This window comes from Sebastes umbrosus, chromosome 23 (genome assembly GCF_015220745.1).
Source record: "Sebastes umbrosus isolate fSebUmb1 chromosome 23, fSebUmb1.pri, whole genome shotgun sequence".
In the NCBI taxonomy this organism is placed as follows: domain Eukaryota; kingdom Metazoa; phylum Chordata; class Actinopteri; order Perciformes; family Sebastidae; genus Sebastes; species Sebastes umbrosus.
The window spans coordinates 2,805,897-2,923,937 of NC_051291.1; the positions used below are offsets into that span (position 1 = coordinate 2,805,897).

The 118,041-nt window shown below is 42.4% G+C and overlaps 1 protein-coding gene and 3 long non-coding RNA genes across 14 annotated transcripts; 1 reads left to right on the forward strand and 3 right to left on the reverse strand.

The window, feature by feature from the left end:
- Positions 1–4,571: 4,571 nt before the first annotated feature.
- On the reverse strand, positions 4,572–15,382 carry LOC119483150. Its single transcript, XR_005205632.1, has 4 exons — positions 15,261–15,382; positions 5,570–5,647; positions 5,108–5,480; positions 4,572–4,751 (listed from the first exon to the last, which is right to left on the reverse strand). It is a non-coding gene; the product is annotated as an uncharacterized LOC119483150 (long non-coding RNA).
- On the forward strand, positions 12,368–24,033 carry LOC119483149. The gene is made up of 2 exons (XR_005205631.1): positions 12,368–12,399; positions 23,875–24,033. It is a non-coding gene; the product is annotated as an uncharacterized LOC119483149 (long non-coding RNA).
- LOC119483151 lies at positions 20,459–22,904 on the reverse strand. The gene is made up of 3 exons (XR_005205633.1): positions 22,400–22,904; positions 21,955–22,089; positions 20,459–21,682 (listed from the first exon to the last, which is right to left on the reverse strand). It is a non-coding gene; the product is annotated as an uncharacterized LOC119483151 (long non-coding RNA).
- Positions 24,034–25,623: 1,590 nt separating the features above from the next.
- Positions 25,624–111,086, reverse strand: osbpl8 (oxysterol binding protein-like 8). Of its 11 annotated transcripts, none has more exons than XM_037760272.1 (25): positions 110,776–111,086; positions 90,684–90,781; positions 67,808–67,844; positions 66,093–66,281; positions 46,034–46,107; positions 43,805–43,885; positions 42,386–42,487; positions 42,078–42,281; positions 39,410–39,494; positions 38,633–38,798; positions 38,055–38,280; positions 37,444–37,628; positions 37,203–37,284; positions 36,641–36,739; positions 36,345–36,441; positions 36,103–36,201; positions 35,837–35,934; positions 34,525–34,614; positions 34,278–34,414; positions 33,888–34,073; positions 32,295–32,448; positions 29,645–29,747; positions 28,274–28,379; positions 28,022–28,183; positions 25,624–27,991 (listed from the first exon to the last, which is right to left on the reverse strand). In XM_037760272.1, exons 2-24 carry the CDS (start codon positions 90,726–90,728, stop codon positions 28,054–28,056), a joined length of 2,775 nt encoding a protein of 924 aa, XP_037616200.1. In that variant the 5' UTR covers positions 90,729–90,781; positions 110,776–111,086; the 3' UTR covers positions 25,624–27,991; positions 28,022–28,053. The 11 variants fall into 11 exon arrangements, 10 of the variants coding, with proteins under 10 accessions (XP_037616200.1, XP_037616199.1, XP_037616202.1 ...); XM_037760271.1 differs by having other exon boundaries at positions 25,624–27,985; positions 28,016–28,183; XM_037760274.1 differs by having other exon boundaries at positions 25,624–28,183; positions 32,361–32,448.
- Positions 111,087–118,041: the final 6,955 nt, after the last annotated feature.

Consider the following 118,041-nt stretch of genomic DNA (forward strand, 5'->3'; position numbering starts at 1 on the left):
TAATATGAGCGAGGGTGTGTCTTCAAGCCCAGTTCACTTTGCAGATTCAAATTTATTTCCCAATTACTTCAAAATAACGGCTCTCCTAATACGCCTGACTCGCCCTTATGTCAGCGAACTCACTGTGTAGCTTCCCATCATGGCTGGGAAGGGGTTAATACGGTAACATCAGTCTGTAGATCCATTAAGAGCTGCTCAGTTCTGTCTCGTAGATATTCTACTGGTATTGCATCGAGCATGCATGATGCCCAACATATTGTATAGTTGTTATATATTTTGTTGCTAGCAGCGACTTTAGCAATTGCAATGTCAGTTGGTCGGTCTGTTGATCCACAACTTCCATCCATCCATCCATTTTCTTCCGCTTATCCAGGGCCGGGTTGCGGGGGCAGCAGGCTAAGCAGGGGCCTCTTACCAGTTGGCCGTGCCCAGAAAACCTCCAAAAGGAGGCGTCCAGGAGGCATCCTGATCAGATGCTGAACCATGTCAGCTGGCCCGTTTCGACGCAAAGGAGCAGCGGCTCTACTCCGAACTCCCTCTGTATGTCTGAGCTCCTCACCCTATCATCTCTAAGGCTGAGCCCAGACACCCTACGGAGGAAGCTCATATCGGCCGCTTTATATCCGCGATCTCATTCTTTCGGTCACTAACCCAAAGCTCATGACCGTAGGCAGAGCACCATGGCCTCAGACTTGAGGTACTGACTCTCATCCCGACCGTTTCACACTCGGCTGCAAACTGCCTCAGTGCGTGCTGAAGGTCATGGTTCGATGAAGCCAACAGAACCACATCATGCTAATGTCATCAGCAAACTAACGTTAGCTGAAATGAATACATTAAGCCTTATACATTTTTTTTCCTGTGGTTGTTGTGCTGCTAACGTTAACATTAGTTTTCTAACGACATAAGCATAGTTACTGAAATATTAAGGTTGTATTGTTTACCTATGTGTTATTGGTGGAGGTCGTGTGGAATAGACGTGATATAATGTATTAAATATACATTCAGTAGGCTACTTTATATATTAACGACAAGTGTGATAAAACAATACACTGCACAATATAATACAGTGGCATCTAAATGTTATTTACAGATGAGGAAGCATGATTAACACATGTGATTTTCTACCACGGGTCCTGACGATGGAGATGAGTCCCAGCGCCAGAAGAGGGCCCGAGCCTGGAGCTCTGCAGAGAGATGCAAGCATCAAAACTGCATAAGAACAATAATCCAGAGGCTGGATGAAGTCAGTAGGATTTGCTATAGAAATAACCCCGTAGTAAAATATCTCTGTATGCAAGTTCAATGGCATCATCATCAGAGTCAGAATCTGTTATTGTGTCAAAACTGCGGCCTTATAATAACACCTCAAACTAAACAATGTTCCCAAAAACTAACTGCGGAGCGTCCATTAGGAGGAGAAAATGCCACGTACTTCTCAAGGGCACCTGGCAGAACGGTGCTGGAACGCATCCCGTGCCACACAGAGCCTCCCATCCGCACAGCGAGGCTCCCTAATGGGCTGTTTAATGAGACCATCAAATGCAAATGGGACCTTAGTTGTGACTCTTGAGCGCCCAGGCAGGGCATTCGGGCTTCGGAAGTGTGTGGGGGTGAATATTCCATCTCGGCAAGTTTTTCCGTCCAGGAGTAGACACAACACTCGTCTCCGGAGGGATCACTGTGGGAAGCAACAGGCTGATGTTACTGCACACCTGATAAGCACCGTGTCACACTTACCATAATTGATGACTCGCAGCCAGCTGATCAATAGCTAGGATATATCAAGAGCTAAATAAAGTGTATTTTGTGTGGGTTGTTTCTCGTTGGTAATATTTAGCAGCGCCAGTTCTTGTCACATTAATCCACCATCTGCTCACAATCTGCTCACACATTCAGCCTTCTGATTTCTCTTTACCTGGGACCGTGTTCCTCTCTCATCCTCTCTGTGAAGCACACTTCATAAAGAGCTCATGATCACTTGATTTCAAATTCAAACCAAAGCTTTTCTCAGTGATATTATATATTAACTAGAAGGGCACTCGGAGAGCACAGACCTCCGCCAAAGGCTGTTTTCATATGTGAAAAATAATGCGTGTATCCGCCCCGCTCCAAAATGTGATGGGTTCTTTCTTGGCCCGTGCTTCAACGTTCCACCAAGTTTCACGATGATCGGGCCGATAGTTTTTCTGTAATCCTGCTGACAAACGGACAAACAAACCGAACTGAAAGCGTAATTTTCTTGGCCTAAGTTACCTGCCTAGGCGCTAACTCTGCCCGTGCATTCATTGTGCGTCACCAGAGGCTTCCACAAGCTATTACCTTGACAGCTGTGAGTACTAACAATAGCCATGTTCGTTGTTTACGTCCTTCATGATAATCTTTTAAGAAGTGGCTTTGGAAGGAGTCCTGAAGCGACGGACTGTCAGTGTTGCCGACTTGGCAACTTACTCTCTAGATTTAGGGACTTTTGGAGCTGTTAGCTACTTTCATGGGAAAAGAGTTGGCAACACTGGGCTCGGTTTTTTGGTTACCAATTCTCATAAAAAATATGAGTACATGGCCTTTAAGTTCAAAGGTCATGGCTAAGGATCACTTCTGCACCAACGGAGGCTAAAGTCTGAGGTCATAATTCTCACTTTCAGTGCTTTCTGCTCTTCGGCTCTGCAGGATGGGAACTGATGACGAGGCGGTCATCAACTGCAAAGATGTGACTCGACATCTTCTCAGAAGCTGTAAGGAGAGATGGCCGACTGAGGTGCCAGATTTAAATATTAATGGCAGCTACCCGACTTCCTTTAACCCTTTCCTGGATGACGGATGCTCCCGAGTTTTCTCCCCTCTCTCCTCTCCACCCAGAAAAGAAAGTGATTATTAAAGTACAAGGGTGACAGCGAACCACTGACGGCTGAGTGAGCACAGCAGGAGGTGTCGAGTGGTGGGGAGGGAGAGCAATATTAGCCGTAGGGGCTGATGTTAGCTTAGCAGCAGCCCAATAACAGCTCATTGTGGTCACTCCTCCTTGTTCTGTGACTTAAATTTAAACTGATTCGCTGGTGAAAAAACATAGTTGTTTTGTAGATGCATTTTTGGGAAATGATTGCGGTCATCCTGAACAAGTTAAAGATGTTATTGATAACATTTTTATGTAGACAAATTTAAAAAATAATAATAATAATAATACATCTACAGAACCTTTAGAAAGGTGCTGAATAAAAGTATGGCTTTTCCTGAAAAAAATAATTATGTTTATTATTATTATTTAAAGAATTTGGTGGGTCCAAAATGAATGTTTTGTTTATTTCTGTGGAAGATATGTGACATTTGGTTCCCACTTCTAACAAGGCTTGTGAGCCAACAGTCGGAACGACGTTGGCATCTCTAAGTCGTCAGTTAGTGTGGAAAAAAAACGGATAAATGGCTGAGATTGACGGTAAGTGCCTGGCAACGACTTGTTGTGAAGTAAATGCAATGGAACAGGCGGTGGGAGAATGTGACGTCTTGTGGCTGGATATTATCAATAGCACCTTTAATGCTGGATTACATACATGCATCATTTAACGGCGGACTACGTCATTAACAATGAAAATGTATATATGGAGGTAATTACTGAATGCAAATGCATTGAATGGTTATTGCTGAAAAATGACATGCATCAAAAAGTGGGTTTGATTTTATAAAAATCATAAGGCTTATAACTTTTAAGGAACTTTTATGGCTCAGGATAAGATGAAATAGTATTCATTATGTTCTGCAAGTACGAAACTGAACCCAATCCTTACACCACTTGAACCATCACTGGCCGGCAGCAGCAGCTCATCTGATTCAAATGTTCAAATGAAGTAAGTCATGCACTTCAAATGCTTAAAGTGGTTCTGATTAGACATGATTTCGTAGTACCAGAGCCAATCAAGGTCAAATCCAGCTATGATGAATGAGATGAGGTACAGATACAGATAAGGTCTGACAAAAAGTAGAGTGAAAATGTTAGCTATTTAAGTTCCAGCACACCCACACAGGTGTTATTCTGGTTATTCTGCTATTCTAGCCGACTAGACCTCTCCTCGGGTTGAAGTTGGGTGGATGATGTCACCAAACACACTAACAAGTGCAACAAAACTAACTGGAGAGTGAGGGAGATGTCACTCAAGCACAGGCTGTATACGCCCCACAAAAGCCTGAGAAGAGATCTGACCAGGTAAAGTAAATGAAAACACCTGTGAAGAGGCTTTAACGTAAGCCCTTAAAGGGATAGTTTGGGTGTTTTGAAGTGGGGTTTGTATGAGGTACTTCTCCGTAGTCGGTGTATTACCTACAGTAGATGACGGTCAGTGCGCCCCCAGTTTGGAGAAACAGACAGGAGCACCGACACCGGAGCAAAGCAATACAGAGCTGTGGATGGCAGGAAAACACATTTTAACCACCTATTTTCACCGCTTTATCTCGCCGTCAGACAGCCCTTTCTTTCTCCTTTCCGACGGGGAACTGAACTGAAAGTGAAACGTATCTATGCTCTCTCCAATGCCAGACAAAAACGTGTACACTTAAACGGATATCAGTTTCTTTTAGGTGGCTAAAATACGTTTTTCTGCCGTTCCCATCCACAGCACTGTATTGCTTTGCTCTGGTCTCTGTACTCATGTCTTTTTCTCGAAGCTAGGGGCACAACGACCGTCATCTGCTGTAAGTGATACACTACTATGAATAAGTACCTCACTTCAATACACCTGAACTATCTCTTTAAAGCTTTACTGCCAACCAGGGGATGCCAGGACACGCCACCGTAACGGCACAGTTAGACCAAAATTCGCTTCCCAGGGCGAGACGCATTAGCTTGCAGCGGTAAACTGACCTGCCTCCTACGCTTTTCAATCAGATTGACGTAAAATCGCGAGGCTCTCTAACGTCCAGTGTTCTTATTTTAGAAGTGAACAGAGAATTAATACAAACATCAGAGAAGAAGGGATGCTAGCCACGCTAGCTGCCGCAGTTTCTGTCTACAGCCCCGCCCACGCTGTCTCCTGAGCCCCTTGCTTTTCGCCGCACCGTGCAAGGAAATTTGGCCAGCCTGAGTGCTCCGTAACCCACGTCTCTCAAATACAATTACTTATTTCCAGAATTTGTCCTTCAAGACAATTTGTCCTCTCACATGTTGACAACTCCGCCTGTGCTGGTGCTGCAGCAACAACAAGAAGAAGAAGCAAAAGAGATGCAGGCAACGAGGAGTTTGACCTTTCCCCCCCACTGCTCAGCCGTCCTGCAAATGGTGACAGGACTGTGATGGGTGTAATCCACCGGGCTCCTGACAGACCGGATCCCGGCGCTCTCTGTCTGCCACCACAGAGCATTATGGGAATTTGATCTGCCAGATGGGATTTTTGTCAGACCGTGACTTGCGGCGGTGGAGGAGCTCAATCACTGCACGTTTTGATTTTCTGTCTCGGCCTCTTCTTGTCCCGCTGCGATGGACGGCTCTTTTTCTAAGAAAAGGAGGAGCGCTGCACACATCACTCAGGGGGACAACAAGAGGTGAAGTTATGATGCTGCATCAGAATGGAGCATTATCCACCAAATGTCACGTCTGGTCTGAAGCCTCACACATGCACAGCGGATGAATTGCAAGGATTGGTCGTGACATCTGGGTATCCTGTGAGCGCACACACACACACACACCGTTAATGGGAGGCAGAATAGATCAAGCTTGGCAGGGGGAGAGACAGAAAGAGGGAGAGGCAACTGGCAGCCGCCCGCCATCCCCATCCTCTCCTGCTTACACAAGAGGCTTGATAAATACTTAACTAGCCTGTAGCACATGGCATCAACTCCCTGTTGCGTAACAAGCAGTGAATCAGGATCTGGAGGATGACGATGGGGTGCAGGTCAGAGAGGAGGAAGAAGAGGGGGGGTAATAGTATCTAGGGGTTACAGCGACTGTGACACCCTCATCCCTCTCCTCCGTCTGTGTGAAGCTTCCAGCCGTGATCTTCTGGATGTTATTGGGATGTTGCGTCACAGCCTCGTGTTTGCTCCTGGATGATGATGTGGCACCCGCGTCCAATTCTCTCTGGCAGCAGACACATCACGGCTGCTGGATGAAAACATCACGGCTCCGAAAATAGAATTAGGAAACCAATGTTGAATTTCTGATGACATTTTTTTTTTTAGTTAACTTAAAAACAGATTACCATTTCTTTGCTAAATGAAAACTGCACCTATTATTAGGGATGCACCGATACCGATACTAGTATCGGGTATCGGGTCCGATACTGTGCCCATGTACTCGTACTCAGTACCACTCTACGGCAGGGACATATCAGAAGCGCTCACGCTCCACCTCCCCGACGGTTCGGGCGAGACGGGCAGGTGCGCCGTGAACCGTTCGCACCGCCTCGTTTGCGGGACTCCCCAGTCTGCCGTGTGTCGCTCACACCCTCCAGCTGGCTGTTAACGAGGGTCTTTTGGCACAGAGAAGTACTCGTATCGGTACTCGGTATCAGCGAGTACCCAAATGTAAGTACTTGTACTTGTACATGGTCTGAAAAAAGTGGCATCGGTGCATCCCTACCTATTATTGATTAGTTTGGATCCAAAATGATACTGTATTTTTGTTGATATTGGAGTATGAGAGATATTTCTGTAAATTGTTGGGTGACACTTTCACTGACTAAGTCCTCTATTTCGTGTTTTAAGATAATTTTATCAGATGTAATTTTAGGCCCTAAAAATGGATATATAGCGGCAGTGCTTCAGGCGCAGATACTCCATAGGACGCCATAGGAACCCCGACAGACAGACAGTTTTATCTACATTAGCAAAGCCCTAGAGGATGAAGACGCAGACTCCAACTGACTTGATGAGAAGGAAAAACAGACTGACATTGCACATAGAGAGACCACATACTGGGGGACAGAGAAAGATGAAAAACAGAGAGGATTTAATCCCTCACTGTCATCACTACAAAATTATGGCGTTTCCATTATCATTAAAAGACTCCTCTCTCTCTCTCTCTCTCTTTCTCTGTCTCTCTCTCTCTCTGTCTCTCTCTCTCTGCAGGCAGGTTTGACAGTGCTTATAAATAGCTCTACAGTGAAATGAAAAAGCCTCTCTTCCAGAGCTCTGGTTTGTGCCATCAAGCTGCTCTGTAATCCTATTCACCACCGTCACTACGATGTGTCGCCACACTCGCTGGCCAGTGCAATAACAGGCCCGCTTGCCAGTTAGCCGTGCATCACTCCTGTAAGCTCCGCTTACTGTCATCTGGGACGCAAGCTGATGAGGAGGACTCTGAAAATATTACAACATTTACTATTTGGAACTTCCGGTCACAAGCGTACCTTCTGTACGTGAGTTACAGCACTTCCGGAGTTATTTTAACCCAAAGCGCAATCTTTTCCTAAGTCTAACTAAGCAGTTTGCTGCCTAAACCTAACCAAGTCCATCTTTTCCTAAACCTAACTAAGTAGTTTGTTGTCTAAGCCTAACCAAGTCGATCTTTTCCTAAACTTAACTAACTGGTTTGTTGCCTAAACCTAACTAAGTCGATCTTTTCCTAAACCTAACTAAGCAGTTTGTTGCCTAAACCTAACCAAGTCCATCTTTTCCTAAACCTAACTAAGTAGTTTGTTGTCTAAGCCTAACCAAGTCGATCTTTTCCTAAACTTAACTAAGTGGTTTGTTGCCTAAACCTAACCAAGTCGATATTTTCCTAAGCCTAACTAAGCAGTTTGTTGCCTAAACCTAACTAAGTCGATCTTTTCCTAAACCTAACTAAGTAGTTTGTTGCCTAAACCTAACCAAGTCCATCTTTTCCTAAACCTAACTAAGCAGTGTGTTGCCTAAACCTAACCAAATCAATCTTTTCCTAAACGTAATTAAGTAGTTTTATTTTGAAAAGACTGGAGCGGAAATTGACATGTGACGTGTTGCTCGATGTTCGTAGTAAAACACACATAAAATATGTATTTGGAAGTCGTGCTGAGCGTCACGACAAAAAAAAGGAAAATCTGTGTCTACGTACATCAAATAGATTAAATATCGTGACTTTCACAAACTGCCGAGACACGTACCGAGGCAGTACGTGTTGTACGTATTTACTGCCAGAGTTAGGAACTGAAAAACTGCCGTTCACTCTTATTAAAGACACATCTGATCTGTGTTACATATGAGGGGGAAAAAAAATCAGAGTTGGGATATTTCCAGCTGCAGTGTGAACACAGCCTGCAGGACACGAAGAACAGAACACGATGAAAACATTATACTTTAGATCACTAACAATGACAAGGGAAATGAAGATAAATTGAATTAAATATATCAGCACTGTGGAGATATAACAGAAATATTCAGAGAGGATGCAGCAGAAAGCTCTGGAGGGTTGAGCTGCCAGACGAAGTCACTCCCTAAAGCCCTCACCTATCAGTGTAAATAAAGAGCACTGATGCGTGAGTAAAACAAAGCCCAGAATAATGTGTTGACGACACAAAGCAGCGAGGCATGTTGCACAAACTGCTTTTTAAGACAGAACTGGCTGAACAAAAATATTTCCGCTCTGTGTATCTTTCTCCAAAAGTGGAGTTCCAGTGAAGACTCCTTGAAGCCGGAAGTCATTTTTTTGAATTTACCTCCATGCATTATTCATGACCTGGCTGCTGCCGTTGGCCTGCTCCTGTGCCATGGCCTATTTACAGAGCCACTCGTGAATCCATTAGCTGTGAACGGAGCAGTGCCAAGGCTCATCTATAAGCACAGTGCACATGAATCCATTCATAACCTCTTAGACAATAACAACAGCAGCTGGGCTTTTTTAACCTGGCTGTGGCTAATTCATGGATCATGTCATAATCCCGTCCTTAAAAAAAAAAAAATACGAGCAAACACAAAGGCAAAACAAACCGCAAATTAAAGACTATCCTATATTGACTTTTTAGCCATGTTGGTCGGTCGGTTCAGAGACATTCATGGTCAATAGACGATGAGTCCATATGTCTTTGGTGAATGAGAATGGCGGAATCGGGGACTTACAACGGCTTCTTGCTAATATCATTATTTCTTTTGCCCAGTTTTGGGACCAGCGCCATCCATCGCACACATGTCATTAACTCAGTTTTGTCTCATATGGTGCATTTTCGCAACCTAGAGATTAATAAAGTGTGCAAGGTTTGTGTGCGTAACGTTTTTTAACGGATGATGGATTAAAAAAACTCATAAAATACAGACTTGATGTGCCTTTACTTGGAAACTGACATGAACGCTAATAACAGTTTGAATGATATGACATGAACGCGGCGTAATGACAGCCTCACAGAGCAGCGAGCGCGCTGTAGCGGACCTGTGGATTCTTATTCTTGTTAAAACTATACATCGAGCTTTCGACCGTTTCACAGGACGAGTACTTTAAAGTGAATTGAAGTGCAACACTGCAACATTGAATGTCAGTGTGTGTGTGTGAGTCCACAGACACAGGGACAGCGGGGCCGGGCCTCCGAGGAGACGAGGGACGACCGGCTTTCTAATCCTCAGGTTCAATGAAAAGCGCCTCATCGGCTGGTTTTGGGCAGAGCGAGGTCATTGTCCGCGGCATGTGGTCGGCTGGCTCCGGCCTTCAGAGCGCTCTCACGCTACATCCAGAGTCTCTGCTGAACACGGCAAACCTGCTGGATGGTTTATCAGTAAAACTACACGACACACTACAAAACAATAAGGTGACATAACACAGACAGCCAGCGGCACATGTGCAGGGAGAGATCAGACAAATGGGAAGATGGATAAAAGTCGAGGTCCAAAGTTTGTTTTTGGTCCTTAGCAGTTGAAGTAAATGTAAATGGTAGTGTTGCATGCTAACATGCTCACGTTACAGCAGGTAATTGCCATGTTCATTATCTTAATTTAGCATGTGAAGGGCAAATTACAGCTGATGGGAATAAAAAAAAAAAAACCTGACCCCTCATCTGGGGTCGGTTACGACAGAGTATTAGTGCCACATTGAAGGAAATAAAGTCATGATATTACGAGAAAAAAAGTAATATTACGAGAATTAATTCATAACTTTACGAAAAAAAGTCATAATATTACAAAAATAAAGTCATAACTCTAAAGGGAAAAAAGGGTAATAATATTACGAGAATAAAGTCATAACTTTAAAGGGAAAAAAGAGTAATAATATTACATGAATAAAGTCAGAACTTTAAAGGAAAAAAAGTAATTTCCTCCTCCACAAAAGAGTCAGTTTCTCCATCAGGTCTGTGTGTTTCTTTCTTCAGAATAAACTCAGTTTCTTGCACAATCTTTTCCAGGTCCTGGTACTGATGATAATGTGGTGCTGATGTGCCAAAATATTAAGTATTTGGTTATTTGTGAAACCTAAACTAAAGTATAACTTCACAAGCATTATATTTTTTTTATTATTTTGCCTAAAATGTCTCTTTTGATAATAATAGGTTGCTGACCCCTGCCTTAGCCCTTATACATTTATTTATTTTAATTAATTAATGAATTAATTCACATTTATTTCTGATTTATGACTAAGACAACTTGACACACAGTGCTGAGCTGCATCTCAAATTAATCTCCAGGTTCCCAGCTTTCAGATGATGTTCACCACTTCTATGTGACATCTACTGCTGACCTGCTATCTCCTCCTAAAGACCCCCTGGACCTCCTAAAAAAGGGGTCTATTGTGGGTCTCAGAAGGTTAAAAATAGTCCAAAACAATGCTATTTCTTAGAGCTTCTGCTACCCTTTTCCCTCCACTTTCCAGATAAATGTGTGAGCTGTGTTGAGTGAATCAGCAGAGCCAACATCCACTGTGGACACATGGGGGAAGCTGACCTTTTCCTTTAATCTGTTCTTTGTTCGGGCTCCAATTTCCTGCGTTTCACTCCAACCTGTAACCTCCGTCTATCTACACCTGACTGTCTCCACTATCTAAGGCAATTCAATCAAAACCGTCTTGTGTTTCTTTAATTCTGTAGCCTACTGCGGTATCTTTCTCGCCACGATGCTCCACAGGACCGCACAAGAATCTGCAGCTTTGGTCATGAAAAGCTTCCTGAGTCCAAAAGCTCTCAGCGGCGTCCTCTCTTGACCTTTCCTCCTACATGGACTTCCTCCACTCTCACTGAGTCATCCTCCCATTGATTGTCCGCGTACAGTGTTCCACTGACAATGACTTGATTTCTTCATCTTACATCACATCTGTTTATCTGTCGGTAACGTAAAACACATTTCGGTCCTCATCCATCCTTTTTTATCTCTTTAATAACAGACACTCCCTCGCTGTCTCCGACGTACTATTCTACTGCTGCATTTGAGTTTATCCAGTAATGCATTATCATTTATATGTGGAAATAAACTACACGTAGACCTGCTGTGTGACCTGCAGACTTCAACACTATAATCTAGTGTGTTGATCAGCAGTTGGCTTATTAGCATCATAGATCGATAACTGAAGGGGCCTACGGGTTACAGGCTGAGGGCCTCTTTATGAGGTGACTGTTGACATTTCATATTGGAAAGTAATCAAATAACTATTAAGAGACACAAAGAGATGCAAAACAACCACAAAAAGGCACAAAATGACGAGGCACAAACCAATCACAAAGAAGAGATGGAAAACGATCACAAAGAGATGAAAAACGATCAAAAAGAGGCACAAAATGACCACAAAGAGACACAAAATGGGGCGGCTGTAGCTCACAAAACGACCACAAAGAGATGCAAAATGACCACAAAGAGGCACAAAACGATCACAAAGAGATGCAAAACAACTACAAAGAGGTGCAAAATTACCACAAAGAGATGCAAAACGACCACAAAGAGATGCAAAACGACCACAAAGAGGCACAAAACTACCACAAAGAGATGCAAAACGACAACAAAGAGATGCAAAACGATCACAAAGAGGCACAAAATGATGATGCTCAGAACTACCTCTGAGAGATACAAAACGACCACAAAGAGATGCAAAACGACCACAAAGAGACAAAAAATGACAACAAAGAAATGCCAAACGACCACAAAGAGATGCAAAACGACCACAAAGAGACAAAAAATGACAACAAAGAAATGCCAAATGACCACAAAGAGATGCAAAATGACCACAAATAGGCAAAAAACGACCACAAAGAGATGCAAAATGACCACAAAGAGATGCAAAATGACCACAAAGAGATGCAAAATGACCACAAAGAGGCACAAAACGACTAAAAAAAAATGGAAAACGACCACAAAGAGATGCAAAATGACCACAAAGGCAGAAAAGGACCCCAAAGAGACGCAAAATGACCACAAACAGGTGCAAAATGACGAGGCACAAAACAAAATGTTTCAGTGTGGGTGTCTTCTCCTATAAGACGTGTAGGGGGCCTTTAACGAGTGTGTGAGTGTGTGAGTGTGTGTGTGTGTGTTAGCCAGCCCCTGATAAAGAGGCGACATCAGTGTTGTGTCTGCTGCTATAAATAGACAAAGTGACACATCAGTGAATGTGAAAAGGATTTCATCAGAGTCATTACGGTGTCAGCCTACCTTTCATATATGGTCTGTTTTTAGAAGGTCTTTATTTCTCACCTGGAACAGCTCACATGTCTCGTCTTCTCTTACTTTTCAAAAGATATCACCTGATGGTGAGTCGTGAGCAAAAAAAATGGATTCTTTCAACACACTTCTAACAAATTCTAATCAAAGGAAAGTTAACTGGACACTTTCCTCGTTTGCAGCAGCCTCAGATTTCCACCTGGAAGCTTTGACTCCAGACGTACTGTACTGTACACCGTCTGGCTCAGAGCTGCCTCGTGCCTCGCTAATGGACACCTGGACAGTAGTTGCAGAGGTTTGTTGTTATATATATATATATATATATATATAGCACAGACAGCCGAGTGGAATGAAATCCTCAGTAATGGAGCTGAGAGTCACACCATTTCCTTCTTTCACAGGTTGTCAGTGTGGTGAGAAAAACAAAGGTGGATGTGATAAGATAACTCCGTCAGTGACAGTGGAACCTGGGGAATAACACTGTGTGCAGATACACAGAACATATGTGTGTGTGTGTGTGTAAATACACTATATATAATACAAACACAGGCCTCGAGTCTGTGACATCACCATTTCCCAGAGGTGGAAGAAGTACTCTGATCTTTTACTGAAGTAAAAGTCCTGCAAAGTACAAAAGTATTTGCATCAAAAGTCAGTGCACTAAAAGGCATGCAGCCGGCCCGGCTATGTCAACAAAGCACAGAGAAGCTCTGATTACAACACACACAGAGGGAGAGCGACTTCATTCTCTGCTCAGGTAGACGTTACAATAGTTTGTTGCTATATTAACGCTCTGGATATCGTATAGAGTACAATATTTGAGTAACTTTACTGAGGTTTCAAAGAGGATACTCTTCGCGTTTCCTTTTTCTGAGGCCAAGCGAAACAGTGAGTTTCCAGTGCACGATAAGAACAACATATTTACTGTATTTCAGAGCAGTAGAGTTAGCAACTAAAACTGTCCCAAAATGCCAACCCTGCAGACAGCTTTGTGTCCGGGTCAGGACAGAGTGCGACCAGACCGAGCAGAGGTGTCTGATAAGGCGCTGAGGAGTCAGCAGATTGTCGGCCACACAGACAGGCAGGCAGGCAACCAGAGGAGGCGGCGCTTCCAAAATCTCTGAGTCATCGCCTGGCTTCCTTTGATTCCTTCCTCCAGCACCAACACCGCTGCTTCTCCTCCTCCTCCTCCTCCTCCTCCTCTGTTGTTTCAGCCATCCGTCTCACTGACGGCACATGCAAATAGAGCTGTTAGCAGACGGTGGGAGAAACCTTCGGCGGCCGCCACGAGCACGGGAGGGTAACAGTGTCGACTCAGAAGATTCAGGGAGTTCGTTAGCGAGGCAGGAGCAGTAGCGGTCTCTAGATCTGAGGTCGTGTAACAGAGAAAGAGCTGAATATGAATCAGGACAGTGGTGAGAATAAAAAGAGCATTCTGACCTTTCTGTTGTCAAGTCGATTATTTGCTGAACAATAAAGGGATGATACAGGAAGTGAGATCTGCCGGTGACATAAAAACAATCCTGATCACAAACTGACAAAAGAAAAGATGTCAACAACTCAAAGACAAAAGGAATCAGTTTTCACCGGCGATGTGAAAGTGATTCCTCTATTTATAGCAGCAAGAAGAAAGACGATGAGGTGAGAGAGACACAAACAGAGGTTGTTTTAAATCTAGTGTAAAGGCAGACACTTTAAACACAACACATGGTGACACAGGAATTACTATTAAAAGGTCTCTATGTAAGAATCATTAAATTGTTTAACAGCGACACCTGTGGCCGTTAAGTCAACGGCAGTCGGCGTCCTGTTGCTCGCACTACGTAGACTGGAGCGAGCATCGGTCAAAACAGTGAGGCGACACACACGAGCCTGAACATGATTGACAAAATGACCACAAAGAGGCACAAAACTACCACAAAGAGGCACAAAATAACCACAAAGAGGCACAAAATGACCACAAAGATACACAAAACTCCCACAAAGAGACACAAAACTCCCACAAAGAGGCACAAAATGACAAAAAAGAGACACAAAACAACCAAAAAGAGACACAAAACGACCACAAAGAGGCACAAAATGACCACAAAGATTTTCCCGGAAAAACCAGCGAGTCGATGCAAAAGTTCTGAAAATGTGACATACTCGTTTTTCTACAGTAGGCAGGTAACGTAGGTACCGTCAGGGTTCGAGTATTAACGATGTCCTATCGTCACGGGGACGATATAGAAAAATTCTCGATGCATCTCCAGCATCCTTCAGAGGTCAAAGGCCATCAGACCAGACAAACAGTGTCCCAGCTGTGGATGTGCAGACCCGGAGCAGCACTCGCTGTCCAAGGCCTCCGTTAAAAGCGTTGCAGTGGTGAAATGTGATGCAAAGCTAAATGAGGGAAACCTGAGACAGGGCCGGAGAGTCTATTAACGAAGCAGGGAGGGACAACGCATACAAATAATTTGTCTTTGGTGATGTTTCTGGATGAGGAGGAGGAGAATGACAGATGTAGTTCACAACCTACAGACCTACTGGAGGTCACACAGTACAAACCACCGACTGCAGAGTCTCAGTCCGAGTGAGAGGAACAACATTCACAATGTTCTTCTCACAGCTCTTAAAGGTTATATTGATAACATGAGCCTCAGTTGTACTTTGTGCTTAGTGCTGCTGTCACAGTTAGTAATGCAGGAGAACAGGGATGCAGACAGCTGAGGAGGAAGTCAGTGGAAACTTACAGGCATCAAGAGTCCAAATAGCAGCAGTCAATCCAACAGGCAGGTAGACAGGTAACAGAAAGACGCATTGGAACTAAGATGATCTGACAAAGGAACAAACAAAGTGGGTATATGTGGAGAGCAGTTGATGAGGGAACGAGATGCAGGTGAGGAGACGAGATGCAGGTGAGGAGACGAGATGCAGATGAGGAGACGAGATGCAGGTGAGGAGGAGGGCATGGCGGCCAGGCGGGGCGGATTAGAGAAGTGGGATTTGTGCCGGAAGTATCTCAGTAGCAGCCGTGATAGGAGCTGTTTGAATCCTCTAAATCCTGAGGAAAGGAGCTTCAATGCTTCCTTTCTTATCTCCTTTAGCAGAGGATACACTGGACCATCCTTTACCAAAGGAAAAGAGAGAATAACATCCCACAATTCCTTGCGTCCGCAGCATTTCAAGCGACGCACCGTTCGGCCGTTCATGATAACAAACGATATGCTTCTCTTGTATATTATTTTCATACACCAATTGGGATTCATGTTTAATATGAGTGGGGAGTGACAACCATTACGTTTCACTTTATTTTTAATTAATTATTTATTCCGAACACATAAAAACACCTTCTTGTCCACGTTTAAGGTCAGATGATGTTTATTATATGTTGATGTTAAGTGTTCCAGCAGCAGGAAGACCTGCTGTATCTCTCTTTAACAGTCTGTCACTGAAAGACTCATTTAAGAACGCACGGAGGGAAGCAGCGCCTTTTGTAGTCCGTCTTCAGAACATTGTAGTTTCACCACGGCAGACTCACGTCACTAACATCCGCTGCCGTCGCATCATAATGACGGAGCTTATAGTGAAAGTGCAGTCGGATTCTCTGAACACCGCGGTTGTCTTTTGTCCTTCTGAATTCTCCTTCTCATCTTTCCTTGACCTCATGATGTTTTCCATCGGGCAACTTGACCTTGATGGAAAACATCACAAGGTCATGAAGGAGAATTCAGAAGGAAACTTAGGAACAGCGGTGCTCAGACACTCTGACTGCACTCACACGAGGCTGCGTAATTATGCGACGTTGGATGTGATTGACGAGGGTCAACCCGTCGCTTTAAATGTTGCCGCCGCAAGGAATTATGGGACGACATTATATCCTTTCCTTTGGTAAAGGATGGTGCCTAGTGAATCCTGTGGTAAAGGAAGCATTGAAGCACCTTTAGAGAATTCAACCGGCTCTTATCACGGCTGCCGCTTCGATACTTCCGGGTCATTTCACTCAGTTAGGAAACTTCCTAAGCAAGAAAGACTATTTGACCACATAGTCTTGTTTAGTTATGAGGCATCGTGGTGGATCAGTTGGTTATTATGACGTGTCAGAAAGCAAACATCCTTCTTAGTGATGCTGTAAATATCATTTAAATATTGTTTATTATGTCAGTTAGTGTCACAATCACATATATAAATTTGCCAAAACTGGATGAAACAGCAAAAATCCACCATCATCTTTTCGTCAAACAACTCATCATCTGTGTAAACAAACAGATATTTCCCATCAGTCGGCTATTTCACAGTCCAATACTACTCGAGTAGAGCAGCTGATGCGAATGTCGGCGCACAACAGCTCCTGTATGTCCACCGGCAGCCGCGTGCCAAGTGCAAGCGACACACTCGCTCGTCATCCGTCTCCGCTATTCAGAAAATGTCACATTTAAAAGGATAAACATCGTCTGTGCTTGTGAACAGACGCTCTTCATGCAATGCATATGTTTCCCCCAAACAAATATGCCTGCTTGTATTCGCTGTACTATCTGCTGTCAGCACTCGGAAGGAAATAGAACAGGGTTTTTGGCTGCAAAATCGAAAAGGGGATACCAACATCTGTATTTAAGGTGTGTTCGGAGAGAAGGGGAGAAACAGAGAGGCAGGCAGCTGTACTTATAGGGGTTCCCCAAAGCTATCCCTCTTTCTAAAAATAGCTGCAGCTCTGCCAACCTGGACGAGAGGATAAACAACATCCCCATCCAAGGCGTGCATTCAAATGAAGAGAGACAGAGAGAAGGAGAGAGGAGAACACCTCTCTCATTCAGGTCTTATGTTGTTAAATCCATCTAATGTTTGACGGTCATAAAACATTCAAGGAGGAGAATTCAAATAGACCAAATGTCTCCACAGAACACGATGCTGAACAGGCTTTTACGCTCTCGTATTGTACTAAATTAACACGTCACACTTCTCTTATCTCTGACCCAGATGTTAGGACGGAGAAAGAGAAGAGAAGAGAAGGCTGGTTATATGGACAAGCTCTGCCCTGAGAGTCAGCTAGGTCGCTCAATAGTGTGTTCATGTCTGTGTTGTCGAGGCGCAAAGAGAGGAAAATGATAATAAAAAGACGACTAAATGCTCCACTAATCCGGCTGTGAATGAGAGCGGCTCGCTGCAGCAGTTCTTTTATGCTCTGTCGATTCCACGGGGGGATAAACACAACGCTGAGCCAGCACCCGGCACCCAACACACAGCACCCAGCGCAACCTCACCCACCCTGCTGCACTGCAAGCACTAAGGATTACCTCATTTTATGTCTGTTAACCCATTTTAAGCCTCCCGGCAACAACTATGGCTGCAAAAGAGAGGGCTTTCAGGTGATGTAGAGTAACGCACCCTCTGTCGGCCGTAATGGAGGTCATCCACTCTTCAGATACAGATTAGAAAAAAGCATTTTTAATTATACCTTTGGCTGGGAACTGATTGAAATAATCAGTTATGAGCTGAAATGTTCCTTGCATAATACTGGTATGTAAAAAAATCAATATCACTCTATATTTCAGCTGCTTGGCAGTAATGTTAGCTGACCAGATGAAGGTCTCTCCATGAATCACTGCTGATCCTAGTGTTGGCTTTTCCTGCCTCAGCCTCCCGACCGCGGCCGGAGGGAACAGGGGAGACACCGGAGTTTTGGTCGGAGACGATAACGTTTCTCTCTGCGGAGCCCCGTCACTTCACAAGACACGGGAAACCTCTGTTGGTCTGGAGGAGCTGCAGCAGTTATTTCTGCACAAACGTCCACTGAACATTCACTAGATATTCTCAGAGCTAAACTAACTCTTCTGCAGTGTGGAGTGAGCAGCATGCACGGGAGAGTGGAGCGAAAGAGCGAGAACGAACGCGGTGTGTGAGTGAAGGCAGGCAGAGGAGCAGAGGAGCAGAGTACAGCAGAGACTCCGGTCCTGGAGACCAAAGCTACGGTCTCCCCCGCGTCCTCCGACCGCGGCCAACACTGTTTAACAGACGGGCTTCACTAGATACAACCAAGAGGTTTAGGTGCTTCCGTGTAGTTCGTGTTGGAGTCTGAATCTGAACAGCGTAGCCACACGCAAGCGCGCATGGGACACCGACCCGCAATGATTTATACGTGTAAGAAGTTACAAACAGTCTCTTTAACTTATTAAACGCTGAAAAATGTACTTCCATGGCCAGTAAACACAACGAAATGTAGTTTAAATCCATCAGACTGAAGCTGAGTAGAACCACCCACACAAGTTTATTAGACAGGTCTATTATAGTAGTGTAGCTGCTCCATCACTGAATAACCTTCAATGACTGAATATAAAATGTCATTGAAGCAGATCGTTTTTATGACATGACCTTTCTTTTTTAAACATTAGATTTCCACTGTCGGGTTACTCACAGCTCTTACAGTTAACGCACCTCTACAAGCAACCACAGTACAGCTGCTGTAAATATGAATACGCCTCCTCTAATACATAAATAAAGACCTTCACAGCTTCCTCACATGAAACCAGAAGAGTCTGTGTGCTTATGGAAATGTGCCACGCCAGCGTTTTTGAACTGACCTCTTTTCTATACAACTCAGTGCTCCATCGTGCACCGATGCAAAGCATTACTGTGGAGTCACGCCCGGCGACATCAGTCTGACGGCCCGTTGCCAGGGCGATGCCAAGGAAGGAGGGGCGGAGTCTGAGGAGGAGGGATGATGGAAACAGAGAGGAGGAGAGGAGAGGAGAGGAGAGGAGAGGAGCTTACATAATGACCAACAGAACATGAGGTGTTTCCCTCATCTGTCCTTTTATTCTGTCTCAATGTCATTTCTCTCCTTCATTGCTCCTTCCTTCCCTCCCTCTTTCCATCTCTCCATCACCTCTTTCTCTTTTCGTTTCCACCCTCCCTCTCTCTTTCCTCCTCCAATTCTTTTTTCTTCCTCGCCGTCCCTCCATCTCCTTCCCTTCCTTCCTTGTTCCCCTAACCCTTCTTTACATCCTCCGTCCGCCCCTCCCCGTGTCCTTCCTCCCTCCTTTCCTCCCTCGTTCCTCTCTAGCCTTGAAGGAAAGCCAGCCAGTCATCAGGTTGACGTATCCTAGCAACAGCGACACCCCGCCCCATCCAGCATCAGGGTGAACCAAATTACATTTTTTGGGATGAAGAGAGAGATTGTGATTGGAGGAAGAAGTGGAAGGGTGAGGAGGGGTGAGGAAGGATAATACCCATCAGTTCATACCAGACATTTTAATGTCAATCACAGAATATTCATTTTAACATCAAACACTAAGTGCACTGCGTGGATTAGATGGCAGTTTGACTCTTTCTGGAGACAGTATCCACCAATTAAACACTTCCATAGTAGTACGCTGTGTACAATGTGGACATACAGGCATAGTGGGTGAATTTCAACAGGCTAGTGTTATCTCAAATCCAACACGGCTGTTGTGCACTCACCGGAAATGACGACATTTGACCGCTTCTTCTTCTTCTTCTCCTTCTCCTTCACCTCTATACATCACTCCTGTAACAATGCACACATTTTGGTTCCATATTGTAATTTGAGTGTGAAATATTGAACACCAAAAATAATTATATATCACTATCATCATCATCTCCTCAACCGTGGGAGACCACAAAACATTACCAGCAAGACTTTCGTAAGAGATGAAGCAGTGTTTTCATCAATTTGCTCAAGTGTAGTTGCAAGTCATTCAGAGCGAACACAACAACAAAGAATTTCATCAGAACTTTCTGAACAACATAGTCTGCGACAAACACGTGAGTACAGTTATATTGTCTCTGTTTAAATTACGAGCATTAACGTGAAATTGAGCTGTATCTAAAGAGGAAGTTCCTCGTTTTATTACAATGCAAAAATATATTATGTTTAAACAAATATCAAATAGATTATTTCAGTGTGTAGACATGCTGACTGCCAGCAGTCTCCTCTCTGAAGACCGGTTTCGGTGCTGCACCTGTCTGCATGTGTTCACTGATCCAGTCTCAATACTGTGTGGATGCAACATCTGCACCACAGAACACTTCTGGGACATTAATGTCCAATGCCAATGTCCCACGTGTAATAAACGGTTTGACAGAAGACCAGAGCTGCATGTCAACACTTTCATATCTGAGTTGAGCTGCTCAGTTAAACAGAAAAGCAGCTCAGAGCAGCAACGAGCCAAACCAGGAGAAGTTCTCAGCGAACGTCTGCACTGAAACCAGAGTGAAGGAGCCTGAAGTCCGGCCTGCTGCTGGTGTGTCTGGCCTCCTGCTGTGAGACTCACCTGGAGCCTCATCAGAGAACCGCAGGCCTGAAAAGACACAAGCTGATCGATCCTGTGGAGAACCTGGAAGGATGGCAGGATGTGCAAGAAGCATGATAGACCTTTAGTGTTGTTCTGCAAGACTGACCTGGTGTAACACTATTCCTCCTTTCCTCCCTTGCCACCTTGCTTGATTCCTTCTGTCACTTTGCTTCCTCTACCACTTCCTTTCCCTCCTGCCTTCCCTGTCTCTCTCTCTCTTCCTCCCTCCATAGTGGCACTTCGTTGATGCAAAGCAGTGAAGGGACAGAGCGGGAATTGATATCAGATGTTTTGTTGTTATCTGAGATGGACAGGAAGGACTGTTCTGCTCTATCAACGTCCTTGGCTGGCCGAGGAAATGACACCAGGGACGCCTCGCCAGCGGATCCAGACAGCTGCCTGGATAGACGAGCGGCTGCTCCAGCTCACAAAGAGACTGGTCCAGGTGCAGTTTGGTGTTATTCAAGCGTAGTAGTTGGGTGTTATTCTTGAATTCAAGATGTGAGGATTTGAGAAGTAGATTTGTTCTCAGGAAAAATTCAAGTGAAGATTTTCCTTGTGGCAATTTTTAGGGTTTAATTTAAGCTTTAAATCTAATTTCTTTTGTAGGAGTGTAGGAATTTGATAGATGCTTATAACTGTGTTCCACATTTACATTTTTAATATCACAAATCGCAAGAGGTCAAGCGTCCTGTCTCTCTGTATTTTAATATTCTTTCTTGTCCTTTGTTCTGACCTATAATGGATGAATACATTTCTTCTGCGTCTTGTTCCTGGGGGTTCGGTGCCTTGCTCAAGGGCTGATCCGTGAATATGAAACTGCAAACAGGCCGGCCTCGACCTCTCTGTGACCTCCAGGCGACCTGGGAAGTGTCAGATTATCAGAAACAGCTGGATGTGGATGTGACAAGTCTAATATGAGCTCAAACCAACAGCTGGAAGAAGACGCTATGTCCCCCTCTAATGGTGGCTCAGCTGTTTTACAGTCTTGCAAATGATCACTTGAAGTGGTTTTATCACTTGAAATGCCAATAATTTTAGATGATAAACACTCATTTAAGAAGAGATTCTTAAATATTTTAACAACAATAGCTTATTTGCATTTCACAACATACATTGTTGTGACAAATAGAACCTTTTGGCTCCTGTGATGACCACCGTCTGCATCAGAAGAGGTAAGACACCTGCAAGACTTATTTCTCATCGATCTAGTGCATCTAGCACATGAGTTCATCAGATACAGTAGAGGTGAAATGTGGTTTTGTCACGGCTGAAAAAAAAAAAAGAAAGATACAAAATGTTTTATTTTAACTGGAAAAAGAATAAATTGTTTATATGATGATAAGACGGCAACCAAGTAAATAGTTCCAGACAAATCTGATTTAAATCTATAAAATCCTTTGAACCAATTCTCTTCGAACCATTTCTTTCTCACACACACACACAGACACACCCCTATACTTCTGACTTTGTGTTTTATGTTTTGATGTCGGAATATGTATATATATTTCATTTTTTACAGCGGAACAGTAAACATATCGGCTCTTTATACAATGGTAAATGGACTTGCATTTATATACCATCTTTCTAGTCTTCCGCCTCGCTCCCAAAGTGAGGATCGGCCAAGATGTCCTCACTCTGAAGGTCTAACACATTGGTCCTCACAAAGATAGCTGTACAGACACACACACACACACACACTGATTTTATTCCATGAATCAGGGCAGTTGGAATCATTTATTTTTCACCATTTGGTTTTTCTGATGTTATTTAGATTCTTTTCTCCACTCCAGCTGAGTCTTGGCCATATTTCCATCCGCATTTGCTTTGACCTCACCGACACGTTTTTGATAATTTGCATAATTGTTCATGTTTTGGTCTAGATCAGGGGTCTCGTTGAGCGCCGCTTCACCAAAGTCCACGCCAACTTTTCATTGAGCTTTCCGGCTTGTAGCAGTTTACGAACGGAAGGTGAAGGAGATGAAAACAACGCTTAAAAGACGTCAGTCTCTGTTTATTAAACTGACAAAGAAGGTCAACGCAGCAGCAGAGGCTTCGTTTAGTGGCGCACATCCACTGATCTATTGACTGTATATTGACATCATATCAGCTACATTACTACAGTTTCAATGTCTAGACATCTGTAGAATATGTTACGGAGATGAAAAAAAGTAAAGATTAATTTTTAAATCAACACTTCCTGCTTTCATTTCAAAATAAAAGCCCCCAAGCGTTTTTTTTCTGTTGACAGAATTCCTTCATTTGTTAACATGAGGCTTTTATTTCTGAAATATGTGCCGGACAGTGTTGTAGAACATGCAGTGACTTGCACAGCTCCATGAATGAATATAGTACGGAGTTTTAATTGTGGATTATTACTATTATTTACAAATTACCACACAGTTCTCAACCTTTCTCGGTCTAAAATAAATATAAATGATATTTATAATGAAATGAAGTGGTCGTTAAAAGGCAAACTCTATGTAGAAAGAAAGGGCTGACAGCAGCAGATGCAGCAGCTGAAACACAGCTGGTGTGAACACCCGACGCGTGAATCACGTAGCCGCCACGCGCTCCTGACGTTCCTGGTGTGTCCCAGGCTTAACAAAACCCTTCATCGATGGTGGGATTGCAATAGAGGCGATGACTGCGGTGGCTGAAACGTTATTAAAGTACCATAAAAGTAAGACTGAAATGATGTCTGCTATTGGCGATGTACAACTTGGTGGTGCTATGTGTCGCTATCGGCCACTTTCATTTTGTCAAATTAGCTCTCAGAGGAAAAAAGGTTGGAGACCCCTGATCTAGATTGTCTTTGCAGTCACAAAACGACACATCCAATAGTAATGGACCGGTAATCTAAACAGTAATGACCACCTCTCGTACAATATCAATAAATACAGAATGAGTAATAATAAATGTGAGACAGACGACCCCAGGATGTCATTTGTTTTTATTCTGTGTTATGTTACATGTGACCATAAACTTACAGGAAGTTATAGTTACCTAGAAGATATAGTAAATATATTCATGTACTCAGATAGGAAAAGGGTAGGTGTGTGTGTGTGTGTGTGTGTGTGTTGGGGGGGGGCAGTAGACGTTGACAGTGTGCACAAGTTGAGGACAGTCGCTCGTGTGTGACATCGAGTAGCGAGGAGTGGGATAAAACCGTGTGATTCTGAAAAACGTTGAACAAGTGACCCTAACGCTACGAGCAGAAAAAAAACATGAACCCACATACAAAAGAGGAATAAATAAAACGTTATTATTTTACAGATACAGCAACAACAACAACAACAACAACAACAACAACAACAACAGAGATGTTTTATTTCCCTCTGAATTTTGGTGTTTTGAGAGAGCGAGAGAAGGACGAGGACGACAACGGAGAGGAAGTGGTCTCTCTCTCCATCTCTCGCTCTCTCTCTGTGGCAGGAATCAGCATCTGGAAAACCTACGGGCGAGTTACTATGGCGACGCTTCGGGGAGGGGGGGGGGGGGGGTCGGTGAGCTCTGGAGCCGGAGTCAGACTCATCTCTAAGGCTTCGTATGGCACGTCCGCTCTAAAACACGACTACAGCCGCCGCCAGGATACCAGTCCAAGTCCCCCCCCCACTTTTATTCCAGATCATTCCCGTCATCATTCGCTCACCGAGACACTTGGGACACCACAACCCCCCCAACATCCCTGCCGACCCCCCATCACCTCCCCTATCCACCCCCCTCCCCAGTCCGACTCTAGAAGGCACTGGTATATACTTTATATCTCCACATTCTAACATCTGGAATCTCTATTTAAGATGAGCGATCGAGGCAATGAGGATACACAAAAATACACGTACAGATACACACGGGCCAGCCGGGTAACTTACGGGGGGGCGTGGGGGGTGGGGGGGGTAACAGCTGGCTCCCGACGATGCCACCAGTCTTTGTTTATATACCTGTGGTTGGTTAGCGTTACAAAGTTTTCATCGCTCAACAGTCTGCTGACGGCGGAGGCAATCGGATATGTAAACGTCGACAAGGCTAACATCATGACAGGCTGAAGAGAAAATCAATGTTCGGATCCATCAGTGGATTGGATCTTTTTTGAATTGCCTTAATTAGGGATGTCCATAATTAACCGTTTAACCGTTAACCAACATTAAGCATTTTAACTGATTAACGCTACCGGTTAAAAGAAATGTTAATAATTAACTCAAAAGCTGAGCGGCTCAGAGGAGCGGCTCGTCTCTTTAAGGAGAAAAGCTGGTCCACCTTAACAGCCCACCTAAAGAGGCCGAGCCGGAGTTGCAGGATACAGGAAGTCGGCTCCGGTCTCTGGCTCGCCACCAACAACCTCACACTCACCGCCAACACACACACGGTCTGTTGGAAACTCACTAAAGTTACGCAGACTACGTGTGGCGGTGGCGAGCGCGAAGCCTCCGGCAATGCTAGAGCTGCTAACGTGACACAAACACACACACTGTTTGTTGGACACTCACTACTGTTAATCCGGGCAGACACACAGCTGACAACCTGCTAAACTAAACTAAATGTGCGGTGGAGAATTTTACTGGGAAAGTGGCTGCATGTCCGCGACACTACACGCAGCATCGTAGCTGCTAAGTTAACGCTCCCGGACGGTGAACTGGGGACTCCATTCAACGAATATCTGTTGTGCTCCTGCAGCTGGTACGAGGCACAAATCTTGTTGGTTAACGGTTAATAATCGGTTAATGAGGGTTGATTATCGGTTAAGAAAATTCTTCAAAATGAGCATCCCTAGCCTTGATAAGTAGTTGCTTGAAATTTTCGGAGATAACCTGACAGACTGTGGTTAAAAAGATCAGGTATGGGTTCTAATATGCTGCCTCCTTCATCCTCGATTGATACCGAAAAGAATAGTTTTCAAACTCACGTGTAAATATACAATCTAGATTGCTGGTACCAGAGTTAGTTTTTTCTGTGTGATAGCGCTAAACACAGCCCTTAACGTCCTCATAATTCTGCACATTTACGGGGTCTTATGTCTGCTATTTAGACTTTTAAAATGTTTCCAAAGAAGAAGGCAACAGATTAGAACTCAACCTGAAACTCGGACTGAATAACAGCAATGTCTGGAGGCCGTTTGGATAAAGTTGCGACAATAATTATAATGGTGTACCCCACATATGTTTTCTTTTGTTGCCCATGTCCATGTGTATCTACAGAGCAGTGGACAGAAAGACACACAAGGTTGAAAAAAGACTGGCTTGTGCACAGAGCGCGGGAGTGTCTGTATTGTGAACCTCGGTGTTTGAAAAAAAACGCCAACGCGCTACTCGCGAGGAACGCTGCCGTCCCGTCTGGATAGTATTTACACAGTGAACGGGGTCGACTCTCTACTCTCTACACACTGAGTTTGGCTGGTACTTGCGTACGTTTGGAATGGTTTACTGTGGTGATTAGTAGTCATTAATTAGAAAAACAAAGTCTATCTCCTCCCACTAGTAGCTTACTAAAGTGTCTATACTAGTTTTCCTGGTTAACATCTGAGAGGCGCAAAAGCACTGAAAGCGATGATGCTCTGAATTTGACTTTGACGTGACGCTGCAGTCGGCAGTTTAAGGGGAGTGTTAAGGGTTTTCTCTTCCGTGGTAAAGCCATCTGGAGTTTTATATTTGGAGATTATTCTTTAGATTAGCTAGTCTTTACACCTTTTACATTTCATCTATGTGGTTGCACAACTTAAATCTGAAATTCAATAGAACAAATTGTAAAAGGAATAGTTCATATTTTGAGAAATACACTTAATTTAGACGAGAGGATTGATACCACTGTGTCTGAACCTGGCTCCGTCCAAAGCGAACAAAATCCACCTACCAGCCTGTCTCAAGCTCTCTAATTAACACGTAGTATCTCATTTATTTAACTTAACTTAACTCCCCGTAAAACCAACATGTGTCGTCTTTATACTCTGGTTTTTGTGCAGATTATACCAACGAGAGATATACCGTGTTAGTTAGCATTAGAGGTGCCGGTAAGCAGATTTTGTTACCTTTGGATCTGCTGGTTGTATTGAACGTACAAACACAAGAGTGGTATCGATGTTCTCGTCTAATTCTCAGCAAGAAAGCACAATCCTTAATCGATTTAATTTTCCATTAGCTTTGCTGACTTTGATTAAAACAACTCCCTTTCCATGAAACTAGGGCAGTGGTCACTGAAGCTCGTGAAAAACATTTTCTTTGGACCCTATGTTGATGCTCCGGACGTCCTCAGAGCAGAAATGTAAAGGTATTCTGATGATAAAAAACTATATTAACACAAATATCTGACGTTTCCAGTGCATTTGTGCCTTAAGACAAAATACTGTACATAGGGCTAATATCCTAACCACCTGTCTGTACATGCTACCTACAGTATACAAGGACGCAGACGGCTTCTTCTTTCAACATTGACTTTGTATGCAAAAAGGTGAAGATTTAATATACAGCAGAAATTATAGCTTCTGTTCCTTTTAACAATATCACTCGTCTTCCTCGTCCATTTCCCCCGAGCCCACGTTAAAGGATCTGATAATAAAAAAATAAAAAGTCATTGGACCACTTTGTTTTTCTCTCCCTTATCACCTTATTCCGAGCAGACGTCTATTCAACGAAGGACACACCAAGCAAAAAGAACAATAAAAACAATATTAAAATTAAAGGTGTATTTTACCATCTGAGCCGCGGTACTCGTCTCCGTGTTAAAAGGTTCCCTGTTTGAGGTGAAATGTAAATCACAGAGTAGTTTCACTCCAGAAAAAAACAAAAACAAACAACAGCTAAAAAAAAAAGAAAAAAGTCTGCTGTCTTTGCCTCTTTTATACGTCAAGGCAAATCATCAATAAGCTCCAGAGTGGCAGTTGAGACTTAATCGCACCAAGAATCTCACCTCCGACTGCGTCTCCTCATCGCCGCTCCTCTTCGCTTTTGAAATCTGTGGATCTCCCCAGAGTTTTGGAATGGATTGGTTAAAAATAAAGTTAAAAAAAGTCTCTTTTCATGTGGAAGTCTCCACTCTTTCTGGACGTTGGATTTAATAAAGACAGAGAAGAAGAGAGTCTCTTATTGTGAGAGGTCAAAGTTCACGTCTCTGAGTTCCCCACTGTAATGTTCATTATGTGTATATTGAGTGTGTGTGAGGGCGTTACTCTCTCTCTCTCTCTCTCTCTCTGTGTCTCTCTGTCTCTCTCTGTCTCTCTGTCTCTCTCTGTGGAGTATGGCTGCTACTTGAAGACATAGTTGATCAGGACCTGAAGGAGGATGAGGAAAACAATGATGATGTAGTCGCGCTGTTGGAGGAAAGAGCTGCCCTCCACCCGGCCTGCCGCGCGACTCCGCAGCACGCTGATGTTCCTGCAAACACACACACACACAGGAGTAATGTGTAAGTGCTCATCCTCATATCACGCTCATGGTCGCAGGCGTGGTCGGTGCGCTTCTCACCTGTTAATGTCCTCCTGCGTCTGCTTTATAGATTCAATGGCACTTTGAAGTTCGCTGAGGTCCGCTCCTTTTTTCCTCAGCCGGCTGTTATGCTTGCTTTTGTGTCCTGAAACAGAGTGTGTAACACATGGTTTCTGCATTTAAAGAGGACGTATTAGGCTCGTTTTCAGGTGCATACTTGTGTTTTGGGTTTCTACTAGAACATGTTTACACGCTTTACTTTTCTCATACTGGCTGTGCTGCAGCACCTCTTTGCACCCTCCGTCTGAAACGCTCCAGCTCCGCTCTAACTAGCTTTGCTTGAGAGCGTTGGAGCAAACTAGCCGCTAAGCAGGTATTTTGCAAATGTGTTACTTGGTGACATCACCACGTTACGGAAGAAAAGGCGGGACAGTTCAGGAGCAGTGTTTCTGTGTGGGAGAGTAACTCCCTTTGGCCTGGACTTTGGGCTTTATACATTTGCAGACCTTTTAAATGCACAAAAAACGATATAACACACTAAAGGAAAGGGGAAAAGCATAATAGGTGATCTTTAATCTGTTCACTAAATTCAATTTAAGACTTTTCAAAGACCTTTTTGACACCACATACAATTCAATACATTTTTCATCATTAAAGAATCACTCAAACTCAAAAAAAAAATAAGGCCTAAAATGATTGATTAAGTAGATGAATTAATTGACCATTATATCACAGTTTTGTCAATGCTTCCCAGCTGTATATATCACTAATTCCTAAAATTATAATCAATCAATTTATGTGACCTGGACCTTTTTTCAAAAGAAAAAAAAAATGTATCACAAATTTTACTTTTTTTATTCAGGACCTTTGTAAATTAAATTTAAGACTTTTTAATACCTGTTAAGGTCTTTTGGGGGGCTTTTTAAGACTTTTCAAGACCTGCAGATACCCTGTTAAAGCTGACATGTCAAAGCAACTTTTTTAGTACAAAAATACCTTATTGGCTTAGATTTTTTTATTATTGTATAATTCTAATGTTGTGTCTGGACACTTGGACTAAATGAAATGTGAAATATAAGCACCATCACCTCCACAAGAAACACAGAGGAAATAACTAACACCACTAGAGTGTGCTGTTTACTAACTCAGTCTCAGCTTAGTCCAAGCAGTCATTTGGTGTTCTGCAGATGGGTTGGAAGTAAAAGCTTTATAGCCATCTAGGTAACATATAACCAGTGTTTCAACAGCATTTAGAAGTGTATAAAAAACTTAACATATCTGTAATAATAATATAATACTAACAATGATATTATATGTAGATTTTTTATCATAGAAAGTACAACCAGTTCTATTCACATGAACCTCTGTGTGTGTGTGTACTGTAAGCCATCATAAACGAGCGTGACTCACGTTCGCTGCCAGACGAGTCTTGGCGGTCGGGTTCGGGTGAAGAGCAGCCACTCTCTGGGCTCTTGGGCTTGTCGCTCTTGTGTTTCCTCTTTGGCACCGTCACCTATACACACACACACACACACGCACACATGCACAGATACACACATAAGCACACACAAAGAGAAACAGGTCAAGCAAACACACACAACAACTACAAATAAGAGCACATACTGTACAACCGTATCTTATTATCATCCGCACAAGTACAGAGACTCAAGAACACAAAATAGAAAATAATTGTTTACAATGTGATCAACATCAATACAACAAACATGCTAGTCGGCGTCGTGCAAGGCATGCTGGTACGTCAGTCGGTCACACATTCATTCAAAACACTCAACACAAGCAAGAGTATAGAATGAACCGAACCTGCCACGATTAAGTTCAACGGGATTAAACTCTGGTTGGATTACAGCTCTTAATCTCACTGCTTTATTTAATGCGATGCCATTTTTCAGGCCTGGAGCCTTTGTCAGGCAAAACAGGTTTAAAGGCTGATTTAAGGTTGGCAACATCAGTTCAGATTGTGCCTAACAATGACTAACCAGAAGGTCAAAAGTGCGCAAACAATTTGTTAAAAAAAGGAGCGGGGGCACCTGGGTTAGCTCAGTTGGTAGAGCGGGCGTCCATGTATCAAGGCTTGGTCCTGACCGCGGCGGCCCGGGTTCGAATCCGGCCTGTGGCCCTTTCTGCATCCACTCTCTCTCTCCCCCCTTTCCAAGACTCTATCCACTGTCCTCTCAATAAAAATGGAAAATGCCCCCAAAAAAATAACTTTAAAAAAAAAAAAAAGGAGCGGGAAATAAAGCTTTATTATCTTTGTCTGGATGATTTTGAACCTAGCAAGACCTATTTTTCCGATCACACCACTAGTAGTTATAGAAGCCCTGAGAAGCAAGTGAGAAAGGTTTGTTGTTGTAATACTCATTTTGGCCACAAGAGGCTGAAGCACTCTAAAGAACCCCATGTTGTACCCCATGTTCTAAATAGGACTAGAAGCATTCATGTTTTCTTTCAGTTGAGTTTTAATTTACATAACTTGCAAATATACAGTATGTACTGTAGTATCAGAGGCCTGAACTACGAAGCCAGTTCAACATACCCAGGGTATCTTCTCCTTATCTGGCTTCACTCATGGTACGTGTCCACAGGGGCGTTTTTTATCGCGAGGGGACGCGACGCTTCCCAGCATTGGACGCTTGGTGGGCTGTCCCTAGAAACAAGGCACTTGGCTCCTGATTGGACGAACGCTTTCCCGCCGTTGGCTGCTGCTCCCAACTTTCAAACCGGAACCAGTATGGAGGCTCGTTTGGAAACTTTCTTCTCTTATTTCACGTAAATAGTTCACTGAAATGTGTTTTTGAAAACATTTGAGGCGAGAAATAATCCATGCAGTTGATGAATCTGTCTTTATTTTGGATTGACAACGTTTATTTTAAAAGATCCTCGGGAGTTTCGAGAGGCGGCGAGAAAAAACTCCAGATGTGTGAATGCGTAAATTAACAGATTTATTAATTTAAGGGAATACTCAAAAGTCGGATATAGTCCGGATATAGTAGTCTTTTTTTTCCATTTGCCTCTCAGGGCTTCCGTACCGTAGGTAGGACTTCATAAAGAGAGAATTCACTATCTTAGGCACGTGGTTACTTTGAACAAAAACAGTTTCAGACTCCACACATACGAGCAGCAAGTACACACACACACTGCACCTGTAGGTTCTCAACATGACATGAACGAAGGAGCAGCTCAGTAGAAGTCGAGACTCGGTGAGCAAACACAACATGGAAACAAAACAGAATGAAGACGAGGTGGAGGGTGAGGAGGGCGTGACGGACGCCCCTGAAGCAACCAGACGTTGATGGCGGTGGATGGTCTGTTGATGTGATAGATGTTCTCTCTTTTACACTTTGTATGGGAGAAAACTCAATAAAGTGCAAAACACTAATGCTGCTCAGATATCATATACAATATCTGTCATTGTTTTGTGTTGTTAATTGATTTACAATAATAAATATATACATACATTTGCATAGAGCAGCATATTTGTCCACTCCCATGTTGATAAGAGGATTAAATACTTAACAAATCTTCCTTTAAGGTACATTTTGAACAGATTTAGTGTGATAACTATGGACAATCATGCGATTAATCACGGTTAAATATTTTAATCGAGTGCTTGAAAAGTGCCTGAAAAGATTGTGTTGAAGTTATTAAACTTTCTGCAGCTTTAATTACTCAGAAACTGACTTCTTTTACTAATAAGTCTGGGAGCTGCAGGAATACAATACTTGTAAATATGACCTGTGTGACACATTGAGTCCTTCTTTTTCGTCGTGACAAATCAAAAGAACAGTAACCTGCTGACGTCAGCGTGCACTTTGACCTCCCATACAGAGAGAACAACAGCCGGTGCCAGGGTAGGAAAATAAAAAATAAAAAACAAGAGACAAAGAGAAAGAAGCAGAGGCGACAACGGCGATGTGCGACACAAAGAGAAGAAGCGACAATGAAGACGGTGCATCGGGTGTTGCGTGGAAGGTGGCTGAGGCGGCGAGCTGCTTTTTTTTGTTTTTGTTTTAAATGGCGGTTTTCGATCGGGACGACCTACCTGGCACTTGCAATTGTCCCTCCGCGGCCCCTGGTTACTCAGACTAATAAGACTGCCAGAACGTACCATAGGGGTGCGGTGTCGGACCTTGGTCTGGATACAGCCGTCTTTCTCAAACTGGATCAAGTCGTTGAGCGGATCCCATGGCCTCGTGCTGATGGAGGGAGGGGGTGAGGCCGAGACACACAGGGGGCGAGGTGGGGAGACGTAGAGGGGGAAGAATACGGGACAAAGACGACAGAGACAAACAAATACAAGAAGACAAGAGAAGAGAAGATGGAAGTAAGACATAGACAGACAACAGACAGACTCAATAGAAAGATCCTAAGTGCCCTCCACATCATTTCACCTGATATGACGACACTTTCACCAGTGAAAAACATTATGATTCATTACATTCTGCCACCTACAGTAGAGAACTGTCCCGTCTATCTATTGATCTACGTCAGACAGAAGGTCAGACCCTGCAGTTAGAAGGAATCAGCACTAGATGGCACCCTGTCACACCGGTTAATTCAATATGGAAGATGGGGGAGCAAAAGCTTTAAAGTAAAATGCCTGATAATAGTACTGATTGTAAGATGAGAATACAGGATATGTCCTTAGACTATTTAAGATTAAGACTTAGTTTTTAGGCTCTGAGGTGTAATTTGTATTCTAATTGAGGCAAATACACTTCTTACATGTTTTTTGGCCAGCCCTACAAACGCAAAAGTCTGTCACAGAGTGATGAAGTTACACGATTGGTCGGTCTAGTGTTGGAGTTTTCTCATTGGCCGTTGCTCTCTCAAAATGAAAAGGCGGGGTTGCAATCCTTTGTTTACATTTTCGGGGGGGGGCTTGTCAGCGGTTCCACTCACTGGTGCGAGCAGGTTATGGCTAGAAAGGATCCGTCTTGTGTAAATATGACGTCACGTTCTTGTTGTAATCGGAGTGACTGAGGGACAGAAGGGATCAGGATTCCGAGGGAGAGAAGACTGTTACTGTCGGAACGTTTGGCGGGAGGAGGAGAGCTATGCACCCGGCAAAAAGCGTCTCCTCCTTCGGCCAGGAGCAGAGCTTTGGAAAGCAGGAGAAGCAGTTGCCCAGTGCATGATGGGAGTGTTGAGACGACTTGGAGAGGGTTGCATAAAGTTGAAAAAACTTTGCGCAAATGAGCCTGTACAAAGCGACCGGCTCACTAAACTTGGACCGAGCTGTCAAACTAGGCGATCTAGTTCTAAAATGAAACTAGATTCAGCGGTGGCATCGCCTGTTTCTCGCTTAAAATGTTTGCAGAAGTAGATTTTTGGTGGATTGTTTAGACGGAATAACGGAAAGTATACGAGCAGGCCTGGATTTAACATTATAGACGTGATCACTGACTATTAGTGGAACAACTTAGCTACAAATTCACAGACTGACCAACACGGTCCAGACATATACTCGGTTTTGACCGAGTCTATTATCATCTAACATTAATGTTTTGTCGTTTGTTCCCTAAAACAAGCACAATGTTGTTTTGTTTTAAAATATTTGGCAAAACCCTCAACATCGGTTTCTCTAAAAGTGACTGCAGGATTTTTATTATGTTTGGTGAGATGAGCCACTCACTCGGCATATCGGTAATGCCACTCTCCGGTGACGGGGTCCTGCTCGAACAGGGCGGGGATCCACTCCTCGCATTTGGCTTTGCGTTCGCGGGCGGACTTCCGCTGGACTTCCTCCAGCATGAACTTCTCATTGGTGGCTTCGGTCTGGTCCTTGTTGTTGATGGCCCGGGTCACGTGCTGCCACAGTCTGATGATTGAGAGAGAGGGAACAAAGTCATCAAGGGAAAGAAGAGAAGACGCTGCACAAGAAAGCTTTTAAAAGAGAACACTAAAAATGTCAAAGACACAGAGGTGAATTTGGCCTTGGAAACTAAATCAAAAGCCAATAAATAAGAAACTGATACAAAACAATACAAAAGGATCTGCAGATGATAGTTAAGTAGAAGTCCACCTTTCTGATTCAGAGTCTCCCTGCTCCTCTGGTGGGACGGTGCAGCGCGTCAGTCGACTCTGCCTCAGCTCCGTCGTCGGGTTCCAGAAAGTGTCCACCGTCCCCGTCTTCTTGTCGTTGATGAAGATCTCGCTGTCCTGTGAGGACAAAGTCAGAAAAGCTCTCCTTACTTGCCCACAGACGGCACAAGATGCAGCACAGTGAAGCTGTTATCTGTATGAAGTACATGTGAAAAGTTGTGTCTCACCCAGTGTCCTTCTAGCGTCGCCAACACCTCCTTCCCCAGCTTGATCTTTCCAGAGACCTGATTGACGCTGTCGCTGCTGCCCAGGAACGGCTGGAGGAAGGAGAGGAGAAGCAGGAGAAGGGAGGCAGAGAGGGAGGAGGAAAGGAAATAAATAGGATGAGGTAGTACGAATGGAGAGTAAAGGTGTAGGAGGCGAGGAATGGGAGAGGACAAGAGGACAAGGGGAAAGGAAGGAGAGATACACGGATACATACAGTTTACTTTCTGAAGTTACTGTGGAGGAAACAAATACTGTGGTTTATGATGCGTTATTTAATCTGCATTTATGCATAGTATGGTTTGGTTTGTTTTGTTCAGTATAACATTTCCCCATTCAATTACAAAAGAAATGTGACTGATGGAGCTTTTAAAAAGCGTTTCAATTCAATCAATTAAAATATTTAATTGCGATTAATAGCCCATTTTTTATCTGTTCAAAATGTACCTTAAAGGAAGTTTTGTCAAGTATTTAATCAACTTCATCTTATCAACATGGGAGTGGACAAATATTCATTTTGACAGCCCTAATTATTTGTATTTGCAATGTAAATGTATTGATTCCCTGTTTGCTTTCTCTGTCATGTACCTGTCGCTAGTTCGTGACGGGGTAATGCAGTTGATGGTGTGTGAACGATGGTATGGAGGATGGGATGTTTTTCAGGGGAGGAGAAGGAGTGGCGGTGGTGTGGTGGGGTCACACATTCAGAAAAGTCATGTGAGAAACTGCTTTTTAAAAAATACTCCAAGATGTAGTGTATCTATAAAGGCTTTGAGGAGTTAACTCTTAAAGGGATAGTTCGGGTGTTTTGAATGAGGTTTCTGTGAGGTACTTCTCCATAGTCGGTGTATTACCTACAGTAGATGACGCGATAACACGAACAAACTTAACCGACCGAGGCGGCTGTAGACCGGTCACCCCCGTGTTCTGCGAGGTAAAAATTACTGGTGGCTTTGAAGAGAGCACAGATGGATATAACGGCTTCAGTTCCCCGTTGGAAAGGGCTGTCTGACGGCAAGATAAAGCTGAGAAAATACTCTAAATATAGTGTGCACTTAGACTGATTTATTTTAGGTGAGCCTTTCTTTTAGGTGTCTAAAACATGTTTGTATTCACCGAACTGGTGGCGTGCCGACCTCCATCTACTGTAGGTAACACACCGACTATGGAGAAGTACCTCATACAACCCCACTTCAAAACATCTAAACTATTGTTTATTACTCAGCAGCTCTACAGGTCCTACTCTACGTAGCTTTATTTAAAACACAGCCATACCTTCAGTTTGAACTCAAGCTGAGCGCTGTAGCCCGTTTTCTCACACGCGATGGTGACCTGACCGCCCAGCTCCAGGGTCATGGTGCCGTACAGGATGCCTACGAGATGAAAAAAAAACACGAGGAATTTTTCGTCAGCACAGATAACCGGGAAACTCTTAGAAACTAGACCCAAACAGCTTGTTCTAAGTAGATCTACAGCTTTCCAAATGAGCAAAGCAACATTAAAGTAACACAAAAGAAAGCACTACTGAAGTGCACTCTGACCTTTACAGTGAGCGTAGGGCATGTTCATCACGTAGTCCTCTCCTCGGTTGAGGAAAGTGAGCCGAGCCTCCCCGTCTAATATGGCCGACAGGGAGTTTCCTGAAATGTAAACGACAGCAGTCAGTGGACAGATGTGCTGGCACGGCAAATAAACAATAAAGCAGCTGAGTAAATATTAGCACACTTCATTATTTAAGCTGCCTGTAGGTAACTAGAAATGGATTGTAGTCGGTTGAGTGTACCGTAGAACTTGGACTTGGCGAGGATGCTGCCGCTGAGGCAGAATCCGTCCTTCCTGTTGCTGACGTAGAAGGCTGACACAGGAGGATGATGGGATACCTGAAGAAAAACACACCGAGCTTGAATGCGACTACGGAGCAGACATACGAGGGAACTTATTTGATTTGAAACCAGGCCATAGATTTATCTTATCACAGATAATAGCAACTTGCATTATGGGACAGGTGGAATGAGCTCTAGACCAATCAGATTGCTAGTTAGTTAGTACTCTCTACAGCACTAGTAGAGCTGCCGTTACCTGCTCTCCGATGTAGAAGGTCTTGCTGTTGGTTTTCTGGTGGAGCCACATGCAGCGGTACGTCTCTCCAATAATGGGATTATAAGGCTTCTTCAACCCCTGTGGATTAAAAACAAACAGTATGATTTCAGTATAACAGATTGTATATAACAGTAGAAAGCATGTATGCACTATGGAAGCCCATTTACGACCCTTAAGTCATTATAATGAGAAACTTTCTCGAAATAATAAAACAAATATATAAAATAAAAAAATTATATATATATATATATATATATATTGAGATACTGTCATTACTTCGAGACAAGAAAGTCATTATTTTGAGATACTAAGTCATTATTTTGACAAAGTTTCTCATTATTTTAAGATACTAAGTCATTATTTTGAAATAAAAAAATAATTATTTTGCAATACTAAGTCTTTATTCTGAGATACTAATACTTTTCATCACAAAGCTGAGATTTCATCTTATTTTTTTTCTTTTACTGGCATAAATGGTCTTCCATGATCCTCTATGTTGCTCATGAACATGAAGTGGGTTGTACATGTTTATTCTCCTGACCTTTGGCTTCTTGTAAAATCCAGAGATGTACCACTTCACCACCTTCTTCATCCGGTTGTAAGCGTTCTCTTCGATTGCGGCCCTGAGAATCAAACAAACAGTCCAAACTAAGACAGACGCTCCTAATAATTAAAGGAATGGTTAAAGGAGATTTCAGTGTGCTGATATTTATTAATTAGTAAAATTTAGAGGAGCTAGAATTTTCTATTACTTCTATTCCTTTAAATAACTTTGGGCTTACTCTGACAGGAAGTCTGCGTGGTAGTAGTAGTCAGAGAGTTTGTCCAGAAAGGACCTCGGCTCCAGGATGAAGGTGGGCAGCACCACCTTGGACAGATCCATGCCGGGTCGCACCTGCTTCAGCAGAGTCCAGATCAGAGATTTATTCTCCTCTGATACCGTCTCTGTCTGGGCGGCCTCGCCAGCCTGCAGAAAGGAGACACACAGAATTGAGAATATGTATTTTTCTACTGCAGATGTCTTAAAATGTTCACATGAATGCGCGAGTCTCCACGTGCTTCATAGTTTTATGCGCCTGTTTGTGCAACTGGTTTGCGAAATTAGGTTTTTAATTAGCTCCTCGCTATAAACATTTTGCCTCGGCTGTAGTAGGTGTTTAATTAGTGAGCTGTCAAACTCACCGCACACACCCACACACATCAAAGCCTGTCCGTGTTACAGCTTTCCTAACAGCCCCAGCAAAAGAACATGCTAATTCCTCCTCATTATGCAACAAAACAGCTTTTAGCTGAAGTTTTAATTCTAATGGCTGATGGTGTAATGCTCCAATCTCACTCGATCTACATTTCTTATATATGAAAACAGTGAATCAGACTCTGTGTCTCCCCTTACCTCTCCGAGTTCCTCGTGGGACTGTTCCAGGTACGGGGTTTCCCTCAGGTGTTCATTAGGGTCCAGGTCGATGTACGAGTCGTCCTGCCGCTCCGACGTGTCGCTGTCGCTCTCCTCGCTCTTCTCCAGGCCTTCTGGGTCAGACTCCTCGTGATCCTGTTCTCCCTCCCTGTCCGACTTGTCTGAATACAGGTCTGGGTCTTTCAAATGGTCACTGTCGTTGAACCTGGAGGACGGGGCCGATTGGACGGTGAGATGTATACAATGAATAATGTTACATTTGAAAAAGGAGCTTCAAAATTGGAAGGGGGATGCATCATCAGACCGGCAATCCGTCATCCAGAGTAGGCTCGCATGACCACGCCGCCACGGGGGAAGACTGAAGGGACATGACGGCAATCAACCTTCATTTACAAACGTTTGTATAACAGGAGATGAATGGATACGAACTTAAAAATTACAATCCAAACATACATCAAATCTCTGAAGTCCATGGGGACTTGTTGCAAAGTACCCGTATGAGCCGGTCTGATGTGTAATCTAAATTAGTTTTAGCTTTGGTTTTGCTTCCTACTCACTGGAAACCGTGGATGTTGTGGGCTCTGAGGAGGCTGTAGAAATTAATGGAGTGTTCCCCGCCGGTGGCTACCGTGCTCATGTCCTCCTTCCCCTCGCGGATCATGGTCCTCTTCAGCAGGCTGGAGCACTTCAGGGCCAGCTCTAAGGCGTCCATCCAGCATCGACCTGGGAAAGACATTCACACTGATCAGACTGATATGCAGCATATATATTTTTTCAGCCTTTCGCTGTTCATTATCCTTCTTTTAACAATGAGCAAAAAGCTTTTGGTCAAAATGTTTTTGACACTAGGGTAGAAAATAGCGAGTGATCTTGGACATTGTCTGACATTCCAGCACCATGGAGAGAGACTAAGACAGGGAGAGATTGGATTGGATGTTTCAGCACCATGGACAGAGACACAGAGCAGGACGGGCTGTGGCTAAAACCGTTCACTCATTCACTATGTGGAGATTCTGTGGAACGGATTGTTCAGTTTTGACCCCCTTAAAATACTAGTAAAAACAAGCCAAGTTGAAATAATTATAAAAAGGTACAGATTTGCAAGACAGCCATGCTACCATGCCATCAGAGCACTCTGCTCACATGAATCAGATCCATTCTAGGATTAGAGTTAGTGTCACTTCCACACCAAATACTGCAAGTAAAAGTAGTTTTGAACCAGTACTGATATTGCTTTATGTAACTGACGCCATCTATCTTTATCTCTCAATGTAAGTTGCTACTGACAAGACTCAGACAAAGAGCTGCAGTGTGATTGGCAGCCCGTCTCTTACCATCAGACTCAGAGGCAGCACGGAAGATGAGGTGGCTGCTGGGTAACGGCTGAGTGATGGAGCCAACTGCTTCTCCTTTAGGACCCTGATGACAACAAGAAATAAAAGGGAGGAAGTACACGTTACACATCAGCTTCAGTGTTTAAGGGTCAGGTAGCTGTTGTTTTGAGTCAGTGTCTTGATTGTCTCTTTTCAGATGGAGGACGGAACCTGGCAAAATCAAAAACAAATGAATAAATAAATAAATGACTCAATAAATAAATAAATATGTCATTAAATGTATCAAAAATAATATTAAAAATAAATGTGACCATTAATTAATTGATAAAATGTGACATAGATTTTTTTTTTTAATTTGCTTCATTATTTATTTATCTTTGTATTAATTACTTTACTTATTTACTCTTCTGTTTAATTTACCCTTTTATTTAGTTAGATATTTATTTTTTAAATGTATTTATTTCTTTTTGCATTTCTTTTTTATTTATTTATGCATTTATTTTTATTTATGCATTTATTTTTTGCATTCATTATTAAATTATTTATTTTGCATTTATTTTAATTTATTTATTTATGTATTCTTTTCTTTATACATTTCTTTATGCACTTCTGCCTCATTATGCAAATGAGGGGGGTGTCACTCAACGTGTGTCATCATGGGATTAGGGTGTTTAAATAAAAGGGAAAATTAAACAAAAGTGTAAATAAATAAGGGAATTAATACAAAGATAAATAAAGAAGCAAATTAAAACATCAACAACACAACAAACATCACATTTTATCATTTAATTAATTAATGGCTACATTTAGTTTTAATATTATTTTTTTCTACGTTTAATGACAAATTTATTTATTTATCGAGTCATTTATTTATTTATTTTTTATTTTAGCAGGTTCCGTCCTCCATATTTTCAATTGAAGCGGTTTTAGTTCCTTTATGGTTTCCCTGCTTCACCTGCAGAGTTTGTTTCTTTTATTCAGCTCGCCATCACTTATGTGTGCAAACAGAGGAAATCTAGACTCCCCAGTGGGTCGTTATGTAAATGAGCTATCAGAGGAGACAGAAGACTGAATGAGTGAAGTGTTTATTTCAGAAGTGAAGAGGATGACGGGGGGAGCAGGAACGCTGTAATCTACAACACAGATCGACAATTGTGATTCAAGTCTTTTCACAGCACAAACAACAGGGACGACACTTGAGAGGCGAGGTCAGCGATGAATACCAAACCGCAGTTGGAGTGGACGACTGATCGCAGCTGAGAACACGGGAACAAATGGAGAGTCGCTGCCAAATATGAAAATCGCTGGCTGGATGTATAATTTAATATCTGTCCTAAATGAAACAAAAGATGAGCTCTTAATTATACAGCTAACATCCACATCTGTTTTCTTTTAACTGCAGGGGGACAAAGGATCTGTTGTTATTAATGAAAGATCATTTACCCTTGATTATCCATTTGTGTTCATTTTGTTTTGTTCATCACTAGAGTGCATTCAAATTCATCCTGCATAACAAACCTTTGGCAGTATTCTCCTCCTCCAGCTTTCCACTGGTTAATCTATTATTAATTATATAAATAATGGGATTATAAGGCTTTTTTCCATTGCAGTGTAAAGATACTTTAGGTAATATATTTTGTAGATTTAAAGGAATAGTTCAACAAATTGGGCAATTGCTTAATTATTTTCTTGCTGAGAGTTAGGTAAGAAGATTGATACCATCGCTCCAACTGCAAAACAATTCATCAGTCTGTCTGTACTTCCTCATTTTTTGTAGACGAGGATGCACAAAGGAGCATTTCCAAACCCGGGTAGTAAAACATCGTCCACCATATTGTTTTCCTTCTGGCAGTATGGATAAGCTGATATTAAAATACCTGTATATCTGGAGGAAAACTACTGTAGTTTCATGATATAAAGGTAGAACCCTAGAAAGCCTGCGGAATTAGGCCAGACAGCGAGCCAAATATCACTCAGCGCTTGCTTCCTTTTTTGCATTTACTATTCTATTTGATCCTTCACATCACAAGCTTTTCATTTATTCACGCTAGTACCTTTGACTGTTCAACGGCTGACACTTCTATTCTTTGCTCCACCGACTGCCTTTAAACTCGTCAAAGCTGTTTGATGTTTCCGTGACTTTTCTGTCTCTTATGAGTCACACCACTCGCACTGCCTGTATGTATTTGTCCTCGTCTTTGTTTGTGTTTTCTAAACAGATGAACGGATGTCTCTACTACAGCACTGAAAATCACAAATTTAATAAACAAGTTGTGGAATCTGCGTGGCATCGGCGTTGCGTCTGCTTGGCTTCTGTGTCGCGTGGCGGCTGCATCGCGTTCTGCGTTTCAGCTGCGTCTCTGCTGCTTTTTTTCATCTCTGTAACAAATTCTACAGATATAGAGATCGAAACTGTAGTAATGTAGCTGGTATGATGTCAATATGCAGTCAATAGATCACTTTCACTGTCTGTTGTTGCTGTGAACTGTGCGGCTCACGTAAAAAATAGGCGAGACCTCGAATTTCTAGGAGAGACGCAGCCGAGCCGGGCAGTGTGGCTGCTCTAACCTGTTAACACGGACGCCGAATTAAAAAACAACCGGTAACGCAGCCGCCACGCGCTCTTGACGTTCCTAGTGTGGACGAGGCTTTAAAGGTGTGTACTGACCTTCACGGCCCAGATGGACTGCTCCAGCGGGTGGAAGAGCTTGAAGCAGAAGCCGTCCTTCTTGGAGGGCCTCTCGATGAGCTCGCAGGCGTTGAGCAGCACCGTTCCCACCCACTGGCCGTTTTTGTGGGTTTTATAGATGAGCAGGACGCCCGGCTTCAGCACGCACCACAGCTTGGTCCAGCTCTTCAGAGTGCCACGGATCTGGGTCAAATACAGATACATGTCAGATGGGCCTTACCTTACCAAAAATCACCGTCTATATTATGCTGTACGAGGAAATATTGCGAGGTGGAAGACGTTCCCACCTTTAGCCAGTCGGCCATGACGATGACGGAGGGATCCGTGATGGTGCTGAGCAGCTCCTTGGTTGCCCTCTTCTTCTCCTCCCTGTAGTTCTTCTTCTGCACCTACACAGAGCACAGCGAGACGGACAACATCACTTTTACACAACTGTGAATATCAATATTCCACACTTGCTTTCTCACTGAATCACATTTGGCAGCAAATGATGAGACTGGAATGACACCTCTCGGTGTTCCTGTTAGATAACAGCAGGTAGCTTCTGACTGTAGAGTGAGGTATCTGCTGCATTTCATTCCTCTAAATGTAAAGTATCCTGCCTATCCTGTATTGCGGTGTCAGTGGTTTGCAATATGAAAATTCAACCTAATTTAATATACAGCGTTTCATAAATACAGACTCGCCAAGTGACACAAGTTAACTCAGTGTGAAACAACAAGCATCAGTGATCATACATGACTCCATAAAAGGGTATTTTTAAAGGCTAACTTTGGTATTTTTCAACCTGGATCCTGGTTTGCAGAGGATGATTGTCGCTGATTGGTAAAACATACACAGCACCGCTGCATCAACTTGTGTACTGCTTCATTCATAAACAAGGAGGCACTCTAGTATCGATTTAGGACCATTTTAGGACGAGGGAGAGCATTTCAACATTGAAAGTTAAGCTTTGCTGCTGTCAACCTCCCGACTCAAAAAAAAATTAAATAAAGAGAGAAAAGAGAGAGAGAGAGAGAGAGAGAGAGAGAGAGAGAGAGAGAGCGGTAGAAGAGGGAGACAGTGTTGTGGTGCCGGGAATGAGAGAAAGAAAGGTTATTTTCTGATTATATAAATGGTATATAAATGGTAAATGGACTTGCATTTATAAAGCGTTTTTCTAGTCTTCCGACCATTCAAAGCTCTTTACACTACATGTCAGCCTTCACCCATTCATACACTGATGGACAACCTGCTCTACCCTCTGAGCCTCAGCCGCCCTCCAAATAACCATAAACTACTCAACAGATGATTTACTGTGCAGACAGACGCTCTTAGTTTAATATTCCTCCTCTGCATTTCATTCATTACATCCAGTGTGCAGCAGTAAATATTGTCGCAGTGAGACAAAACATAATATTAATTTTACTAAGATTTATTTTTTTCCATCGTGTTGTTTTAGATGAAATGTGCGGACACACTGAGCTTGTTTACTCCTGTCACCAGCAGCCCTTGTCCGCGGACTAATTAGCCTAATCTTCACAGGTCTTGAAGGAACCTTTTAGTTCCTTGAAAAGTAGTTTTAGTACTTTTGCTGGAGACCCGGCTCATGTAACTAATGGGAAACACCATTTCTGGAACTGGTCTGGCATCTACAGCACTCTCCCTCAATACTGTTAGTATCAGGATACACAACACTTAAGATAAGTTTGATTTGACGCACTTACCTTGAGCGACTCCTTCTTGGTGAGCTTTCCTCCAGATGTCGACACATCCTTGTCGGAGCCATTGTACAGCTTTGTTTCAGACTGAACACACAGAGAAGGAAAGAAGGGTTTAATAGCAAAACAATGATAAATGATTAATCTCTGTATGCACCAATATCTCTAAACTTAATATTAAATATAAATCTATCTTTGGTTCATCTGCCATGTTGAGCTGAGAAAACGCCACCCTGCCTGATGATAACAAGCAAAGCTTTCCTGTGAGGATGTGTTTCACTGCTGCTGGATGTGTAAGCTGCTCTGAAGAAAGTCATCCACTAAATGACTAAATATAATCTCGGCGTCAAAGTGTTTTCTCTTAATGAAAAATCTATTAATACAATCAACGGCGTCTACTGAAATTAGAACGTTATGATTACGGTTTTAAGAGCTGCAACGTCATCGTGAAACTAGAAGTGATTGTTTTTCCTCTTTCCTCTCAAGCTTGTTTGTTTCCCTGGTAGCCCAAACTTAGCTCAGTTAGCAGAATAAAGACTATATCTGCCAGCTCAGGTGTGTCTCTGCCAGCTCACTTCACAAGCCAATAGAAGCTATTTAAAGAGGAGACAGATGGGGGTGTGTGGGAATCCTAAAGCAGGGCTACTTAAGGCCTTAAACAGCCACAGGCAGGGTTAGGCAACGACTGAAGGTGAATGACAACAAGCACCAGAGCTAAAATCTTCTCTTTCAAATCATTCCTCAACTCAGAAATCCATCATGCGTTTCCTCGACCCGGTCTCCAAACTCGTCAAATACCGCCAACTGGGCAGCGTCCCTCGGCATCGGAAACCGACGTACAAGGGCCCCACGGAGGCACCCTTTAGCGACAGTAGGTGACGTACCGGGCTTTCATGTAAAAGTAACGTTGACATATTTTGTCACGTCAGTCGCTAGTTACGTGAGTCGTTACTACCGTCAGTCCCGTGAGTCGTTACTACCGTCAGTCCCGTGGGTCGTTAGTATCGTCAGTTCCGTGGGTCGTGAGTCACGTGAGTCGTTGCTACCGCCAGTCCCGTGGGTTGTTAGTATCGTCAGTTCCGTGGGTCGTTAGCATTGTCAGTCCCGTGGGTCGTGAGTCACGTGAGTCATTGCTACCGCCAGTCCCGTGGGTCGTTAGTATCGTCAGTTCCGTGGGTCGTTAGCATCGTCAGTCCCGTGGGTCGTGAGTCACGTGAGTCATTGCTACCGCCAGTCCCGTGGGTCGTTAGCATCGTCAGTCCCGTGGGTCGTGAGTCACGTGAGTCATTGCTACCGCCAGTCCCGTGGGTCGTTAGTATCGTCAGTCCCATGGATCGTTAGTATCGTCAGTCCCATGGATCGTTAGTATCGTCAGTCCCGTGGGTCGTGAGTCACCTGAGTCGTTGCTACCGTCAGTCCCATGGATCGTTAGTATCGTCAGTCCCGTGGGTCGTGAGTCACGTGAGTCGTTACTATCGTCAGTCCATGTAAGTTTATTAAAAAAGACACAATGCATGTAACAAGCGTATATTGACAAGCCGCCCCTGGTCCGTCCAAAAGTAACGTAAGAGCGGTACCCCGTGCGTCGGTCTCTGATGCCGAGGGGCACTGATCAAGCGGCGGTATTTGATGAGTTGGGAGAATGTGTTGGGTTTCCTTTTGGCTGAGACTGTATTTACTGCTGTGAAGATTGACGGGAACAGTTTTTCTAAGATGGTGGATGTTCTTGATAGCAGAATCTAAAGATGAATTGAAGTGAAATGTGTTCTTGGTTTTGGGAAGCCCTGCTGATAGAAGGCTTTTGAATCTCTGCAAAGATTATCCTGTCACGTCTTCATAATTCACAAAAATCACAACACATCTTTAATAGGATTCCTGTTGGATGAAAGCGTCTCTGCTGTGACTCAGAGGGAGACTCAGACACCCACATTTGCGTTGACAAACATATGCGACGTGGACCTCGACAGATAAACGAAACGGGCCTCCTCCACACCGAGCTCCACTTGAAAGAAGGGCTCAGTTTGGATTTTAGCTGATAAATCTTTGATGTGTTACAGTGTATGTATATGATGTGTGAGTCATCTCAATGTGGGATATGTTGCGCCTTAGGCAAGACTGAGAAAGGAAAGGAGATGCAATAATTCCCAAATTCTCTGGTCTCATTACAACAAAAGCACCCAGTCGTTCCTACCCACCCGTCATAGAGCATCAGCTCAGTGGAGTGACGTTCCTTACCTTGCTCTTGGATATGGAATGTGAGTCCTCTTTCAAAGGCAGAGGCAAGAGGTCCTCCTTCCCTCTCTCAAAACCTGTGACAAAAACACAACAGCATAAAGACATCAGTCCACCGTTATTCTCCAGGTAACCTACAGCGGTGGTTCCCAACCTACCTACTTGTATGTAAGAAAAGCTGAGCTCCTAGACTGCCCCGTGCCTCACTTTGTATGCGTCAAGTAGAAGAGCAAATAGGCTTTTGACTGCAGTGAAAATATTGGTTTTGAAAGGCTAAATGCCAACAAATATGGACTGAAGCTGAATATTTAGTTAGATTTTGCTACTAAGTAGGAAAGAAATATATCTTTTAAAGATTTTTGCCAATAGATCCCCCTAAATGTTACACACTGTTCCTTTAAAGAAAACAAAAATGATCCGTCTAGCTTTCATTAGTGAGATCAACCGGCCATTAGCTATGAAATGTGTTTGAAAGCACTTGCGGGGCTCGCGAGTCCAAATGTCTGAGGGGCCAAATTGAATCTCATGACATAATGTCAGTAACGGTCACGAGAGCACGCTGTCCTTCAAAGCAACTGGAAGTAAGCCATGGAATCAACAAGCTGCCGCCTGCTGCAAGTCGCTAATCTGAACTGAGCTCATAGGTTAGATAAGTTGGCCGGTGAAAGGAGGTTCCCTGTTTTAATCCGTAGTTTGGCTTTGGGAGCAAAGAGGAAACAAAGAAACGTCATTTGGACACCAACTGCTCCGGTGAAGCTGCTGAAGGGTATCTCTAAAAATAACAAACTGGGTAATAATGAAAGTGTGTCTGAATGTAGTTGACAAACCTAAACAAACAGACACTAGCTGTTCTTCATTTGAGCTCCACCTTTTTTCTAACCAATTAGTCTAACCTTAGCAACAGATTCCCCACTGAGACCCTGGCAGCTGGTGACACTGGTGGTCTCAAGGTGACAGAGAGCCTGTAAATATTTTAGAGCCTCCGTCTCCTATCCACAGGCCGTCAGTATTCATCCGTGAGATTGAAGTGAAGCACTGCGGAGATTCATTACTAATGTTCATCATTTGGAAAACAGTCACATCTTATTTGACTAACTATTTGTTTTAAAAAAAACAACACAGCTGGGTGTTTGTAGTTGCGACAAAATAGGCATCCTACTTATGTATTCTCCCTGCATGCTTTAGTTTTGTCCTGCAAACATCACGGATCTTGAATTCTTAAATGACTCAGAGAAAACCTAAAAGTTTCAAACTCCATGCTTGGATACTTTTAATGAAAACAATGTGGTGTTCGGTGCATTACTGGAGTGATTTTGTGCAGAGCTGTTTTTGTCATATCCACTTTATATTAACCTGCATCTTCTACCCTGCTTCAATTTAATGTCTTTCAACAACTCCCTACAAACAAGCTTGTTTGCTGTCTGTGTGTTATGTGTACATAGAGAAAGTAATAATGATTGTGATGGCAGACAAACTCCAAACCAATATGCACCTAGAAGTGGAAGGTACTAGGGGTGGGAAAAAAATCATCGATTCACCGGCTGTATGTATAGCGATTTTTTTCCTCGGATTTTGAAATAGATTTTTTTAATGCCAGAATCGATATATTTGGGAGGTAGAAGGAAGTTACCACTTTTATTGTTGTAGTCTGAGTAACGTGACATCATATCTATTTCGTATCCGTTAACCAAAACAAACGGCACATGGTCTACATGGATACGACCTGCACCCTCTCATTTTATATCCAAAGTGGTAAACACTACACATCCAACTATGTGTTGCACAAAGTAAGGCGGATAAAACACGACAATTAACTTTTTGTTATTTGATAATCGCGAATAAAAGTAAAAACTGACTTCAGACAAGTAGAATATCTGATCCACTTGTAACCACATTAATACCTCTTGGTAATGAAAAGCGATCCATTGGGTCAATAACTCTGATGTAAAAGTGCCACTTGAAGAAACCAAGCACTTCAGATCCTTCTGGGTTTCTATGCCTACCTGTATGCATGAAATTAAATGGAAAGAAGAAACAGGAGTCGAGTAGCTGATTTCACCCGACGTCAGAGCTATAAGGAACACATTACGTACATCAGAAGTCCCACCAGACCATCTGTGCCCACTTGACAGGCACATCTCCATGCCAACTTCAGCTGGAAAACAACTCAAGGGCAATTCAGCCACTATAGCGAGCCCCTGGAGAGGTTACAGCACAGAACTCAATGTACCCTTAATCCCAACCTACATTATATAAAGGAAACCGGATGATAGAATAATTCAGTTAATTAATATGTAATATAGTCAGTGTAAATAAATACATCTTCCTCTGCTCTGGTGTTGTTAAAGTAACATGCTCCATCCAATGTCAAGAGCCATACTTACACCACAGTAACTAATAATGTTGGGTTACGTGAAAGATAGGCCTGTCAATCAATTAAATATTTAATCGCGATTAATCGCATTTTTTTATCTGTTCAAAATGAACCTTAAAGGGAGATTTGTGAACTATTTAATACACTTATCAACATGGTAGTGGACAAATATGCTGCTTTATGCAAATGTATTTATATATTTATTATTGGAAATCAATTAACAACACAAAACAATGACAGATATTGTCCAGTACTGCATTCACATATCTTGAAGTCAGAGGTCAAGAGACCCCTTTGAAAATGACCATGCCAGTTGTTTTTCTCGCCCAAATTTAGCATAAATTTGGAGCATTATTTAGCCTGCTTCTCGACAACCTAGTATGACATGGTTGGTACCAATAGATTCCTTAGGTAGGAGCCCGATACAACCTAAAAATCAGTTGCATTAAAGAAATTAGCGGCGTTAAAATGAATTTGCGTTAACGCGTTATTATTGCGTTAACTTTGACAGCCCTGATGAAAATATATATAGCCAATACATAATTCGAGTAAGACCTGAAAGAGAATTGAATCTTCTGAAGTAAAAGAACAACAACTGAGTTAATGAACGCACTAATTGGCATGCTTGTTAGTCCTCCAATTTGCAATCAAGCAGTCTGACTAAATGATGATGATGAAGATTTAAGTGGATCGAAGCAGAATAAGTAACCTACAGTATGTTTTCATTTGAATTCTTTTTTTAGATTAAATGTCTTTACACTACCCATATTTTTGTCTCACTGCATTGTTAAATTTTCAGGCCATTCCGTGTGTGAAAATTAGCTAAATCTAACCCTTTTCTTCATGTGAATGAATGGCAGGGAGTGAGTTTGTGTGTGTGTTTGTGTGTATCACTGGAGGATCACGCCCCACTGCAGACTGACTAGTCTGGCTTTTAGAGCTGGAGCTGCAGTGTTTTCACTCTGCATCACAGATCATAGACGGGAGAGAGAAAGTGAAACAGAAAAGAGAGAAGAGACTGAGAGAGGAAGAGCTGCATGCGGCTACAATGGATTTATATCCACATTAATGCTCTGCCTCACAAAGTGAATGCGGTCGTCAAAAGCATTAATGCGCTTCTGGACTACAGACACAAACACTCCATTCAATTCACTTCTGTACAAACCACATATTTTAATAAAGTACATAGACCCTTTATTAACATGTTTTTATTTTGTATTTTAATTCAGGTACTAAAGGATATTAATTCTCCTATCACTGACTGTCTCTGCTATACATCAGACCGACAATACATCATCCAGAGTAGGCTCGCATGACCACGCCCCCTTTTGGGGGAAACCAATCCCGTGTCCCTCGTAGACAGTAACAGAGTAAACAGAAGAAGTTGAAACATGTCTCCAAACTTCTACTTTGAACAAACCGACAATGGTAATAATGCTATACTGAAGAGTTGTTGGTTGCAGCAACAATAAATCCAGAAATGCTGCGATTTGTTCCACTGCCGTGTCCTAAAAAATATATAATAGAGGGTCTTTATGGCTCCAAGCTATAGACCAGACCAGCATGGCGTCATCTCCGAGGCTGCGCTCCCTTTTGGGGTGAAAGAAACTCGTCTATGAGACCTTCAGTTTTCTTTCAAACAAAAGGGGGCGCCACCTTAACTTTTGCGAAGTACACGTATGTGCTGGTCTGATGTATCAAGTCTCAAAAGTGAAAATAACTTTGTGATACAGAAGCTGTAAGCAGCAAGTAAGGTTGGTCATTGTCTATTTATGCCCTTGGAGGTACAGTATAGGTTTGGTTGAGCCAGCACCTCTGCTGAGAAAAACACAGTAGCACGAGGCAAGTAAACACTGAAATAATCATGGCTCGATGTCAATTTCACCTGAAAACATCCCTTTACAAACCACCAGCTGCGGTCGTGACATTTTACACATTCAGAACCTCAACCCTGAAAACATGTCATCTCATCCCAGTCATGATTAATGCAACACTGGCGCTGCCTCTCCCACCAAAAGGAGCTTTCGTTCAAGCCACTAACTCTCCAAAACCAGTTCATTATCTCTTTTTTTTGGAAAGCTCAAAGGCAATACCATCCCACAGATTAAACTATGTTCAAGTTAAAGCTCATAATAGAGAAAAAACTAGACTGATTCAAAGAAATAAATATTGAAGCAATGTAGATACTTTCCTTTAAACCATGATTCATAATTAATGCATAACTCTCAATGGGGCTGTTTTATTTTGTAGGAAATGTGAAGGCTACCATGGCAACAGGTCACCTGAGAACAACAAATGGATGGAGAAGCTGTCAGTCTGGTTACTCTCCAGAATATATCAATTTTAAGAGTGTTTGCCACTGAGGGAAACTTGCCATGGCAACAGCAGCTCTACTACTTTGGCTCAAAAATCAGGAAAACTGAAAGATGGCTGGTCCATCGAAGGAAAAGAGATACAAACGGGACAATTTCTATCAAATTAGTAGCGTATATCAAACTATGAATCCCTTTGAGTATAATCAAAGTACAGATTTGTGTTGTGGAGACATTGGTACAGGATTTTTCACTAAACTTGCAAACTGGAGTTAACGCCTAAAGCAGTCTTCCTTCATTCTTGTGCAGGATGACCCGTTTGGCTGACACAGTTCAGCTATTTTGCTGCTCAGACTGAATGTAGGATAACAGGATACTGCACCAAAACAGACAATTCGTGTCTGTTAAACATATATGTCTTTTAAACTCCACACCCCCCAGATTGTAACGCATGCTTTCTGTTATAAATTTGTACCCTGATGACATCAGCAGGGTTATTTTCTCTAACTTCATAAAGCTCCTCCAGAGCCATATAAGACAGTACACAACTGTTGGGTTACACTCTGTGAGATCAATAAACTGATCGTCATATGTCAAATTGGTGGAATTCCATTTAAAAAGAAAGCTTTAACTATTTTTTTAAAACGTAATTTCAGATACTTAATAAAATATATTAACATCACATCAGATCTATAAAGCAAATTTCTGTTCTCTGCTACTGTAGTACACCACTTCCTCTTGGTAATCAAACATCTTATCTCACTATCTTATCACATTATCTTCATGGTCAGAGACTCCACTGAATGTTCCAACAAGTAGTATTCCAAGTCATGCTGAGCTCAAGACGAGCCATGACTCCGTCTCATTATCGACCGCAAGGGTGCAGCTTTTTCCACTCTCTTATTAGCTTTATAAAGGGCCCATTTTCAACCTCCAAATCAATTATCCTTGCAGTTAGTCCCTGGCTACCGAGGAAACAACAGTGAACAACACATCGGAGAGTGCCTCGTCTACGTGAAAGGTTGCATCTGCTCAATATTAGGCAGTAATTGCACAAGAGAGAACAATAAAAGGTGATATTATTTTGGGATTAAGTGTATTTGTGGGTGTATCACAGTACTTTGTAGGGGTATCAATAATTCAGCCCAGCACAGCTGAGCCCACGCCTGCCCCTGCCCTTGATCATTTGAATCTCCAGGCCTCGTTCCTGTCCTTAAAACCTGTTTCTTATGCAGCCTGTCACAGTGTTGTTGCACTAACAACCATAACAACAACTGAGATAAAGTGGCCCACACCACATTTAAAAGGGTTGTACTTTTATTATGTCCCGCACGCAGGAAGCTTGACGAGACAAAAGCGCATTATCTCTTGGAAGGGGTGATATTTCAAACAGGATATGTCTGGATGAGAGTGGGGGGCATTAGGCAGGCTGTATTACCATGGCTGCGGTTTTGTGTTGGTGCTCTAAATATAGTCCACCGGGGCTTCAGTTCATGCGCACTGCCAGATGCTGGCTTGTTCTTTGGCCTTGGTAACGACTGCAGGCAATGACTTGGCATCCCATCTTTTGATATATAGAAGAAGGCTTAGGAGAGTCAAACAAAAAGAAGTGCAGATACTGGCTTGGTTTCTGTCAATTGCACTCAACAGAAACTGCTCTTCTTAGAGTCTCAAATGATCTCTTGATGTTCTGTGTTGTTACTATTTGATCTCAATGCTGCTTTTAACACTGTGGACCACCGTATCGAGGTTGAGAGGCTCAGGCAGTGGGTGGGTATCTCTGGATCAGCCTTGGAGTTTTTCAGTTACTGTTCATAACTAGCTGAAAGTCTCTTGTGGTGTCCTCCAAGGTTTTGTCCTGGGTCCGATACAGTTTACATTGTACTGTACCTGCTTCTTCTCGGGCAGATAATTAAGTAATTTTAAAAATATCTCTGACTGTTTCTATGCAGATGATATTCAATTATACATCTTGTTTAAACCTAAAAATGCGTAATCTAGGTGTATGGACCAGGCTCGCTCCTGCGTCTTGACAATTACAATTCCCTTTTCGCCTGTCTCAGACAGACTACCCTGGATTGCTTTCAGTTTGACATAATCTGAGACCAAGCAAAGCAGCAAATTCTCACATTTGAGAAGTTGGAACCTTCTCAAGGCTTTGCAGTTCTGCTTGAGTAATAAATTAAATGATAAATCGATTATGGAAATAGTATTTTTTGTTGACAGACTCTGGTGGGTTTTATACAAAAACAACATGTTTCTCAGTAAGGTAGCAAAAAGGTTGGATATTGGTACAGAACCTCCTGTATCTGCACTAGTTATGAAAATGTAAAAGATACCCAGCCCCAATGGCTAGAGACAATTAGTTGACAGGCAAGCATAACCACAAAGTACAGCTTTTGACACCACACATATTGCCAGCATACAAACAAAAAGTCCTCAACCATCCGTGCAAGGCTGTTTTCTATGAGACATAGAGTACAAATCATGAATATGTTAAAGCTACGTAAGAGCAGGCACAATTGTATCAGTAGACTCCACTGTGGAATAAAAAAAAACAGGGAGATACACGTAAGAGAAGGTAAAACGAAAAAAAAAAAAAAAGAGTTAGGGCAACCCGCCTGCACCAGCTGTCTACTGCAGTCTCTCTTAGAGCTGGTGCCTGTTAGCAGAGCGTCGAGAATATAAGGATGAATGGAGCCGAGGATGGGAGCTGACTGAGAGGAAAACAACATGACTCAGACGATGTCTCGCGGCTCCAGTTTTCTGTATTGCTGGACGAGGTGCTAGTTTAGAGGAGAGAGAAGTGGGCTTGCGGCCAAAAGGTCACCAGCTTGAATCCCCAGACACGGAAAGGTCAGAGGAAAGAAAGACAATGTCGAACAATCTCCCCTCCTTCCCTCCCCTCAACAACTGCTGTTAAGGCGCCCCTTAGGCAAGGCACTTATCTGACTGAGATGTTTACTGGCAAACAGCAAACTGAGGTCGCACTAGGTCGCATGCACAAGGTCTGAATTACAGCATGAAAGTGTGGGCAGTGTTTGAGCACAGTCAGCTTTCCTGGATTAATAAAGGTTAAAAACAGAACATCCACCCTCTCAAAGCTCCAGGGGAGCTGCCAGCTGTCTGCCTCCAGGTTTGTGTGCTTTTCAGCAGGACAAACAAAAGGACAGACCGCAGAGGAAGCGATTTTTAAAAATGCACGCTAAATTGATTTAATCCTAAATGTTCCTGGGGGATTTGGTGTACTTCTAAAAATGACGAAGGATTATCACTGCACTCTCATAGAGGTATCACTGGAACCTGAGTAAAAACAAGCCAGCTGAGCTGAGGCCTGAGCGTTCCTCGTTCATCGGCTTGCTGTGGCCTGTTTGAACTGCAACAGCCCTTAAATGGTTATCTGTTGTTAGTAACATACGTAGGGCTACGGTTACAGGACGACCTGTTGCTGCGAGATTTGACAGTCTGGTCTTTTGTTGTCACCATATCTGGAACCATGATAAGAGACAGCTTATGCAGACTAGACCCCCTCCTTTCTAATGTGCGACTACAGCTGCCGATGTATCAGCAGGTGTTGAAATAACTTTAATGAAAAGTGGAAATCCGTAACATTAACAAGATGGAAGTTAGCCAACAAACTTAGCCACAGTATGTTGGATGTTGTAGTGGACCGGATGTCTAATTGTTGCAGTGAAAATGTTTGTGTTTTTAAGGCTAAACGCCAACAAATATTGATTGAAGCAGAATATTTTGTTGAATAAAAACATGCTGTGAATTTTGGAAACTATTACAAATATCTTTTTTTTAATAAATGTTGACTTGTGGACTTTACGACACTGAGGAGTTATTGGAAATGTTTGGATCACACGAGTCTGAAACAATCCTAGGCAACAACCACTGGAATCTAATTCTACAGATAGTATAATACTAATAATATTAATGTAGCCTGATCTTCATCTACAACTGTGCAGAAATACCAGCTTTAAACAGAATGTGACGGTCTTAAATCACGGTTGATGCCAACACTGTGTGGACTTGTTGAAGGGGGGTTTGTAGAATATTATGAAGTGTTCCCTTAAGTAGCGCATCCCAGAAGTTGACGGCTCATCTCCTAGCAACGACAGCCCTCAGATGTCACTCACCAGCTGGCCATGAGAAAGTCCTCTTAGACGCAGTAGCCACAAATAATTTCCTCCTCTTTTGAAATGATGCACAATAGCGACAGTATCATTATTATTTCTTACACAAAAAAGTGAGGAAACTTTACAATATTTTGTACCTACTTCCATTTGTGCTTAGCAGTAAGATCTAAATACAGGATGCATACAGTAAGGGGAAGTTGCCCCTTGGCTGTGTTCGTGGAGGTAACGCATTTAAATGTACATTTTTTCTAGGTTCCTTTCTTTCTGCTTACATGAACAATGTGCTTTTTGTTGCAGAAATTGGAGCGCAACCTCATCCAAACCCAGTCTGAATCCATTCTCTGAACACTGAGCAGACACAAATCAGTACAAACAAGCTTGCAGTATATTGATCCGGAGAACTGTTTGAAAGACTTTCTAAAGCAAGCTACTGACCGTACATCTGAAGAGAACTATATGACACACCTTCTTCACAGCTAACCACCAACACATCCACTACTACAGAGATACCAGTCAATCACAAGGTAGAACTACAGCAGGGTCTACTAATGGGCCAGCAACACTTCCCCAGTATGGGGGAGTCTCCACAAAAACATAGGCGTCTCTACACCATCATACACCCACCTGGCAGCGAGATGGGTGACAGCTCGTTATAGCCCCCGAAGGAGGCGTTGCGGATGAGTTTGCGTCCGTCCGGGTGCGGGGGTCGAAGCGACGCCGTACCGCCGCACGTGGAGAAACGGCGGCGACTCAGCAGGCCCTCCTCCTTCATCATGGGGCCGGCGGGGAGCTCCCCTTGGCGAGTGGGAGGAAGGAAGGGATGAAGGGAGGGAGGGACGGACGGGGGGAGTGCTAAGAAGACCCAAGGGTAGAAGGTCGAGGGGGGACTGTCCGATCCGTCCCACGCAGCTAGTGAGTCAAGCCAGTAAACCAACAAACACAAACAGGGTAGCTCAAACACGAGGCAGTGAACAAGTGCAGTATGCTGCTTTCCTCTACGCTTCCATCAGCAGACTGCTCCCTCTCTCCCTCCCTCCGTCACACACACTCTCTCTCTCTCTGTGAGTGTGTATGAAAGCAGCAGCCTGTAAGTACTTAATAACGAATAAGCTGAGCCCCTCCTCCTCCCTCTCCTCTGGATGGGTAGGAGAGCTCTGTATCTTGAAAATAGCCCTTATGTTCCACATCTCATCTTTCTCTTCTGCTCAATCTCTCACTACATTTTTTAATTTTTACATTTAACTTCTCAACTTATTTCAATAGATTAGTCACCGGGGTCTACGATACTGGTTAAAAGGGACATATCATGCTCATTTTCAGCTTCATACTTGTGTATTTTGGGTTTCTACTAGAACATGTTTACATGCTTTAATGTTAAAAAAAACATTATTCTTCTCATACCATCTGTCTGAATATATATATATAATTTATATATATATTAGCACCTGTCTCTTTAAATAGCCCAGTCTGCTCTGATTTGCAAAGGTAGTTCTCGAGCTGTGGGGTGACATCAAAGAGTATAGAAGCAAAGAGACAATTTATTGCACATTTTTTATCTGTTCAAAATGTACCTTAAAAGGGAGATTTGTCAAGTATTTAATACTCTTATCAACATGGGAGTGGACAAATATGCTGCTTTATGCAAATGTATGTACATATCTATTAATGGAAATTAATTACCAACACAAAACAAAGACAGATATTGTCCAGAAACCCTCACAGGTACTGCATTTAGCATAAAAAATATGCTCAAATCATAACACGACAAACTGCAGCCCAACAGGCAACAACAGCTGTCAGTGTGTCAGTGTGCTGACTTGACTATGAATTAGAAAGAAGTGGCCTTTCCAGTTTTTCCTCGACAAAATATAGCGCAAGTTTGGAGCGTTATTTAACCTCCTTCACAACAAGCTAGTATGACAAGGTTGGTACCGATGGATTCTTTAGGTTTGTAGTTTGATATGATGCCAGAATCTTCACTCTAGCTTTAAAACTGAGCCCACTACAACCGCCAAAAGATCCACAGCCCGTCTGATTTTTAAGAGGTTAATTAAAAAAATCCCAAGTTGCAACCGACTAAAAGAAAAGCGCACATTTTTGGTCAGAATGAGAAACACACCTACTTTTAAACATTAGGATATCAACAGAATTTTGGATATGCGCAAATATCGCAACGCCGACATTTTCAAGAAGGTGGTAGGAGGAATGAAAGAGGGAGGCTGTGTTCGCCACCAATTACGTTAATCAGAGTATGCAGCATGGCTGCATGTAAATGGGAATATCAGTGGAATATTCATTTTCAGTAGTCTTATTAACAGCTTAGTAGGAATATTGTCTTTTTTGGAATAAGGGCAAAAAAGTTAATATTTTGTGCATGTAAATGTAGTCACTGTATGTACATGCACACACACACACACACACACACACACCGGCATATACAATCACCAAACATAAGCTCTCTTGAGGAAAGAAGGAAGCACTTGATCACACCGGTGCTCTACGCTGACCCTACTATATTCCTCAGACGTAAACCAATTACTTTCAACCGCGGGCGACTTATCCGACCAACAAATAGCTACAGGACAGTCCATCAATCAAAATCTAAATTCAATTCTTATAGTCATATTGTCATATTTCCTATATTCAGGTGCAGAGTCAGAGACAGTTGTGAAACCAAAGGTTTTGTGTGTGTGTGACCGAGCATGTGACTCTGACTGTAAATTGCTTTGTTGGCAGACATCTGTGACGCACTTAGGATACCGTTTCCTAGAAGTGTTATCTGAATGGTGCAAGTCCAAGCTGTATATTGGGGAATAAACGTGGCACAGACCAGACGAAAAGCTAATAGATTTGGATTCTTTCGCTGACCTCTTTTTCATGCTGTAAATAGCCGTGTTATGTAGCGTCTTGATTTAAAATAAGGGTACGTTGCTGCGCTGAAGGCTGTGAAAGATAATTCTTTGTGCAAGGGGCACCAGTGGTTACTGTATCTCTCCAGAAATGAATAAGCTTTGGGCCTTATCTTTGAAACCCAATCTGCTGTTGTCCTATTTCATTTCAGTGTTAAAAACGAATAGCATTCTGCTGGCATCACAACCACGCTGTGCTAACACCAGTTCGTGGAGATGTACCATCCGAGACAGCTCGGAGAAAGAAACGTTGTAATCCCCTCTGAAACAACCGCCCGAGCCAAACTGATGGATCTTAAAACTGATAAAACTGCAGCTCTGCCTGCCTGACTCCAATGTTCTTTAATTAACACAGGTAATTAGGATGTCCTGTATGCATCATTCAGATCCCAGACCTAATTAACCTGCTTGCAGAGGAAAAGCCCATTTCTGCTGGTCCAATGGCATTTTGCTTGAGAAACATTGGCTAAGTATAGTCATCATCTGGGTCATTTTTAAAGTTATTTCCAGTGAAGTTTGGGACTGATTCTTGTTAAGGAGTACTGACTCTGGAAAATCCTCACCACATTCACTGACTGAGAACCCGTAGTCATTGTGCAGAACCACTAAGTGTACAAATGTAAGCATTGTTTGAGCTCTTTGGCTTAACTGGCCCCGGATGGAGTTACTCGTGCACCACCGTCTACCTGCTCCAGTGCTTTATCAGGTGAGCTGGTGTCAGGTATAGGGAGTGCTGCACCTATGGAGCAGTAGCCAAACACAGGTGTTGATTCTCACTGAAGGGGGCCAAAGTTATTGGTAGATTTGTGTCCTAAAGGATTACCTGATTCTGGACACAGTACGGTGTCCATTTCTATTAGCCATGCTAGTGCTAGCTTTAGAGATGGCAATGACAGGGTAGTGACTAGAAGGGAGCCCGCAAACTGGGGAAACTCCCGCGAGATTTTTAAGGTCAGGCATTGACCTTGAATAGTTAAGCCTCGTCCACACTGGGAACGTCGGCAGCGCGTGGCAGCTGCATTACCTGTTGTTTTTTATGTCGGCGTCCGTGTTAACAGGTTCGAGCAGCCACACTGCCCGATGGGAGACGCGCGGTTCACAGCAGCAACAGACAGTGAAGGTGATCTATTGACTGTATAATGACATCATATCAGCTACATTGCTACAGTTTCGATGTCTCTATCTTCCTGCTTTCATTTCAAAATAAAAGCCCTCAAGTGTTTTTTTCTGTGGACAGAATTCCTTCATTTGTTAACACAAGGCTTTTATTCTGAAATATGTGCCGGACAGTGTTGTAGGACATGCAGTGACTTGCAGAGCTCCATGAATGAATATAGTACGGGGTTTTAATTGTGGATTATTACTATTATTTACAAATTACTACACATTTCTTAACTTTTCTCTGTCTAAAATAAATATAAATGATACTTGTAATGAAATGAAATGGCCATTATGAAAGGCTTTTCATTGTGACAACAACGATGGGAACACAAATGTCAGAACCATCAAGGGATAATAAATTTTGCTTTATAATCATTCATAAGATTTATAGTGAATAAAATATAAAGCTCAAAGGCAAACAAACCATGACCACACTGCAGACAAACTATGACACAGCAACCCAAGTGCAAGTGATACATAAACTGCAGACAGTAGGTCACATGCAGACAAACATCTAGTCTTACATGAACGTTACAAGGAGACCCTGTAAGCCTGGGATTAGCTCTGCAACAAAGAGGCTTTTTGAACGCTAGCCTACGGGCATCCTCTGCTGTATTCCTCTTCTCCTAGTCTCACTGGAAGAACAGTCAGACTCTTGGAAGAATAGAAGAATCAAGGGCTCTCTTGATTCTGTCCACGTTTGGTGAGTAAAAAGCCATTTCAGCTTGGTGTGAGCTTCGTTCTATCCTCATGAGAGCCATCTCGCATAGACAAAGCATACATATTCAGAGACAGCACAGGTCAGAAATCATCACGGGGGGGATTTCACATGAGCAGGTACAACTAGGACAACACAGATGTCAAGCACTAACACACACAGCCTTGTCAATAGGCACTACTTCGCACCATACCTTGCTTTCCTTCAGGCTAAAACTTAAAGAAAAGTGTCCCAAGGTCAAGTGTCGACAGGACTCCAATCGCCCAAATCATGCTAAAATCCCTCCCGCTTTAGATCCAGGACGTGTCGGTCCAGGCCAGCAGAGCTCAGGCCCCGAGGCAGAGATATCCTCCATCCCTTCGTCCTGTCCTCCTTTACTCTCTGTTATCTACGGTACATATCTCCGCTGTCGAGCCTTGTAGCCTCTTAGCGCTCAGGCCTCCCGGGGCTCAGCCACTCATTGGATGGGAGCGTGAGCGGAAGAAGCAACACTGGACTGAAGGTGCAGATAAGAGCAGCCCCTCCCACCCCCGTCCATGTAGTTAACCCCGTCTGACAGGGCATAATCCCTGAGGCTGAGCTTAAATCCACGCTGACCCCACCTGCTCTCTCGCCCTCGCACTTCCTCGCTTTCCACCTCTCTTCTCCCGTTCCAACGATTCAAATATATTCATTTCTTTGTTTTTTAAACTCTCTCACTATCTTATCATCTTCACTGCATCATTCTCATTCTCCACCTCTCTCTCTCTCTCTCTCTCTCTCTCTCTCTCTCTCTCTCTCTCTCTCTCGCTCTCCAGTACAGGTAGACGCTCTGTTTACCTGGAAAGGCGACAGCAAGTCAGTTAAAGCGAGAGCAGCTCCAAAGCCGATTGAGGAAGCCTTGTCAAACAAGCTCCTGGGTTTATTTTTTGCTCTGGGTGAGTCATAAAGGAAAGAAGGCTCATTTGGCAGCCAGACCACGGACGCCAGAGTTTTTATGTGATGATGCAAAACAGTCACACTCCAGCTGCATTATGAAAGCAGTTTGAATTATAAACTAATTATACACAACATTTGACTATAAATAACTCTCAATGGATTTTTTGAGGCCAATGATATTTGATTTAAAAAAAAGGTTATTGAAGTTTTGGGACATTTTACGAGTTGAAAATTAACTTTGCTCTGTTCTCTTTGTTACTGCATATTGTACAACAATATATCTAAGTGCAATATATCTGTAATAAGTTCATATCAGTCGATAATATTGGCCTAGCCACCAATATATATGAATGTTTATCGAAGCTTTTACCCCTCTTCATCTCCTAATAACTGTTGTTGGGTACAGTGTCCTGTTATCGGGGGTTTACTCCAGGTGCTCAGGTTTCTTCCAACAGTCCAAAGACAGTTAGGTTAACTGACGACTCTTAGGGTGCTTTCACATCAGGGACCCGGGCCTGGATCCGAGTACACTTGTCCCCAAAGTCCAGTTTGATTGATAAGTGTGAACGCTGCGTACCGTACTCGGGGACGGTTCGACGATCCGTGCCGGAGTCCACTTGAAAAGGTGTTCTGGAGTACGGATCAGGGGAGCCAAATCTGAACGGCTTGTTGAATCACACGTTTTCTGATCTAGACAGCCCACATAAAACTGACTGGGTCTTCTTATTTCACAGTTTGTGTGTTGGTAGGCGCTCCAGATACCTAAATGAGTTTTTCATAATATGTCCCCTTTAACACACACCGACTGTGAGATAAGACTTGAATCTGATTATTTCCCACCTTTGCCAGTAATTTCATTTAAAAAAATGTCTGTAAATGTGAAACCAGGTTTTATTTCATTAGGCAAACACAATTATTATAACGTTGTGATTCACAACGACGATGTCGGATCCTTCTTTGGCGAGAGTAGAGGGAGAATTTGATTAAATCCCGTGTAAACAAGGCTTTTAGAGAGTGATGTAATTGCGCATAAATATAGCAAATTGGTCAGTCAGAAGAGGCACTTCACTCCTGGGGTACAATCACATGTAATTATGTTCCAACACAACTTATGGGAACGGTGCATGTTGTTTACTGAGCAGCATTGAGTTACTAAAATGAGCTGAAAAAAACTACTATCGTCATAATCGATCTTCACGCCTTTTAGCTGTGAATTTTCACACAACTCCTACGATCTTCTTCTCAAATCAGAAATAACTTTTTGTCAGTGCGACGGTCACCACCTTGTGACTCTGGAGTCAAAAAACAAAAAGTTAAACAACATCTCAGTCATTTATGACCGCAGCCTTTGGAAAAAAAAGTGACAGGATCTTTTAACATCGGTCAAAGAAAAAACAAATCAAGGCATACGCTGTCATCGCTTTTGACGCAGGACCATGGGCTAGTAAAAGTGAAATCCGTTGCCATGGATACCCATTTAGTGCTGCAGGGAGTTAAGGATCAGAAGAAGAAAAAAAAAAGCATTCATGCTGTTTTAGTGACTCTTGCTTCACGGATGCAGTTCTGGTTAGAAGGTGACATTGCTGCTGGACAGACGACAGCCACTCATGCTTGTAGGTTTGCTGCTGCTGTATCAGCACAAACGCTCTATCAGGACACTATCTGCCAAAGACTCTTTTATATTTGATTATACTAATATGAGTCAACTGGACAAAAGAGTGTGTGGAACAGATGCAGGACAACTGCACAAAGGGGGTCGTACACTGCATGAAGACATGTCTTACTCTTGATAAATATACATAATCATTAAAGGGGAACAACGATATTATTCTAGAGCCTATATAACATGACGGAAAAAAATACTGCAACTTGCTCATGTAGGGGCATATTGCGAGGGCTGTCAGTGGCGATATCACTGGAGTATAGAATTTCAATGACATTTATGACATAAATAAACAAGCTGTCACTTTCTGAATCTATTTTAAGTTAACAACAAACCCTTATTAGACAGGAAAACAGTGTCATTGTGTAAAAAATAGCCATTGTTCCCCTTTAAAGTGTAACTAAACCCCAGAGCTTTGGCTGAAGTGCCTCCTTTTCCTCTTGAACGTAAAAAGTTTAACATGGTCCTGGCTGGGAAGGACGGCTGGGCTAAGACACACACACACTTAGTCGTGTCTATCGTTGGGCTCATTCACCGTAACCAGTGTACCGTCACTATCACAGCACAACACAAGCCTCGTCTCTTTTTCTGCAGACTTGAAATTAAGCCATTAGTACATTACACACTACTGGTGTATCAGTGTTAATGACTTATTGTCTGGCAATAGTAATGAGCTTTCCTACACTGTGACAAGAGTTTGAGGATGAAGCATTAAGTTGTTATATTGTACTCATTTAGCAGGTGGCTAGTTAGTTACAGTATAAACATTTGTGAATTTTAGTTTACATTAGGGATGTCAATCGATTAAAATAGTTAATCGCGATTAATCACAAATTAATCTCACATTTTTTATCCATTCAAAATGTACCTTAAAGGCAGATTTGTCAGGTATTTAATACTCTTATCAACATGGGATTCTTGCTTTATGCAAATGTATGTATATATTTATTATTAGAAAACAATTAACAACACAAAACAATGACAGATATTGTCCAGAAACCCTCACAGGTACTGCATTTAACATATAAAATATGCTCAAATCATAACATGGCAAACTGCAGCCCAACAGGCAACAACAGCTGTCAGTGTGTCAGTGTGCTGACTTGACTATGACTTGACCCAAACTGCATGTGATTATCATAAAGTAAGCATGTCTGTAAAGGGGAGACTCGTGGGTACCCATAGAACCCATTTTCATCCACATATCTTGAGGTCAGAGGTCAAGGACTTTGTCATTTTGCAGACCTTTTACATGCAACAATAACTTTATAAAACATTAAAGGAAAGGGAAAAAGAACAAAAGCATAATAACTTCCCTTCAAGCAGAACAAGCTTTTATAAAAGCTATCGCAAGTGATTGATGTGATGTTGTATGCACACATGGCGAGGAGGCAGAGAGCATAATGTGTGTTGAAAAAAGAAGGATATGTATTAATTCTATGTTATGCTCACTCCCTCTTGTGGTTAGATGTGGGCTTACAGGCATTTTAAAAGAATGAGAAAAACACACTGAGCTGCTGTTACCTCCAAAATATACTAATGCAAATGGATTCCACAATACTAGAACTACCCAAATATGAACCAAAAGTTTAACAACCAAATATAAAAAGCCATCATTTGAGTCACATAATTACAGATTTCTGATTATTAGGTCAGTTTTAGAATTGAAATAGTGTAATTAACAACTCTGCAACAATCCCTTGGTTCAGCAAAGACTTGCCCTCACAGCTTCCACATGTGACCTGTGATACTGGCAGATCATGAAACTGGTGAGATGTCCTCTATCTGGATCAAAACTGGCAGCCAACAGCAGGCCAAACACTGTTCATCTAATCTACCTGGCTGAAAGTTTTGAAGCTTCTTGCCTTGCCCATCACTGGAGTCTGTATTTAAAAAAATAATAATTTTGCCGTGCTGTGATAAAACAAAAAACCTGACGATATGAATCTTTGAACGAAACAGAAGCTTAGATGTACATCAAAATGTTGCTGTCACTAACCACAGCAGAGAACCACAAGAGGGCGCTGTAACACAAGAAAAAGCAGCAGCGTGAGGGGTGATGTAAGACCCCGGCCAGATTTACCCTTGAGCTTCTTTCTCGACACTTATACATCCTCTGTTAGATTTGTTCCTAATCTGTGGCCCAGTAGAATGACACACTACTATTAGACCAGGGTCCATGATCAGGAGGCTAACCCGCTCCGCTGTTGACCACAAGTACACAAGTTATTTTGACTTTGTAGGTCGTACAGTACACAGCGGCTATCATGATCCTATGTGATGTACAGCTGCATAGAAAATATGCAGAATGACAACAGCAGCAGAAAAAGAGAGGCTCTAAAGCTGCTCAGCCTGCAGGTTTGAAGCTGTGCATCAGTAGACAGACAGTCTGAGAAACACTCATCGAGTGAGCATGAGTCACTGTTCTCCACCAGGAGTGTCTGGGAAAGGTACAGGCTAAACACAACACCGACAGCTGTCCTGAGGCTACACATGTCCCATGTCTCTATCAGATACCAGGACCAGGATACATACAACGAGACAGGGAGTCTCTATGTGTGGGTTTGGGTCTTTGATACAGTATCTTTGTATTTCAGGCATGTAGCTGTTCTTATCTGGAGCATCGATCATTCAGTGAGACACGGTTGCTGCTGCTGAGCTGAACCAGTCTGTGACCTTTCCGTTATGAGACGGCCGCTCTGACCATTCAGCAGCATCAGATTCATATTCATGTGTTCTCTCAGGACAACTGCTGCAAAGGAACTGGCCTCATCACACAGAACTAGTGTTACCAGAAAATGAGAAGGGGTTCATCTGAAAATCTGATCATTGGAGATCACCAAGAAATCCAATCCCACGCAAATCTTTTCATGTAAGGAAGACATTTACAGATAAGGGAGGGAGGATTACTCTCTTTAACTTTCGCTAAACAGCGGCAGCCAATGGCAATTAAATAATAGTAAATGTTAGAATGTAGTTGTAAAAGTAGATGACGATATACTACATGATGATGCTTTCACAACACATTTCAACAACGAGATTTTTGATCAATAATCAGCAGACGTGTGGATATGATGACTTAGCGGGTAAAGGCAAATAATAGAAAAGCGAGAACAGTCTGGTATGTTCAGAAAATCACATCACATTACTGTAATGCCCCTTTTAAAACCAGGAAAAGACAAGATTTATACCATATTATGACATTACGATAAATCTAAGACGACATCTAGTCTCATATCACGATATCAATACAGCCCTAACAAGTAGCACAAGACGAGAGGAGTGGGTAAATATGCTGCTTTATGCAAATGCATGTATATATTTATTATTGGAAATCAATTAACAACACAAAACAATGACAGATATTGTCCAGAAACCCTCACAGGTACTGCATTTAGCATAAAACAATATGCTCAAATCATAACATGGCAAACTGCAGCCCAACAGGCAACAACAGCTGAGGTCAGAGGTCAAGGGACCCCTTTGAAATGACCATGACAGTTTTTCCTCGCCAAAATGTTGCGTAAGTTTGGAGCGTTATTTAGCCTCCTTCTCGACAAGCTAGTATGACATGGTTGGTACCGATGGATTCATTAAGTTTTCTAGTTTCTCAGGATGCCAGTATCTTCACTCTAGCTTTAAAACTGAGTCCGCGAACTTTAAGTAAAAAAAAGTTTTTTACCATAAGACTTGCTGAGTTCCAGGTCATTTCTGAAAAGGGTGCAAGTATATTTTCATCTATAAATAATCCATGGAGCCCAATGTAATACTGTACGAGCCAAAACTGACCTATAATACAAGTTTAAGTCGGAAACCTTGCCTTCTCGTGGTAAATTGCGGGGTGCAAAGGAAGTGTGTATCTTACCGTGGGTGTAGCTGACCCCCGGGCTGAGGCTGGACGGGGTGGCCACGTGCTCCCTGTTGGGCGTTTGGAGGCCTGCCTCCCTCTCCTTCTCCCTCTCCTTCTCCCTCTCCTTGTCCCGCTCTTTCACCTGGCGCTGGCTCATCCTGCCTGGGGTCAGAAGGACGGTGTCATCACCGCACACTACGACAGCTATACGCAGAGAGACGGAGAGAAGGAGGCAGGGAGGGAGAGAGGGAGGGAGGGAGCCAGGGGAATGGGAGGTGAGAGATGAAAAGGAAGGACATGAGAGGAAAGATCAGACACGCTGCCATCTTCCTTCAGATCAGAAAACATCTACAGACAGCCCTCTTGTGGAACCATCTGCTACTGTAAATGCAGCCTTACATTTCATAACACATTTTGAGAACTTATATAACATTTGTTTTCATGTCTTATGATTGGAAAAAAGAGGTTCTTCATGAGTGCTGATAACCTCCATATGTGTGCTTGTCCCTTATCACTCCACCTTGTTTACCTGGTGCTAATGAAGCAAGCAGACATGCTATTCATTGGGAGCTCAATTTGTTTGGCAGAGGACCAAAATAAATGTCTGAAATTAAAACAGGAGTTCTCTCGTTGTTTAAATAGAAACTCCCTGGTTTAGTTATACGGTAGTATAATAACACGTTAACGCAAATTCATTTTAACACCACAAATTTCTTTAACGCATTAATGAAATTGATCTTCCGGAGGTTGTAGCGGGCTCAGTTTTAATCATATGAACCTAGAAAACCTAAAAAATCCACTGGTACCAACCATGTCGTACTGGCTTGTCTGGAAGGAGGTTAAATAACGCTCCAAACTTGTGCTAAATTTTGGCGAAGAAAAACTGTCATGGCCATTTTCAAAGGGGTCCTTTGACCTCTGACCTCAAGATATGTGAATGTAAATGGGTTCTATGGGTACCCACGGGTCTCGCCTTTACAGACATGCCCACTTTATGATAATCACATGCAGTTTGGGGCAAGTCATAGTCAAGTCATGCAGTACCTGTGGGGGTTTCTGGACAATATCTGTCATTGTTTTGTGTTAATTGATTTCCAATAATAAATATATGCATACATTTGCATAAAGCAGCATATTTGCCCACTTCCATGTCGATAAGAGTATTAAATACTTGAAAAATCTCTTGAAAAATGTGTGATTGCTTTGCGATTTATCGAGATTAACTATGGACAATCATGAGATTAATCGTGATTAAATATTTTATTCGATTGACAGCTCTAATATCTATGGTAAAAAACACTCAAGAGAAGGTGTTATTTTAAAGAGGCTGCAGGCAGACAGCTTATGTAACTTGGAAAATCTGCAAGTACAAAAAGAAAGCACCGAGCTAAATTAATGTCAAAGAGACTGCATGCAAATGCTGCTGCTACGTGACAATCTGCAGTTGATGGTTTATTAATGAGGGTGAACCCTTGCTGAATAAACTAAGGTGCTGGCAGAGCAATCAACAGAACTATTAGGGAGCCAGAGAACAGTTACACAATACCATGGAAAAATAAACATTTGCCAGAGAAAATTGTGGAAAATGGGTGCATTAATATTAGCTTTTTTGCCTTACTTGAAATACACACACTCCCTTATGTTCTATCTACCCTTAAACACCAGCTCTGACCCTTCCTCTGACTGTGTGCACTGCCCTTAGCCCTTCCTCTGAAAGGTCATTGGCTTACCGGAGGTGGCATGGTGCTCTCTCAACTCTGCGTGGTGCTAGCAGGGGGGAAAGGGTGGTGACAGAAAAAGAAAAGTCCAAGAGGGAGGGATACATGGAGAGACCAGAGAGTGAGAGGGTGATTGAGAAGGTGTGTCAGAGATTTTGGAGACAGATTTAAAAGAAGGGGAAGGGGAAGAGGGCCGTCCACCATGTGTTGTTGACCAGATGTTGGCAGTGGGAGGTTGTGCGTGCGGCAGGATGGACGATAGTGGGCGGCATCAGCAACAGCAGCAGCAGCAGCAGCAGCAGGAGAAGCCGCAGCCACACAGGACACCACAATAAAATCATATAAAGAAAAGAGGAGACAGAGACAGAAAACAAAAGAAAAAAACAGACATTAGTTTAACCAAAAATATTAACAGAAGACACAACTTGACACATAACCGGCAACACATCGGGACAATGGCAGAGATAATGATGGGGATAATGATGGGGGATTGGGTAATACAGGAGGATTGAATGAACTGACATCACCACACACACACACACACACACACACACACACACACACACACACACACACACACACACACACACACACACACACACACACACACACACACACACACACACACACACACACACAGAGCAAATGCTTAGATCTCAACAGACCTGACAATTACTGTTGCATTCACGTTAGCCTCATCTCTGTTTATCTGATAGAAGCTGACTGTACCACCGGATTAGATTGGACTGTTTTAGTGTTGAGTTTAGTACTGATCCGATACTGATGCCAGTATCAGAAATGTCTCCAATACAGCCTAAAATGCTGGATCGGGTATCAACGAGTACTGCACATGACTGCATGCAACTGTCAACAGAGATGAGAAAGAAGCGAGATGTCTCACTCATTATCTACTTGTTTTGCCTTTTTGGAAAAATGTCAAAAATGTTGGGCAACCTGGACTTCTATCCCCCAAAAGGCACAACTAGACCACACTGTCAACCATCAAACCAAAGTTGAAGTTCCTAAGTGAAATAGTTTCCGAGAAACTCCGGAAATTAAAGTGTGACACGCGAACAGACGGAAGGACGGACGGAAGGACACCCTGAGAAGCGCCTGAATTTATGTACAAAATTGTAATACAATTTATTCAATAGTTGTTGAGACGTTTCACTTAAACCCACAAACATCAACTTCATGGTGACACGAGAGGAAAAGTCAGAGGATCACCAAAGTCATTAGGATATATCATCAAGGACCCATGAACGTCAATCCATCCGATAGAGTTATTTCACAGTGATAAGTGAAGTGAAAACTTTGACTAGCTGGAGGTGTAGAAGGAAAAGTTGGGATCACAAAAGTCACTAGGATTCATCCTCTCAGCACCACGAGTGTCCGTACCAAATTTCACTGCAGTCCATCCAATGGTTGTCAAGACATTTAACCGAAAACCAAAAATGTCAAGGTGGCACAAAATGAACATTCTGGGGGGGGGGGGGGGGCTGTTAAGATATTTCAGTCTGGACCAAAGTGATGGATCAATTGACCAACTGTTGGTCGATTAAGTTAATTATTCTAAGTATTAAATGTATGCATTTTCGTGTACAGTTCCCTCCTCTCTAATTTAAAGAGATGGAAGCACATTGCCACCTAAAAATGCATCCAAGTCCACCCCACAGAGCAGCAACAGGAGCTCTCATTGGCCAAATGTTGAGCTCTGGCCCCACACATCTCCACCTGTTGCTGCACAGCAGAGGGCTGGAACACCTTACAGCTGGCCACAAAAACGGGCTCTAATCCCGCCTGCTCACCGTGGCCGTCCTCCGGCCCGCAAGCAACACACCTGAAGTCGTTTACCACACTCACATTCCAAATCATTTCTCAGAATACTCCTAATCTCTCCATCCTCGGGAGGACACGTGGCTCCGTAGAACTGCCCGTCTGACGAGACCTGGAGCGACGCCGCGGACTGCTCTAATCCGCGGGCAGCCGAAACATGACCGCGGGCGGCTCAGTGAGGAGGAAGACGAAGGAAACAATGCCACTGATTGGATATGGCTCAGGTAATCAGGAAGGGGAAAGCCAAACGCTAAGTCCTCATTGGTTAGGAACCTTAGAGCTACTGTCTGAGAGGATAGACAATACTAAGAGCTGCTTACAACAATAAGGCGGACGGATTAGGAGACCGTCACTGAACAGTCAGAGGTAGATTTATAAGGCTTTGTTGGAGAAGCATCAACATAGTGGTTTTCTATTTGAATCTTGGCTCATCTCTTTTTAACGCATTGGGAATGTTGGCTACTCTCTCTGGGTTACAAAACACTGACCTACAGTCACAGGGGCAACGACGGACTGGAAGGCTAGGAGGAGTCCTAGATAGTTCTTCTTCGGGTTGGCAATATGACGAGATTATCGTTCAACACGATATTGGTATTGATAATGTTGTGAATTTTGCGCTATATTCATTCTCGGCCCGTAACGTTAGCAAGTGTGCAAGAGAGAGACAGAGAGAGTGAGACCTGAGACCGCCATTCCAAGCTACTACAGTGTCGTCATTTCAGATGTGAAAAAAGCAGACACCAATCACCAGTTGATTCATCTGATTTACTGATCTCAGCATGTCCTTGTGTAAAACAGCGCTTACTGCCTCTACGTTGCCGCCACTCTGTGGCTACTTATGGGTATTACAACATATGCATCTCCAATCTATAGATTGTTTATATCTATGTGCGTCTCTCTCCAGCTTTTTTTTCGACGATAATTTTGTGTATCGTTGTTTTTCTTAAAGCACTATCGTCAGTTCAATACTGCCCAACCCTAGTTCTTCCTTAAATAGTCCATGAATTCTAATCAACAAACTTCTGCTTTTCCAACCTGCATGAGAACGCTGCCATCCATGATCACAGATCACAGAGTCTGATCCCAAAACCAGATCATCACATCCTCTGTTTGGTTACAACAGGAGACAAACTCGTGGCATCTGTTGCCAATTCCCTTGACTGACAGACTTGACGCTTGAACCCGGCGTGGATGCTCTTCATAAAAGCCTCACCTGACGATTGGTGCTGATTAATTATGCAGATGAGTGCGTGGAGGTTGGGAGGAGACTGACAGAGAGACAAAGTGAAAGGCTATGAATAATCTCAAAGTGTCACGAATAAAAAAAGAAATATGAATTGTGACAAGCAGCCTGGCACAGTGTAATGAGAGACACAGTTGGATCGCTACATGTGGCGGGCTGATATTAGCATCTGAAAAGCTTCGGTGACTATACGTCGACAATCAAGCTGCGGAGGCTGGTGGCTGACTCGTACATCTGAATGCATGACAGGCCGATCAATGGATCTCTTTCTGGTTCAAGTTTGACTCATTGCTCATGCTTATTTAAAGTTTTGTAAAACTTACAAGTATTATAAGAACAGTTTCTTTTATGTTTCTTACTTTTCTAAAATCTTTTTTACTGTTTTTCAACCAAGAGGCATTGTACAATGTAAATAAGGATGTCACGATACCAGAAATTTAGTACTCAATACCAGTACTAGTGATATTCCACGATTCTCCATACCACGGGTAAAAAACAAAAGTAAAACAATAACCCCAAACTATCAATGCCAAGATTATTTTTTTAATCACAGCAAATATTTAAATAAAAATACAATAATTAATTTCCTAATCATTTGGATTGTGTGTTTTTATGCCCGTATAGATGACAATAACACGGTAAAAGGATAACGTTTAGAATTTTTGATGGTTTACACTGACTTTGGGACAGTTGAAATTATTTTTTGGGACAGAAAAAAAAGAAAATCAGGATCGGCAATAGTCGGAATTTGCTAAAAAAAAATCTGAATCGGCCAAGAAAATTGCAATCTCTAGTTTGAGTTGAAGGAAAAAGCTATTTGCTGTTTCCTCCTTTAAAAAACTCTCATCAGATAGTAGAGTTGCAATCAAACAGCGATGTCTATACAAGAGATACCAGGGAGAGACAGCAGCAGAGTCAGAGCAGCGTGATCAGATATAACAATACTTTGATAACCACACGGGCAGACTTGGTAGATTCATTTATCAATAAATAAATGTATTACTTGTATAATCTTTTCTGGAACATGTGAAAAGAAAATACATTAAAAATTTTTTTAAATAAATATCATCAGTCATTTTAAAAGGCTCTTCTGAAGCTGTGTGATTGGCAAAGTAGCACACTCACGCAGCAGCTGATCACACACACTGGGAAAGATGACAGCTGACAATTGTGTTGTTTGTTTTATGAATTTCCAGTCCCAGTCCCATACTAGAGCCACCCAATGCAACCACATTCTTTAGTTAGACAGCAGTTGGACTTAAAGAAGGTAGAGTGAGCCAGTTTTCATGTAAAGTGTCAAACCAAACGGCAGATAAACCGTAGGAGTTAAGCATTCAACGGCACCAGGATGTCAGTGAATGTGGTCACGAATGTGCATGTATGACTCAAAATACAGAAAACAAGGTTGGATATTGGGCAGGTATTGCTGCACTACAGGACGGTGAGCAGCAGATTGCTGTGTTTGATTAAGGCAAAGTCAAATGATATGACTCAAAGCAAATAGACGTCACAATATATGGAACTATATGGAAGACGGAACCTGCCAAAATATAAAATAAATTAATAAATAAATAGATACTCGATAAATAAATAAATAAATAAATATATCATCAAATGTGACCAAAATAATATTAAAAATAAATGTTACAATTAATTAATTGCTAAAATGTGACATTATATATACATATATATATATATTAAATAAATATATATATTAAATATTTATTAAATATAATTTCATATAATTTTTATAATTTCATTCTTCTACTGACACACATGCTGAAACAGAAATTAGCCCCCTTCACCTCCTCCAAACAACGCCTCAAACACAGCACGCTCTCTCTGCCCCTGAAAAGACGAGGAGTGCTTACGCAGGATAAAATGCCATGACATATTACATAATGTTTAAACATCACTCGCAGCACATTTCTGACCCAGTTTCTTTTTAGTAGCAGGGAAAGAAGAGATAACAACAACAGCTTCGTCTTTCTATATCTGAAGGGCACCTTTTGCCGAGTATTCAGCTTGGAATCAAAACATGTTGATATGAAGGCAAAAGCTAAATGCTGGTCTAATACTCAATGGACTGGCCATTCTATTCAAGCAACAAATATCAGACAAATGTAGTCTTCCACCCCATAAATACATGTTGTCATGGAAATGTTGAGGAGACTAAGAAAAGATAAAGGAAAGAATATAGAAAGAGACTCAAAGAGAAAGAGAGCATCGTCTTACTGTAGTTGGCAGACTGCTGCTGAGCAGCTGACTCATTACTGGCAGCTATTTGTTTAGCTAACACTAACACAGTACATTCTTGGAGATCATTTCATTAGTTTGTTTACTCTACTGTATACTCGTCATACTGTGTGGTTGCTGCAAATACAGACGGGTAACGAATTAAAGAAAAAGGCCAAACATAAGGTGCCTTAGAAAGGTGTTGTTATTCTTTACATAAATAGGTTGGCTTTAACTTAAATTTGCATTAATTACCTGCAACCATACTATACTATCTCCTAACGTGTTAGCAAACAGTGGCTTATTTATTTACTTTGAGCCGAGCATTCATTTGAAATCATGTTTCAATTCAGGCCAAATGTTAGTGTAATATTCGCTCTCCTCTGAATCCTCTCAGCCGTTACGCTCCGAGCCGATGGAACAACCTTCAGGAGGAACTGAGAAGAGCTGAAGATATTGATATGTTTAAACTAAAAACCTATTTATTTAGTCTGCCTTTTATGTAGTGTTTTATAGTTTTATAATTTTATGTTTTTTATTGTTAATACTTATTTTATTTATCATCATCATTATAGTGTTTATTTTACTCTATTTTATTTAATCAACATTTTATTGCTGATCGTTATTATTCCATCTTATTTTTATTAAATTGTATTATTTTAATACAATCTGCTTATTTTGTGTAGTTTCATAATTTTTATTTATTTATTTTTATTGTTATTTTTATTTCCTTGTATTTTATTTATCTTTTATTATGTTAAATATTCATCTCTTAGTGCTTTCTTATTTAATGAACTTTTTTATTGTTTTTTTTGGTGTGCATTTGTCTCTAAATCCATTTTAAACACTCTTGTTTGAAAGGTGCTGTATAAATAAAGTCTGATTGATTGATTGATTGATTGATTAAAAGACTCTTGAGGGGAACCGCAGTGTTGAGTGTTAATACACACAATACAAACGGTGGGTTCGTCATTTTATCCATTAACATACAAATATTGATTACAGCAGATTAAAACAAAAAAACTTAAAGGGTATTTTTCTTTCAAAAATCTTATCGAAATTGCAATGTGCACAAGCAGGAAGCACAATATTTGTTAGAGGTGAAATGTATGCCAAATTACCATTTAAATTAAATATCATGGTGCTGCAGGGATGCCTACACATCATAATCTTCAGACTTAGGAAAACACATTTGTTTGGTATAGATCTCTGCAAAAATCACACCATAATCACTGTTAATGAAAATGAGAATAACAATGTAAAAAATATCATTCCCTGAAATATCGCAAATCAGTCAAAATAATCAGAATCACATATTTTTCCAAAATTGTTCAGCCCTAACATGGACCTTATTTTCCATGTTTTGTGTCTAACTGACTAATGGGGACAATAATTTTTGAAATTGTTCCAGTATTGATGGATTGAGGGAAACAGGCTGCAATGTAATCATATCAAGCAATTGCGCACCTTCAATTTACGTCCACTTACAAGTGCTTTTTTTTGCCACTGAAATGCTCTGATTATTATTAGAAGTGCTTGACAACATTATGGAATGCACCCGACAGATAAATAAAACATTTTTGCCAAATTTGAAGATATTCCCTCAAGGCGTTCCCTGAGATATTGCGAGACGGACGTAAGGTCACAGTGACCTTTGACCACCAAAATCTAATCAGTTCATCCTCGAGTCCAAACGGATGTCTGTGCCAAATTTGTGTTCCCTGAGATATTGCGTTAATGAGAATGGGATGGATGTGAGGTCACAGTGACCTTTGACCACAAATCTAATCAGTTCATCACAAATTCAATAAGTCCAACTGGTTGATTTGTGTCAAATTTGAAGGAATTCCCTCCAGGCGTTCCTGAGATATTGCGTTCACGAGAATGGGACGGATGAACAACCTGAACACATAACGCCTCCAGCCACGACTGAGGCATAAAAACATGGGACTCAAATCCCCACCAGAGATCAATAAAAAACATTTTATAGTGTCTCACAAAAATACGATTGGACTCCTCAAAGTTGAATATCTATGTTGATTAACTGCTCGACGTGTTCATGTAAAATGGTGACTTGCTATTGTGATGTTATCGAGGTTGTGCCCTGGGAGTGAAAGAACAGCCATTTAGGTTACAGTGATAGGAAAGTCTCCCGCCTACCACACGCTATAATGAAGCTTCTCACAACAGCTGTTGTGACACTGGATTAATCAGTCGCATTTACAAAGCCGAGCTAATTACTGGGATTTATCTGTTATGTTTTATACATAGTATATATTAGCAGCAGTAACAAAGTAAAAATCAATCTACAGTGACTTTTTCCAAGAGCTTGAAAGTTTGATCATACAGTATTCTGAACTGATTTCCCTAAGCAACTTGATAACCCTGTCCTCTAGAGCAGTGGTTCCAAACCTGGGGTCCGGTCTCCCCTTTAGGGGGTCACTAAAGATCACAGGGTCTGTTCTGAGGTTGTCAAAATTAGATTTGCACATGTGTAACTAAAATCATGATAACACACTTACTGGATACTTTATACAAAAGTCTATATTAGGGCTGTAAAAGGTAACGCGATAATAACTCTTTCTCACTTTAAGGTACATTTTGAACAGATAAAAAATGTGCGATTAACTTGTGATTAATTGCGATTAACCATGGACAATCATGCGATTACATTTTTTAATCGATTAACAGCCCTAGTCTATATATAAAACTAGTTAAAAAGATATATTTTTTGCTACTCAGAAGGAAAATCTTACTAAATAATCTGATTTAGTCCATATTGTTGGTGTTTAGCCTTTCAAAAACGACATTTTCACCTGTATTGCACCTGTATTAACGGGGCAGTTTAGTAGCAATGTAACCATACATTTTTGTATTCATTTAACCACAATAACAAAAGAAACTCATATTATGTAATTGCATTTGCTTTGCGAAACCATCAAGACGTCATCACTTTATTCATGCTGACGAAACTGACAAGTTCTATTCTTTAAATAAAGCTGATTTAATAAAAAAAAAGACTAACTAATTTAATACTCTAATTCACTTTATTCAAATTGAGGATTTTGTTGGAGGACTTTGTAAAAACAAGTTTTTAGGGGGCTCAGCTTTCCTTAGATACAAGTAGGGAGAGCTTCAAGGAAAATAGGTTGGGAACCACTGTCCTAGAGATGTCCTTTTGCCCCCAGATGCTGATCTTGTAAGTGGGACATCAACATCACTGAAAGGACTAGTTCTCTAGAATCATCATCAGAATCACGAGCAGAATGTCCGCCTTCATTTCCTTCTTTAAGATAAGCACTAACTGTAAACTCCTGACATCAAAACCAGGCTGATTACAGGGAGGCATTCATACTCCTGTTTTTAGGGCTGTCGGAAAACATGAGAGTGGCCTACAGCACACACTGGAATGAAACTGACAACCGCTTAACTGAAAGCTAATTATGTCACATTTCTATAGCAAGAGTTTCTGATTCATGAGAATTCAATAAAGCTCTACTGACCACAACAATAACACATGATTATTCAAAGATCATCTTCTACTGGTTGATGCACCAATACTGGATCAGATATCAGGCTGATAATGACTCAAATAGCTGGATTGTGTATCGGTGACAACGGGGCTGATCTATTCAATTCATTTCTATGTTTATATACTATATACATCATATTCTGGAATTTTAATTCCTGTTTAAGTTTTGACCAATTTGTTGCTACATTAAAAAGTTTGACACTTAAATTGTAATTCCTGTTAATTCTGAAGATTTCTTTACCAAGTTAATGGTGTATGATTTATTATTTTAATAATAATAGGCTAAATAATAATAAAATAAATTGATATCCATGTATTTATTTGTTACATATTGTTTTACAAAGTATAATTCACAATGAAACAAGTTTCTTGATTCTCATAGATTACCATAGAATACAAAAAAGCTAATTGTATTTGTTAGGAAAAAAGGAGCAACTGAGGATACTGCACATCTGTGCAATGCAAAGTTTTGCAGCTGTTTCTGCAGTGTCATTTGTGCCAAACTGCCATCATTGTGCATTCCACCACCTCCCAAACCATCCACCCTCCTCTGCAGCAGTAGCTGAGTGTGAAAACACGGAGTCTGGGCCAGCATGCGGTAGCGCCAGAGTGGCTTTATCCATCAAAGAACTGACACATCTGTCAACACGGGGCAGGTCCGTGGCCAAGGCCCGAGTTCAGGCAGGCGGGGGGCCGGGGGGGCGAGGTAGACTGTGTGAGGTAGAGATCTTGGGAGCTGCCCATATGGTGGTAGATTTACAGCTGGAGTGGAACTGCGACACGCGCCGTAAATAAAATGTCTAATCATTATGGGCCCGGAGAGTGTGGCCAGAGGACACTCTGTTGGCCAAGATACCGTCCAATGTAAGACCTGAGCCACGGCGGTAAACACTTGAAAAGTAGGCAGAAAGGTAGGCGTTGATATCAAGCGACCTTCACAATGAGCAGCTTATAACGAGTGTTTTATGTATTCAAATGTCGAATATGCAAACAGGCAGATGGAGAGCAGATGAAGACTTAATGAGTTCACATTTCCTTCCTGGTGTATAATGAACACAATTTCATAAACAGCCCAGAACAATGGTTTTCAAATATTCATATGCATTAAGAGGCATTGAATTTCTGTGCTCTGCATGGCTGCTTCCCTGCAGTGCACAGAACAATGACAATGGGTACACATGAGTACATATGCATACACGCACCCCTTCACATCATACATGCACATAGACACAAACTCACCCGCATACAGTTAGGTATGGGCAATCAATATAATAGAGATAAAAACATACACACGTAGGTCTTTTGTAGTGTGTGCACTAAAAGACTGTGAGAAAACAAAGAACTCGAGTTTTCAATCTAAATAAATAATTACATATTTTCATTCTGTTAATGTGACAGTTCAGGAAAGCTGTGTTATGTTGTCCCCATCATGATATCTATGTGCACGAAGCATCGGCCGCCTCATGTATCCAGCCGGAGAGCAGACGGTCCGCGAGGCAAATTATCACGGGAGTAAAGTAAAAAACAAAACAGAAATTCAACTAACGTTAGTCTGACGTAGTTTTAAAATGTTTTTCCAGATGCTTTCATGTATGAAAGACCCCAAAGGAGCACTGTAGGTGGACTACTTGATTACTATCAGCAGATTATTTAAACAGCGTTTGTAGAGGAATGATTCTGTCCCAAGCTGTTTGATGACTATCAGCTGTTTGATCACTATCAGCTGTTTGATCACTATCAGCTGTTGATCTCTGTATTAATGATCTACCGTTTATATTGAAAATGAGGACAGAAGCAGCAGGTTAAACCACTGTTCATTTAACTTGAATAAAAGTTGGTTTATTATATTTTGTATTAAATATTGCACTGCCTTGTATTTTGAGAACTGAAGCAGCAGCTCCTGCAGTTGCACTTTTAATTATTTTCTAATAAAAGGTGTATGTATTTGCCATTAATCGTTGTTTACTTGTTTATATCTATAATTAATTTATCCCTGATTCTCTTACAGGAAAAACTTTGAGGAATCCTGACCTGCTCTGTCCAATATCACATATTTATTTCACAATGATTGAATTTTTGGCAAAAAAGTTACTGTATCGATTTCAAATCATTGAATCGTATCTTATCGCTTTAGATGAGCCAAATATCGTCCTTGAATCGTATCGGAACCATGGAAATCGTATCGTATCGTTGAGAGAGGGACACTGTGGTGCAGCTGCAGACTGAGGCCTTCACGGTGCTTTTTCTTTTTGGTGTTCTTTCAATACTTCTTTTCACTACATCTCATCATTTGCTTACTTGGGGGCAAAGAAAGGTCACTTAATTAAAGTATCGTAGTAGTTTTGTTATCAGAATACTGAGAATAACTTCATCCTTTTAATAATTTAAATACTTCACAGCTAATGGCTCTAGAAGTGTTGGGAGGATAAATTAAATGTGGAGTATTTAACTTCCGCTCCAGATACGGGGTGGAGGAGGACAGAAAAGGAAACCTGAAGCCTTGTATGGCCTGACAGGAAATCCATAAAGAGATAATTCTCAACAGCGGGGCATATACTGACACTCAAGCAAACAGGATCAATCCCCTCTGGATTTCTGTTTTTCATCCTCTCTCTCCGTTGCCAACATAAAACCTAATGATGTCGCGTCACAGGCGACCGGGAAGCCAGGAGATTAAAACAAAAAGGATGCCTGCTGGTTGGGACAATATTGTGTCTTGTCCGTGTTTTATCTTTCATGAGGAAGGAAGGCGTGGGGCTGGGGGGGGGATTTCGGCTCGACGTTCGACCTCACAGGCTGCAGACAACATTTCCTTAGGCTGTAGCATTTCAGCAAGTCAGCCTTCAAAACAGGTGAGGTGGGGGGTATCTGGGTGGGTCCGTAGGCCTCACGTAGAGTGGTCTCGGTTTCATCACTGCGGGGGGGGGGTTCGGGACTCAGGGACAGCATGGAGGTGACAGGGTAAAAAGAGGAACGGTGGTAGCAATATTGAAGATCTACAATGATTATGATGGAGGAATCAGAACAGAATAATAAAGTCAAACGCTATTTTATGATTGCTTTCACACAAAGAAACCTGAGTTCATAATATTAGTATAATGCTGTCCAAGTCTCAGCATGGCAGAGCTGTGAGCTAGGCCATTGGCCAAGTGAAATTCAAACCTCCTACCGATCATCGAGGATTGGCTCAACAATGAGGAAATAGAAACAACTGGCTGCTCACAGCTGGATCTCTTTCTTGTTAAGAAGGATTTGGAGAGCTGAAGTGTCTGTAAGCAGGCTCCTAGCAACAACTGCGCGTGTTCATTCATCGTGTTTTATCCCTCCTGGATTACTACTCAAATACTAAAAGCTGTATATAAATTACATTTCATCATAAACTAATGCAGAGAGGATCCAATTGCGACACATACACTGTAGCATGGGAGTGGTGATGGATGATTAATCTGGTCTGGCTCCAGACCTCTGAATAAATGTCCACATCTATACATTTTCAATGATTCAATAGATGTTCTCCTCGATGCAAATCGAGTACATTCTGCAAATAGCCCATCTTCTCTCTGATGGTCTCGTTTGCTTATGTAGGTCATATAGAGGCATCAGTATTAAAGTGGCAGTAGGCAGAATATTTTTGGCATCATTGGACAAAAAATCCACAGTAACCTTTCAGCATATTGTAATTCAAGTGTTCTGAGAGAAAACTAGACTTCTGCTCCTCCTCATGGCTCTGTTTTCAGGCTTTAGAAAATCTAGCCCGTGAAGGGAGACTTTGACCAATCACAGGTCATTTCATTGAGAGAGCGTTCCTATTGGCTGTGCTTGGCGTTCCTTCTCCAGATATCACAATGGCGACGGTGTCACAAACGTTCTCATTTTACAGCTAAACCGTGCACTACAAGATGATTCCGAAAACATTTGAGGGGAGAAATAGGCATTGCCGTACCATAATATTGATTCATATTTGATCAGTGCTGCCTAGTTTGACCGTTTGGTCGGAGTTTGTGAGTGATTGACAGCCGGCTCTCATAGACGGCAGCTGGACAGCAGATCAGCTCTTACTGCTTGTTTTCCTCCGATCTGTGAAATCTTGCAGATGCCGTTAGGAACACCGGAGGACACAGAGGCACATGATTTTTTTCAGGTTACCTGTTTCATGTACTACTGTCACGATATAGCGACCGTTTTATATAAATAACTTTTTTTAATCGTATTTGCTCTAATCTCCCCTACTTCAGCTTTATTAAATAGAGACTGTTTCATAACCAGTTCAAAGTTCCTCATAGTAACTCGAAGGATCTGAATCTTTGATCTACCACTGAAAACAGCAACATGAATACAATATCTGACTCAATAATGAAATGAAAACAATTCAATCCGATTACTATAATTCATTTATATGGTATAAGAAGTGTTTTAGTGGTCTGAATGGAAATGTCACTGAGCAATACAATTTGTTCAAAACTAATTCCCTGTCCTGTTGTCGGAAGTAGCATCGAGCTAAACTCCGTCCAGACTCCAGCAGCTGTTCAGTGCAAATGAACACAGATCCTCGGCTAGTACTATCAATCTGATTACACTCGCTCCGGCCCAGCTGCCTGCACCCCCTGAGCTGCAGCCAAGACTCCTGCAGAGTCTCTTTTGTGGGCAAAAACATAGAAAACAAAAACATAACCATTCCTGGAAATCTGTTGTTACGTAACTGCATCCCCAGCAATGGATAATTGGTTGATTTGCCCTCATTCCAATGAGCCACACACATGGTCACACATTTAGGTAACAATTAAGGCATTTTTGCTGTTAATTTATAACCAGATAGAAAATAAAAGTACCTGAAAGCCTCACTAGGTTTTTAACTGGACCTCTTGACAGCGTTGCATCAAGTAGCTATCGTGTTTCTATAATGTACTCAATTTTGCTCCTTCCTTTTGTTGCAAGCAACCAGAGACCGACCTCCTCTCTCCGTCATTAGCCTTGATTAAAGCCACAGTTTGGCTATCAGCCTGCAGCAGTCCACCCAGTTCACACACATTCAAGGATCTCTCCGAAAGAGGACTCTTAAGCAACACACATAGAGTGCTCCAGGGATGACATATTTTTGTAGGCCAACCAGGAAGTTAGCATCACTCTGGGTTCCCTCGACAAAAAGCCAATTGGATTGTTCCATTGGGTTTTGGATTAGTGCAGAAAATAAGCTCTGTGGCAAACACACGTTTATGATACATACATGGCTGATGACGTTTAGTCTCAGTTAGCCACTTGTTAGCACCGGCCTGTTTAAGACGCATTAAGGGGGGTATTTATTGATGTATTTTATGTTGTAGAACATACGTTTAAAATCTCTTATTTCAGGCATCTAATAGGCTTGCAGCGTAGTTGGTGTTACCGGTGTTACACGGTGGTCGGACACACACCGATTACATCGCTTGCCCACCGCCCCCACCGGCCTATTGCTTGATTTTTTTAGAGAAATAAAATCAATTCAGTTAAGTACATAGTCGGACGACGGACGCCACAATCTGAAAGTGAAAGTGTCTGCTCCGTACGGAGTCTCAAGAGAAAGTTGACAGGCAAGACGATGGCGGAGGATTTGGTGTTGAAAACGAAAAGCAAAAGTGCCTATTTGGCCATACTTCGGATTTAAACCCAATGCTATCAGGGAACCATAATGAGGTAATCGCCGTGCGGAGGACGGAGCGGTCACAGCCCGTGCGCACGGTGCATCGGCGCCAGGTGGAAACCTGCGGCCCTGCAGAGAAAGCTCTACCGGAGAGGCCAGACACACAGCCATCCGACGGTAAAGATCAAAGTAAGCGCTCTACATATATTGAGCGTCATCTTTTCTTGTAAAATGTCCCGTGTAATCAGTAACACCAGTGTCGGAAAATTCGAAAAAAACATTGACTTCCAGATGAGGGAGTGTTAAAATGCTAACTCATGTCTGGGTTTTAGGGACTCATTCCTGTGGCGCTCTATTGTGCCAAGCACCTCTCTCCACCACGCTAATGGAAGCAGCATGATCTGTGTTAGCTATCCATGAAGCCCTTGAGCAAAGCGTGGCATGGGTCGGCCTTCATTCAGTGACAACATTACTGAGCAAACAACAAGCCGGAGTGGAAACAACACAGTAGACTCTGCGCCCCAAGAGTGAAACCTCATCAGAGAGACAAAGCTTAAAAAGCTAACTTTTATGGCAACACAACAAATTATTGAACATTTCTACATCTTATCGCAGAACAACAATTATTCGACTGTAGCAGAGTGATCGACTCGGTCTGACATGCAGTCTAATCCGCCCACTCCCCGCTTCCCGTTTTGACACTTGACAGCGTTAAGGTTCACTTACAGAAAGAGAGGAAATGCGTACCGTGTGTCAGCCCGGCCGAGGGAGGTGAGCTTGTCGCTGCTACAGCTTCTTGGTCTGACTAAACCTGGTACGACAAGCCACTGAGCTCAGCCCTGTCTCTCCCACACACACTGACACACACACTAAACACTGAAGGGAGGAGACAAGGCAGAGAGCATGCAAGAGCCTCCCTCTCTCTCTCTCTCTCTCTCTGATGAGTGCTCTTTCCTCTTCTTCTTCTCCTACTAGTAATTGTCCTCTGTAAATTTGTTACATCACTGGCGTTTGTTTACTCTTCCTCAGTTTTATCTGGCCTCAAAGCACTCATGATTTCCCCTCTCGCTATCTCCCCATCATCCATCTACTCCTCTCTCTCTCTCTCTCTCTCTCTCTCTCTCGATGAACATCCTATCAGGCATTTTGACTACAATGCAACTCTTTTAAAACATGTTTGTCAGACAAACATCATCTGACACCCCGCACACCAGCAAAACAAGGAAGTGGGTTGTGGCTGTTTATAAAGGGCTGAACTGAAAGCCACAGTCAGAATCTATAGTGTACTGAAGCCGTTATTAGAGCTGGAGCGCACACACAGCTACTGTAACCACACGGCTCTTCCTCATACTCTTGTTTACCAAGGCCCTTCTGCACCAATAAACCAAAGCGAGCTACCCAATCTCCCGGGCCATCATGGAAAATCACCCCGGAGGAAGACGCATGCACGACGCGGCCACCCCTGTGACCTTATTAAGGGCCCAATAATGCAAGCTTTAATACACTCTTCTGTGCTACTGTTTCCATTAACCTGCTTAACTGTTTGCCACACAGCACACCATAGAGCGGGGGCTATTTAAAGATACAATGCCATATGTAATTGGACATATGTTGAAGAGCTTGTCATCACTGTAGACGCATAAACCAAAGGTTGTTTGTAGATGCAGCAACGCAATGGATTCTATTTGATTTTAGTCTCCATAAGAGTTAATAGTAGGGTTGGGGAAAAAAATTTATTCACCTATGTATCTCAATGTCATCAACAAACATTTTCACAGCAGAACATTTTTGTCAGTAATGTTCAATTATGATGAAAAAAGACGAGTGATGGTATGATACTACTTGACTGCTGTGGTTCTCACCAAATTTACCACCAGATTGCTTAAAATATGATATTAGAACTCGATAACTCCGTTGGTGTGAAAACTCAACATGTCATATGTTGTTTTGTTTTCTGATCTCTCTGGCATGTCACTTCAAAGCCACCGTCTGCTTTGGCACATTTTTTTTGGTTTGCCAGTAGAATGTGCCTGTTGCCAGGTAAACTCTTTCAAGGATGTGCTGGGCTATTTCTTGGCGACCAGACTACACTCCAGGAAGTGACCAGGCTGGGCCAAGAAATAGTCCTGCGCACAATTACCCATAAAACAACAATGTTTGGAAAATCAGTGCACCCAAAATGTCAAAAGTTATATTTCATCATTGCACAGGAAAACTATGGTTCTTCTTCCCTGTGTTTGTAATGGTCATTCGATGGCTCATTACAACGATAAACTTACTGTCAATATATAGAATTGCATGGTTACTGTATACTCTGCATGTCACCCAAGTGGAAACTCTATCCTCTGCATGTTACCCAAGTGCTTATGACATGCATGTGCAGTCCTCGTGCTTGTGCAGGATGAACATGAGATACGAGCAACAGAGGGACCGGCATCAAAACACTGCTCACTGGTGTTAAAATGGCATCAATAACTACCAAATTTTCAGGATCTGACAGTCAAAGACTGGTTGGATTAGGCAGCTACTAGATGTGAATGAATCGAGCGTGGAGCTGAAAAAGAGTGTGTACATTTTTTCTGTTTTTTTAAAGTATTTACAAAGATACAGTAGCTGCTGTTTCAAGTTCTGGAAACCTCATTTTTTTCTGAAAAGGCCAACAAAAGAACTGTTGTAACGTAGTAGTCTACGCCTAGTTGGCTGAGAGAGATGAACATGATTCACATCATGGGGTTAGATGACATTGCATCTTGACAAAAAAAAAGGGCCTGTTCCTCACACTATACAGCGGTGACAAAGGACGCAATCAAAACATCCTTCATGACGGCTTAAAATAGTAGAAACAAACAAACAAACTGCATCCATCACATTCAGAAACGTACGTCTCATTTGCAATGGAACAGTGGCCGTTTTAATTAGAATAAAGAGCTCAGCTGCTGGCAGGAAACTCCTGCTGAGTGTGAGTCAGTCTGTGACTTTGACAATGTTTCCTCAAAGAAGAAGTAATAACAAAGCACAGTGACTGTGGCAGCGGCAAAAAAAACAAAAAAAACACTTAACGGTAATTTGGTGTTACATTTTCTTGAGAAAATGCTGCAATCCCGTCATTATTATTCAGTCAAAATGTATTTCAAAGGGCACTTTTTTTAGTGGTTCAAAATGTCCTCTACTTTAGAATGCCAATACAAAACTGCAGAGACCTTTTCAAACTTAAGATAAACAATGTAAATGGGACCCTTTGTATTTCCTGTTGCAACGTTTGTTAATGCAGTAGCTGACAGGAAGTAAACTTGGACCAAAGCTGTTGCCCTCGCAACAGTATGGTCAAGGGACCCCTTTGAATATGGCCATGCCAGTTTTTCCTCACCAAAATTTAGCGCAAGTTTGGAGCGTTATTTAGCCTGTTGGGAAAGCAATGTTTAAGTCAGGCCTGGTGTTGCCCTACACATAAATGATCCCGGTCACTTCCACACAGTGAGGCATACAGCTTATTAATCAAACACTGGTATCAGATCGGTACTCGTTATCGGCCGACACTCAATGCCCAGGTATCACTATCAGGAATGAAAGAGCCAAATCGGTGAATCCTTACCACCCACCACCTCGACTGTCTCCGTCAGGGATGGACTGAACAAATCTTGGCAGGAGACACTCTACTCAAGTTTCTCCGCTGCACTTTGCCTAAATCCTGAAAATCTGCAACTTCCCCCACATCATCTGATGTTCACTTTGTCAAGTCTTTTTTTAGTTACTGTATATTTTTAAGACTTTCATTTGCAGTTTTTCCGTGTCTGGGGCCAAGCCAAAGCCGTGGAGAATGAGCATGCTTTTCCTGTTTACTTTAACCCATTTACTTTAGTGGTGAGAATGTGTCTCATCAGCCCAGGCTGTCAGCTTGGTTCTGTCAACGGCACCCTGAGTCCGACCCATGATGTGCAGAAGCTGATGGAGCCTCAATTTCTCACTCCCTAAGAGCAGCCTGAAGCCAATTTTCACCTCTGGCTTCTCCCAGCCTCCTGTAGCTTATAATTGCTGTCACATTATGTGGCACGGTATGTCTAAGAACCCTGTCTCTGCCAGTTAGACATTATTTTTGAACGTCATTAATCAAGATTAATCAATAAAGTCAGTGATATTAGAACTCACATGTGACAATTGCATTTCTGGGACACTGTTGTTTTGCTTAATTAAGCATTTCTATTTAGTTTATTCCTGGTCAAAAGCAGGCAAAGATTTGGTGTCACAATCAAAAAGATAATGCTTTGTCATATTCTGTGCCACTATGACAAATCAATTTTACTAGAGGAACAGATATCAGCTTCTCTACAACTAGAGTCTCAATGCAATGCAGCCACAAGGCATGTTGCAACTCAAGTAAGGGTGTGTCAGAAGCACCACATCAAAGCTACGACAGCTAAACCAACAGTTTCAGTATAATTATGTGGGCATTCAGTTCATGCCCGTTCTCTTGATGTTGTCAAATGGTATTCTAGGAATTGTAGGAAAGCACTGATCAGAGGTATCGCACAAAAAGTATGCTTCTGTCGATCAATGTAAAAAAGACGCTACTTTGATTCACTGTTGCAAAACAATAGTTGCCAATAGTTGTAAAGACTTTACCAAATTTTGTGCCAATCGATCGAGTAAATGTTGAGATATTTAACTGCGAAACCTTTGACCTGCTGGAGGCGCTTGATGAAAAGTCAAGTGGGTCACCAAAGACATTAGGATTCCTTGTCTGTGGACCAAGAATGGTATCCAATGGTAGAATCCAATAGCTGTTTAGATATTTCAGTCTGGACCAAAACGGTGGACCGTAGCGTCCCAGGAGAGTCCCAAACGTGGCTCTCTCCAAAACTGCATGTGATTATCATAAAGTGGGCATGTCTGTAAAGGGGAGACTTGTGGGTACACATAGAACCCATTTACATTCACATATCTTGAGGTCAGAGGTCAAGGGACCCCTTTGAAAATGGCCATGACACACTGCGACTGTCTACAACGCACAGAAACGCTTAAGTTTCCCTCCAATTTTCAGTTCATATGAAAGCGAGGGGTTTCATTAGGACCGCACTGCAGTGCCACGTCAAAGTAAAAAAACTACGTCAAAAGTTCCACACAGCTATAAAATGAGAAAAAGCGGTGAATCCTCTGACATAAAAGACACATGACCCTTTTTACGACGAACTGGACAGTATTCTGTGTGGAAGCGCCTGTGCCAACCCTAAAAATGTCATAGAAGGTGAAAGCATTGACCAGCAGAGTGATGAAGGTAGGAACTACAGTGTGAACAGAGAAAAAAAACTGAGGCCCCATCAGAGCTGAAGTGGACCAGAAACAGAACTGAGTCAAATGAACTGACAATGTACAACGCAAAAAGAGCTGAGTCCCTTTTCGCTTGGTCCACTTTTTGGTCCACTTTAGGAGGACTGAGTTTGGTCCGTTTAACAAGGACTAGATGTGAAAACACCCTTACGCCCATCTCTTTTCCCAACAATGCACTCATACCTGGGAGCCTCCCAGCACAACTAGTCTCGTACTGTTGGCAACTGTAAAGCACCTCTGGAACAAATGGGGGTGTTGTGCCTTGTGCCAAGAGGGCAATTCAACAGCCACCGAGGATAAACGTTTTTTTTCCCTCATTCATTTCAGCTGCTCAAATCCTCTCAGCCAGTGATCCCCTAGTCACAGATCCTGTTCTCTTACCTCTAAGCTACCTCAAACCCATTGTTCAAGTGCATAATGGCTGCCTATGGGCCTTTTCACTGCTGTCTATTCTGAACAGCAGGTCACCAGCTCTTTCATTACAGTATGCACAATGCAAATGACAGCAGACTGAAAGGCGGTGGGTGTTTGAAACAGGAGGGGGGGACCTTCCTGAAGCGTCTCCTGGATGTGAGGATGTCAGAGTGAGGGGAGAAGCGGCAGACGCCTGGCGTGCTTCCCGGAGACATTCATCTCGTGTTTGGGAGCCGTCCTCTCGACCGACGGGCCCTTTTAGCGAACGGCGGGATGTGCCAGCGACACAATAGCCAAAGTCTCGCACCATTCTGGCACACTCATAATGTGTGATCAAGTGATAACACAATGCCCCGGAGACTCCACAAAGAAGGTTCATTGCTAAATCGAAGAGAGGTTCATCAAATTCAATCCAAAAGAAATGATAAATACACAACGTGGCTTTCAGATCAATTTATGCATCAGCAGTTTAATTGTGCAGCCGCTAAAATAGACTCCGGAGAAGGCGGGGTGAGAAATTAGCTTGCGCTACTAAGTGTTATTAAAACTCACTCCCACTCCAAGCTCAAAGAAGTAGCAGAGGGCTTTTAGCTCCGCTCCCATACAGTCCCATTGTGTGTCATTGTCTGTGGAGGCCCGTGGGAGAGATGGCCGGCACCGCTATCACCCCAGTTATCTGCAATTATAATTGCCCTCCTGCTCGCTGCAAAAATGGCTACCGGGGATTATGATTAAGGTGAAATGAAAGGGCAGAATCACAATCCTGAGAGCTGAGAGGAGGGAAGTGGTGTTTTACGTGTGGGTGGGTGAATGTGTCCGTGCTGACTGAAGGTGCCACCGGTCCCTTCACTGCTCGATCACATTAGAATATGTAATGAAGAAGAAAAGAAAAAATGGGCCAGCGTAAGGATGTGAGCGACTTTGACAAGGGCCAAATTGTGATGTCTAGACGACCGGGTCAGAGCATCTCCAGAACTGCAGCTCTTGTGGGATGTTCCCGGTCTGCAGTGGTCAGGACCGACCAAAAGTGGTCCGAGGAAGGAAAACCGGTGAACCGGCGACAGGGTCAGACCTGAGGCTCATTGATGCATGTGTGGAGCAAAGGCTGGCCCGTGTTGTCCGATCCAATAGAAGAGCTACTGGAGCTCAAACTGCTGATAAAGATAATGCTGGTTCTGATAGAAAGGTGTCAGAACACACAGTGCATAGCAGTTTGTTGCGTATGGGGCTGCGTAGCCGCATACCGGTCAGGGTGCCCACGCTGCTGACCCGTGTCCACCGCCAAAAGCGCCTACAATGGGCATCAGAACTGGACCACGGAGCAATGGAAGAAGGTGGCCCGGTCTGATGAATCACGTTTTCTTTTACATCATGTGGATGGCGATGAGTTGGAGGTGTTGACTCGGCCTCCAAATTCTCCAGATCTCAATCCAATGGAGCATCTGTGGGATGTGCTGGACAAACAAGTCCGATCCACGGAGGCCCCACCTCGCAACTTACAGGACTTAAAGGATCTGCTACTGACGGCTTGGTGCCAGATACCACAGCAGACCTTCAGAGGAGTCCATGCCTCGACAGGTCAGGGCTGTTTGGCGGCAAAAGGGGGACCTACTCAATATTAGGCAGGCGGTCATAATGTTATGGCTGATCGGTGTATATACTCTATTTATGACCACGACAGATGCCTGAGAATGGGCCTGCTGTGTGGTTTGTTAGAAGTAAAATCAAACTATCGACAGAAAAAACACAAAAAAAGAAAACTTCTCATAATGAGGAACTACAGGTCATAAGGTCAAATCGTTTCCAAGAAGACTTCGGAGTGCAGATCGTTTTCATTTTAAAACTGTCAACCTGCAACACCAAACAGGAAATTGCAACAACTTAACATTGTAATTCAGAACAACAACTGTGGATGACTGTGTCCTTTTCCTTTTCATTTTCAGAGGCCTGTTTCATCACCATTTCTGTTGCTACCCAACAGGGTTTCAAAAAACACAACACACCTCGCGTGACCTTTAATCGTCTGCAGCCAAAGTGACTGTAGCCGTCTTGTCTGTCTATTGACATACACACACACATATATATATACACACACACACACACACACACACACACACACACACACACACACACACACACACTGACACAAGTAATTACTGGCAGCAAAGTGCAGCGTCTGCTACAGCGAGCCTGACAAGCCCTTGGCAGGTTAGCAATATTAGCACCTTAAGCTAATCATTAAGGTTCAGTAGAGTGTGCTCCTGGAGCAAACATCCCATCACTGATGCCATTAGGAACCCTTTCAGACTCAAGACTATACTTGGAGGTTTGAGTGAAGACCACCAATTATCAGGGACAATTATCAGCGTCTAACAGGCAGCGAGGCAGGGTGGGTGGATTTAAGTTTACTTTCTTGATCTGAAGTGAAGCCGACAGAATAAAGTGTATGCTTTGGGGTGCAGTGTATGGAGAGTTACGTTTCAAAATGCTCAAAAAGAGATGTTACCTTGAGTTAATCAGTCAGAATCTTTTAAAATAACCATAACCCGTTTATTACCAGGTTTCGGTACCCATCGTTAACCATAACGTTTCTTCATTTATTCCTAATTATTTTCACAATTTTCTCATTTTGGAATAGCATGTTGTTGAATATCTTCGACCTACATATGCAAGTGTGTTGACTCACCAAAGTTTTCTCAGGCTCCTGCTGGGACTCGGAGGAGGACTCCATGGTTGTGTTAAACCAGAGTCAGGCCTGTCAGCGCTGCTCTGACGACTGCATATCTGTTAGGAGAGAGAGAGGAAATGGGTTACCACACATGGACAATATTGCAACACAAAACGCAGTCCTCCAAGTTGTTTTGAAAGCAGTTATTTTCTGGCTTGGAATAGCACTGGATTTTCTTTTTAAAGTGCCCTTTAACCTCATGTGGGATGACTGGCTCGCAAGATTTGGGACTTATTTGCAACATCATGCCTACTTATCCATCACATGTGAGAGCAAACAGGCTGCACTGGCTGCTTTCCAACACAGAAGCACAACGAAGGATTTCCCTCATTTTCTGTCATTGTACAGCAGAAACTCTGCTCACCATTCCCAACTGCCTTTTGTCTCCACCAACACAAAAGGTGCTGTAGCTCCAGGCCTTTAATAAGCAGACAGTTTCTAGTGCCAGCAGGGTAGGACGGAGGATCAGCCAGCCCTGTCAGCTCCCTTCCCCACGGAGTCCTGAAAAATTCAATCTATAGTTTCTGTCTGCTCTCGGCTTGTTTTCCCTATAGAAGTGTTGGAGCGTGACACTCCTTTGAACCTTTATCTATCCAGGGAAAGTCTCTGCTTGCTGCCACTTGGCCTTGAGTTACTCATTGCTACATTAGTGAGGTCACCTGCTGTAGGTTACTTCTCTTGGTATATTTAGGCTGGGATGTTACAGGAAAAGTTCAGAATAGGTATGTCTGTGTAGAGATGCACCAGTACCGATACCGGATCGGATATCAAGCCAATACTGAATTCAGAAATTTATTGGTTCCAGCTTCTCAATTGTTTATTTTCCTGCTTCTCTTCATTTTATAGAATTGTAACCTAAATATCTTTGGGATTTGGACCGTTGGTTGGACAAAACAAGACGTTTGAAATCACCAACTTTGGGCTTTAGGAAATGGTGATGGACATTTTAATGACCGTCGTCAGACTAAGCGATATTTAAAATAATCGTTAGTTGCAGCTATTGAATATCAATCGCGATCACAATTAAATGCACATTATCGACTATGATATTGACTTTTAAAATGTGTGCTCCGCTCATAGAAAACTCAAGAACTTTATTTTAAGTCTTATTTTGATGCAAAGATTTGTTAATTAGCATTTTTCCGTGATCCAAGTGTAAACACAAAGGTAGTCCTGTGTGCATCTGTCCATTAACATTCACGAGCCCTCACAGCCGTCCATCAACAAGCCCTCGAATGGTCAAACTCATCACCCGTTTGCTCCCCATGCAGTCACTGTATCTGCACACAATAAAACGCAGGCTTAACCCAACTGTTTGCAACTGTAACGCCACTGATACTTAACACTACACTAAATCCTCAACATGAACAAGCGGGACCATCTGTTAATTACACTCTACGCTTTTGGGTAGATTATTTTGGGTGGAGCAGCTGCCTGCCAACACGTGGTTGTACTAAAAATGCTTTTAAGATTATAGGAGGCAGCCACTTAAACTGATTGCTGTTTTGTGTGGATATTATAATGGTATGAACCCTGCGGTCCCAACTGAGATTACATCTTATCAGACCAAGTGGCCATAAGAGGCCAACTGAGAAAGACGCAGTATGATGACTTAAGGGTCGACACTGCAGACGCAAGGACTGTACGAAGACTAAAAAACTCTGTCCTCTCCTTGTAATAGGGCTGGAACAATACACCTATCTGTATATACAGTTCCCTTTGTTAACACCTTATTTTGAAAACCGGACGTAGTCACACGTGTCTACTTCCTCTAACTTCTCCAAGTCCGTCTCTAGCTCTCCCGTCAGCTCTGTTCTCTTTATCCATCCATGGTCAGCTCCATCGGGGCCGTTTGAATGCATTTAACATAAATGTCAGTATATGGGTGCTCTACAGTTGTAGCGTCGGCCCATTTGACCACCGAGACGAGAGCGACGGCCGGCTTGACCGCACGTTACCGCGATACGATAACGTTTCCTGTCCGTGACAGAGTTAGCGTGCAGCTTTAGCCGTGATGTCTAGCTCTGCTTTTCCTGTTAATGTGTGAAACCCAAAGTGTCTCCACACTTTACTGGATGTGTAGTGTTTACCACGCTGGATTTAACATGTGAGGGTGCAGGCTCGTTGCGGTTTGGTTTGTTTTTGACGGATATAGAACAGATATGACGGCACGTTACTCTGACTACAACAATAAAAGCGGTAACTTCCTTCCACCTCCACATAGACTCAAATGAAGCAAATATATAGATTCTGGCATAAAAAATAAATTTAAAAATCATCCTTTTAATATGTTGTAAACAGCAGCCAACAGTGTAAATTGGCTCAATTAGGAATTGAGCTGTAACTCAAACATTGCAAACTAATGCATTAAGAAAGAAGCTAAATTAAATGTGACACAGCTCTCTGCGTGAGAGATGATATAGCTTTTTCCATTGGAACGTAGCGGACATAGTGGCCTCAATTAGGCCCAGATGACTTTGGATTTAGTGGGCAATTTGCGTGGTAGAAAAAAAGGGAAGTATGTTAAATCACCCTTTCCTGAATAAATGAAGGTTAAAAATACATAATTTGGTTTGTCCCTGCTTGTCTTTATCCACAGCTCTGAGACCAGTAATTTGATCACGAGAAAGGGCAATCTCATCCAGACCCATCAGAGCTATGAAACAGTGCCATAAATGCCTTATGGGGACGTGGAAAGGTTCTTTCAAGTTCGAACCGTGAAAGTCACAGACTAGTGATGAAAGAAATATGTCTCAGGTTGCACTGTACTGAGAGATCCAGCGCTGGGAGAGCAGGATTCTCTGCAACCAATGCTCAAGAGAAGGTGGTGCTTCATGGTACAAAGGGTTCAAATCATTGTAGTGTTTCTTTGAAATTCTATTTTACATGTTTATGTGGTATATTTGCATGTCTATGATCTAACTAGTCTTCAACCAATCGATCGATTAGTCGATGGGGGGGGGAAACTGCATGTTATCTCTAGATTAACGAAACCAGCCACAGTGCTCTGAGTTCACTCTACCTGGTGGCGTAAATTCACTATAAATAAACTAAGGCTGTCAGTGTTAACGTGGTAACGCGTTGAAGCTAAACCGTTTTAACGCCACTAATTTCTTTAACGCATTAACGCAACTTGCGACTTTTAAGTTGTAGCGTTGTCATACTAGAGGCTAAATAACGCTAAATTTTGGTGAGGAAAAACTAGCATGGCCATTTTCATAGGGGTCCCTTGACCACTGACCTCAAGATGTGTGAATGAAAATGGGTTCTATGGGTACCCACGAGTCTCCCCTTTACAGACATACCCACTTTATGATAATCACATGCAGTTTGGGGCAAGTCATAGTCAAATCAGCACACTGACACACTGACAGCTGTTGTTGCCTGTTGGGCTGCAGTTTGCCATGTTATAATTTGAGCATATTTTTTATGCTAAATGCAGTACCTGTGAGGGTTTCTGGACAATATCTGTCATTGTTTTGTGTTGTTAATTGATTTCCAATAATAAATATATACATGCATTTGCATAAGGCAGCATATTTGCCCACTCCCATGTTGATAAGAGTATTAAAAACTTAAAAAAATATTTTTAATTGATTGACAGTCCTAATAAAAAGCCATATGCAGCATATTGAATTATTTTTAACCTAACTGTTTTATTATTTATTTTTATCCTAAATGACAATGACAGACTCAAAGCCAACCAGCGTGCACCTGCCCATAATCATATGATTTCTTGCTGTGGCAAGGGGATGTGCCTGCAGTCATATTTCAAAAACAAACAATAAGGATATTCATTAGACCAAACATATTGAAATATGCCAATTCTGAGATGTTCACGCTCAAAGCCTATCCAGTAGTGATGCACGGGTCAGGATTTATTAATACCTGCACCCACACACCCCATTATGAGAGCCAATCCGCACAGCCCAACCCGCAAAAATAAGCATTAATCAACCACCCAACCCGACCCACAAACTGCCAACTTTATGCATTATAGTAGCACAATTGTCAGGACTGAGGACTGAGACAAGGACAGACATGAGTTTCCTTAGAAAGGTGCTAAGAAGGTAGCAGAAAGGAAGTAGCTTTAGGACACTCTTTAGAGACAAATAGTTCATAATATGAGAAAGAGAGGACATCCTGACAAAGAGAAGGTCACCAAAGCCCCCCCACCAGTCATTCTACTAATGTAACGCTCCAGCGCTCCAACAGCCTCTTGGCTCCAGCCAGCACACACACTTCATCTGGCCTCGACTCTCAAGGACCCGTCACGCTGAGACGGATGCTTTCCACTCTTTCTCCAAACCGGCTTTAGCAATCAGTCCATGACTCAGCCTGGAGCGGCAACACAGCCGAGGTGGGAACAACACAGAAAATCAAGGCCCGCGACTCCAGGGAATGTTTCAAACTGTCGCAGACAGTGTAAGGAAGGTAGACTAGATTCTTTGTTTGATTCTTTGTCAACTTTTACTGCTATTATATTCTCTCTGAGGTTGTAGCAATGACAACTGAATTTCCATCTGGGATACATAAAGTGTCCGGTCTTATCTCCGGGGCTACAGTTACACTTTTTGGTACTTAGTTGACACTCTTATCCAGAGAGACTCTCTCAGTGCAACATATGCTTCAGCTTCTGCTGCAATTTATTTTTTGGATGACTAAATACACATTGGTTGCCCTCTATTTGCAGATGCCCTTATGGGGACATGGCAAGGATCTTCAAATGTTTTGTTTCTGAGTGAAATGTCTCAACAGCTGTTGGATGGACAGCCATTCAATTTTAGTACAGACATACATGTTTCCACACAGGATGAATATTTTAGTTTAATTTAGTTTATTTGAGAAAGGACAGTGCAAATTAATAAATACACGTAGTATAAAAATGCCAGAATTATTATATATTATTATTATATTATTATAATTCCAAGGGCCCGAAAATACACACTCTCTGTGCAACAAACAGAAGCACATGGCTAATTATTATGCAAAATGACAGCGATCAAAGGATTTCATTGGTCAAACAAAAAACAGTTTTTATAAATCTACGTACAATTTTTTTTTGACAAAAATCTGTGCTTATTATTATTCCCCATTTAAGCTTTTTGTCCATTTTCATATCAAACTCTGTTGGAGACTCCACCTTACTTAGTAAACAATGGACAAGCCAGTGACAGACAATCCACTCTGCTGTGGCTCTATTGTCTTCACCTTTTCCCACACTTCACTGACATTCTGCCCTTTCACACAAGCTGGCAAATAACAATCTGCTTGAGCCGTACCACAGCGGTCTGTCAGCTAAGAGCTGTGAATCATTGCCAAAGATAGAGGGCAAACGCACAGGGAATCCTAAACTTGTGGCTTGGCAGTGGCCCCAAAACGAAGCCGGAAACACCGGCTGAGGGGTTTCTCCACAGAGCCAAAACATGGCAGGGAACCTTTTGGAACAATGTATGATTTTAGTTGACTGATTTTCTAATTGATACTCCAGTTCAAGGGCATAAAATACAGGGTCACTGGAAACAAAAAAAAAACATCACATCTTGAATAGGATCTCAGTCTTGTTAAACAGGTGGCAAAACCAGAAACTTGGGCTGATGGACACCAAAACATTTTTCACCATTCTCTGTACTGCATGTTTTGAGAGACGAAGGCTGTGTGGTGGATTTACGAGACAATACCACAATAGAAAGGCAAAGTCCCGCCCCTTCCACTGGACCACCATGGGACCATATTTTGGAAAAAATATGAACGGTGATCAACGGAGAGATACATATATTTTTGTCAATTTAAAAGATCATTTTTCAAGTCAAGGAAGTCGCTGTTTGTTGTAAAACTGTTGAAGTATCAGACTGTGAAAATGCGTAATTAGAAAGACGACACACCCAATAGTCTCATAAGTGACATCTCTCTCTCTGAAGCTACAATGCCTGCATGTTTCCTACTGGGATAAACTTGCACCGGCAATGGGTTTTGCTCGTTCTTTCTCTTCCCGGCTGATAAAAACACCAGGAGTCTCTGGATAAAACACATCAGGTAAGATGAAGTTTAATTTGGGCATGGAACATGTTGGTGTTGGTGACGTATATTGTGCAAGACGAGAGAAGTAGTTCACTGAGCGGTTTCACACAAAACTAAATGATACTACGACATCTAAAAATGATGTTACCGTTGACTACCGTACATCGGCGGGACTTCACCTATCAAAAAATCAATGCAAAAAGGTTTCTGTTCAGAATGATGAAAATCCCTGACATTAAGTACGACTGAACTCCCTCAAAGGTGTCCTGTTCCTCTGGCTCTTGATGCTGGCTTAGTGTTTCTTTCAGCAGTTTTGAATAGGAGTTTATTGTCCTGCAGAGCAATTATGGTCCAATTACTCTTAGAATTATGGTCTAATTATGGTGATAATTTGCTTTTAGTTCGGGCTGCACATTACTAATTGTAGTCTGCCTAATATCACAAAAAATATGCTGCATATAAGTTTGTTTTTAAAAGCGGGATGTTTACAAAAACATAAAAAAGTAATGACAACCAGGAAATATTTGTTTGGATTGCTTGCCACTATTGTTTTGACTCTGCAGCGGTGTAATACTTTTATTTTGATTGTTTCTAGATTAAAAGTAGAGCTCGGCTCAAGGGCAGTCAAGGATAGCAATCATTTCAGAACCCCTAAGCTGATTGTAGTGATGTTGCTGTCCGCTCTCAGAAGGCGAGACGGCTCTCTGACTGCCACGGAGGCCTATCACTGCTGTCACTGCTGACAAATGATCACCAGCGGTTAAGTGAGACGTACGGTGTGCCGCCATTCTAGATGAGTGATAAAAGCAAAGCGTGAGGTTGTAACGATGTCCCATGTTGGTCCCTGATACATTTTTCCCCACTTCAGTAATAAAATTCAAACACCAGAAAACAGCGCAGACCAATGTCATTTCTATGTTTTTGTCTGAGGATTCAATCTGTCCTTCAGCACCGCTCCTTGAAGCGACTGCCAGCCACTCTGATAATTCTGATCAAGTCTCTTTTGGCTCCACCAGTGCTAAGTGATGATGGAGCTTTTAGGATTATCTCCAACATCAGTCTCTCACAGCAAAGCCTCCTTTTTCCAAGATGTTAAAAGGGAAAAACATGTGATGCTGTACAGATGTTGACTCCAGACAGCCAGAAATTCAATTATTGCCATGAATAATAACATATAAAATATATCATATACTATGAGTTTGTGATCCTGTGTACATGCTGGAATCCTCTATTTGTCTGAATGTTGCCCATACCACCAAACCAACATTAAATATCATATTTCTTTGCGAATAAATTGCTGACTGTCTGCTTCTTTGACACATGTGCTGGCTCTACAGGTACCAGGTACTTCAGCCTAAATAAATGCAAAAATAAATAAATACATTTACAAGTTAATAAATAAATAAATAAATAAATAAAAGGGAAAATTAAATAGAAGAGTAAAGAGATAGGGGAATTAATACAAAGATAAATAAATAAAAAAGCAAATTAAAACAGATTTTATCAATTAATTAATGCCTACATTTATTTTTAATATTATTTTTGGCACATTTAATGGCATATTTATTTATTTATCGAGTCATTTATTTATTTATTTATTTTATTTTGGCAGGTTCCATCCTGCACTAGAAAAGTGCAGCTTCAGTGCAAATCACTCTACAAAACCAAGAATTTTAGCTAATTACGATGGAAAAGAGCAGACATACCATTTAGAAGACTGGCTGCTTCCAACTGGAGCTATCTCTCCTCTATAGTATCATCACCACTTTGAGCTCATTCACACATAAATACAGACAGCTCTGACATCTACGCATCAGCCTTTAAAAGATAACGCAGCCCAAGCAGGCTGGATGTAATTTCCTGTCGAGACATATCAAACACGAGGCGATACTAGAAATGCCAGCTTGTCAGGAATGAGATGCTGATGGACAATCTGTGTTTTCAAAAAAATGCTCTCTATGGAAATGAAAACAACAGGACGAAGAGGAGGGAGGCGGGGGAGAGAGAGGGGAGAGAGGGGACATTCAAGTCGCTTGGTCCAATGTAATCTTGTGCCTGTCCCAGTTTGGTGCCGCGCTCAGGGGGAGACATCTTTAAACAGAATTAGTCCATGTAGGTCAGGGAGTGAGGAATATTAATCAACCATGTAAGCAGAGGCAGAGGATTGCCTTGCTAGACCACAGAGAACCCCGCACTGTTTCACCAGAATAACAATCACCTTTTTCATCCCCCCCGACAAGGATAGAAATATATTAAAACCTGTGGAAAATTTAGAGGAATCTGATACTGTACATGGAGGAATACAAAGTGAAAACACGGGAGGTAGGATCACTTTCAATGTCAAGAGACAGAACCATTACAGATCATGTGGTTTAGAAAAATAACAGAGACTTGCACATCTTACAGCATTGCACAATAAAATATCATCTGGCAGCCATTCCTGTAGCACAGATTAAATCTCATCCCTGAACAGATTCTATTTTCATAAATACAAGATGCCTTTACGTCATTTCTGTCCCTTCCACATGAAATCATCTGGTTCGGCTGGAGAGAGAGAGAGAGAGAGAGAGAGAGAGAGAGAGAGAGAGAGAGAGAGAGAGAGAGAGAGAGAGAGAGCATACCCATCTAATAAAGCAGAAATTATATAAAAACAGTCCTTAAAATAAGCAGCTCGACTCACTCAGAAGGCCTTGCATTGGCTTGAGTTGTGCCAAGTCTGACCAGAAATAACTAGTAGCGGAAATGTGGAAAATAGTCTTTGGGTTATTTCCCAAAAAAAGTACTGTTCGCTAATATAGGCCAACATATCGGTCCGGCCAATTTACTGGTCCAGCTATGGGAAAACGTACTTTCTTCACCAACATTTACAACTGTCCAAAGGCAAAACTAAATGATAGCTGCAAACATCAAAATAGGCAGGAGTTTAAAGGATAAGGCTGGTGTTATTCTATATATTTCTATATATCTCTCTTATCAACACAGGAGTGGGCAAATGTATATATTTATTATTGTAAATCAATTAACAACACAAAACAATGACAGATATTGTCCAGAAACCCTCACAGGTACTGCATTTAGCATAAAATAATGTGCTCAAATCATAACATGGCAAACTGCAGCCCAACAGGCAACAACAGCTGTCAGTGTGTCAGTGTGCTGACTTGACTATGACTTGCCCCAAAACTGCATGTGATTATCATAAAGTGGGCATGTCTGTAAAGGGAAGACTCATGGGTACCCAGAGAACCAATTTTCTTTCACATATCTGGAGGTCAGAGGTCAAGGGACCCCTTTGAAAATGGCCATGACAGTTTTTCCTCACCAAAATTTAGCATAAATTTGGAGCGTTATTACTCGACAAGTTACAATGACATGGTTGGTACCAATGGATTCTTTAGGTTTTCTAGTTTCATATGATGCCAGTATCTAGCTTTAAAACTTCACTCTAGCTTTAGAGCCCGCTACAACCTCCCAAAGATTGATTGCGTTAATGCGTTAAAGAAATTAGTGGCGTTAAAATGAATTTGCATTCTCAGACAGACAGAAAATCTCTTTTCCTTCTATAATATTCCTACAATATTATCTTTTATTGTGGGAGAACAGTATGTCTAGCACCAGCCGCAAGTGTGTCACCTTGCAAAATTAACTGTATTACACGATGGAAAAGGTCCTGTGGTGTCAAGGAGACTGTGTGCTGGTGACCTCGGAGTGTTCAACGGCTGCTCGGCTTTTTATACCGACTATTGGCTCATAACGAAACAATCCCAGCCACGGAGACAGAGAGAGAACAGAGCCAGAGCTCCACTACAGAGCTGAAAAAGTGTGTGACGCACACAGCCGGGTGGAATAATATGTCTGTTTGTGTGTGTGTGTGTGAGATACCTCTTGCATAACAGAAAAAGGGAGAAAAGATGTGAGGCTGTCAGCATATTTAGACTAAAGATCATTCTTGTTGTACGCATTAAAGGATTTAACATCACAAGGAAGCAAAGAGTGCAAAGGTCACAGCGAAAGATTCTTGTGACCTGAAAATGACCTTTTAAGAAAAGAAGTGCACGGGGAGAAAAAAGTGGCGAGCTGGCAGACATAATCATCATCTCTACATGATCGGTGCTGTCAGTATAGGACGGATACGATTCACCTCCACGTCTCAGCCTGGGATCTCGACAGCTATCTGCAATCTGACTACCGGTATCAGGACACATCATCAGGCTGTAGTGTGATGTGACCTCAATGTATTAGCATCTGTCACCCTAACGGAGCCTTCCTACACACATGCACGGCGCGAAAAACACCCCGAAAGAGTGAGATTATTCAACAACACACAGGAACATAAACAGACTACATTCATCCCAGATCAAGAGCAGGTACATTTCAACACAAACAGAAGCATGGAGGCAACTGGGAGGGAGCGCAAGGGAGGTGAATGAAGGACCTACCTCGTGCAGCTCGGGTAGCAGAAAGCACCGTTACATTCACACAACACAGCCTCCGAGAGAGGACGACAGAGAGAGACAGAGAGAGACAGAGAGAGAGAGAGAGAGAGAGAGACATAGAGATGACATCACCATATTTTTCTTCCTCCTCCTCTGAAATGTAGGCTAGTGCTGCAGGGCTGCCGGTGTCGGCGGCAGAGCAGCAGTGAGAGCTCTCTCTGTGCGTGTGTGTGCAATGACGAGAGGAGTGAGCTTTTCCTATAAGCATTCCCTGCTGGAGGTGACCTCGATGTACTATAGTCTACAACCCCCGATAGGGTCCTCAAACACTCACACGCAGACAGTATTAAAACACTTGAAATAAGCAAGAGATTGATATCATTCCTATTAGAAAAATCTCATTTGTTTAATCGTGGTGATGTGCTTCTATGAAAGCAGTTACTGAAGCCATGTGGCGACACTGACCCACTACTGACTGAGGTAAACAATACCCTCTAAGCAAGACTACGGCTGGGACGATACTCCTATCTCCCGATTCGATACCATCAAGATACTTAGGTACCGATTCGATATGTATTGTGATTTTTGATTACGATTTATTGCAATTTTTGTTAACTTTTTTAAAACTAGACCATGGGAAAAGTTGAATCATACACTTCTAGGGACACATAATCAGCTGTGCTGCTCATCCCACAAATGCATGTTCCTTACAAGTTGGATTGTGAAGGTAAATAAACAGGCTTTCCAACGATGTAAAATACAATGCCAATTAGCATTGTAACAAAGAGAAATAATCGACCAAACACAAATTTCAAAACTTTCTTTTGCGAGTTTATGTTTTTCTACTGTTCCCGTCCACAGCACTGTATTGCTTTGCTCCGGTGTCGGTACTCCTATCTGTTTTTTGATGGTGGGGGTGCGCCAACCGTCAGCTACTGTAGGTAATACACTGACTATTGATAAGTACCTTGGACAAACCCACTTCAAAACACCCAAACTACCTCTGCTAACCAATTTCCTTGGGGAAACCCTGAACACAGGTACTACCTTTCCACCCCCCTAGGAGGGAATCAAGCCTGTGACCTTCCCTAAGGACACTCAATGTAAGGTTATCTTTGTAATGTATTTTTTAAACCCCTGTACTGGGGGAAAAAATGGTTAAGCATCACGACTTTCATTTTGAAAACATAAAACACGCTGAGCTCTCAGGGTTGTCCAACATGAATAATAGTTGCACCCTGTTTTAGAATAGAGAGACAGAGAAGACAAGCTGTGAAAAAATGGGAATGTAACAACCCACTGGGAGTGTTGCTAAAACATCAAGAGCACTGGGAACTTGTTCAGTCACTACAATACTTTCCTGCATTTCTGATCAAACATCCCTTTGAGATATTATTTTTCTTTTGTTTACTACATGTTTATTGCCTTTGGTCCTGCAGGAAAATATTTTAAGCCACTTCAACTAAAAAGAAAACCTTCAAAACATGTTGCCCAAGGCTGATAAGCAGAGTAATACAGCAAAAGAAAATGCGTTCTCCCGGGGCCTTTGTTTCCATCGTATTCACAGAACACATATCGCTGATCCTTTCAGAAAGCTGTAACAGTGGATTGCAGTCATTCAACTTCAATGTCTCACGTAAAAACATGGTTCATTGGTAATTATTTTGCAACACCTGTCAAATGTTTTATCCAGGATGTTTGTATGGTAGATATTCTGTGATCCTTGGTACAATGCTAGGTGTGGTAAAAGGCAACACCTACTGTACAGTCCCAGTCAAGCCTTAATGAGTCAACTCCTGGGCTCAGACACAAAGGATTTTCGGGGTGGACTGGATGTGGTGTCTGGTTGCTGGTAATGTAATGTAATTAAGTTATGCAGCGAATCAAGATTCCTCCGTGAGGGTAAGGCCCGGTCTGATTCATATTGCTATGAGTGGTTAGCAAAGAAGACTCAGGTCTCATAATGATTAAACCAAAGGGCTAAGGAACAGACTGTTTTTGGATGGATGCTTTATTCTTCCCGACAAGCTAGCATGACATGGTTGGTACCGATGGATTCTTTAGATTTCATACGAGCCCGGTACACTGAAAAAAAAGTTCTTTGGATTTACTAGATTTTAATGTGGACATCGGTCCCACATGATCAGAATGTGGCCAACTGACATAATTTTCTTCTTTTTCTCAATCAATTATTGCTTGTCAAACCAAAATGTTTAATTCACATTAGACTGTTTAAAAGAATCATGTTGATTCAACACATTATTTTCCAGTTACAATAATACCAATTTATTGTGTAATGTTAAAGTAATTTCATCATGTTATTCCAACATATTGATTAATGCTGATATTATTCAAAGGTATTGTGTAACTTTAAAACAATTCCATAATGTTCCTGGTACCCGAGTTAGGTTTGTAAATCTAACTTGATATGTTAAAGTTAACTCTATCCAAACGTACTGTAGACATCGGTTCCATGTTCCGATTAAGTGAGTGCAAATACAAAATCATAAATGTAAAAAAGCTGATTTGCATTGACAAGAAAAGGCAGAGTCAGAGTTTTGTACCAAAATTGTGCTATATTGTGCCCAGCATCAACAGCAGTGGATTCAAACACAAATACATAATGCAAACCACACAACTGTTTGTGGTTTCACTGAACAGTGGATTCACAATAGAAAAAATGTAAATTCTGCATAGAGTGCAATGGATTCGCAATACATATAATGTAACCTTGCATTAACCGTTTTCACAGTGTATCAATAGGAGCATATACATACTTCAAACGTATCTTCAGAGTGGATTAAGAACAGCAAATACAGTTATAAACCCAGTGTAAACTTGTCACAGTAGATTTTCAAGAGCAAATACAAAACTAGAATAACACTATCTCACAAGTAAACTAAACATGGTACAAAGTGAATAAGATAAAATTAGAGGTGGTGCTTTGTTAAAAAATGTACTCCCAAGGTTAACCCTGCGTAAACCATTTTTCACAGTGCGGACAACAGTATTTTCAAAGTGGATTTACAAATAAAAAACAAACAAATATCAACCCTGCGAAAAAAAGGTTTTCTCTGAGGAATAAACACAGATATGTAAACCTTGTACAAGGTATTGTCAAAGAGGATTCAAAGTAACAAATTAAAAACAGCTGCTGTATTTTTAAGTTGACTCAGAGCAGCAAATTAAAATGGTTACAGACCCGCTTTAAACTGTTTTCATAATTGATTCATAAAAGAAAATAGTGTCAACTTACAACAGTGGATTCACAAAAGAAAATGAAAAAGCAGTCCAAATGGTATAACAACACCCAAGATGCTTTTGAGGACAATTCAAATGTCCTTTGGTTTTTAGTTTTTTTGCTGGCAGTGCAGTGTCTCTGACCCTTTCACTGAAAGAGCCTGTTTTTTAGAGTGAGTGCTTTGTTAGAAAGTTGACGTCCATCCAGTTCCATGAATTCTTTTGGACTACCTCAAAGGTGAAGCGGAGGTCAGCAGGGTAGCTGAGGTTCAGGGCAAACATGAGTCCAAACAGCATAGCAACAGCTAATGCTACATTATCCAGATCTTGCAACACCTTGATGCCTTCAAGGACAATTCCAATGTCCTCAGGTTCATCAATTGAAGCATGTTCTTTAAGAACATAAATCCCAACAGTGGTGTCTTCAATGGCCTCCTTGACGGCATTTTCATCCATGCCCTGTACAAAACAGATAAAGGTAGGTAAATAAAGGAAGGTAAATAAGAACTACTTAACCAAGCCCCTATTGAGAAAAGAATAAATTAATATAAAATTGGGTAGGCATAGTGACAGTATATAGACAAGGTTCGTATTCACCGACCCCCCTCCCCACCCCCGCCACAGTCACGCTGCCCGGAGCCCCTCCGGAGCAGAGGAGCGAGGCTCGGCCCGCTGACTGACTGTTCTCTACCGACTGTCAGTACACTGAAGCACTGTTATCAGCAGCGGGACCTACAGTAGCCACTGTTACGGTACGTGTCAACAGCCTCCATGCTTTCGTGAAATAAGAGAAGAAAGTTTCCAAACGAGCCTCCATACTGGTTCCGGTTTGAAAGCTGGGAGCAGCAGCCAACGGCGGGAAAGCGTTTGTCCAATCAGGAGCCGAGTGCCTTGTTTCTAGGGACAGCACAACAAGCGTCCAATGTTGGGAAGCGTCGCGTCCCCTCGCGATAAAAAACGCCCCTGTGGACACGTACCATTAGTGTTGGTGTTTAGCTAGCTAGCTAGTTAGTTAGTTAGTTAGGTAGTTAGCTAGCTAGCTAAAAGGCTAAAATATGTACACAAACAAGTCGACTGACTGTTGTAATTGATACTTAGCGTAACGTAACGTTACGAAAACAACCTACTTGAACACAAATATAAATGAATATGATGAACTTACTTGTTCAGTAGTTAGGTCTCTGTTGGAGGCAACATGTTGCTGGAGAATCTTCCAGTTTACGCGGTCAACGTTTCTTCTTCTTCTTCTTCTTCTTCTTCTTCTTCGTCTTGTATTGCGGCAGTTGGCCTCCAGCTGATTGGTGCATTAGCGCCACCTCCTGCTCCGGAGCGACCAATGACAGTTGGCCCCGCGCTTTTTAAATATATTCCATTTCCGGTGGTGACGAAACTCAATTACATCGATTTCAATTTTACAATTCAATCACTTTCTATCAACGCGAGAGAAACTTGTATATTCAACATTTAGTACACAGAATAGTGTCTGTCAGATTTTTAAGAGGTAAATTGAAAAAAATGGATAGTGTTTTGGAGAATCAATACAGTATCACAATACATAACATTGCGATACTCAGGTGTATTAATATTTTCTTACACCCCTACATCGGACAGCATACAGGCCGTCACTGTTTTGGACTACGTTTTGATAAGAATTAGGGGTGGAGAAAAAATCGATACAGTGTAGTATCATGATATTTTGCGTGGCAATATTGTATTGATACATTTGAAGTCAAGTATCAATCTTTTATTTTAACAATCAGCCACTATCTTACAGAGGTTTAAATGATCGGTTTCAGTCAGCAAGACATACAAAACTAGAGAGATGATACTTTAAATCTATAGTATAGTGTTTTCTGAGCCTAAAGCTGCTTCTGCTTGAGTTTAACACATTATCCGTAGCTTTGAAACCAGCAGATCTCTCTGTGATACAGGAGGAAGCTGCAGCTCAGGTGGGCGGTAATAAGGTTCTCCTTCCTCCGAAGCTATGCTGTGGGGGCCGGACGAGGGTGGACACTGAAGTTAATGGACTTGGACACTCATAAAAGGGCTTGATGCTCCCACGCTCCTTTATCAAATAACAAATCCTGCTCAGCAATGGACCTGGTGCAACGCTGACACACTAAACCAGGTGCATATTAAAGGAATGTTTGTTCAGTTTTCTTTGACGTACGGGAACCAAGGGTAGTTGATCTTCTCAAGTTAATAATTGGAATAAAAACAGCTGTTTTCACTGGTAAGCCTCGGCTTACTCTCTCTCTCGGGTGGTAATAGAAGGCTGTTGAACTACACGCTTAAGGAAAGTGGGCTAAAATGTAACCTGATTTGTGTTGCTGCTGTTGGATAAATCCACACTGACAAGAAGTGCGAGGCGACTATCTCACTTCGAACGCATCTGGCGTTTGTCAGAGCAAATGCATCCAATCAGCCAAACCACAGCCAGTGGCCTGAGTGTCCCAGCTGGGAAGATTACGCCGCGCTGATGCACCGGCCTTGGCATTTCAATAACTTCATGAGCAACGCAGCGTTTGTTATGGCTCCTAACAGTGTGACAGTCTGGAGGCAGAGAGAGACGAGGCTTGCTGACAGGTGAATATTTGCTCAGTGAAGGGACTGAAATTGAGGGGGTTTGTTTTATTGTTTCATAATGTGGCCGACGGACTGGAACTGTTATTAAGGACTATAAAAGCATACCTTACTTCACAAGGCGTTTAGCTTATACCCTCTACTGGTACATTATGTATCAGCTGAGATTAGCACTAACCACATTTTGTCCTACCAATATTACCCACATTATCTGATTTCTCATGCATGTGCAAACACATAAAACAATAAAAACGCAAATGAAAGCTACTGTGGAAACAAGACGACTTCAGCTCTGTAAAAACAGGTGTACATGTACATGTGGATGTGCAGTATTCTGTCCCACAACTCAAAGACAGATTTGTCTAATTCCATGCATGCACCTAATTTACTTAACGTATTGTAGGAAAGACTTATTTATATAAATACCACCGACTCAAATTGCTTTGTGCAGACAAGGCCATGTAAAATGGCGAGTATCCAAAGAAACCGCCTCGCTCCTTGCGACAAGTTACAATACAATGCTTGTATTCCTGAAAGTAGATTCTGCATTCAAATTTAGATCTGCGTGAGTCTATCAGAGCAGTAAGCAGGCAAGAAAGGCTGCGTCAGGATGGAAACTCCATTTGGCTAGCAAATGAGGCGGTCGCTCTCGTTACCCTGGATTGCGAGCCTCACCTCAACACAAGTTTGGCATGGAAAAGTCTGGGATTGCCCTCATTTACATGCAAATTAGCAGAGGATGGAAAACATGGAAATGCAGAATGTGAGTGGCAGAACCTACGGTGGCACAAGCATACAAAAATAAACTGTGTGGTAGGGGTGGGGGAAAAAATCGATTCACCTATGTAACGCAATTTTATTTTTTTACAATTTTGAAATCGATTTTTTGATGCCAGAATCGATACATTTGCTTCATTTGAGTCTATGCAGAGGTAGAAGGAAGTTACCGCTTTTATTGTTGTAGTGTGAGTAACGTGATCTCATATCTGTTCTGTATCCGTCACTCAAAACAAACAGTAGCCGGCCAGCCGGCCGTAGCGAGCAGAAACCGGCAGATACGATACACATCCAGTAAAGTATGGAAACACTTTGGGTTTCACACATTGACAGGAAAAGCAGAGCTAGACATCACGGCTAAAGCTGCATGCTAACTCCGAGAACGGAGCTGACGGGAGAGCTAGAGACCACCTTGGAGAAGTTATAGGAAGTAGACATGTGTGACTACGTCCGGTTTTCAAAATAAGGTGTTAACAAAGGGAACTGTATATACAAAATACATCTATGGAAATAAGATTGATTGGATTATATTCACCAGAAGTATAAAACATTACACATCCCTTATAAATTAAAAAGAAAATACCACTAATTTGTGAGGGAGCTAAAAAAAATGAATAAATAATGCCTGACAATGATCCTGATATATTTGACTTCAGGACATCTCTGACTACATACATGCTGAAAATCAAACATTTGAATGTATTAATTTAAGTATTCTCCAAAGTAAAAGACCCTAGAAATGTATGATTCAACTTTTCCCATGGTCTAGTGTTAAAAAAGTTAACATAAATCGCAATAAATCGTAATATTGAATCACAATACTTGTAGAATCGCGATACATATCGAATCAGCACCGAAGTATCGTGATAGTATCGAAATCGAGAGATTGAGAGAGATCGAGAGACTGGTGTTTTAATCACTGGCTCAAATCACGTGAGGTCAATTACAAGTTTGCTTGATTCTTCTTATTAAGACTATTATGTTATTATAGTATACTATTATACTATTAAACCTAATTTAGGATCCGCATAAATATACAAATCATGCAAAGGGAGTGGATAACATGACAGGCTGGTATCAGATATCTGATAACAGACCAGGATGATCTGCCGGATGCATCAGTTGTCTGACACAATTAGGACCAATTCGTAGTCTCCTGTTTCTGTTTCTGGCTTCTGTCAGTCAGGTGAAAGTGGTAACAGAGCACCGGGGCTGAGGAAGCTGCAGACATGCAACACTGCAGCAGGATCATATGTTTGAGGATGATGATGATGCAGTAATATGTATGAAGGGTAATATGTAAACAGCAAAGGGAGGTCAGGTAAAAATAACATTTACAGCACTGCTCTTGAAACATACCTATACCAACATACATATGATGGGTTGAAGCGGAGCACAAATATAAATCACTTTAAAAAGCTATACAAAAAATATATTTTTGGGAGGTATATGGTTGAGGAAGAGTCGTGATAAGGATTGTGTTAAGGGTTGGTTTATATCTATTTTTTAACTCTGGATGGATATGTGGGTTGTAAATAAACTTGGGATGCTATTCATATATGCATCTTGTTTTTTGCACTATCCCCTTTACTGCTGTACACTGCAAATGTCCCCACTGCGGGACTCATAAAGGAATATCTTATCTTATCTTATCTTATATGTAGACAGCAAGGGGAGGTCAAAAAGAACATTTTGAGGATGATGATAAGATAAAAACAAAATGCATCAGCTAACACAGTAAAAAAAGAGCTAAACAAAGTGTAACAAAATATGAACCATTTAAATACAAGGAAGTATACAGCAACATATAAGTAGACAGCAAGAGGAGGTAGGGTAAAAAGAACATTTTCAGCACTGCTCTTGAAACATACCACAGAACAGCCAAATCTCCCAGTAGCAGTACGGTAGCAGGAAATGAAAACATGCCCTCACCACTCACCACTTTGAAGAAGATGCATCAGCTAACACAGTAAAAAAAAAGAGCTAAACAAAGTGTAACAAAATATGAACCATTTAAATAGAAGGAAGTATAACAATAGGAGCAGTGTGCAGTATTTGCAGTAGGAGCAAAGATTAACTCAGTCAATACTTTATGTTATTTGCAAAGAGAAATGAAAATGCAAATCCTACTATTCTGATTGCAATAAAAAAAATTTACTCAGATTTGGCGATATGTTTTTTACTTTGTTTAGCTCTTTTTTTTACTGTGTTAGCTGATGCATCTTGTTTTTTGCACTATCCCCTTTACTGCTGTAAACTGCACATTTCCCCACTGCAGGACTAATAAAGGAATATCTTATCTTATCTTATCTTATATGTAGACAGCAAGGGGAGGTCAGGTAAAATGAACATTTCCAGCACTGCTCTTGAAACATACCACAGAACACCACAGAACAAATCTCCCAGAAACAGCAATATGAATCATTTAAATAGAAGGAAATATAAAAATAGGAGCAGTATATACAGCATGACAATAAACAGACTATTAACAAAATTGCACAAGTGGAAAATGAGATTGCACAGTGAGAATGAATGAATAATGCAGGGAGGGGGGTAATATGTAGACAAATATGTATTATATATGTAGTAAAAAGAACATTTTCAGCACTGCTCTTGGAACATACTACAGAACACAATCTCCCAGATACAGTAGCAGGACATTAAAACATGCCCTCACCACTTTGCTGCATACACACCACGTCCTGACTGCAAACAACCTACATGTTCACACTAAAATGACTATTCCTAATAAATATATTCACACATGGAGGTATAAGTAGTAGTAGAGGATCCATATGTAGATGGAGAAGCTGTTAAACCTCCAATCCAGCCATCCTTAACCCGGTTTATTACATAATTATACTGCAGAGTCAGACCTGTCATCTACACTCAGCTAATCAACATGAAGCTAGTTAGCTGCGGCTAATCAACACCAGCAGTTTGAAGATAAATCAGCGTTTATTCTATGTTTTATGTTATTTTAATGTTCTTACCGTTGTTGGGAGATCTCCCGGTTCGCTGTCTGAGTAGTTAACGGAGGATAAACCGGCTGGTTGTTGATATTCAGGGCGTTTTGTTCCGTCTGCTAGCTGCTAGATGCTAAGCTAACTAACGTCTTTTTAACGGTTATTAAATGATTCTTCTCTACTTCCGGTGGTGATGTGTGACGTCCTCCTCAGCCCAGTGACGTCATACGGGTCCAATGTTAAAGTTTAGACTGTTAGATTTTATCTCTCCACAGTTTACTGGTGATGTGCAGCATAACTTGTGATCCACTAGCCCGCCTACTCGTTTCTGTCATGGGTTGGAGGGTTGGAGGGTTGGTAGAGTGGACAAAAGGTCAATTCAACCAGAATGCACTCTACTTCCGGTTAAAAATTTCAAAGTAAAAGCCACATAAAAACAAATATTTAAAAGCAGTATCTTTCTATTCATACAATAAATGTATTTTAGTCATAATATTGTGCTTTTTCATTGTTATTCAAGTGATTTTTGCACACCGGCAATATTTGCACTATCTGTTTGTATTATGTTTATTTTTTGTTTATAGCTTATATAAGATAAGATATTCCTTTTATTAGTCCCACAGTGGGGACATTTGCAGTATTATATTGTATATTGGTAAAAAAAAAATGTTTTTGTTATTCTTATTTTATTCTAACATTTTTAATTATTTTATCGTTATTTTTACTGCTTATTGCACCAACAAACCAAAGCAAATTCCTAGTGTATACCTGATACTGGGATGGCCATTTTCAAAGGGGTCCCTTGACCCCTGACCTCAAGTTATGTGAATGAAAGTGGTTACAAATTAAATGATAAGAAAATGATTGTCCATAGTTAATCGCGATTAATTGCAAATTGATTGCACAGTAGTTAATACTGTTATGAACACTCCTTCAATTCAAGACATAATAAAAACCTCCAGTGTAAGTCATTCTTGGGTCTCCGGTCAAATTCTTCAGTCACCAATTAATTGCTCTCATAACTTCCTCCACAATATGAAACAAACAAAAAAACCTAAGGAATCCATCAGTACCAACCATGTCATACTAGCTTGCCGGGGAGGAGGCAAAATAACACTTCAAACTTACGCTAAATTTTGGCGAAGAAAAACTGGCATGGCCATTTTCAAAGGGGTCCCTTGACCTCTGACCTCCAGATATGTGAATGTAAATGGGTTCTATGGGTACCCACGAGTCTACCCTTTACAGACATGCCAACTTTATGATAATCTAGTATATAAAATATGATTTCCAATAATAAATATATACATAACATTTGGATAAAGCAGCATATTTGCCCGCTCCTGTGTTCATAAGAGTGTGTATATATTCTTATTGGAACTGGTGGTAGTATTAATAATGGTAGTAGAAGTAATTTTCCTTCTATAATATAGTTCTATTTTGGTACCAATGCTCTGGTCCTGACTTTATTTTGTAAGCCAAACTCTCCACATCCTGTCTGTGCTTTATAACAGGGGGTTACTTGATGCAACAACAGGAGACTTCCTCTTTATATCTGCTCAGTGATCATCTGATTTGCCTGGCTGGACAGGGCATCATAAACATGTGATCAGTCCAGTCCACTTTGGCTTCAAACGCAGTCCAACTGAATGTGTGATACCAGAAATCATTTAGTTATGCAATGTTGATGTAGGCATGTCATGTCAAGGGATGAGCATCATGGGCCTCTTCTCTGGGTAAATTCATGTGTGCAATTCATATATTAAATACAGTAATTCAAGTAATAAGTGTAAGAAAATACATTTGCTGAATTATATTTGTGTATGTGGGGGTGAAACATCACATAAATAGTATACCAGCATGCTTCTGGGAGTCATATTAAACTTGCTTTAACATGCTCTTGGATGTTATCACAGATGTACATTTTATTAGCTCCTATGATAATATTGGAAGCACACTGAAAAAAAAAATCTGTAGGTTTATAAACTGTACATGATTCTTACAGTTGTCTTCAGTCATTGAAGCTGCATGCATGCATGCATGTTTGGGTAGAGAGTGACATCCAGTGGCTGGAGGAGGTTTAGGTTCAGCAGAGTGTGATGATGGGACATGGAGAACATCTAGAGGCACAAATCAGTCACTGCAATGCTGCTTTCCAGTGGCTGCTTTTAATCTTCTTGGGTGTTTCTGCAACCACGGTCACTTTTGACTCTTTCAAATAAATTTAAAAAACATCAGCCTCTATGAATTTTAACCATCAGAGTATGTAAAACATATAAACAGGTGCACAAAAATGACATATAGTGGTTAAGATTTTAATCTGTAACAGGTTTATTTTTTTATGGTTTTCATCACTCTTTCTAATACTAAATGTCCTTACATTACAATAACATTCATTTTAAACATGTTCTTTTCAATAATTCTAAGACATTTAAATTAATTTTCCTCAAAGTTTGTGAATCATTGTAAATATTGATATTAAAAACATTTTCTAAAAAATAGGGGGATTTCATTATTTTCTCTACACCCTGAAAAATGTAGACAGTAACCATAGATGTCAGTCTTCATACACACAAAAAAAAATTTGTTTTTATGACAGATATTGCAATACTCCAATGATCATTTGATCACTGTGATGAAGGTAACACAGTTTATAGTCTAAGTATATAGTATATAAGTCTAATGCAGTGAGGGCCAAAGAGACAATGTACTTCGGAGTATTAGGGCCACATTGAGGGAAAAAAACATCTAAGATTTACAGAATAAAGTCAGAATATTATGAGAAAAAAAGAAAATGACACTAAAATTACTACTTTATAATATTATGACTTTATTCTCATAATACTACGTTTTTTTCTCTTAAATTTATGACTTTATTCTCGGAATATTATGACTTTATTCTCGAAATCTCAGATACATTTTTTTTTCTCAATGTGGCCCTAATACTCCGTCGTACCGTCGTACCATAGACCTACAACAATGATAAATAAAAATGAAAATGTAAACAAAAAAACAGTTATTCATTTCCATTTTTAAAAATCCACAGGGAGCCACTGGAGAGGAGCTGAAGTGCCTCATGTGGCTCCGGAGCCGCAGGTTGCAGACCCCTGACCTAGATGTAGTGTTTGCAATAATAATGCATTTGATATGATATGCCTTTTGCTGTATATTAGATAGATAGATAGATAGATAGATAGATAGTATCATATCATAACCAGCTACTAAAAGGACAGATAATAATGCACTATACTCATTTTTAACAGTCTCTTCTGCACTATATTCACTTTGTTAATAGTCGTGTATCTCAGCTGTTACCCTGCACTATATAACAGTTTTCTTCATCTCCTTGTATTTTTATATCTGGTATATTTTTTTGTACTTTGCACTACTAACTTTTTTACTGCCTTTTTACTAACATGTTTTGCACTATGGAACTGTGATGCTGGAAACTTGAATTTCCCTCGGGATTAATAAAGTTACTATCTATCTATCTATCTATCTCTCCTCCTCCTCCTCCTCCTCCTCTCTCCTCTCTCCTCTCCTCCTCCTCCTCCTCCTCTCTCCTCTCTCCTCTCCTCCTCCTCTTTCCTCCTCTCTCCTCTCCTCCTCCTCCTCCTCCTCCTGTCTCCTCTCCTCCTCTCTCCTCTCTCCTCTCCTCCTCCTCTCTCCTCCTCCTCCTCTTCTCTCCTCCTCCTCTCTCCTCTCTCCTCTCTCCTCTCTCCTCCTCTTCTCTCCTCCTCCTCCTCTCTCCTCCTCCTCTCCTCCTCCTCCTCTCTCCTCTCCTCCTCCTCCTCTCTCCTCTCTCCTCCTCTTCTCTCCTCCTCCTCTCTCCTCTCTCCTCCTCCTCTCTCCTCTCTCCTCCTCTTCTCTCCTCCTCCTCTCTCCTCTCTCCTCCTACTCTCTCCTTCTCTTCTCTCTTCTCTCCTCCTCCTCTCTCCTCTCTCCTCCTCCTCCTCCTCCTCCTCCTCCTCTCCTCTCCTCCTTCTCCTCTCTCCTCCTCCTCCTCTCTCCTCTCTCCTCTCTCCTCCTCCTACTCCTCTTTCCTCCTCCTCCTCCTCTCTCCTCTCCTCCTCCTCTCTAGTCCTCTCTCCTCTCTCATCCTCTTCTCTCCTCCTCCTCCTTCTCTCTCCTCACTCCTCCACCTCCGCCTCCTCTCTCCTCTCTCCTCATCCTCCTCTCCTCCTCTCTCCTCCTCTCCTCCTCCTCTCTCCTCCTCTCCTCCTCCTCTCTCCTCTCTCCTCCTCTTCTCTCCTCCTCCTCTCTCCTCTCTCCTCTTCCTCCTCCTCCTCCTCTTTCCTCCTCCTCCTCTCTCCTCTCTCCTCCTCCTCCTCCTCTTTCCTCCTCCTCCTCCTCTCTCCTCCTCCTCCTCCTCTCTCGTCCTCCTCCTCTCTCCTCTCTCCTCTCTCCTCTCTCCTCTCTCCTCCTCCTCCTCCTCCTCCTCCTCTCTCCTCTCTCCTCCTCTTCTCTCCTCCTCCTCCTCTCTCCTCCTCCTCCTCTCTTCTCTTTCCTCCTCCTCCTCCTCTCTCCTCCTCTCTCCTCCTCCTCCTCCTCCTCCTCCTCCTCTCTTCTCTCTCATCTCTCCTCCTCCTACTCCTCTTTCCTCCTCCTCTCTCCTCCTCTCTCCTCTCCTTCTCTCTCCTCTCTCCTCTCTCCTCTCCTCCTCCTCCTATCTCCTCTCTCCTCTCTCCTCTCTCCTCCTCTCTCCTCCTCCTCTCTCCTCTCTCCTCTCCTCCTCCTCCTATCTCCTCTCTCCTCTCTCCTCCTCTCTCCTCCTCCTCTCTCCTCTCTCCTCTCCTCCTCCTCCTATCTCCTCTCTCCTCTCTCCTCTCTCCTCCTCTCTCCTCCTCCTCTCTCCTCTCTCCTCTCCTCCTCCTCCTCTCTCCTCTCTCCTCTCTCCTCCTCTCTCTCTCTCTCCTCCTCTCTCCTCTCTCCTCCTCCTCCTCCTCCCACCTCCTCCTCCTCCTCTCACCTCTCTCCTCTCTCCTCCTCTTCTCTCCTCCTTCTCACTCCTCTCTCCTCCTCTCCTCCTCCTCTCTTCTCTTTCCTCCTCCTCCTCCTCTCTCCTCTCTCCTCTCTCCTCCTCCTCTCTCCTCTCTCCTCTCTCCTCCTCTTCTCTCCTCCTCCTCTCTCTCTCTCTCTCCTCCTCTTCTCTCCTCCTCCTCTCTCCTCTCCTCCTCTCTTCTCTCTCCTCCTCTCTCCTCTCTCCTCTCCTCCTCCTCCTCTCTCCTCTCTCCTCTCTCCTCCTCTCTCCTCTCTCCTCTCCTCCTCCTCCTCTCTCCTCTCTCCTCTCTCCTCTCTCCTCTCTCCTCCTCTGCTCTCCTCCTCCTCCTCCTCTCTCCTCTCTCCTCTCTCCTCTCTCCTCCTCTTCTCTCCTCCTCCTCCTCTCTCCTCCTCTCTCCTCCTCTTCTCTCCTCCTCTCCTCCTCTCTCCTCCTCTCTCCTCCTCATCCTCTCCTCCTCTTCTTCTCCTCCTCCTCCTCTCTCCTCTCTCCTCTCTCCTCCTCTCTCCTCTCCTCTTCTCTCCTCCTCCTCTCTTCTCTCCTCTCTCCTCTCTCCTCTCCTCTCCTTCTCCTCTCCTCTCTCCTCTCCTCCTCCTCCTCTCTCCTCCTCCTCTCCTCCTCCTCCTCTCTCTTCTCTCCTCTCTCCTCTCTCCTCTCCTCTCCTTCTCCTCTCCTCTCTCCTCCTCTTCTCTATTCTCTCCTCCTCTCTCGTCTCTCCTCTCTCCTCTCTCCTCCTCTCTCCTCTCCTCTTCTCTCCTCCTCCTCTCTTCTCTCCTCTCCTCTCTCCTCTCCTCCTCCTCCTCCTCTCTCCTCTCTCCTCTCCTCCTCTCTTCTCTCCTCTCTCCTCTCTCCTCTCCTCTCCTTCTCCTCTCCTCTCTCCTCTCCTCCTCCTCTCTCCTCCTCCTTCTCTCTCCTCTCCTCCTCTCTCCTCCTCTTCTCTATTCTCTCCTCCTCTCTCCTCTCTCCTCTCCTCCTCTCTCCTCTCTCCTCTCCTCCTCTCTCCTCTCTCCTCTCTCCTCCTCCTCTCCTCCTCCTCCTCTCTCATCTCTCCTCTCCTCCTCCTCTCTCCTCTCTCCTCCTCCTCTCCTCCTCCTCCTCTCTCTTCTCTCCTCTCCTCCTCTCCTCCTCTTCTTCTCCTCCTCCTCCTCTCTCCTCTCTCCTCTCTCCTCCTCTCTCCTCTCCTCTTCTCTCATCCTCCTCTCTTCTCTCCTCTCTCCTCTCTCCTCTCCTCTCCTTCTCCTCTCCTCTCTCCTCTCCTCCTCCTCCTCTCTCCTCCTCCTCTCCTCCTCCTCCTCTCTCTTCTCTCCTCTCTCCTCTCTCCTCTCCTCTCCTTCTCCTCTCCTCTCTCCTCCTCTTCTCTATTCTCTCCTCCTCTCTCGTCTCTCCTCTCTCCTCTCTCCTCCTCTCTCCTCTCCTCTTCTCTCCTCCTCCTCTCTTCTCTCCTCTCCTCTCTCCTCTCCTCCTCTCTCCTCCTCCTTCTCTCTCCTCTCCTCCTCTCTCCTCCTCTTCTCTATTCTCTCCTCCTCTCTCCTCTCTCCTCTCCTCCTCTCTCCTCTCTCCTCTCCTCCTCTCTCCTCTCTCCTCTCTCCTCCTCCTCTCCTCCTCCTCTTCTCTCCTCCTCTCTCATCTCTCCTCTCCTCCTCCTCTCTCCTCTCCTCCTCTCTCCTCTCTCCTCTCTCCTCCTCCTCTCCTCCTCCTCTTCTCTCCTCCTCTCTCATCTCTCCTCTCCTCCTCCTCTCTCCTCTCTCCTCCTCCTCTCCTCCTCCTCCTCTCTCTTCTCTCCTCTCCTCCTCTCCTCCTCCTCTCCTCCTCCTCCTCTCCTCCTCTCCTCCTCCTCCTCTCCTCCTCTTCTCTCCTCCTCCTCTCTCCTCCTCCTCCTCTCTCCTCTCTCCTCTCCTCCTCCTATCTTCTCCTCCTCTCTCCTCTCTCCTCTCCTCCTCCTATCTTCTCCTCCTCTCTCCTCCTCCTCTCTCCTCCTCCTCCTCTCTCCTCTCCTCCTCATCCTCTCCTCCTCTTCTTCTCCTCCTCTCTCCTCTCCTCCTTCTCTCTCCTCTCTCCTCCTCTTCTCTCCTCCTCCTCTCTCCTCTTTCCTCCTCTCTCCTCTCTCCTCCTCTCTCCTCCTCCTCCTCTCCTCTCTCCTCTTCTCTCCTCCTCCTCTCTCCTCTTTCCTCCTCTCTCCTCTCTCCTCCTCTCTCCTCCTCCTCTCTCCTCTCTGCTCTCTCCTCTCTCCTCTCTCCTCCTCCTCTCTCCTCTCCTCCTCCTCTCTCCTCTCCTCCTCCTCTCTCCTCTCTCCT

Bases quoted from the DNA above. Each gene is read 5' to 3' on its own strand.
- osbpl8 (XM_037760272.1), bottom strand. From the start codon at position 90,728: ATGGAGTCCTCCTCCGAGTCCCAGCAGGAGCCTGAGAAAACTTTG. The intron at 34,415-34,524 runs GTGAGACACAAC...TTGTCCTCACAG, and splicing joins CGACGCTAGAAGGACACTGG to GACAGCGAGATCTTCATCAA. The intron at 29,748-32,294 runs GTAGGTCGTCCC...GTGTGTGTATAG, and splicing joins GGGACAATTGCAAGTGCCAG to GTGACGGTGCCAAAGAGGAA.